The sequence below is a fragment of the Gossypium arboreum genome, chromosome 11 (assembly GCF_025698485.1).
Source record: "Gossypium arboreum isolate Shixiya-1 chromosome 11, ASM2569848v2, whole genome shotgun sequence".
NCBI classification, from domain to species: Eukaryota; Viridiplantae; Streptophyta; class Magnoliopsida; order Malvales; family Malvaceae; genus Gossypium; species Gossypium arboreum.
Window position 1 is genome coordinate 126670668 of NC_069080.1, and position 144179 is coordinate 126814846.

General features: G+C 33.3%; 8 protein-coding genes, 3 long non-coding RNA genes and 2 pseudogenes across 11 annotated transcripts; 11 read left to right on the forward strand and 2 right to left on the reverse strand.

The window, feature by feature from the left end:
* Positions 1-10004: 10004 nt before the first annotated feature.
* On the forward strand, positions 10005-10418 carry LOC108472048 (uncharacterized). Its single transcript, XM_017773570.1, has one exon. The coding sequence runs from the start codon at positions 10005-10007 to the stop codon at positions 10416-10418; it is 414 nt and encodes a 137-aa protein (XP_017629059.1).
* Positions 10419-11813: 1395 nt separating this feature from the next.
* On the forward strand, positions 11814-13418 carry LOC108472047 (uncharacterized). The gene is made up of 3 exons (XM_017773569.1): positions 11814-11949; positions 12196-12377; positions 12912-13418. Exons 1-3 carry the CDS (start codon positions 11814-11816, stop codon positions 13416-13418), a joined length of 825 nt encoding a protein of 274 aa, XP_017629058.1.
* Positions 13419-18479: 5061 nt separating this feature from the next.
* LOC108473231 (uncharacterized) lies at positions 18480-20035 on the forward strand. The gene is made up of 2 exons (XR_008273759.1): positions 18480-18898; positions 19551-20035. It is a non-coding gene; the product is annotated as an uncharacterized LOC108473231 (long non-coding RNA).
* Positions 20036-21889: 1854 nt separating this feature from the next.
* On the forward strand, positions 21890-26653 carry LOC108472046 (probable disease resistance protein At4g27220). Its single transcript, XM_053021069.1, is given in 4 exon segments — positions 21890-22212; positions 22673-22897; positions 23667-23966; positions 23968-26653. Coding segments are annotated over 2 exon segments (2574 nt in total). The 5' UTR covers positions 21890-22212; positions 22673-22897; positions 23667-23684; the 3' UTR covers positions 26260-26653.
* Positions 26654-46087: 19434 nt separating this feature from the next.
* LOC128283423 (uncharacterized) lies at positions 46088-48256 on the reverse strand. The gene is made up of 3 exons (XR_008273765.1): positions 47982-48256; positions 47025-47066; positions 46088-46140 (listed from the first exon to the last, which is right to left on the reverse strand). It is a non-coding gene; the product is annotated as an uncharacterized LOC128283423 (long non-coding RNA).
* Positions 48257-62480: 14224 nt separating this feature from the next.
* On the forward strand, positions 62481-65040 carry LOC108472044 (disease resistance protein At4g27190-like). Its single transcript, XM_017773566.1, has 2 exons — positions 62481-64702; positions 64818-65040. Exons 1-2 carry the CDS (start codon positions 62481-62483, stop codon positions 65038-65040), a joined length of 2445 nt encoding a protein of 814 aa, XP_017629055.1.
* Positions 65040-68623, forward strand: LOC108472043 (disease resistance protein RPS5-like). Its single transcript, XM_017773565.1, has 7 exons — positions 65040-65587; positions 65648-65793; positions 65951-66154; positions 66255-66472; positions 66567-66680; positions 67113-67175; positions 68291-68623. The coding sequence occupies exons 1-7, from the start codon at positions 65040-65042 to the stop codon at positions 68621-68623; spliced, it is 1626 nt and encodes a 541-aa protein (XP_017629054.1).
* A 25575-nt stretch (positions 68624-94198) lies between these two features.
* LOC108472042 (probable disease resistance protein At5g43740) lies at positions 94199-95205 on the forward strand (annotated as a pseudogene).
* Positions 95206-101498: 6293 nt separating this feature from the next.
* Positions 101499-102479, reverse strand: LOC108472041 (uncharacterized). Its single transcript, XM_017773564.1, has one exon. It carries the CDS (start codon positions 102477-102479, stop codon positions 101499-101501), a length of 981 nt encoding a protein of 326 aa, XP_017629053.1.
* Positions 102480-103091: 612 nt separating this feature from the next.
* On the forward strand, positions 103092-104624 carry LOC108472040 (probable disease resistance protein At4g27220). The gene has a single exon (XM_053021387.1). It carries the CDS (start codon positions 103092-103094, stop codon positions 104622-104624), a length of 1533 nt encoding a protein of 510 aa, XP_052877347.1.
* Positions 104625-123883: 19259 nt separating this feature from the next.
* LOC108472038 (probable disease resistance protein At1g63360) lies at positions 123884-126071 on the forward strand (annotated as a pseudogene).
* A 4565-nt stretch (positions 126072-130636) lies between these two features.
* LOC128283958 (disease resistance protein SUMM2-like) lies at positions 130637-132468 on the forward strand. The gene is made up of 4 exons (XM_053021388.1): positions 130637-131369; positions 131501-131607; positions 131717-131857; positions 132205-132468. The coding sequence occupies exons 1-4, from the start codon at positions 130637-130639 to the stop codon at positions 132466-132468; spliced, it is 1245 nt and encodes a 414-aa protein (XP_052877348.1).
* Positions 132469-142130: 9662 nt separating this feature from the next.
* Positions 142131-143528, forward strand: LOC128284411 (uncharacterized). Its single transcript, XR_008274841.1, has 2 exons — positions 142131-142599; positions 142880-143528. It is a non-coding gene; the product is annotated as an uncharacterized LOC128284411 (long non-coding RNA).
* The last annotated feature ends 651 nt before the right edge of the window (positions 143529-144179 follow it).

The following is a 144179-nucleotide window of genomic DNA, read 5'->3' on the forward strand; positions in this document are numbered from 1 at the left end:
CGAATTGATGAAAAAGACCATGGTTGGACCATGGCGGCATGTGAAATGTGATTTCAGTATAAGACAATAGCCGGGCTATGGCTTGGAGAGATGTGATATGTGCTCAGTATAAGACCATATCCGGATATGGCATCGGTGTGATATGTGCTATCGTATAAGACCATATCGGGATATGACATCGGTGTGATATGTGATCCGTGTAAGACCATGGACGGGCTATGGCCTCGGTATGTGATATGTGATCGTGCAAGACCATAGTTTTACTATGGCATTGTGATAATGAGGTACTCAATTCGTAATCGTTCCCTAATTTGATTATGAGCGAAAATGTAAAATGGCCCAAAAGATTAAGAATTGGTGAATACTATGAAAATGACACGATTTGGAATAAGTTCTTGATACTTGATGACATTAAGATTATGGATCTATGCTTATGAAGCATAATTATGTGTTCTTACCATGATGGATGAAATGATATTGTATGGATTTAGTGAATAATAGTGGTGAATGAATAAATATGGCCTTGGCGCTTTGGAGTTCTGCAGATAGTGTATCTTTTAAAATTCACCATAAATTGTGAAAATTGAGTTAGAAATTTGAATAAAATATGAGATTAAAGCTTCGATGAGTCTAGTTTCATATAGAGGAAGCAGTGCATTCAATTGGATTTTATGTTATGATATATTTAAATTGTTGTGAGACAGTCTGAATGACTTGAGATCTCCTGCTACGATTTTATAAAATCATTAGAAATTGTACAAAAATAATTATGAGTTTTAATTTATATATTTAAAATCCTTATTGAGTCTATTTTCAATAGGGATAGACGGAACATCATCCAAATCCGAATTATGAGCTAAATAATTTTTAGTGAGAGAGATCGAAGCTGTTGGACAATGAAATAGAGGAAACTTTAATGAATAAAGCGTACTAAATGGCTAAACTAAAAATTCGGAAATTTTATGAGAGAAAGGTATATGAATCTAGTTTCAAGGAAAATTAACGGAACTTAATTTGGAGTTTCATAGCTCGAAATAAATTATTTAGTAAATGTATCTCGATAAAACAGTTTAAATTTGAGTATGTATAATTGTACAATTGTGGTGTTTTATCTTAAAAGCATGTTGGTAGTTGCTTATTAATTTCATATGGACTTACTAAGCATTTATGCTTACTCCCTCCTTTTCATTCCTTGTAGTTTTGACAAGCCAGCTCGAAAATCGGGAACGGTCGGAGGCCCAGTCACACTATCCGTATACCATCTTGGCATAATAGTTTGTATATTTTGAGTATGGCATATATAGCATTATAATCCTTTTGTATATATGGTCTTATGATATGAATATTGAGTGGTATGGAAATGCTTGGTAATGATTAGCCATTGGAATGGCTAATCATGATCATATTTGGTGTTATGTATGCTAAATTGCTAGCTAATCCATGGAAACCATGAAATAGGCAAAATTTACCATAAACTAGATTAGAACAAAGAAGATGGACGTGAGTTTGAAAAATCATTAAAAATAGTAGAGATACAATTAGATGATGAATAAAATATGGAATTGAAGAATTATGAGTCTATTTTCATATGGATGGAACAAAACAGTATATGAGTTATATTTTATGAGAAGCTTAAATTTTTGTGAAACAGGGCGAGCGATTTGGATCCCTTGTTTTGACTTTGGAAATTCACCATAAATTGTACAAAGATAATTAGAAGTCATGCTTTATATATCTGATTCCTTATTGAGTCTAATTTTATTATAAACAAACGGTATAGTCATTGAAACTCATGCAGGAGATATCTAATTAAGTAATACACAGAGGTCAGAGCAGTTGAACCCTAAAACAGGGGAGACTTTAACTAATAAACTGTACTAATTGGCCCGATCAAAAATTCTAGAAAAAAATTTAGTAGATAGATATATGAGTCTAGTTTAAGATAAAATTTACATAATTTGATTTCGAGTTTCGAAACTAGAGATATAAATTTTTAAGCAACTATGACGCAGTTGGACAGCTTGTCCGAATTTGTTTAAGTGCTCAAATAAGTTTAGTAATGCCTCATGCTCGACTCCGGCGACGGTCTCGGGTAAGGGGGCATTACAAATACCATATGCATTATTATTGTTTTATACTATTACTATCACATGTATATTGTTAATGTCTTATATATTATCTGTTTCGTATATTCTTAACTTTTATTTATTATTTGTCTGTCCCGAATTTAGCATAGTAGTTCATACCATAGTGCAACATCAATTTTAGTTTTCTTTTACTTTTATTTGTTCTATCTAGAAAGATTTTTATTCATGTTTTTTACTAATTTCAATAAGCAAGGCAACATACCGATTTAATATTAAGTCATCAATTTCATCGCTATGTTGGGTGAACATCAATCGACTCATGTTAAAACGGTATGTCCTTCTCAAAAACCAAAAAATTAAAATCTCTCGTGTTTTAAACGGATCACGATTAAATGCTAAATTGAATTCGTATTTTTGAAAATCAAGACGACACATGTTTAATAACGATACCAATTTTGGGCGTCGCGAGGGTGCTAATACCTTCCTCGTGCGTAACCGACTCCCGAATCCTATTTTTCTCTGGATTTTCGCGTAGACCTAAACTCGGCCTTCATTGTTGTTCAAGAATAAATTTTCTTTTCTAAAAAAAAAGATGATTTATAAGGTGTCCGATCACACCTAGAAAAAAGATCGGTGGCAACTCCCCTTTTTTAATAAAACCGAAAGTCAGTTTTTAAATTTTCAAGTAATCGCCTCAACTAGCGACAGAAGCAAAAATTTTACGTCGCTACAATGGCGATCGGAACACCAGCTACTTTCATAAAGTAACAATTCAGCGTCAGTTTCGTGGCCGCATTTCTGAGCTAGAAGATGAGAATGGTAGATGGTTTTCTTCGACTGAGGAATTGTTAAAGATTGCTTCGGATTATTTTATTTATCTTTTTTCGTCTTTTGATATGAGTTCAGACGAGCATGTCTTCAGTTTAGTGGAAAAAAGGGTAACTGATAGTATGAATGAAGCTTTGCTTACACAATTCACTGAGGAGGATATTGTCAATGCTGTCAAGTCTATGGCGCCATTGAAATCTCCTGGAGTCGACGGTTTTCCCCCAATATTTTTCTAAAGATACTCGCATGTTATTGGGGTAGATATTTCTCTTTATTGCCTTTCTATTCTGAATGGTGAAACTGAACTAGGAGAAATAAATAAGACTCGCATTGTTTTGATTCCAAAGGTTGAAAAACCTAAAAATCTTTCACAATTCAGACCCATAAGCTTATGTAATATTGTTTAAAAATTATCGCGAAGGTCTTGGTGATTCGTAATGAGTGCAATTTTAGGGAATTGTATTAATGAAGCTCAATGAGCTTTTATCCCTGGAAGGCTTATTTCGGATAATGTGCTTATAGCTTATGAGGTTCTTCATTCTCTTAAAATGAAGAAAAAGGGCAAGAAAGGGGATTTTGCGCTTAAACTCGATATGAGTAAAGTGCATGATCGTGTTAAATGGGATTTTTTGGTTGGGATGATGAAGCAGTTGGGTTTTCATGCTGATTAGATCGTACTTATTATGAGATGTGTTTGTTCGGTTTCTTACTCTGTGAGCCTTAATGTTGCTTGTGGTGATTGGTTTGCTCTTTCCAGAAGGTTACGATAGGGAGACCCTCTGAGCCATTATCTTTTTCTGATTTGTGCTGAAGGATTTTCTACTCTCATTAAGGAAGCTGAGCAAAAAAGTTTGATGTCATGTGCGCCAATTGGTAGGGAAAGGTTTTCAGTTAATCATCTATTTTTTGCTGACGATTGCATTCTTTTTGGAGATGCTACGAGTAAAGGATCTATAGTGGTTCATGATGTTATTCGAGAATATGAACTGGTTTCGGGGAAGCGGGTGAACTTTGATAAGTCTCTTATTTATTTTGGGGCCAACGTGGATCCTGGTGTCAAAGAGGACATAATCAATTTGTTAGGAGTCAAAGAAGACATAATCAATTTGTTAGGAGTCTGAGTGGCTTCTAATCTTGAGAAATATTTAGGTTTACCTATGATGGTAGGTCCGGAAAAAACATGGGCTTTTGCTAATTTTGCTGATCAATTTAGAAAATGTGTTGAAGCGTGGAGTTTGCCTATTTGCCAATGGGAGGAAAGGAGGTTTTTGTTGAGTCGGTTTTGCAGGCCATACCGCTATATGTTATGAAAGTTTTCTTTTACCGAAATCTTTATGTCGAAAGCTTGAAGGCATAATGAATAAGTTCTGGTGGACTAACAACAAATCGACGAAGGGCATACATTGGAGCAGATGGGAGCAATTATGTAAACCAAAATATGCTGGTGGAATGGGTTTTAAAGATTTATTTTTGTTTAATAAGGCCTTAATGGTGAAGCAGGTTTGGCGTATTCTATCCCAGCCTAATTGTTTGTTAACCAAAGTTTTAAAAGCTTGTCATTACCCTTTCACAAATATATTATCAGCAAATGTAGGATCTTACCCCTCGTTTACCTAGAGAAGCATTTGCAGTGCTCGGGAGCTGATTGCTGATGGGATGTTATGGCGGGTTGGTAATGGTGCTTGCATCAACATTTGGGATGACCCTTGGTTGCCTGGGAAAGGAAATAGCAGACTTTCAGGTCAAAAAATTGTGCCTAATTGGACTTCTATGTATCAATTAATTGATCATGAGACTAGTACCTGGAATAAAGAGCTGATCCACAATATAGTTGATGATGATACAGCAGCTCAAATTTTTTCTATTCCTATCGCTGGGAGTAGCTCGGAGGGCTTATTGGTTTGGAAATATAAAGGCTCGAGGGAATATACAGTGAAAAGTGGGTTTCGGGTTTTGGCTACAGAGCACCTACAGTATACTACTTCCAACTCGCCTACTGTTGATGAGTATACTGATTTTTACAAGTCTTTGTGGGCTTTACACACTCCAGAAAAAATTAAAATACATTTTTGGAGGCTATTTAACAATTTTTTGCCGTATTTTTGCAACTTGGCACAAAGAACTCTAAGTGTTGACATCATTTGCCCCCTGTGTAAGGCTGCTGTGGAGGATACTGATCATTTGATTTGGACTTGTGGTGTTCTTCAGTATGTATGGGCATCTCTAGAAATCGCGATTCCGTCGTTTGGAGCTTTGTTGGGCTGTAAGGAACGTTTTGTTAAAACTTTTTCTGCAGCGAAACAGCAAAAACTTTTCATTGTGATTGCAATATGGAGTCTATGGTGTCGAAGAAATAAACTAACACATGAAGGGGTAAAGTTCTCTCTTCAGGAAGTGTTGGGGTTTATTAAAGGGTATGAACAAGAGCTTAGATTCATTTAGGAGAGTCATAGTCTGTCTTCTCGGCCGAAGATAAAAGAAATTTGGAGACCCCCAGGTACTGATGTTATCAAGATAAATTTAGATGCGGCCTTTCATAACTCAATTAGATCCGCTTTTACAGCAGCTCTAGCCAAAGATTCAACAGGAGAAATTAGAGGGCAGAAACTTATCTTTTTGAAGATGTTGTTGATGCCTTTGTGGCTAAAGCGAGGGCTTGTGAAAGGGCTTTAGTGTTTGCGAGTTCGATGGGATTCCGACAACTAGTTGTGGAGGGCGATTCGCTGACGATTATAAAAAATCTCAAGAAAAAGGAGACGGATAAATCGATTATTAGGTCGATTATTCATCATATCAGAAGTCTGGAAACTCAGTTTGATAAAGTTGCATATCGTTTTGTGCCTCGTATGGCTAATGAAGTGGCTCACATGTTGGCAATGGAAGGTCGAAGAAGTAAGTTTTTTGGTGTTTGGGTAGATGGAGTGCCTGATGTAGTGGATGCCAGGGCGATGAAGGACGTTTTGGACTGGAACCAGAGTTGCCATAGTCCCCATTGATGTGCTTTGAATATCAGAGAAGGTTCACTGAATCTCCAAGTCAGATTCAAAGTTCCCGTTCTTCTTCTTTATTAGCTTTTCTCTCAATGGTTGAAGAAGATGGTCGGTTGATATTGAAGAATGCTTCTGATTGTTTTGGCTTTGGGCGTTTCTCTTTTGATTTTGATTGTCCCTAGGTGCTTTATTTCTTTCTTTATTTTGCCAGCTGTTTTCTTTATTGTTTTGTCGATTCATGTTACTGTTCTTTATTTGCTTTTGTTTGCTTTATTATTTTTGTGGTACTATTGTACTGAGTTTCCTCAGTTTTTTGCCTTGAGCCAAGTTATAATAATATCAGTCATATTCAAGCTAAATATATATATATTTATAGATTTAAAAAAAATTCTAAAATGAAATAACAAATTTTAAAATTCAAAAATAATTTATCAAATAAAAATTTAATTAAAATTTTTAGTAAGCTGTCATTTGACTTTAAGTAGAGATGTCTATGGGTTAGGTCCAACAAAAAATTTAGGCCCATTTGCTAGGCCCAGACCTGGTCTAAAAAATGGGTTTAAAAGTTTGTCTAATCCTAATCTGGATAAAAAAATTAAAATTTAGGCCTGGCCCAGCCCACCTATATTTTTTATATAATCTTTTTCAATATAATACATTAAAAATATTAAAAATAATAAAATAAATGTTTCTTAACAAATTAAAATAAATTAAAAATATGTATACTTAAATAACACTAATATAAATGTAACTTAACAAGCAAATGTAAAGAATAGTAAGAAAATTAATAATAAAACAAGAGTTATATAACATACAAATAATAACAAAAAAATAGTAGTAATATAATTGTGAAATGGTAGTAAAATAGTGAAAATAAAACAAATAAAAGCAAGAAAATAATAGAAAAACAACAAAAATAACATTTTTTTTTAATTTTCATATTTGGGCTGGGTCAGGCTCGAGTCAAGAAAGCCTTACCTAAAGCTCGAACCATTTTCTAAGCTCATTTTTTTGAGCTTATATTTTTACCCAAAATTTTTTACTTTTCGAACCGGGCCGGACAACCTGATACATGGATAGGTCTAATTTTGAGCCAACATTAATTACCGTTGGCCTAATAGCATTTTCAAGTTTTATATTCAAATCTCAAAATACCATTAGTCCCATTGGCATTATTTTCATCCTTTACTTTCAACATCCATCTTATTATCATCATCATCATTTTATATGTTGAAATTATGGAAAATTTACACGTGTCATAGCGGTATATATATATTATGACTCTTGTCGTCAATTTATATTATTTCAATAGTTATAATTGAAATGTTCCAAATGATCCAAAAGTTATATCACTTGGTTATTAATAAATAGTTTTCACTATTTATAATGATGAGTTATGTTTTTTATTAAAAGTTATATTATTTAATAATATTTTTCACACATATCTATTAAATAATCATATTTATTGTAAAAAGATACAATTGTTTATAATGGACAGATATATCTCTATAAAGAGACGCAAAAACTCTTATAAATTAAAGTATAGAAACAAAATTTCTTTTAATTCTCTTCCATCTTTTACTATTTTTAAATTGTTCTATAGAGAGTTATATGTAGAAACCATGCGTAAAATAATTAAATGTGTTTGTGAAACTTGAATATTTTTTCAAATCATTTTATATCATATTTTACATTTTAAAATTTTAATTTAAAGTTTTAAAGCATACATCAATATTTATATTTTCAAAAAACTTTTAAACTAAATTGAACTTAATTAAAAATGTATTAATTTGGTTTGACTGGACAAAAAATAATTTAAACTGAAATTATTCATATTAAAATAATTTAAATGAATTTTCTAGATGAAATTAGACTACAATCAAAATATAATTATATGTACAAATACAAAGAATTCTATTTAAAACTATCCAAAATTAAAGTGATACAATAAATTTATAACAATTTAAACCTTAAAATAAAATAAAAACTATACTAAAAACTTTTAATATAAGAATTATAAGAATTAAAATGTTTTTAACCCATAAAATCAAATTGAATGTTTCTAAAGCATAAATTTTAATCTATTTCATTAAAATTAAAACCACAATAAATTAATTTAATTAGTAAATCATTAAAAAGGGCTATTTTTCTCTCTCAAAACCAAGAGTGCTTCCTTAGAGTCCTAGAGAAAGCAGTAACTGCTGCGGCTTAGGATAGAGGGGGGTGGTGGCGATGATAGGGAGGGTAGCGACGAGATCTCCTTGTTGGCAGAAGAGCTCATCCAGTTATCCGTTAAAAGTTCTATGGTGGTGCCGAATGTAAAACCTACTTTGATCTGTTCTCTTTGGACAAAAAAATCATATAATCCAGAGAGCTTTAGGGCTCAAATGAAGAGCATATGGAAATCAAGGAAAAGATTTGAGATCCAGTGCGCAGGTCAGAATCTCTTTTTAATTGTATTTGATTCCGAAGAATATTTGGAGACAGTCATGGAAGGGCGACCGTGGTTGTTCCGTAAACAGCTTATTTTGTTTGAGCGTCTAAACGAACCAGTGGAAAGAAGTCAAATCCGGTTAATTTTGTCACCGTTTTGGATCAAAATAGCTTCATGTTCTATGGAATTTGATTAAAAAAAAAGACCTACTACATGCTATTGGAGTTTCTTTTGGAGGATTATTTAGATCTGAAATCAATGATGCTGTCTACCAATTAAGAGTTAATTTGGATGTTCAAAAACCACTTAGAAGAGGTATTTTTGTTACTAGTGATACTAATTTTAAATCATGGGTTCCCTTTAAATATGAGAAGTTACCGCTTTTTTATTTTGGATGCGGAAGAATAGGGCATGGCCTTATTAATTGCATTGTGTTAAGTCCTGCAGAAAAAGATAAAGTCAGAGATGATCCCCCTTTCTCTTTAGCTTTAAAAGCTGAATCAAATGTAGTTGGCAAAGAAAGTTTAAAATTAAATGCTTTTTCAAAAAAGATAGGAGTTCAATACTCCTATACAGGGTGCAAAGTTCAACCTACGAAAGAAGGTTTTGGGGGGAATATAGAAGAAGGGAACATTATGAAAGAAAAGCTTCAAGAAGGACTTCAACTACTTAGTATGAAGGATTTATTAAATAATCAAAAGGCAGCCTTTGATTTGTTTAAGAAGGGTGAGCTACATGAAAGGAGCAGTGAGATGGGGAAAGTTCCAACAAAAGGCACAACGTCTAGATAGAAAAGGAAAATTACATCGAAGTTGGCGGATAACAGGAAGGAAGAAAGCAATATGGGAAAGAGGAAGAGTTCAAAAGTTGATATTGGAGAAATTGACACAGATTCATCACTTGAAGAGGGCGTAAAAAGAATGAAATATGAAAAAGTTGTGAATAAAGATGTTTCAGTAGATGCAATGGTGGAAATCTCAGAGAACAGTTTTGCCTCAAACAATTATGGATCAGCGGCTGCCAAAAGGCAAGCCGACCGGACACAATGAAAAGTATAAGTTGGAATGTCCGTGGGTTGGGGAGTCCACGGGCAGTTAGGAGGCTACGACATTTGTTAAAGCAGCATCATCCCCAAATGGTCTTCTTGATGGAGACTAAAATTGATAAAAAAAATGTATGGAAAAAGCTAGGAGGAGTTGTGGTTTCATGAATGGAATTGATATTGAAGCTGAAGGGTCAAAGGGTGGACTATGTCTAGTATGGAAATGAGAGATAACAGTTGATCTTAAAAGTCTGTCCAAGTGGCATGTTGATGTAATGATAAAGGAGGATGATGTCCGAGAAGTATGGAGATTTACAGGATTTTATGGCTCCCCTTACCTTAATAATAAAAATATTTCATGGGATCTTCTCAGGAAATTAGGCCAAGAACAAGATCTTCCATGGATTGTGTGTGGGGACTTCAACAAAATTATGTATTCTTTCAAGAAAAGTGGAGGAATTCAAAGGGAGCAAGAGAGAATGGAGGCTTTTAGGGAGGTACTAGAGGAATGTCAACTAGTGGATATTGGGTACTCGGGGAATTGGTTTACTTGGGGAAGAGGAAATTTACCGGGGACAAATATCAAGGAGAAACTGGATAGAGGAGTTGCGAATGGAAAATAGATGAATCTGTTCCCGGTAGGTAATATTTGTCATCTATCACACTCTACATCAGATCACTGCCCATTTCTTTTAAACACAGAAAGTGATGAAGTACATACTAAGAGCTCTAAATTCAGATTTGAGGCATGGTGGACATTAGAGGATTCTCTAGAACAAGAAATAAAGGATTCATGGGAAGCATCAAATGGCTCGCTAATAGAGAAACTGAAGAGGTTACAGGTCCGATTGCAGAGTTGGGCAGGCACTATCAAAAAGAAGAGGGAAAGGTTAAAAAGAAAGCTTTCTAAAGATCTTGAAATTTTGGTAGAGAAAGAAAGGGACGATGAAACGATGGAAAAATCATTGATACAAAAATCCATCTTAATATGGAGATTGATAAAGATGAATTATACTGGGAACAAAGAGCAAGAGTAAATTGGCTTCGGCATGGAGACAAAAATATAATTTTTTTTCATAAGTGTGCTTCAGTTCGTAAGCTATCAAACACAATAATTCGGCTAGAATCAGATGAAGGAAGAGAGGTTATAAATGGTATAGAGATTTGTGAGATAGCTACTTTATTTTTCCAAAGGCTGTTTATGACGAATGGTGTTGGGGATGCATCTCATCTGTTAACAGGTATTGTTAATAAAGTTTCACATGCGCAAAATTTAGATCTATCATTGCTTTTCACAGCAGAGGAAGTCCAGATTGCTTTAAAAGAAATGGGGCCCACCAAAGCTCCTGGCCTTGATGCCTTCTCAGCTTGGCACATCATTGGTAAGGATGTTGAAACTTTATGTTTAGATATTCTAAATAATGATCAAAATTTTGAGGCTTTCAATAGAACAGATATTGTGCTCATTCTTAAGATCCCAAGTCCTACCAAACTTGTCAACTTTAGACCTATTAGCTTATGCACCGTCATTTATAAGATTGTGGCAAAAACAATAGCAAACCGCCTACAATGGGTTATTGGCAGCTGTATTGATACTGTACAGAGTGCATTTGTTCCAGGACGTCTTATTTCTGATAATGTGCTTTTAGCATATGAAATCTTACATACGTTTCGACAGAAGCGCACAGGAAGAAAAGGCTATATAGTTGTAAAGTTAGACATGAGTAAAGCATACGATAGAGTTGAATGGGATTTCTTAAAGGCGGTTATGTTACAAATGGGGTTCTCAAGAGAATGGGTTGGCTTGATTATGAAATGCATTACTACAGTTTCTTATTCTGTTCATGTAAATGGAATAAATGGGAGAATCTTTCAACCATCCAGGGGGCTTCGTCAAGGTGATCCACTTAGTCCGTTTCTTTTCCTTATGTGCAGTGAGGGGCTTTCATCATTAATGAGATTAGCAATGGAAGTAGGTTTGCTTAAAGGTGCAAAGGCAAGTCGAAGAGGGTCAGAAATTTCTCACTTACTTTTTGCGGATGATTGCATCTTATTTGGTGAAGCAACAATTAGGGGTGCAACGATTCTGAAAGAAATTCTCAGAGAATATGAAGACTGTTCAGGCTAATGTGTGAATTTTGACAAATCAACAATTTTTTATAGCTCCAATACACTTGAAGACAAAAAAGAAGAAATTTCGTCCTTACTTGGAGTCAGAAGTTCAACAAATATTGAAAAGTACTTGGGACTTCCTAATGTTGTCGGCAAAAAAAAAAGAGTCTTTTCAAAATCTTAAAGAAAGGGTTTCTTTGAGAATCAATGGTGGAGTACAAGGTTTTTATCTCAAGGGGGAAAGGAAGTCTTTATTAAATCAGTACTCCAGGCTATCCCTACTTGTGCCATGTCTTGCTTTCTTCTACCAATTTCATTGTATGGGGAGTTGGAAAGCATTTTTGCAAAGTTCTGGTGGCAAAAAGGACATGGAAAAAGAGGAATCCATTGGTGCCTATGGAAGCATTTGTGCCGTTCCAAAGATGAAGGGGGTATGGGATTCAGAAGTATGGCTCAGTTTAATAAAGCTCTCTTAGCAAAACAGGGATGGAGGATTTTAACCAACCCAAATTCATTAGTAGCGAGAGTACTTAAGGCAAAATATTTTCTGAAAGTTGATTTTTTTAAATTCACGTTTCAGAAATAATTGTTCATACATATGGAGGAGTTTATGGGCGACGAAGAAAGTTTTATCAGATGGTCTTTACTGGAAGGTCGGTACTGGTTTGAGCATATCAGTTTTTAATGACAATTGGATTCCAGATTTTAGTAATGCTATATTATATTTTGGTGAGGCCAATTTGCATGATTATAAGGCTGCAGAATTTATCAATAATAACGAGAGAAAATGGAATAGAGAGTTGATTATCAATACCTTTCCAGAAGAAGCAGCAGGCAAGATTCTCAGTATCCCACTGGCAGAGGAACCTCATGAGGACTTTCAGGTGTGGAGTGGCGAATCTTCGGGTGAATTTTCAGTTCGAAGTGCCTATAAACAATTACAAGGTTTGGATCCTAGAGCTTACGCTTTACAAACCATCTACAATGAATTTTATAAAAAACTTTGGTGCCTAGATCTACCACATAAAATTCTGATCTCTATCTGGAAGATCTCTTGGAATTATTTGCCTACTCAAGTGAACATGCTCTGTAGGAAACTAACATATTGTTCATTATGCCCTCGTTGTGGTGTTGAACCAGAAACGATGAACCACCTTTTTCGTCATTGTCCTATATCAGTAGCAGTTTAGAGAACTTTATCAACACTAAACAGTGATAAGGATACAAACTTGGATTTCGAACAGTGGCTTACCAGGAATTTTATTCTACACTCTCATCCTCTTTGCAAAATTTTTTGCTGCGCGCAATGGGCCATCTGGGGGGACAGAAATGCTCGTGTTCATGACAAAACAAAAAGATCGGGTCAAGAAATTACACGATTTGTTCTTAGCTATATTGAAGAATTGGAATGTGTCAAGAATAACAAGGTAAAATTCGTTAAAGAAGTTCAAAAGTGGAAACCCCCACCTGGACAGGCAATAAAGATAAATTTTGATGGAGCTTTTGATGAGAGAAATCAACAATCGGCCTCTGGGATAGTAGCCAGAAATAGTAAAGGGCTTGTTCTCCTGTCATCCACAAAGACCCATCTTGGAGTAACCTCTGCCTTCGCAGCCGAAGCATTAGCATGCAGGACAGCAACCGAGATTAGGTCTCAACATGCAAGGAAAGGATCCATTATTAAAAGATGCAATGCTAGAGGGGAAGATAAATCGAAGATAGGGGCCTATATACATGATATCCATCAGTTAATTTCCAGATCTGGCAATATCAAGTTTGAATATACCCCTAGATCAGCAAATAGTTTAGCCCACATATTAGCTAAAGAATCCCTAATAAGACAGGAAGAAGTTTACCTGGTCGAGAGTGTACCCATTTATGCCGAAAACCAGAGGAAAAATAATATGGAGAGAGAGCCGGATTGAAGAAGAAAGGAGATGAATGTTAGAAGGGAGGTTTAATCGATGGATCACTTGTTTCGGTGGTAATTGCTTCCCTTGATATTTGGTATCGCCATTAAAGCTGAAGTGATGGAAATGATGGAAATAACAGGCGATTGAAGTCTCTGTGTAATAGCCTAAATTTTCAGTGGTGTCGGAACAGTGATTCGAGATCACTAAATCCGACAAATGAGTAGAAAATATTAATAATTTAGTGAATATAAGTTAAGTGTGAAGTTAGGAAAATTTTTGAAATAGCGAATAGTGTACTAGAAATAAAAATTTAAAAAATTAGAATCAGAAATGAGATATCGAGAGTTTGAAAATTTTAAAACGAGCCATAAATATTTTTATAAATATTTATGGAGTGTTAATAAGTTAGTATTAAAGTTTCGTTAAGAAATTTTAAAGTTTCGATAGTTAATTGAATAAAAAGGATTAAATTGTAACAAATGTAAAATTATAGGAAATGATTAAATAGCTTAAATGATAAAAGAAAGGGGGTTTAAAAGGTAAATAGACCCAAGGTCTATTTGGGCTGGACGGCAAGAGGCATGGAATCAGCAGGAAAATTGATGAATTGAGGGAAAAATTGGAATATTGCAAAATTTACTTAATAAACCTAGGACTAAAGTGGAATTATCTAGATTTCTCATTATTTTTCTGCATTCTCATCAGCAAAAACACCATAGAAGGGTTTTTTTTAAGCTTTTTTTTTTCATATTTTTACTGCAAGTAAGTTCAATTCTTGATTATTTCTTGAAATTTTTGTGTTTTTATGACTTTTACAACTAGGTCCACTTGTTGAATTCATTAGTTTTTGATTCTATGAAACAAATTGGAAGTTTCTATGAATATGTGCTGGAATTATATGATGATTTAGCATGGAATTAGAGTTTTAAATTGTTTATATGCTGATTTTATTGAAAGAATTGAATAGAAAGTGAATGTTTGGGACCTAATGGTGAAAGAGTTTGAAGTTAGGGTTTTATGTGGAAATTATGAATTTAAATAATTGTGAAATAACTTATAATGTCTAGATAAAGCATTAATTAGGAAAAATTAGCTTCATTAAGAGATTAATTGAGCAAGGACTGAATTGTATGAACTGTGAAATTTGGGGCAAAAATCGAAATTAACATTTGCACTAAAACAGACAGCAGCAGTAGTCTAACTTTGAAAAATCACCATAAATTTTATAAATCGAATTAGAAGATTAAAAAAATATAAAATTAAAGCTTATTGAGTCTAGTTTCTCATAGAAGAAACGGTGTAAGCAACGGAATTGTAAATCATGAGATATAATAGATTTTGTAAGACAATGTTAGAATGATTTCGGGTTCCCCTGTTCTGACTTTGGAAAATCATAAAAAAATGGAAAAAAATAATTAGGGGCTTAAATTCATATGTTTAGAATCATGAATGAGTCTATTTTCAAGAGAAATAAACAAGGACATCATTTGAATCTTGTATGAGAAGATAATTAATTTTTAGTGAAGAAAGGTCGGAACTGCCAGACAACAGGACAAGGGAGACTTCAATGAATAAACTGTATTAATTGGCCCAACTAAAAATTATGAAATTTTTATGGTAAGAAGATATATGAGTCTAGTTTCTGGGAAAATTTATGGATCTTAATTTGGAGTTCTGTATCTCAAGATAAAAATAATTTAGTGACTATGATACAGATGGACAGCATTGGAATATACATAAGTAAACAATTAAATTATAGATAATATTACTTATAAGCGGGTTGAAGATGAAGTCAATACTGATAAGTGAATGATTTTACAATGATAGATCAAGAACCCGAAGCAAGTCGAGGAAAAGAAAAAGTAGCTGATTAGTCCCTGAACTTTCACAATTTTGCAAATCGACCCAGGTAAGTTCATATGGTTGAAGTTTAATGATTATATGTTAATTTTATAAATTATATAATGTAATATGTATGATGAAATATATTTATTGATAAATAGAGAATAAAATAATAACCCGAAAATCGAATAAATGATCAAATTGAGCGGAATGTCGAATTTGAGTACTTCTGATCAGTGACAAATGATAAGTGGTAGCCTCAGCTACACTTATCTGATCAATGATAAGTGACAAGTGATAAGTGGTAGCTTTAGCTACACTTATCTGATCAGTGACAAGTGATAAATGATAAGTGATAGCTTAGCTACACTTATCTGATCAGTGACAAGTGACAAGTGATAAGTAGTAGCTTTAGCTACACTTATCTGATCAGTGACAAGTGATAAATGTGATCAGTGTAAGACCGTGGCATGACTATGACTTCAAAAAGTGATAAGTGATCATACGCAAGACCATAGTTATACTATGGCAAAGTGAAAGTGAAGTACTCAATTTTCCGTAACCATTCCCTAATTTGGTTAAAGAATGATATGTGACAAATGGGCCCAAAAGAATTAAAGGAAATTGATAAGTGGTAGTAAGTTTATACAAGGGAACTCACCAATGACTGTGGTTGACAGGTGAACTTAATAATTGTGTATATTGTATAAGTGTATAAATATTTGGTAAGATTTATGTTTTATGCCTATGAACTTACTAAGCTTCTATAAGCTTATTTGAGTGACTTCAATGTCTCTTGTAGATTGACGTGAAAGTATACGGAGGATCGGATCAACACAGAGGATCACACTATCCAGATTATCTCCGGTAGCTTTCGTAAATTTCCTTTTTGATTTATATGGCATGTATAAGGTTTGATAATTATATAAATACTAAGACATGTTTAATGAATATACATTGAAGTAAAGAATGATGAATATGTTAAATAGTATAATTATAATAGTAGTATAATTTGGTATCAAATTGATTGAAATGAATTGGTTGGTTGGATTGGTTTCGGTTTTAAAATTTGCAGGGAAGGTTAGATATTTATAAAGAGGTTATATTGAGCAAAAAAAAAAACTTTGGGATTTTGCGAAAAATTCCCTATGGTTCGATTTAATTCTGGTTTGGTCTCGAAATATATTTTTGGCTTTGGAGGCCATCTAAAGGACGTCATGACATGTTTTAGTAAATAAATAATATTTAACTCGTATTAATGGAAAATTAATTCGGTAAACTCCGGTAATGTCTCCTACCCTATTCCGGCGACAAATACGGGTAAGGGGTGCTACACTCTGATTGGGCATCTGTACGGTGGTTTTAATTGTGAATCTAGAACTCTCTTTTTGGTTTATTTAGGCAGATTTATTTTTAAAGTCAGATATTTTGTTTTAGCCTGGGCCGTTGTTTTGGGCCTTGGTTTGGTATGGTTTTTTTGTAGTCTTTGATTTTATTCTCTATAAGCCCAATCTGATTTTGTCAAAAAAAAAAAACCACAGCATCCAACCTTCCTTCCTTCCTTTCTTTTTATTTTATTTTATTTTATTTTATCATGTTGTTACAACTTATAGGTAAATGATGAATTTTTGATTAAGTGAATGCAGGTATATTTGTATGTTATGTGGGTTAATTGTGTATATCAAGTCAATTATGTTTTACTTTTAATTAAAAAATTGTATTAACTGTTTCAATATTTCAATAATAATTGAATAGGAAATTTAAAAAATATTATATTAAAAAATTAAATTATAAAAACTTGATAATAACGTATGTGATAAAAATATATATATAAACCCTCTGAAAATGATATGTTGTAATAAGAAAAGGAATGTGAAAACGTTAAAAAGTGATCAGATCCAACCTTATCTTTTCATAGCAGCAATCATTGACTAAGTTTTTGTTTAAAAATAAATATATTTATTCATTTATAAAAAGAATTTGTTAAAACTTTTAAAATCATCAATATTTAAAAATACATGATTAAATGGTATTGTTTTTATTGGTGGATGATAATACTCTAGAACGACATATTTTTATACATTAATTGCATGTTTATTTTGTGTATAATCCTACTAATTTAGACTATTTTATGGTCTCTTATCTTTTAGGGACTAAATTAAAGGTAAAAGAAAATTTAAAGGCAAAAAGAGTAAATTTAAATATAAAATAGGCCAACATGCGACATAGGGAATAAGATGGTGCCAAATATGCAAGTATGAAAGACATAAGGGCAAAAGTGCAAAAGTGCAAAAGAAGAGATTTTATAATACAAGACTCCATTTAATGTTTAATTATATTAAGATAATTATTAAGGATTATTATTTATATTTAATTTTAGGATTTATTTTTATTTATCTTTAATTATCTTTAATTATCTTTACTTATTTATATTTATCTTTTAGAATTTAATTAAGAATAGACTAAGTTTTCTAATACTATCAATAAGGGATGGAGTGACACAAATTACATATCTCTTGTTCTGTAAACACTCTCTTCTTAATAAAATTTAGCCTTTCATGAACAAATAAATTCATCTAGTCGAAAGGTAGGTTTTCTTAGGAACGATTCTGTCTAGGATTTGGAGAAACAAATATTTTTACAATTTGATCCTTGAGAATTCGACCCTACTTCCCCTTTACTATTCTTTTTCATTATTTAGTAGGGAATAAGATATTTTTGGTGCTCTATACATCAACAGTCATTGTAAAACTGTTAATATCTCCCTACGTATAACTTTACTTTCAATCTCGAATTTTATTTTTATAGATCAAAATTTATCTTTTTAATAAATTTTAATTAGATTTTAAAATTTTTTTAAGGGATAAGTATTTAGGTAATCCATCTAACTAAAAAAAATGATAGGTCGCAATTTCACGTGTTTTCTAAAATTCATGTAGTGGACCTAAAAACCCTTGTCACAATGTGCTTTATGAGATGAGTGATTGCTAGGTGGAGGGAATATATGGCTATACAGGTTCGGCAATGGTGACAGCCTGAATGGTGGTAATGGCTTTGGTGAGTGGAGTTTGGTTGAGATGTCTGTCGGGTTATGGTTTTGTTTGTGGCTGGTTGGCGAGGTAGCCGAATATCAATGAAAGGCATTTATTGTTTGTTCAAGTCTCATAAACTGTGTGGGTCCTTTCCAGCATATAAATAAATATTTCCCAACCAATAAACAACTTTAATTAATCATATAGAAAATAGCAATATATATAGCATATTGTCTAGGATTCCCTCTAATTAGTAATGCAAGCTGACTATTTACTTTTCTTGAAGTCATTGCCGTGAAGCTTTTTCCGAGAGCGAAACTATACTTTTCGTACTGCTTTCCTCATATTTTCCTAGAAAAAATATTTCCATTATTGTATCAATGGCTTTCGCATTTTCTTGGTGTTGTAGATAATTCAAGGGCAGGCAAAGAAAATTTATTGGAGTGGCTCTTTTCTAGCAGTTTGACAATTGGCATCAAACTATCAGGACTTTCGTTTGCTGCTCATCATCTCCCATCCAACAAGTTAATATATTTATTCTTCTTTCAAACCTCTTCAACTGCAACAACCTATAATTTCATTTTCATGCTTGCAATTACTTATGTTGCCATTTTCATGGTGAGTGTCGTTTTCTTTTTCATATATGTTGATAATCGTAAACTATGTAACTAAATGAACTCATGTATTTTATAAAAATTTCTTTTCTAATTCTTTATATTTTATAATATTTTAAGATTTTTTTCTTTTAAGTGTACAATAAATCTAAATAATCATTTGTCCATGTTTATTTTAAAATTTCATTTCAAAACAGTAATATTTATTTTTCTTTAAACAAATAAATTTCATGTTTTGAGATAAATTCTAAATTTATTACTTAAATTATTTATAATCATTTCAAAAATATGAAATTAATTTTAAATTCATTACTTAATTAAGAAAAAATTAAAATAATTTACGATCATTATTTTTATTTTATTTTTATGACATACCGATCTATTGATTGTATCATTATTATTTTATTTTATTTTTTATGACATACCGATCTATTGATTGTCGGCAAAAAAAAAAAAACTGATTACCACTAAAAAAAATAAAAATTACCAAATTCAAATACCAACACACATATTAACTTTTTATCCAAAAGTTTCATAGCAACTTTCTTTGATAAAGATTTTAATTTAAAAATAAATCTATTTATTCAATATTTAAAAAAATTAATTAAATTTCATCGGTATTTCAGCTTTCTGCAGTGGTTTCCTTTGTGTTGTAGGTGAAAGTAAGTTTAGGAGAGTGAAAGGCAGCTACATAAAACCCTTTGGAGTGGCTCTCTTCTACCAGTTCCCCATCATATTATCAGCAACATCTGTTGCTGGCTTTCCTCATTTGTGGTCATCATCACCCATCCAACAAGTTAGTCAGAAAAGGTTGTCGAAACTATTTTTTTTATTTCATTTTAAAAATGATGGGTCGACTTTTTGGAAAGTTAAAATGGAGTCGCCACCAATCTTTTTTTGTTTAGGTATGATCGGATCACCTAGAAATTTGGGTTGTTTTAATAAAACATTTTGATTTATTAAAACAATGATTTTGGTCTACGAAAATATGAAAAAATAGGCTCGGGAGTCGATTACGTATGAGGAAAGATTAGCACCCTCATTACGCCCAAAATTGGTACCAAATCTATTAAATACTGTCCTTTTGTCTAAAATTAAAAATATTTTTGAAATTTGGTTCTTGTTAATAACATTTGAATAACCCGAGTCCATTGTCAAAAATCTTCTTGTTTCGACGTTCGAAAATTTGTAATTCGAAAATAACAAAAGGATGCCCAACTATTTGGTCCAACGAAAAATCGATACCCAGCACAGTAGGGCACGATTTCTCGAATTTCCAAACATTGATCATTGCCTCACCTTGGAAGATACGAGTGAAATTCCTAAGAGACATTCGATTATTTTGAACAAACGAGATATTGCAACCCAACACGATAAGGCACTATTCCCCGAATTGCCAAACATCGAACATTTCTTTCATTTTAAAGAGTTTTTAGAAAACGTGAGTAAAATTCCAAAAGGATCTTCGATCGTTTTGAACAAATGAAAAAGCGCAACCCAGCACGATAGGGCACAATTCTCGAATTGCCAAACATTAAATATCACCTTTGTTTTAAATAATTGTGAAACTAGCTCAAAACGTATTAATTTGACTTGAAATAAGACGAAATTAATCATAAAATTTAGATTTTGTAAAATCACATTTAATAAACCAAGTGGAAAATGATGATATGGGGTAATAGGCGCATACAAGATACAATCAATTAACAAATTAATAATTAAATATAGCTAACTTAAAAATGCAACCCGATTATAATAATGCATGAAGAATAATTGACATAATAATACAATGACGAAAATAATAATATAACAATCACACAAGCAAAACAATACATACAATAATATGCCACAATAATGTACATAGCATGATATAGAATGACCAATATCAATGACCAATGCAAGACGTAAAAAGAACAACATAGCAATTAGAAGCCAATGTGCTATAAAATGATTTTAAGATGGTGACGAATAAATGAACACATAATTTACACAATGTACAAATAGATGAATTTAGAACTATTGGTAAAAATAAACTAAAAATATATGCATAATTACTAAATCATGTGTTATAGGATGAATATTTTGAATCGAATGATATGCAAACTAATGAAGAATATTGTTTTAAAATTGACGATTTACATGTTAACTTAAATAATACACAAAATATGAAAGAATAATAAAATACGCGATAAAATATAATATCCATAATAGATTTACAAAACATGCATATATAAATAGATTTATTGTAAAAATAGTATGAGATTAATAATATATATGAGATTAAATTAAATTTTCCACATGTATGATTTTTTAAAAAATATATAATTATGTACACAATAGATTAAAAAACATATACACGTATACAAATAAATTTAGAAGTAAATATATATAAAAATAGCATGGAATTAAACATAAGTCTAATATGTATCGATGTACATACAAACATTTAAACAAAAATACTATATAAAATGTTAAATAATATGATATAAAAAGAATTTCAGAATGGTGATTTTATAAAACATAAAATAGAGTTATTAAGGTATCTCACATATACGTAAAATATTATGTACTTTAGAACAACCAACATTTACAAATTAAAGTCTCAATCAAAATAATATATGTACTAATATATATAGAATATTCAAGAAATATTACACAAAACGTCAAAATGATAAAATAAAAGAAACTAAAAAATTGTATAAATAAAAACAAACTAAATTATCGATGGATCAAAACATGTAAAAATATTAAATGTATTTTAAAATTGTAAGTTATACGAGTAGAGGATTGAATTAAAATGGAATTAAAATGAGAGATAATTTAAAAATGAAGAAACCAACATAGGGGCCAGCGTGCAACATGCATAAATGCATAAGGAGTAAAACTGGAAATATTCTAGATCCTTGTTGAGGCACAGACCCAGTTGGAAATAAGCACAAATTACAAGACCAAATTAAAAACAAATGAAATAAACAGGGTGCAATCAAAGGCTTGTGCAATGGGGGAGGGCTTGGCATGCAATTATCCCTCTCCATCCCAAGGCTACAAATACAAGCCATAAACGGCGTCACTTTGTGTTGCCAATTGAGAAAAAGACAAAACCTCTTAAAAGCCTAAATGCTTCAACAGATAAAAAAAGAAAAGGGGAAGCCTAGAATGCTTCTGCAGATTGAAAAGGGGAAAAAGAAAGGGATAAGAGGGAGATGGGGAGACGATGCCCATAGCGTATCGGTCTTAGCCGATTTCAGCGTTCATCGGCACTCGATGCCTCTGCCTCTACCTCCACCATGGCACCAGTCTGAAACCCCCAAAGCACAGGTAAATTTTCTCCTCTCTTTTACTAAAAATTTTATCTATCTAAGCAAAAAATGAAAAAAAAACCAATGAAACTAAAACCCCCGATCTAAAAAAAATTCCCTTTATGTTTTCTTTGAATATCCGTATATTTGTTAGGCTCGAAACTGGATTTGTAGAAGAAATGGAGAAAACGAAACATAAAGAAACACCTTAATTTTTCGTATTCGATTGCTCTCTTTTTTTTTATTCGTGTATCCTCCTTCTCTTATTTTTTTTTCTCTTTTTTTTTTTCTGAAATCCTCCGTACAAGAATGGGGATCCTCTCTTTTACGATTTCTTTCAGCTTCTATTTTTAGCAAAAAAAAATTAGATAGAATCCAAAATCCCCCTTCCCTTTTTTTTTCGAAAACCAAAAAACCCCCCTTTTCCGCATATTGATATGGCTTTTACAACATAATAATTTTTTTACTATTTGCTGCAGTAACTCGTGCGTGGTCCCTGTTACTTTTCCATAATTGCAGGTGGCAGTGGCAAACAGCTGGTAGTGGCGGGCCCAGGTGCGGCGGCTAGGGTTTTTTGTTTCCTTTTTTGGCTGAGAATTATTTAGGTGTTGGACTATTGGATTTTTTTTTTTTAGGGTTTGGTTTGATTGGTTTTATTATTATTATTATTTGGTAGACCCGGATAAATTTGGGCCTCTACAAAGGTATTTATTGAATTTCACCTTTTTGTTGTTCTTTCAAGTCTCATAAACTGCAATAAACTTGGTTCCTTTTCATGCTTGCAATGACATATATTGCTTTTTGCTCCATGCTTATTAACTATATATGTTGCCCACTTCAAGGGTGAGCGTCAGTTATTTTCATATACTAGGAATATCACATCTATGTATCTTATATCTGAAGACATGTGTTAGAATATAGAAAAATCAAGACTCTATAGCAGAGCTCACTAACTACAACTTGATACAAATTGTTTATTATTTGTGTTCTAACTTGGTACAACTACTGTTATGTGCTTCCAAGATCCCATTTGGCACATTTTACTGTAGAAGAGTAAAAGAAGAAAAATTATCCTAGCATTGGAACTGAGATTAGGATTTGCTTTCTAAAGTATAATTTACAAATTTGTAATCCCCTATTTCGGAGCTTAATAACTGTATGTAGAAATTTTAGCATGTTAACATACTATGAAAAATGACACTGAAACAACAAAAGCTGCTATTGCATTAAAAATCAAGTAATAACATTTTAGAATTCCTTAAGGTAATTAATTTGGATTGACTTTAGATATCTATTTTCTATTAATTTCATTTCATCATTTTGTGAGGGAAATTTTCTTGATTACATCTTTATTACTTGTGAAATTTCTTGTGGAATCTGTTAAAAAGATTATGTTATTTTTTAGCCATGGTTAGATACATACAGCTGACTATGCATTATTATTTAGTTTCTAACATATTACATGTTATGCAGTACTCTTAACTTACAGCCATGGAATTTGCTCTGAATAAGATTGATAAACACTGGGACAATAACAGAAGCCTTAATCAGCTTATGAATGACCTGAAAAGGAAAGTAGTAGAATTGAATGGTATGAAGGAAGATACTGATTCTAAAATGAGCGCAGAGCTGCTGCCAAGAAAGAAACTCAAGAGGGAAGTCCAGATATGGTTGGAAAATGTCGAAAGAATCAATGGTGAAGTACAAAGCCTTGACGGACAAATAGGTGAAAGCAATTGTTTTACACGTGGATTTCATGCAGACAATGTGTTAAAAGAGGACAAGGGAAGTTGAGGAACTTATTCAACGCGGAAAATTTCAAGATGGTTTGGTGGTTGACGATCCTCAATTGATTGGACAGACTTTGTTGACAACAACTTTATCGGGTGAAGGTGCAAAGGCCTGTGAAGAAGAGATTTGGCAGTGCTTGATGGATGACGAGGTTCGACAGATTGGCGTTTGGGGGATGGGCGGTGTGGGGAAAACAAGCATCATGAAGCGTATAAACAGTCGACTCGTAGAAGGGACGGGGAGGTTCAATATTGTGATTTGGACAACTGTATCCAAGGAGATGAGTATTGCTAAACTACAAAAAGACATTGCAAGTCAAATTAAAGTAAATTTTTGTGATGATGAATGTGAAACAAGAAGGGCAGGGATGCTGTTTGAAAGATTGTCTGGGAAGAGTAGGTTTGTGGTGATCTTGGACGATATATGGGAAGAGGTTTCCCTTGAGAAGGTTGGAATTCCTGAGCCATCTACTGGGAGTAAATTAGTCTTGACAACGAGATCTTTTGATGTATGTCGAAAAATGAATTGTAGAGAAATTAAAGTGGAGCCTTTGGTGGAAAAAGAGTCGTGGAAGTTGTTCTCGGAGAAGGTGGGTCGGGATATTCTAAATGTTCCAGGGGTGGAACCAATCGCAAAAAAGATCGCTAAGCGTTGTGCGGGTTTGCCCTTGGGAGTAATTACTGTAGCCTCTTCTATGAAGAAAGTTGATGACCTTTGTGAATGGAGGAATGCACTAAAGGAACTAAGTGATCGCAAAAAAAGTGTTAGTGGATTGGAAGAAGAGGTGTTCCAGCAGTTGCGATTCAGTTATGATCGTTTGAAGGATCCAAAAATTCAAGATTGTTTCCTCAGTTGTGCATTATATCCTGAAGATTGGACAATTGAAGAGAGTGAGCTTGTTCAACTTTGGATTGCAGAAGGGCTTGTGGAAGAAATGGATAGCAGGCAGGCAGAGTTTGACAGGGGTCATGCAATAATGAGTAGACTCATAAGCAATTGTTTGTTAGAAGTTCTTTTTGACGCTAAGGATATAAGAGTGGTAAAGATGCACGATCTTGTAAGGGATATGGCATTACGTATCACAAGTGCAAAACCTCGATTTTTTGTAAAAGCGGGCATGGGATTAAGGGAGCCACCAAATGTGCAAGAATGGAGTGAGGATTTGGAGAAGGTTTCATTGATGAGGAATCGGGAGTTAGAAGTTTTTTATCCCTTGGGAATGTTACCACCAAAGTGTCCGATGCTCACAACATTGTTGCTGTCTGGTACTGGTATACAGAGTATTCCGGAAGGTTTCTTCAGCCATATGGATGGACTCAAGGTTCTTGATCTTTCTAACAATTCTATTGAGAGTCTCCCAAATTCCATATCAAATTTGAAGAATCTCACTGCGTTGTTGCTTTATGCTTGTTTTCGTTTAAAGTATGTGCCATCATTGTCAAATCTTCGAGCTTTAAAGAAGTTGGATCTTGGAGGAGTAGATATCAAGGAAGTCCCTCATGGAATGCAAAACTTGTCGAGCCTCAAGTGCCTAAACCTATATTGTTGGAATATAGATGAGATCCCGAATGGAATATTCCCCAGACCTTCTTGCCTTCAAGAATTGACTGTTAGTGATGCGCTCATAGGTGGGAAAGAGGTTGCTGAGTTGAAGAAATTGGAAAAGTTTACAGGGCGGTTTTACGACTTACACAACTTGGACATGTATGTCCAAGCTTTTCATGGTCGAGAAGAGCCTCGTGAGTACTTAATCTTTGTGGGTGAAAGATGTCCTGAGGACATTGATTTATCAAAAACGATTGTATTACAGGTTGGTAGTGTCTATGCCAATCAGATTATGCTTCCACATGACATCGAGGAATTGATTGTCTGTGATTCCTCTTTCGAGTCTCATGAAGAAGAATACCCGATTTTCTCCAGGTTTTTCCTAACTTCAGTTCGCAACTTTCCCTCTCTTAAAATTCTTCAAATAAGTAATGTAAAATATACGAAAAGGTTGTTCTCTCTAAACTGTGTGCCGCCAAATTTAGAAGAGCTTTATATTTGGCATTGTAACCAACTGGAGGAAATAATAGCATCAGAGGAAAGAGGATGGGTTACCATGGAAGATTGTCTTCCACGATTAAAGAGAATGATATTGCGTTCTTTACCTGAATTGAAGAGCATTTGCAGTGTTGATGCAGTAATGATTTGTGGATCTCTTGAATATCTTAAGGTAGACTCTTGTCCGAAATTAAAAGGACGTCCTCTCCAAACTGTGTGCCGCCAAATTTAGAACGGCTTGAGGTTTCGAAATGTAACCAACTGGAGGAAATAATAGCATCAGAGGAAAGAGGAAGGGTTACCATGGAATTTTGTCTTCCACGATTAAAGAAAATGACATTGTGTTCTTTACCTGAATTGAAGAGCATTTGCAGTGTTGATGCAGTAATGATTTGTGAATCTCTTGAATTTCTTGCAGTAGAATGTTGTTGTAAATTAAAAAGGATGCCTTTTAAACTTCCCCAAGTTTGAACCATCTTCACCACTAAAAGTGGCTATTCGTCCAAAGCCAATGGAGTTGTGCGAATCAATAGAATGGGCTGATCCTGATTTCAAGTCTTTTCTTATCCCGATGTAATTCCGAACCGTATTATTTATTTCAATCAAGCCTACGGCCTTTTTATGAATATTTGTATTTGTAATCCAACTAAATAGACTTAAACTTTGTTATGGATTCATAATGTCTTGTATTATAGCCAATTTTGGCCTGGCCAACAAGAAATAAAAATTCAAATTAATTCTAAAACATAAAAATCCCAAAACAAAGTCCATTTTACAAAAAAAAAAAAAAAAGAGAAAAACAGCAGGCCCAATTTTCACATTGAACAGCCCAAACCCAATTACAATGACCCAAATAATACAAAATCTTAAAGCTCACATAGCCCAACAAACTAAACATTTTCAGTAGCAAAAAAAACTCAGCCCCCAAGCCTCAGCCGCATACCAGGCCAACCAGTGGCCGCCTCGCACACCACCACGCATGCCACCTCGGCCACCACGCCCCTAACCGTCGCCCCTTCCACGCGTCGCATGGCACCTGCAACAAGAACAAACACGACATCAAAAGAAAGCATGCGAATGACAAGAAGAAATAAAAAAAGGAACAAAAACAAAAAAAGAAACGAATGTGTTGGGGAGATAGGCTTTAAAAAGTAAAAATCGATCATTTGTAAAAGGGGGGAAGAGGGCACGTACATTTTGAATCAAAGAAGAGAACAAATATCTGAGGTTGATCTCGATATACTTTTTCGCGTTCTATTCATTACTTTGTTTTTACTGATATTTGAATACAAACTCATTTAAAAGAAAAGGAGGCAGACATAAGATCAATTAAAAAGAAAAAGGAAGAAGGCCTCACCGGGTGTAATGGCCTAAATTCAAGGTTATCGGAACAATGGTTTCGTAACCATAGATCCGATTTAAAGAGAAATTTATTTCAATATTTTTGCTTGAAAATTGATATGATAGGAAAATCATATGAAAATATTGATAGGAAAATTTTATCGATTTAGTGATTAGTTAGAAAAAGAAATTATTGAAGAAATTGGGTAAAATAAGGTATCGGGACCTCTATCTCGTAAAAACGAGTCGAAAATAATTTTATAAATATTTATGAAATGTTATTAATGTGGTATTAAAATTTCGTTCGGAAATTTTAATGTTTGGGTAGTCAATTAAATGAAAAGGACTAAATTGTAATAGGTGTAAAAGTTGCTAGAGTGATTAAATAGCTTAAGAGTCTAATGAGAAAAGATTTAAAAGGGAATTAGACCCAAAAGTTATTTGGGCTGGACGGCAAGGGTATGAAATCAGCAGAAAAATTGATAAATTAAGGGTAAAATTAGAATATTGCAAAATTAACTAATTAAAACTAGGACTAAATAGGAAATATCTAGATTTCTCTTCATTTCTCTTCAATTCCAGCAGCTAAAAACGCCATAGGAGGGTTCTATAAGCTGGTATTTCATAATTTTTGCACCAAGTGAGTTAATCCTTGCCTTTTTCTTGTAATTTTTGTGTTTCTAAGACTTTTACAACTAGGTCCTACTATTAAATTCATTAGTTTTTGATTTCATGGATGAAATTGAAAGTCACCATGGTTGAGTACTGTAATTTTATGATGAAATAGAATGAAATTAAAGCTTTAATTTGTTTATTAGATTATTTTATTAGGCAATTTCAATGGAAATTGATTTTTAGGATCTAATTGTGAAAATGTTTGGAATTAAAGTCTATTGCTGAAATTCTGATTCCTAAAGGTTGTAAACTAGTTTAAGGTGATAGAATAAAATGTTAATTGAGAAAAATCAGCTCAATTGAGAGGATAATTGAGTAGGGACGAAATTATCATTTATTAAAAGCTTAGGGGAAAATGGTAATAAACAGCTTACACTAAAACAGTTTGGACAGCAGCAGTAGACTAACTTTGAAAAATCACCAAAAATTGTAGGAATCGAATTAGAAGATGAACAAAATATGGAATTAAATATTATTGAGTCTAGTTTCTCATAGAATAAATATTGTAAGCAATGGATTTGTAACTTTTGAGATATAATGAGTTTTGTGAGACAAGATCAGAATGAATTCGGGTTCCCCTGTTCTGAATTTGAAAAATTATAAAAAATTGAATAAAAATAATTAGGGACTTAAATTTATATGTCTAGAATTCTGAATGAGTCTATTTTTAATAGAAACAAACGAGAACATCATTTTAATTCTGTATAAATAGATAATTTATTTTTAGTGAAGAAGGGTCAGAACTGTTAGACAACAGAACAGGGGTGACTTTGAAGAATAAACTGTACTGATTGGCTAAACCAAAAATTCTTAAAATTTTATGGTAAATATATATATGAGTCTAGTTTCATGGAAAATTAACGGATCTTAATTTGGAGTTCCGTAGCTCAAGTTATAAATAATTTAGTGACTATGACTCAAGTAGACAGCTTTGAATGAACTATAAATAATAGTTGAATTATAGAGAATGTTGCATATGAACATGAAATGTATTAAATTGATAATTAAATTTATTTATTTAGATCCAGAAGATTCAAATACAAAGCTAGATCGAGGAAAGGAAAAAGTTCGGGATTAGTAGATTTTTACTGTTTACAAACAAGTATCAAGGTAAGTTCGTGTAACTTGAATTATATTCTGAAATGCTTGAAATTGTATGTTATTGATGTGAATATGATTTGAGTGTTCATTATATGGAAATTTATGAAACATTGATATATTTGATAAAATGGGAAGAAATCCCGGTTGAATGAAAGGAAAATTCGATGGATCTCGAAAAGGAATTGACGGTAAAAGGATCTAGCCGGACGGGTGATCCTATCTGATATAGCCCTCCGAAGAATATGTGTAAAATGGATTTAGCCCGGACGGGTAATCCGAATTAGGTCTGAATTTGCTTTGGACTGGTAATTCAGATCCAAGCTCATTAGAGTAATTGTCGTTGCAGGATTTAGCTTTGGGTGGTAATCCCGACAATACTCTATGAGTTTATCTTCAGGATTTAGCTCGATGGTAATCCGCCGCAAGGTTGAGGTTCAGGGAGTGTGCTCTCTGAAATGGATATGTCGCACATGAATATGAATTGACGGACCCGGAATTGTACAATAAATGTGTACCTCTGAAAATCCATCGAAATTCCGATAAATTCAACGGGATAAATATGGAAAAATAACAAGGAAATGGGAATCATGGTTTTGACGAGCTCATCAATCATAGTATATATTATTGGTACATGGAAATTATTGTACTAACTTGAATGTTGAGTTTGTGCATATTAGGGTAATAATGCATTGAATGGATATATGGATGTTTATGGTATTGTATTGAAAATATTAAGTAAGTATAATTCTTGTTACATGAGCTTACTAAGAACAAAGTGCTTACCCCGTTTCCTTTTTCCCTGTTTTGTAGTGTTAAGAGTTCGGAGGTCGGATCTGGTCGGAGACACATCACACTGTCAACCTCAGGATTTCGATATATAAAGAAACTTTATTTTGGAAATCAATGGCATGTATAAGCTAACAAAGTAAATGTTAACGTGAAATGAATGTAAAGTTAGCCATTAGTATGGTTAACAAACCTGGTTATAGATAGGTGATGACGTTATCTTATATAAATGCATGAATCTATCATGAAAATATGTTGAATTGATTTGGTTGATGTGGATTGGTCTCGATTTAATATTACAGGGAAGGTTAGATATTTATAAAAGGGCTATATTGAATATAAAAAAAAAATTTAATTCGTAAACTCCGGTAATGCCTCGTACCCTATTCCGGCAATGAATACGGGTAGGGGTATTACACCGGGATTGTCTGAAGTTTCGTCGTCGGGGTTCCTCTTCCGTTGTCGGGGTTGAACCGAATGGGGGAAGACCGAGAAGGCGTAGCCTTCGGGGACGCCTTGAAAAGGGGCTAAATGACCTCACCCATTCGCGTCGTCGACCATCGCTTGTGGTGTTGCCGTGGTAACAACGGCGATGATGGGTTTCCTAACCTTAGCCAAAGGAGAAAAATAGGAAAGGGAGAAGGAGAGGGGGCAAAGGCCCTCTGTTTTCCTCTTTTTTTTTAAAAATATAAGCTGAAAAAAAAAAAAAAAAAAAAAGAATGGCTTAAATGGCCATAGAAACGGCAACATTATTTTCAAGGCTAAAGTGGGTCATTTGCACTATGGGTCCTTCCGCATTTTTAAATGTTTTAAATTCATTCTTTCTTATTTTTAATTTATCCCTTTAATTTTGTCTCTATTCTATTTCGGGCCATCTGATAGTCATGGGCATGTGGATAAAAGGAATATTGTCCTATTCAGGCCTGTCCTTTTAGCGCGCCTTACTTTGGGCCTTATTTCTTTTAACCATGTGTAATTTATACTCCATATTTTATTTCGATTTTATTTTCATCCTTGGTCAGCTTAATTCTTGTTTCATTTTACTTTATTTTTAGTCTTAATTTTTTTTTAAAAAAAGAGGGATTGTATTATTTTTTTTATGTCTGTTTCATCTCATTTGTAAAATCGAATCTACACTAAATTTTTATATTTTTATTTACTTAATTATTTATCTTTTATAGTTCGTTTTATAGGTATCCTTTTATAAATGTTTTTATATGCATACTCTTATTCCATTTATCTATTATTTAGCTAGTTACTTGTTTATTATTATTATATAGGTTCTTTTAAAATATAATTGTTTATAATCTCTTATTTAGTCCAAAATTTACTATTAACATTATTATATTCTTCATTGTCACTTTTTTTTCTCTAATACTTTCACGTTTGTCATTTTTATATATTATGCATGTTCTATTTTCTATCTTTTTCTCTTCATATTATTATTTACATTGTTGTGGTTATTATTATTCCTAATTCTATCATTATTAAGCATTGTCATCATGTTTCATTTTCATTATTATTATTATTATTATTATTATTATTATTATTTTCTACTTTATTATTATCATAATATCATTACTATTGCTATCATCGCATTATTAAACTAATTAATCATATATTGATTTTGTTATATATTTTCTTTTTGTATTTATTTACATCATTATTACTATTATTATTATTTTTATTTTTTAACATATCGTGGTTTTAAATTATTATCAATTTTAAATATTTTATAAATGTTATTTCTCTTAAAATATTACATGTATTATTTTGAAATTCTTATGTACATCTTTGTATTCTAAAATAATATATGTATATATACGTATCATTTTGCATTCTTATATATTTATTTAGTATTATCATTTCATATGATAACGTGTTAATTTCTTCTTATTATTTATCATAAATTTTTCTACTACCATTAATTCTAAAAATTTCATATGTTAAACTTTTGTACATATCTTCTATGTGTTAATTATTTTAAATGATTTGTTTTACAATATTATTCATTCTAAACTTTTATATGCAGTTTTAAATTTTATTTTATTTTTGAATTATTATTTTAAGCTATTCTATTTATATTATTTCGTTATTCGTAGCTTAATTGTTTCTTGTCATTCACTTTTGGTTATTTTTCGTAGTGTCTATTTCAAGCTCGTTTTTCCTACATGTTATTCATCTAGAATCGTCTTATTGCTTATTTTTAATTGTTGGTATTATTCGTTTCATTTATCTTTAATTATTAATATTCAAATAATGTACGTCGAGTGATAATTGTCATTGTGTGTACTATAATTTGTTCACTTATTTTCATACTATTGTCACTCATTTGTATAGTATGGTACCCATGCATTATTATTCCATGAACATTACTATATTCTTATTTCACGTCATCACGTTGTGTGTTAAGCTTCAACATACTTATCCAATACGGATCATTTTTCCTTATTCCAAAAAAATAAATACACATCATTTTAAATTTCATACTTGCTATCACGTCATAAAAAGAAATTCTCTAAAGTAAAGCAATATTCCGTATTTGGAAATTTGAGAAATCGTGCCCTACGTGTTGGGTTTCGATTTATCATTTGATCAAATAAACGGATATCCTTTTTAAAATTTCAATGCATGAGTTTTTGAAATCATGAGATGATTTTGGGCATCGAAGGTTGGAAATGTCGTGTCCTACGTGTTGGATGTGATATTTTACTCCTTCGAAACAAGAGAATCTTAATATCCACTTCAAGTTAGCTAAACATTCATAAAAAGGGATCGTATTTCCAAATTTGTTTTAAATCTTTTCAATTTTCGATATTAAGACATTAATTAATCAATTAGGTACCAATTTTGGGCGTTCCGAGGGTGCAAATTTCAATGCATGAGTTTTGGAAATCATGAGATGATTTTGGGCATCGAAGGTTGGAAATGTCGTGCCCTACGTGTTGGATGTGATATTTTACTCCTTCGAAACAAGAGAATCTTAATATCCACTTCAAGTTAGCTAAACATTCATAAAAAGGGATCGTATTTCCAAATTTGTTTTAAATCTTTTCAATTTTCGATATTAAGACATTAATTAATCAATTCGGTACCAATTTTGGGCGTTACGAGGGTGCAAATTTCAATGCATGAGTTTTGGAAATCATGAGATGATTTTGGGCATCGAAGGTTGGAAATGTCGTGTCCTACGTGTTGGATGTGATATTTTACTCCTTCGAAACAAGAGAATCTTAATATCCACTTCAAGTTAGCTAAACATTCATAAAAGGGATCGTATTTCCAAATTTGTTTTAAATCTTTTCAATTTTCGATATTAAGACATTAATTAATCAATTAGGTACCAATTTTGGGCCCGAGGGTGCAAATTTCAATGCATGAGTTTTGGAAATCATGAGATGATTTTGGGCATCGAAGGTTGGAAATGTCGTGTCTTACGTGTTGGATGTGATATTTTACTCCTTGAAACAAGAGAATCTTAATATCCACTTCAAGTTAGCTAAACATTCATAAAAAGGGATCGTATTTCCAAATTTGTTTTAAATCTTTTCAATTTTCGATATTAAGACATTAATTAATCAATTAGGTACCAATTTTGGGCGCTCCGAGGGTGCAAATTTCAATGCATGAGTTTTGGAAATCATGAGATGATTTTGGGCATCGAAGGTTGGAAATGTCGTGTCCTACGTGTTGGATGTGATATTTTACTCCTTCGAAACAAGAGAATCTTAATATCCACTTCAAGTTAGCTAAACATTCATAAAAAGGGATCGTATTTCCAAATTTGTTTTAAATCTTTTCAATTTTCGATATTAAGACATTAATTAATCAATTAGGTACCAATTATGGGCGTTCCGAGGGTGCAAATTTCAATGCATGAGTTTTGGAAATCATGAGATGATTTTGGGCATCGAAGGTTGGAAATGTCGTGTCCTACGTGTTGGATGTGATATTTTACTCCTTCGAAACAAGAGAATCTTAATATCCACTTCAAGTTAGCTAAACATTCATAAAAAGGGATCGTATTTCCAAATTTGTTTTAAATCTTTTCAATTTTCAATATTAAGACATTAATTAATCAATTAGGTACCAATTTTGGGCGTTCCGAGGGTGCAAATTTCAATGCATGAGTTTTGGAAATCATGAGATGATTTTGGGCATCGAAGGTTGGAAATGTCGTGTCTTACGTGTTGGATGTGATATTTTACTCCTTCGAAACAAGAGAATCTTAATATCCACTTCAAGTTAGCTAAACATTCATAAAAAGGGATCGTATTTCCAAATTCGTTTTAAATCTTTTCAATTTTCGATATTAAGACATTAATTAATCAATTAGGTACCAATTTTGGGCGTTAGAGGTGCAAATTTCAATGCATGAGTTTTGGAAATCATGAGATGATTTTGGGCATCGAAGGTTGGAAATGTCGTGCCCTACGTGTTGGATGTGATATTTTACTCCTTCGAAACAAGAGAATCTTAATATCCACTTCAAGTTAGCTAAACATTCATAAAAAGGGATCGTATTTCCAAATTTGTTTTAAATCTTTTCAATTTTCGATATTAAGACATTAATTAATCAATTAGGTACCAATTTTGGGCGCCCGAGGGTGCAAATTTCAATGCATGAGTTTTGGAAATCATGAGATGATTTTGGGCATCGAAGGTTGGAAATGTCGTGTCCTACGTGTTGGATATGATATTTTACTCCTTCGAAACAAGAGAATCTTAATATCCACTTCAAGTTAGCTAAACATTCATAAAAGGGATCGTATTTCCAAATTTGTTTTAAATCTTTTCAATTTTCGATATTAAGACATTAATTAATCAATTAGGTACCAATTTTGGGCGTTCCGAGGGTGCAAATTTCAATGCATGAGTTTTGGAAATCATGAGATGATTTTGGGCATCGAAGGTTGGAAATGTCGTGTCTTACGTGTTGGATGTGATATTTTACTCCTTCGAAACAAGAGAATCTTAATATCCACTTCAAGTTAGCTAAACATTCATAAAAAGGGATCGTATTTCCAAATTTGTTTTAAATCTTTTCAATTTTCGATATTAAGACATTAATTAATCAATTAGGTACCAATTTTGGGCCTTACGAGGGTGCTAATCCTTCCTCGTACGTAACCGACTCCCGAACCCGTTTTCTCAAATTTCGTAGACCAAAATGTCGTTTTAGTAAACTAAAATGTTTTATTAAAACAAGGGTGATCCGATCACACCCAATAAAGGTCGGTGGCGACTCCCGTTTTAATTTTCACTTTCAAAACCAAAGTCGATTCCCGTTTTTTTTTCAAAAAAATGGTTTCGGCATCTTGCTTTTCCATTCTCTACTTTTTGCTTCAGAAGAGTGAATATCAACATACCAATACATACTATAATCGACTTTGAGAAGGATGAAAAAAGGAACCTCACATGATATTATGAATAAAATAAACGTTAAAAAGATAAATAACAGAGGATGGAATCCATTATCCAAAATCAGATTCATCAATTTATACACTATATTTTGCCCCATTCATAAATTGTAACATAATGGTACAATTGAAACATAATAATGTCATGATATAAACCTTTAAATGCACTCCAAACTTATATTCATGTTTTTTTTTTTAAATGAAAATGATGAACAGTAGGAGAGATATTGATGAAACCCTTAAAAAACTTAATTTTTTTTCATTATGGTACTTAAACTTTTCTTTAACCTAAATTGGTACTTAAAGTTACATTCTTGTTAATCAATTTAGTCTTAAAATTTGCTATGTGGCACTTAGTCTAATTGGAAAACTTAATGTGACATTCTTGTGTATTAAAAAATAGATTTATACATTTAAAAATTTTTCTAAAATGAAATAAAAAAGTTTAAAATTCAAAATAATTTATCAAATAAAAATTTAATTAAAAATTTTAGTAAGCTATCATTTGACTTTGAGCAGAGATGTTCGTGGGCTGGATCCAACAAAAAATTTTGCCCATTTACTAGGCCTAGGCCTGGCCCGAAAATGGGTTTAAAAGTTTGTCCAATCCCAACCTAGATAAAAATGTTAAAATTCAGGCCCTTTTGGCCCACTCGTATTTTTATATAATTTTTCAATATAATACATTAAAAATATTAAAAATAATAAAATAAATATTTCCCAACAAATTAAAAATAAATTTAAAAAATATGTATACTTAAATAACACTAATACAAATGTAAGTTAAGAAGCAAATGTGAAAAGAGTAATAAAATTAATAATAAAACAAGAGTTATATAATATACAAATAATAATAAAAAATAGTAGTAATTTAATTGTGAAATGGTAGTAAAATGGTGAAAAAAAGCAACAAAAAAATAGCAAGAAAATAATTAAAAAACAACAAAAACAACATGTTTTTTTTTTCATATTCGGGCCGAGTTGGGCTCGGGTCAAGAAAGCCTTACCTAAGGCTCAACCGGATTTCTAAACTTATTTTTTAAACTTATATTTTTACCCAAAACCTCCCACTTTTTAAATTGGACCAGACAACCTAGTGCATGGATAAGTCTAATTTTAATTCAGCATTAATTACCGTTGGCCTAATAGTATTTTCAAGTTTTATATTCAAATCTCAAAATACCATTAGTCTCATTGGCATTATTTTCATCCTTTACTTTCACCATCCATCTTATTATCATCATCATCATTTTATATGCTGTAAATTATGGAAAATTTACACGTGTCATATGCTATATATATTATGACTCTTGTCATGGATTTTTTTAAATATTTATATTTTTCAATAGTTATAATTGAAATCTTCTAAATGATCCAAAAGTTATATCACTTTATTATTAATAAATAGTTTTCACTATTTATAATGATGAGTTATATTTTTATTATCAAAAGTTATATTATTTAATTATATTTTTTTCAAATACATATCTATTGAATAATTATATTTATTGTTAAAAAGATACAATTGTTTATAATGGACAAATATATCTCTATAAAGAGACACAAAACTCTTATAAATTGAAGTATAGAAATAAAAATTTCTTTTAATTTTCTTCCATCTTTTACTATTTTAAATTGTTCTATAAAGATTAGTTGTAGAAATCATGCATAAAATAATTAAATGTGCTTGTAAAACTTGAATATTTTTCAAATCATTTTGTAATATCATATTTTACATTTTAAAATTTTAATTTAAAGTTTTAAGGCATACATCAATTTTATATTTACTTTCATCATTTAATTCAAAAACTTTTAAACTATATTGAACTTAATTAAAATATATTGATTTGGTTTGACTGCACAAAATAATAATTTAAACCGAAATTATTCATATTAAAATAATTTAAATGAATTTTCTAGATGAAATTAGACTACAATCAAAATATAAGTATATGTACAAATACAAAGAATTCTATTTAAAAACGATCCAAAATTAAAGTGATACAATAAATTTATAACAATTTAAAACTTAAAATAAAATAAAACTATAGTGAAAACTTTTAATGTAAGAATTATAAGAATTAAAATGTTTTTAACCTTTAAAATCAAATTGAATGTTTCTAGCTAAAGCATAAATTTTAATCTATTTCATTAAAATAAAAACCACAGCATCTAACCTTCCTTCCTTTTTTATCATTGTACAAGCCCAATTATGCCCGGCCCAAACTAAAAGACCAAACTCAATTAAATACAAACCCTAAAGCCCAAATCCTAGCCCCCTGCAGAGAAGAGAAAGCAAAGACCCTCAAGCCTCAAGAAGACACTCGGCCAACCAACGGCCGTCTCACGCACCACCACCTGCATATGCTCCCTCCATGCGTCTGACACACCCATACCCTGCAAACACAAACAACAAAAACAGCAGCCACAACAGAGGAATGAGAGCATTTTTTATTGTTATTGTAATCGGTTATAAAACCGAAGGGAGAAATTTTGAAAAGGGGGGTGAAGAAAAAAAAAACACTTTGCAAACAAGATTAATCAAAAAAAGAATAGAATTTTCGAAAGGTGAATATTTTGTTGTTTCAGTTTCTGATTTTCTTTGCATTCTATTTTGTTTTCTTATTTTTTATTTACGAAAAAAAATAAGGGAAAGGAGGATAAAAACGCACCTTTGATTCGCCATTTGGGTGCGCTCCGGTGTCCTTTCGCCGATCTGATGGCCGTCGCACCCCTGGGGTTCGACCAACAGCCGTGGCAGAGGGCGAGGAGCCGATGGGTCCTCCCTTTTCCCTTGCGTTGTTGCGGTCGTGAGTGTTCCTAATTCAAACCCGTTCAAAAAGAGGGTCGAAGGGACCCTTTCCATGCAGCGCTGGTCGCCGTTCGCGGCGTGGGACATGGGAGATCTCCCAATGAATCCATGGTCGGCCATGGAGGAGGGACGGAGAGCAAGAGATGCTCTGCTGTTTTTGTGAAAATGGGGGGGGGGTTTAAAACCTAACAGAGAAGAGAGAATGCTTTTGGAATTTTCTGTAAAAATGGACTGCAAAAAATGGAATTTTCAAAAAAATTTGGGGTTAAATCTGCTGCGTGAAACGGCAGCGTTTTGAAGGGTGACCTAAGTGCCCAAACGGCACCGTTTTAGGGGTGCCCGTTCGCGACCCGACCCGTACCCGGGGGATCCGCGTTTTTCCTTTAAATGGGAAATTGCTCACCTTGGTCCCTTCCCCTTTTTTCTGATATTTGATTTAGTCCCGATTGGTTTTTTTTTTCTTTTTTAAATTTAGCTCGACTATTTTATTCCATCTCTGATTTGATCCCTGGACTGAACATTGAAACGCAGCGCATTAAGGGTTAGGGTAATTGCCCAGTTGACCCCTGTTTCTTCTCGCGTATCTCAATCTAACCCCCTGGCAGTTTTCTATTTTATGATTTATACCCTTTTTTTATTTTTATTTTAATTTAGCCCTCACCCTTTTATTTCAAATTGTTTTATCATGTTTTTATACATTTTATTTGCTGCCCATTCAGATGTTGTATTTATTTAGTTTAAAATTTCACGTGTTACTTATAAGATTTGTCACATTGTTCATTTATTTGAATGTATATATATATATACATTATTTATTTTATGTTCCTTTTGTAAACTGTTCGCCTTTTTAGTTTGCATGTTTGTTTTAAATATTTCACATGATGTGTTAAATTGTTTTGTTTTTATTGTATATTTTATATTATTTTATCTTATGCCAAAAACATTATTCATAGCAATTTATAAACCACCGTATTTATACTTCAAGAGTACCATTTTTTTATAAAAAGAATCATCTTTTGCATTATTTATTTAAAATTTATTTCATTAGTTTAAATTGTTTTCATGTACCCTTCAAATTTCCATTCGTTTATTCTAAAACATTCTATTTATTATTTATTATAGGATTTTCTTATATTACCCGTAGTATGCTTTTATGTACATATATTATTGGTTCTAAAATTATATGTATTATCTTTTCTTAAATCACTTTATATACATTATTGATTTTAAAAGAATTTCATCTTTTATTTTATTTATTTTTAAACTCGTTTATTAGTTTTCTTTATGGTTTTATACTTTATTCAATTTGACTTGCTTTGTACTATTTATATTTTTTAGATTGCCAAATATGTTTTTGTTCATTAATTGTTAATGTTAGTATATGAATGATGTATGTGAGCCATTATTGTCATCGCATGTATCTTAAATTGTTCACCTACATTTTCACCTTGTTGTTGTATATTTATGTGACGTCATCCATGTATTATTGTTTATACTCATTCTCTCGTATCTCATATCTTTGCCTCACGAATTAAACCCCAATGTATTTAGCCAATAAATCACCTTATTTTAACCCAAATAAATAACACATGTTGCTTGAATATTGTATTCGTTACTATTCAAAAACAAAATTTTCCAAATAAGGCAATGTTATGCATTTTGAAATATCGAGGAATTGTGACCTAACTTACGGAGTTTCGATTTCCTCGTTGTTTCTAAATGGCTAAATATCCTTTTCGAGTTTTAAAACACGAAACTCTCATTTAAATTAAAAGACGACCTTATCCTCGGGAATTCATGGTATTGTGTCCTAACTTACGGGATGTGAGACTCCGATATCTCGAGATAAGGAAATCTTTAAACAAATTGTTTTGTGCTAATTCAAAAATTTTAGAATCGATATTTATAGAAAAGATCGTATTTCAAAATCATTCCCGATTTTTTATTTTTGACATTAAGACACTAACTAATCAATTCGGTACCAATTGTTGGGCGTGTCAGGGGCGCTAATCCTTCCTCGCACGTAACTGACTCCCGAACTTGTTCTCTTAAAATTCGTAGACCAAAACACTGTTTTAGTAAACTAAAATGTTTTATTAAAACAAAGGTGATCCGATCACACCTAATAAGGATCAGTGGCGACTCCCGTTTTAATTTTCGTTTTCAAAACCAAGTCGATCCCCATTTTTTTCAAAAAAAATGGTTTCGACAATCATGTTGTTACAACTTACAGGTAAATGATGGATTTTGATTAAGTGAATGCAAGGAGAGAAAATCCATTTGAGTGTCTCTTCTAGTTGTATGTAATATCTTATTATTTGCAACCAAATACATCATAATTCAAATATATTTGTTGTCAAAAATTGTCAATTCAAATATGATAATTTTTCAAAATCATTAGTGTCGTAACCATTTTTTTGAAAAACGGAAATCGATTTAGATTTTGAAAATGAAAACGAATAGAAGAGTCACCATCAATCCTTTTTGATGAGGTGTGATCGGGTCACCTCAAATTAATCATTTTAATAAAAGGTAAGATTTACTAAAACGATAATTTTTGGTCTACGAAAATCAGAAAATGAGTTCGGGAGTCGGTTACGCACGAGGAAGGATTAGCACCCTCGATACGCCCAAAAATTGGTACCTAGTTGATTAATTAGTGTCTTAGTGTTGAAAATTTGAAAACTTGAAAGAATTTAAAATACGATCCCTCTTTGTATTAATGTTTATTTAAAAATGATCGAATAAATTAAAACGGATGTTAGGACTCTCTCATCTCGAAGTAATAAAATGTCACGCCCAGTAAGTTAGGACACGTCATTTTGAACTTCGAGAATGAGCTTGCCTTTATTTAAAATTCATGTATTTTAACTTTTTTTTTTTAAAAAAAAGGAGAAAAGTCGAAACCCAGTAAGTTAGGGTACGTTTTCTCGAATTTCTTAATACCGAATATTGCCTTTCTTTGCAAAAGCTCTTATCTCGAGATAACGAGATGTCATATTCAGTAAGTTAGGACACAACACCTCGTATCTTCGAGAGTAAGCAAAACTCGTATTGTGATTTAAAAGAGTATTCCGCTATTTAGGTTAAATAAGAAAAATCGAAACCCAGTAAGTTAAGGTACGATTGTCTCGAATTACCAAATACGGAATATTACTTTTTATGAAAGGATTATTTTGAAGTATCGAGCAAAAATATAATGCGATTTGTAGTGAAATACAAAAGCAAATCATGATATTAACACGTATAACAACATAATGATAGGTGCGATAATGTCGAATACAATAGTATGAGAAAAAAAAGAAGAAATAAAAACAAGGCTAGTAAAATATAAAACAAACGTATAGGGAAAAATGAAATAAGCAAATACATAAATGAATAAATGAATAAATATAAAACATGACAAAATGAAAATGGCAATGATAATGAAAAGCGATAATATTAACAATATTGATAAAAATAGTGATAAAAGGATAATATAAAAGATAATAATAATAATAATAATAATAATAATAATAATAATAATAATAATAATAATATAATACCTATGATACTAATAATAGTAATAATAAGAAAATTAATATTAATATTAATAATAATGGAAAATAATAATAACAATGATAATATAGTAATAATAATAAAATGAAATTAATAGTGAATTGATAATAATAATGTATGTTAATAACAATGATAATATATGAAGGATAGGAAATAATAATATGGTAAAAAAACAATAATATGATAATAATAAAAATAACGATGGTAGTAATAATGATAATAGTAAGAATAAATATAAAAATAATAGTAACATAGCTAAAAGATAATGCTAACTTTGATAATAATATAAATAATAATGATAATAATGTTAATAAAAATACAAAATGATGAAAAGTAAAATGTCAATGAAAATAATATAAGAAAAGCAATAGTAAAATAGTAGCATTCATACGTAAATAAACATAGGTAATATGTGAAATATAATGATAACATAAACATAAATAAATAAGTAGTACTAGATAAAATAAATATAGATTAGAATATAATAATAATAATAGTAATAATAATAGACATAACAATAGTAATAATAGTAATGGTAAAAACATGATAATATTAGAAATATACAATATATAGTATTAGAGGTAAATACACAATATATACATATTAGAAATAATAATAATGTTAAAAACAACTATTAATAATACTTCATAAATATATATATATATATATATATTAAAGATATATACATATATAATAAAACATATACTAATCTTAGTAACAAATATAATAGGGTAAAAATAGATATAATAATAGGTATATAACATGGTATTAATATGTGTATAATATAGTATTTAAATATGTATACATATATTTATTAGGAATAATAATAATATTGAAAAATAACTATAAATACATACATAAAATATATAAATATATAAGTATTAATTGAAACTATAAAAATAATTCTAATAATATTAAAAATATATTGATAATAATAATACCGATAATGGTAAATATAATAATAAATAATATTAAAATAATAAAAATGGTAAAAGTAATGCATAAACTAAATTAAATCTAAAAAAAGGACTAAATTCGAAACAAAAATGAAGTTTTGGGGGGAATTCAAAATAAAAAGAAAGGGGAGGACCTATCTGAATGCGCGCATAACATGGGGGGACCAAAAGAGAAAAAATCCCCTTCCCCTTAAAACGCGCAGTTTAGTAGGGACCAGACTAGAATCCAGGAAAAATTCGGGGCCAAAATTGAAAAATAAAAAAAACTTGATTATAAAATAATAAAAGGGGGAAGGACCACGCGCGTAATTTCCCCCTTTTCCAAAAACACGCGGATCCTGTTGGCGGGTCGGGTTGAATCGGGTCGGTGCATGGGCAAAGCGGTAAAACGGCGTCGTTTTGGCACTGGGGGGTTAAATCCAAAACGGCGCCGTTTCATGGGGCTTATAAAATCAATTTTTTTTCTAAAAATTCATTTTTCAAGTATTCTAAAAAAAGGGGGGTTTGAATGCTCTCCCCCCTCTCTGGGTAAACCCAGAATTCGGCCAAGTGGGGTCATGGGATCACCATGAGGTCACCGCCATTGCCGCCGTCCGCCACCACCATGCGAAAGGTATTATTTTTTTATTTTTTTGTGTATTTTTTGTATATTTTTTATATATATACTTTGATATATTTTAATATATGAATGAGAATAGATAGATTCGAATAATAAAATAAAAAGGAAACAAAAATGAAAAGAAGAAAAAAACCTTAAGCCGATTTGCACTTCTTTTTCTGATGGCTTTGTTATTATTTTTGTTCATGTATTGCTTGTTGTTTTTTCAAGAAAAAATCTCTAGAGAGATTACACTTTTTGCTTGACTTTTATAGAGCCATTTTACATGATTTTTATATTCTTTACTGTCTTTTCTTCATCTACTCTGCAGGTGAAAGTGGAGGGCGGTGCATGTGACGTGGAGGTGGCAGCAGAGGCGGTGGCTAGGCTCTGACAGTGGCTAGGGCGCCACTTGGGGATAGGGGGCTAGGGTGTCTGTTCTCTGTTTAGGTTATGGGCTGTAATTGGGCTTAGGGTTTTTTTAATTTAGGGTTTGGATAGTTGGGTTTAGGTTTTTGTTTATTGGGCTTGGATTTGGTCTATTTTAGGGGTTTTGGGTTAGGTTTAGTTGGGCTTTGGATTGGGTCATAGTTCAGGCTTTGTATTTGGGCTGTGAATTGTAAAAGGGTTATTATGGGTTGAGTCTGTTTTGTTTGTTCATTGGGCCCGGTCTAATTTGGGCATTTACAATTAGTGTTAGAGGCCATTGGCACTAATCTAGTATATTATGTAGCACCCCAAACCCGGCCCAGACGTTAAGGCCGAATCCGACATGCCACTTTGAAGTCAAAAACCCGTGTTCCCTTTTTAGTGTTTTAAAAAAAAGCCAAATTTTGTCAAACTAACCAAGTGAATGGAAGCTGGGCACCAGGTAGGTATCCATAACAGAGGAGGTGAGCCATGAAGGCTGCTTAAGTACCAAGCTCTCCGATTGGATCCAATCCTAGACATGTCCACATCCATTGCCACACTTGGTTATAACAAGTTGAAATTACTTTGAGTGGTTATCTTTGGTAAATTGAATATTCGTGTCATCGTGTTATTTAAAAAATATCGTTTTGAAATAGTGCCCTAAGTCTAGCCCATTTGAATTATTATTATCTATCAATTTAAAGTTGTTTAAAATAATATAATCTCGGAAAATCAAAGAAGAAAATAAAGTTAAAATGGCCTTATTACAACCTAAAACTTAAATAGTAATTAAAAATAACTTAAGAAAACCGGTCTCTTTTTCAAACCCAAAAGTGTTCACAATGGCCACTCTGAATCCCTCCGGCTCCAAGTCACCCACATCAAGACTCACGCAAGGTTAAAGAAGGGTGAGTTTGGGAAACTCAGTGTGTAAGGAAAACCCATTCAAAGCCCAAGTCAGCTCAAGCCCATTCAAATAACAGTGGTCTTGGGCCGAGCCCTTTCAGATTACAATAAGCGGGCCTTAGCCCTTATTCAGATAATAAGATGGCCCATAGGCCCATTTCAAAATACATGCAACATCGGTAAACATAAGCAAGCCCATTTGGGAGACTACTCAACCCACCAACCACTACACTCCACCGTACCAGCCATACACTCCATGTGGGAATAGCTCAACCCACCCAAATTTAACACTCCATATTTGCCTTACTTTGCTCAGATTATCGATAAATTGAGGCAAAGCCTCCAAGACGTGGACAAGCCACTTTCAGTACTTCCTCCGTCAATATCCCGGTCCATGCATCGATAATAACAACATGGCATGCGATAAATAACAACGATCAAACATGCATTTAGGTCAATTTAACCTAGGGGTATTTGGTAATTTATCTCCCGAGGTAAAGCGTAAAATTTCCACTTTTAAAGGTATTTCAGTAATTTATCTATTTTAGGGTTTTCATGCATATTCCTACCTTTCACGTACTAATGAATCACTACTGAGGGTTCTTACCGAATTGGGCAGATTGGCCCATCATTCCAATTTTGGCCCATTAAGCCCAAAAATATCGAGGGCACGAAATCATGCACTTTGCAGTCCAAACATTGCAGCTTACCAAAAACATTAATCGATTTACCTCACGAGCATTCGACTTTTCGTAAATCTACAAAATACCGGTTTTCGGCATTTCGACTTTTCGACTTTTGCCGATCTAGACTAAGAAAGAGGGTGTTAGTTACACACATTTGCGACGATATGTTGACGAGATCCACACACGAACCGCCTACAATTGGATTACTAACACGTTAATCTAACTATTCAAATACAAACTACATATTAACCCCTCATCAGAAGCACCCCAAACCCGGCCGAAGTTATGGCGGATCCGCATGCCACATCAAAAACGTTAAAAAATTTCCATTCTAAGTCCGAAAATCGTACTTGATGTTCAAAAGATTAATTCATTAAGGGTTAAAGTGAATGGAAGTCATGCACCGGTAGGAAACCGGAAAAGAGGTGGTGAGTCCATCGGATTGCTTAAGTACCAAGCTCCTTCGGATCCAATCCTGACATGCATACCGCCATTGCCACACCTTAACGTCATGGATATTTCTAGGAAACCGATTTGATTAAGTCATTTTAGGAAAAGTGATTAATTTTGGAAAATACTTTCATTTGGAAGCTTTGCTTATTGTCGTGTTATTTTGAAATCAACTGTTGTTTTTGAAAACGCTACTAAAGCTATCCAATTTCAACAGTTAAAATAAGTATTACCTATCTTAGTAATACATATTAAAAACCATCAAAAATAAATAAGCGGCCTTATTACATTTAAAAGCCCAAAACCTCAAACGTAATTAAAAGGATGTCCAGTTCACGGAAGAAAATCAAACTTTGAGCGGTGGCCACTCCGAATTCCCTCACGACTCCAAGCCCACTATGGTTGGGGATTTCCTGCGTGGATGAAAATAAAAGGGTGAGTTTGGGGAAACTCAGTGTGTAAGGAAACCCCATTCAAAGTCCAAGTCAGCTCAAGCCCATTGGGCCTAAGCCCATTCAGGTAACAGTGGTCTTGGGCGAGCCCTTTTCAGATTACAATAAACCGGGCCTTAGCCCTTATTCAGATAATAAAGATGGCCCATAGGCCCATTTCAAAATACATGCAACATCAAGAAACATATGCAAGCCCATTTGGGAGACTACTCAACCCACCAACCACTACACTCCACCGTACCAACCATACACTCCATGTGGGAATAGCTCAACCCACCCAAATTTAACACTCCACGATTTAAACAGATTGTCGCTCGATTATCGATAAATTGAGGCAAAGCCTCCAAGATCGTGGACAAGCCACTTTCAGTACTTCCTCGTCAATATCCCAATCCCATGCATCAGATAATAACAACATGGCATGCAATAAATAACAACGATCAAACATGCATTTAAGTCAATTTAACCCTAGGGGTATTTGGTAATTTATCTCCTAGGGGTAAAGCGTAAATTTTCCACTTTTAAAGGTATTTCAGTAATTTATATATTTTAGGGTTTTTCATGCATATTCCTACTTTTCACGTACTAACAGAATCACGTACCGAGGGTTCTTACCGAATTGGGTCCGTTGGCCCATCATTCTAGTTTTGGCCCATTAAGCCCAAAAATATCGAGGGCACAGAAATCATGCACTTTGCAGTCCAAACATTGCAGCTTACCAAAAACATTAATTGATTTACCTCACGAGCATTCACTTTCATAAATCTACAAAATACCGGTTTTCGGCATTTCGGCTTTTCGGCTTTTGCCGATCTAGACTAAGAAAGAGGGTGTTAGTTACACACCTGTTTGCGACGATATGCTGACGAGATCCACACACGAACTTCCTACAATTGGATTACTAACACGTTAATCTAACTATTCAAATACGAACTACGTATTAACCCCTTACAATATTCGGCCAACCACACTACAGATCATAGTAAGCTTATAAGAAATCAATAAGCAACTCATTAACAAATTTTTGTCAATGTTTACCACATAATCATAATTTCACTGCAAGCTGTCTTCCTGAGCAACAGTCACTAAATCATTTATAACTGGAGCTACGAAACTCCAAATCAAGTTCCGTTAATTTTCCTTGAAAATAGACTCATATATCTTCTATCCATAAAATTTTCAGAATTTTTGGTTTAGCCAATCAATACCAGATTTTTCTCAAAGTTTCCCATGTTTCACTGTTTGACTAATCTGACCACTCTTCATTACGAATCAAATTTCTCATTCTACAGAATTCAAAATATGTTCTAGTTTATTCCATTTGAAACTAGACTCAATAAGCTTTAATTAAATAATTTAGTCAGCTTCTAATTCTTCTCCCACAATTTATGGTGATTTTCCAAAGTCACGTTACTGCTGCTGTCCCAAGCAGATTTATTACCAAATCACTCTTTCACACCTAACTTGCATGCTTGTTATTTAAACATGTATATCACCAATCAATCATCACATATCTATGATTTTACTTAAGTATAATCTCCATTTCATCATTTTAAAGCACAACATGTTAGATGATTTTTCCCTTTAACATCTAAGGCACATGCATGCTCATTTGTTTGGCTCAACTTCACCTATCTTCCATTTTTCATCAAAAGAACATGAAACAACAATCATTTCCTTCATTTTAATTCATGACTAAATGCTCACAACACAACTAAAAATCAAAATATACTTCAAGAGTTAAGGTAGAATCAAGAAGAACTCATGAACTTCAAAATAGAAGTAAGGTACCAAGAACTTACCTTCAATTTTCCTCCTCCTAATGACCAAATACTCAAGAGCTTTCTCCTCTCCTTTCTCTTCTCTAACTTTCAGCTATGATGAACAAAGATGGACAAAACTTTGTTCTTTTCACCCCTTTTTCTTTTAATAAAACTTCATATTTCATCCATTTAATTCTTTAATACAAAAGACATGAAATTCTTATCATGAAACATTTACCTAACACATTATCATGAAACATTTACTAACCCATTATCATGAAACATTTACCTAACACATTATCATGAAACATTTACCTAACACATTATCATGAAACATTTACCTAACCTATTATCAATTTGTATCAATTTGTACCATAAATTATGGATATCAAGTGTACATTTTGTCTATATTCAACATGATGGCTGGCCACTTCATGTAAAATGGGAGGTTTGTCATGCAAATCCTCCTATTTTGCACTCCTATTTATTTGGTCACTTCAATTTAGCCTATAGCATTTTCAAACATTTTCATATAGGCCCTATTTCATAATTTCACCCCCTTTTTCTTATGGAACAAAAATTAACTAAAATTGCCGAGTTCTATCTTAAGCTTGGGCTTTCTAGAGGCCCACTAACATAATTAAACCTATGCCAACATTCACAGGATTCCCGAAAATTGGGGCGTTACACTTACAATATTCGGCCAACCACACCTACAGATCATAGTGAGCTTATAAGAAATTAATAAGCAACTCATTAACAAATTTTTGTCAATGTTTACCACATAATCATAATTTCACTGCAAGCTGTCTTCCTGAGCAACAGTCACTAAATCATTTATAACTGGAGCTACGAAACTCCAAATCAAGTGCCGTTAATTTTCCATGAAAATAGACTCATATATCTTCTATCCATAAAATTTTCAGAATTTTTGGTTTAGCCAATAAATACCAGATTTTTCTCAAAGTTTCCCATGTTTCACTGTTTGACTAATCTGACCACTCTTCATTACGAATCAAATTTCTCATTGTACAGAATTCAAAATATGTTCTAGTTTATTTCATTTGAAACTAGACTCATTAAAATTTAATTACATAATTTATTCAGCTTCTAATTCATCTCCCACAATTTATGGTGATTTTCCAAAGTCACGTTACTGCTGCTGTCTCAAGCAGATTTATTACCAAATCACTCTTTCACACCTAACTTGCATGCTTATTATTTAAACATGTATATCACCAATCAATCATCACATATCTATGATTTTACTTAAGCGTAATCTCCATTTCATCATTTTAAAGCACAACATGTTAGCCGATTTCCCTTTAGCATCTAAGGCACATGCATGCTCATTTGTTTGGCTCAACTTCATATATCTTCCATTTTTCATCAAAAGAACATGAAACAACAACCATTTCCTTCATTTTAATTCATGACCAAATGCTCACAACACAACCAAAAATCAAAATATACTTCAAGAGTTAAGGTAGAATCAAGAAGAACTCATGAACCTCAAAATAGAAGCAAGGTACCAAGAACTTACCTTCAATTTTCCTCCTCCTAATGACCGAATACTCAAGAGCTTTCTCCTCTCCTTTCTCTTCTCTAACTTTCAGCTATGATGAACAAAGATGGACAAAACTTTGTTCTTTTCACCCCTTTTTCTTTTAATAAAACTTCATATTTCATCCATTTAATTCTTTAATACAAAAGATATGAAATTCTTATCATGAAACATTTACCTAAACCATTATCATGAAACATTTACCTAACCCATTATCATGGAATATTTACCTAATCCATTATTATGGAACATTTACCTAACCCATTATCAATTTGTATCAATTTGTACCATAAATTATGGATATCAAGTACTCATATTGTCTACAACAACATGATGGCTAGCCACTTCATGTAAAATGGGGGATTTGTCATGCAAATCCTCCTATTTTGCACTCCTATTTATTTGGCCACTTCAATTTAGCCTATAGCATTTTCAAACATTTTCACATAAGTCCTATTTCATAATTTCACTCCTTTTTCTTATGGAACAAAAATTAACTAAAATTACGGGTTCTATCTTAAGCTTGGGCCTTCTAGAGGCCCACAAACATAATTAAACCTATGCCAACATTCACAGAATTCCCAAAAATTGGGGCGTTACATATTAAGTTATGTAGTTGTAATATCTATACCAATTAAATTATACTTCCTCATGTTGGGGAGTTATATATTAAGGAATGCAATCTCAATTGTAGTGAATGATATTTGCTTTTCTCCAAGTTTATCTTAATCTTAGCATGTTCCCCTCTCTTAAATTTCTTGATTATATAATTGTTAAAACAATTGTTCTTTCCAAATTGCATGCCACTAAATTTACAAGAGCTTGGCGTAACAGAGTGTAACAAGCTAGAGGAAATATTAGCATTAGAACTTGACTGCGTTCAAAAAGGAAAGGCCATCATGAAATTTCATCTACCACTAATAAGGCTATTTTCATTGTGGAATCTACCAAGATTGAAGAGTATTTACGGTGTTAATGGAATTATCATTTGTGATTCATTTGAAGTAATTGAGGTAAGATATTTTCCAAAATTAAAAAAGATGTTTTAAGTAGGGGTGAGTAAAACTCAATTCGACTTGAAAAAAAATTCAAATTTCGAGTTAAACGAATCAAGTTATTTAGGTCAACTTATTTTTTTTTTAATTTCGAATTCAAATCAAATTTAATTTTCAAATTCAAATAATTCAAATAATTCAAATAAACCGAACAAACAAATTATAATATTTTATATTTTTATCCTAAACTCCCAAACCCTTTTACTTTCCCCTCAAAATTTTTACTCTCTTCCACTTCCTCCCAAAACTTTTACTCCACTCCGACCCCAACCCCAACACCAATCCTCTACCCCAAACCCATTCCCCATCCCCTAATTTTTTTTGAAAATTTTTTCCCTGAAATTTTACTCTACTATTTATTTTCCCCCAAAAAATTTACTCTCTCCCACTTTCCTCCAAAAACTTTTACTCATCACCCTCCCCAAAACTTTTACTTCTCTCCCTTTCCAACTCCTTTCTACCCTAAACCCATTTTCTCCCCACCCCCTTTTTTTTTTTAATATATTCTTCCCAATATTTATTACCCTGTTTACTTTCCTCAAAATTTTTACTCTCCTCCACTTTCCTCTTAAACTTTTACTCATCTCCCATCCCAACCCCCCTACCCTAAACTCATTTTCTCCTTTTTTTTGTTTGAATATTTTTCCCTCAAAATTTTACTCCCCAAATCCCCAAAACCTTTTATTTTCCACTTAAACTTTTACTTCTCACCCTTTACCCCAAATCAAAATTATAATCATAAAAAAAATCCTAAACTTAAATAGCAATAATTTTATTTATATCTATCATTTATATTTTTAAATTAAATTTCACATTTTATACTATTTGTATTATTGAATTGTTTAATCATACTGAATCTTTATAAATTTCTATTAAAATTGAATTATTAATGATGTCATAAAATATTCGTAAAATTTTATGTTGTTATTAATTTCACATTCTATTTTTAAAATAATTTTATTAAAAAATCATATTTTTTACATTTAATATATTTTTAATTTTAAAATACATAGTTAAAAGAATTAGAATATAATTGAAGCAACTAAACAAGTAAATATGTATGACCAAATTTTTAGGTGGTGTGGAAGCAGTGATTCGAGATCACTAAATCCGACGAGTAAGTTTAGAAATTTTAAAAATAATAATTATAGGCCAAGCGAACTTAAAAGAATTATTTTTAATTAGTGAATTTTGCGATTTTAAAAGAATTAATTAGGTAAATTTGGTTGAAAACGAGGTATCGAGACCTCGGATTTATAAACCGAGCCATAAATATTTTTATAAATATTGATGGAGTGTTATTAAGTTAGTATTAAAGTTTCGTTATAAAATTTTAAAGTTTGGTTAGTCAATTAATTAAAAAGAACTAAATTGAAAATAGTGCGAAATTTATTAAATTGTGATTAAATAGTTTAAGTGATTAAAAAGGAGGGATTTAAAAGGCAATTGGACCCAAATTGTATGGGCTGGACGGTTGGGCAAGAAAATCAGCAAAAAAGACAAGGAGAAACAAGGGCAAAATGGGAAATTTTGCAAATTAAACATATAAAACAAGACAAATTTGAAAAATCTAGAGATATCATCATTTTTCTTCAGCAAAAACGCCATGGGAGGTCTGAAAGCTGCTGATTTTTCATACTTTGACATATGTGAGTTCAATTCTTACCCTTTTCTTTGAGATTTTTATGTTTTTGTGACTTTTACAATTAGGTCCAAGTGTTTAATTCATTAGTTTTTGATTTTATGAACAAAATTAAAAGCTATCATTGATAAGTGTTAGCTGTTTATGATGAAATAAAATGAATTTGAAGCTTTGGTTTTGTTGTTTGATGATTTTATCAAGTAATTTCAATAGAAATTGATTTTAGGACCTAATTGTGAAAAAGTTGTGAATTAAGGTTTAGTGTTAAAATTCTGATTTTTAAAGATTGTGTAATAGTTTAGAATGATGGAATAAAATGTTAATTGAGAAAAATTAGTTTAATAGATGGGCTAATTGAGCAAGGACTGAATTGTATGACCTTTGAAATTTAGAGGAAAAATGGTAATAAACATCTTGAACTAAAACAATATTGGACAGCAGAAGTAGACTAACTTTGAAAAATCACCATAAATTGTATAAATCGAATTAGAAGATGAATAAAATATGAAATTAAAGCCTATTGAGTCTAGTTTTTTATAGAAGAAACGGTGTAAGGAATGGATTTGTAAATTATGAGATATAATGAATTTTGTGAGACAATGTTAGAATGAATTCGGGTTCCCTTGTTTTGACTTTGGAAAATCACCAAAAATTGGATAAAATTAATTAGAGTCTCAAATTTATATGCTTAGAATCCTTAATGAGTCTATTTTCAATAGAAATCAATGGAAACATTATCCAAGTTTTGTATTGTGATATAATTAATTTTTAGTGAAGAGAGGTCAGAATTGTTGGATAGTGAAACAGGGGAAATTTAAATGAATAAACTGTACTAATTGGCTAAAGCAAAAATTCTTAAAATTTTATGGTGGAATGATATGTGAGTCTAGTTTTAGAGAAAATTTACGGATCTTAATTTTGAGATCTGTAGCTCGAATTATAAATAATTGAGTGACTATGACTCGTATGAACAGATTGATGTGAGCATTAATAAGTAAATTGTGAAATCGTACTTACAAGAATGTTATATACATTAAGGATGTGGAATGGAGAGGAGGAGGAGGAAAAATATATATGAATATTCAGTTAGCATGGCTAATTTGCATGTTTTAAGCTCATAGACTAAATTGAATAAAAGTAAAACTTTAGGGGGTAATTTTGTAAAAATGTCAAAAAGGACTAAATTGAAGGGAATAAATTGTTTTATTATCTAAATTAATAAATTGAATGAAATTATCAATTTAAGATTGGGTGAAATTTGGGAAAATGGTAAATTACCAATATGCCCCTAAATCTTGGTATTTCTGCAATTTAGTCAGGTAGGTTCGGATACCCTGAATGAGCATGTAAATATGAAAATTTAAGTATTGTATTGTATTTTATATGATATTTTGAATTGAATATATGAAAAGGATGTCACATGAAACATGAAAATGAATACTAAATAATATAAATTAATTGAAATTATTCTGAAAATTTCGGTAATGCCTCGTATCCTATCCCGGTCTCAGGTACGGGTATGGGGTATTACAAAATAAGCTAATTTGTATATAAAAGATTAATAAATAAATTATGAAAGGATAAATAATAATAAATTTGATTACAGTGGACAAATTTGATTACGGTAGGTGGTAGTGGTTTTAAGGACCCAAAGTCATTTTTTTAATTTAACTCGAACAAATATATTCAATTTGATTCGATTTGAATTCTATCTCACTCGATTCAATTAAAAAAAATTTAAATCGAGTTAGAACGATAAAATAGGATTTATCAACTCGATTAACTCGAAAAATTTTTATTTTATTCGATCGAATGGAGATAATCACTCAACTGTGGAAGGGAAAAGCTAAAAACTCCTTTCCAATACAATATTCATTCATATACGTGTAAGACCAATTCTCAACAGTTAAGCCAGCTCAGCAATTGTTATCACATAAAGAAATAATAGAAATACAACTAATATGAAATAAAAGACAAAGAAGAAGAATTTTATTTAATTACTCTCTTGCTGACTGTAAAAGCAACTAATTTCCTACTAGGCTCAGTTTACCACACCAAAATTAGCCCACTAAGCTAAAGACCCAAATCTTGCGTTTAAACCAGCAATAGTTGAAAGGATAAATGGGGGAAATATGTAAGCTCGAATCTAAAGTTAGAGCTGGCAGTTTTTTTTTTTTTTTCCTTTGTAGATTTTTGTAAATAATGTTGAGAATTGCTTGTTAGAAAAGGTAGGAAATGAAAGAGTGAAAATGCATGATCTCGCTAGAGATATGGCTAAACTTATCACCCATGAGTAGCATGAATCATGAAAATAACATTGCAACTTGAACAAATGTATTGTTAGAGGGAAAACAAGTGTCGCAAATCTTTTCTAACAGTGCATCTTTCTTGAAGCGTTTTTCTCTACAAATATCAACCTCATTATCTAGGCCACTTTTTTAGAAATGTTTCAGATATCCCAAGATTCTCAGGATATTTTTTCAAAACCCATCTCGTCAAAAATAGTTTTTCAGTACTGCTATTTTCGATTTTTAATAAAAAATAATATACGATTGATGTAAATACGAATATTTTAAATATCAAATTTAATTATTACAATAATAAGGTTAAAATTTTTATCAATTTAAAATCTCAATACCTAACCTTAAAACCTTAAAAACTCTAAATAACTAAAAAACCCTAATAAAACACAGGGAAAAATGTTTTCAGCTAGAAGCATTTTTTTGTGTTTCTCTTGAAAGCATTTTACTGAAATTGGCCTATTCCCGTAAATTTTCAGAAATTTAGTCTATTTCAGTAAATTTTTTTTTAAAAATAGCTTTTTTTTGGTATTTTAGTCATAATATTAAGTATTTGTTGAGTTGCTATATGTTTTGTTTTAATTCTTAGGCTCTGTTTGTTTGCAGGTAAAATGTTTTCCGGAAAATGATTTCGGAAAATGATTTCTGGAAAATGATTCTGAAAATGATTTACTTTTTCGGTGTTTGGATGAATCATGTAAAATATTTTCATTGTTTGTGATTTCTTGAAAATATTTTCCGGAAAACTGTTTTACATATATTAATAAATTTATATATATATATATATTAATAAATTTATATTTTAAATTGTTTTACATATATTGCAATGATTTATTTATAAATAAATTAGCATTAAATATATAATAATACTCAATTATTAATAATTTATTATCATCATTTTTGGTTAAATTTCTCTGACTTTATTTGTAAAATAATATGAAGTGAAACAAATATTTTTGTCCATTTTATATTTTTAAGAGGTATAATGATAATTATTTCCATTAATAATGATCAAATAAAACTATAAATAAATTGAATATAATTTATCTATATCAAATTAAATTTAATTACAACCAAAAGATTTATAAGCTAGAATATTAATCGAGAGTAAATTGAGACCAGCCAGAGTTAAATAATTATAAATTAGCTTCCAAACCACAATTAATAGTAGAAATTATAATATTATCCAAATGCATAATTAGTAGTACACCACATAATAACAACATTGTCCAAGTGCATATCTATAATATTACACCACATTAAAAGTATCAATATCTTCAACCTTGCGAAAATTTTTGAAGCCAAATTTTTCTATGCTTCTTACTTTTAACTAAAAAAGCTTTGGCCTCGGATTCATGACTCACTAGATAGTCAAACACAGAACACAGGAAGTCATCATCAAATCCTTCCTCCTCCATCGACATCAATTCTTCGTAAAGCTGTGGTGTCTTATCCACAGTAAATTGTTCCAAAGCATTAGCAATTTTGCCAAGTTGTTCACCCATAAATTTAATTTGTTCATCAACGGCACTTTCTTGAGTATTTTTTCTTTTACGTTTAGATGTGCCAGATGAAGATACTTTTGTTCTTACCTCTTCAACCTCTTCATTTTCGCAATCTATAGGCACTGAATCTTGATTATCATCATCCAAATCTATATCAGCAAATGTTCTGGCAAAACTCCCTGTTGCCATATCTTTGCCAACAACCAAAGCCATTTCATCATAATGATCAATGCTTTTATTCAAAAATAGTTCATACTTCTTGTGTGCCTGTTGGATAAACACAATTAGAATAACAAGTAAAAAACAATTGAAATATACTTAATATATATATACATATATTACCATCACTGTTGCATCATATGTCGCTCTATCACATGTGATCATTTTCAAGTTATCATCCCATCCAAAACCACTTTCACCCCGAATTGTGCATATAATCGCCTTTGGTTTTTACAGTCCTCAAATGATTTTCCACATGCTTCAGATCGCAATGGACTTGAAATCTTTCAGAAATAACTTTGGCAACTCGATTAATAGAAAGCGCTTTGAAAGAATTAGAAGGCTTATTTCCTTTCGAGCCTCTTCGCTAGAATTTCAAGAAAAAGATGTTCCATCGGTTTTGTCCACTGAATTGCTTGGAGGTCCCTTCTTTGTTGCCCTTACCCATTCTACATTAAGAATTTTCATTGTCAATCATTTCAATATCATTATCCAACTAAATAAATTCAATATCTAACATAATAAATTCAACAAGCTTAAAACATAATAAATTCAACATCTAACAAATTCAAGACATAATAATTTCAAAATCCAACAAACTAAAATTTCAATATCATTATCCAACCAACATTAACAAAAAAAATAATTTTAATACTAAAACATACATAACATAGAAAAAATAACCCCAAAACCCTAAAACTACCTAATATTTCTAGTCATATAATCAGCCCACATAGTTTGTGCAATTTCGTCTCTTTTAGCAGACCATTGTCTTGCTTCTTCTCTTTCTTCTCGCTCCGTAAGAGTTGGTATTATCAAATCAGAGTCAGGCTCCTCAAATAATCCTTGATTAAGTAAATCACTAGGATCAACTCCCATTATATGATTATGAATAATACAACAAGCCAAAACTATATCTACTTGAGTTTGAAAATTCCAAAATGGTTCAAGATCTAATACACGAAACCGTTTCTTCAAAATCCCAAAACACGTTCAATGGTGATTCGCAATGATGAATGACGAAGATTAAAGAGTTCCTTTGCATTTTCAGGCCCCGATCACTAAACTCTTTTAAATGATATCGGACACCACGATAGGGGTAATATATCCATTTCAATGCCAGTATCCAAGATCAAGAAGATAATATTTACCTACAATTTTACAAAATATAATATTACTAATAAATTATGAGCTTACTAGAACTAGTTGGTATTTAATGTTAATTCTTACCTTCGAATTCTTAATCCTCTTGGGCGTGAAAGTGCATCACTTAAAATACGAGAATCATGTGCACTACCTTCCCAACCAGCTAGAACATAGGAAAATTTCAAATCAAAAGTAATGGCGCCAAAACATTTTGTGTCGTCCCCCTTTACGGCCATTGAAATCTTCCTTGAATACTAAGTGGAGCAGATGCACGAGCATGAGTTCCATCTAATGCTCAATACAATCTTTAAAATAAGGATAAAACCTTGGATTGTTTCTAATTTCACTAGGAGTTGACTCATCGTAATTTAATAACTAGCTTATACAACTTTAAAACACTCTCAATACAACCCTAAAGTAACGGTGAACTGTCTCAATTGATCTATAATATCTAGATCCTATCACTCGAAACCTTACATTATGACCAATTATATGTAAAAATATAACTACTTGCTCCCTAATATTCACCGATTTAGTTGATTGTAACAAATTATTTCTACTAAGAATATCACACAAATTAAAAATGCAATTGGTCTCATCCTTATCACATCAATACAATGTTGGTCACCACTATATAAAATACTATTAATATAATTTTCTCTTTCATAATCTTGATTCACACGAGGGTGAGAAGTAATTTCCTTCCTAGTTTTTAATATTTTAATCCAGAGAACCCCAAAAGCTAAAACTGAAGCCACTACTGCAACAATTGCATTTGATCTCGATTACGATCCATCTACACAAAATAATACCACACAAACATTTGATTACTACAAAAAATACGTAAACTTTTCATAAGATCACATATATTACTAAAGATCAATATAATGGGACAATTATAAGCTACCAATAGTTTTAGAGCAAATTAGGTCCAATTATATTCAAAGCTAAATTATATAATCAGATTAATACCAATTTAATCAATCCATCGGTTTTAGAGCAAATGTTTAAAGCTTCTTAATCAAGGCATAAGTTTGAACTTTACCAATCCTAAATAGCTAATTCTTTTAAGACAAACTTTAAATCAAATCGAAACATAAACTTCAAATGTCTTTCGTAAAAAGGCTCATCTACATGAGCAACCAACTTTAAAAAAAATCTTCAAAGAATCATCAATCAGTAGTATTGGTGCTATCATTATATTTATACAAAATATCCTCAAAGCCAATTAACCAATGAATGTCCATCAAGTGCAGCAAGCCAATTCTTGAGCTTTTATTATCCTCACTATTGTACTAGTTTTTTAGTTAATAAACTGGTGAAGCAAAATGCAAAGTGCCCATTGCTAAACCTTACGGTTGATTTAATGGTTTTGATATTTGAAATGAAAAAGACAATACAATATTGACTTTATTTTAGGAACATGACTTTAACAATATCCGAAGTAATACATTAAGCATAACTTTAACATCCAAAGTACCTATAGATAATACATTAAGCAACTAATTATAAGGTCCTTGTAGTTAAGACATGTCTAATATCATCATGTGCATCTTGTAATAATATTATTAGCTTGCGATCTTAGATTTACTATTCACGATATAAAATTATTACTACTTACGACTAGATTTGGCTTTGTAGTTGATCTCCATTGATATCAAAATCTATGACTAGTTCTGCCTCTTCCTTTCTTTGATTGAATGTTTCATTTTCATGCAATAAATGATTGAGGCAATCTAATAAATAATAAGAGATGAGCTTTAAATTCATAAATTTGCTGTTTTTGGAGAGAGGAAAATATAAATGTTAAATATCTTCTATCTGCTGTTTAATTATCCCAACTCCCAAAAGCCAACAACTCTAAGACATCACAATTTCTTTTAATTTTTTGAGGGTGACATGTTGTAAATAACCTGTACATTCAATTGTAAGAGCGCTATATCGTAGTTATGATGCAATGGTAAGAGCACTCTTTCTTTAATTCTAGAAAACCTACATTTTCAATTTAAGAGACAAATTTCTTGTTGCAGACCTAGGTCACTGAGGTAAACATAGACCATATTATTTTGAGCTCTCTGTAAGCGATAAACTCACAGGCTTCAGTGAATAAAAGCAAATATTAAAGAAAAGGAGAAAAGGCTAGCTAGTAGACTACTAAGCGAGGAGCATGCAAGAATTCAGGGATAGATTTATCTTACTTATTAGATCTCTCTCTAAGATATACTAGCATAGTAACATCTACATGGAAAAAAAGAGTGAATTCATCTCCAGCTACTATATCAAGAGAGTAAGAAATTCAGCACATCAAATAAGGAAGATTTTTCAAAGCAGTGGAGACATATAAATTAAAGTGCAACTCTGAAGAACATGACTTAACTAGTATGTTGTTTTGACATAATTTCTCACTATAACATTCTTTACTCATCTAATTGATTCCTTTCATATAAACATTTAGATTCCATTTGGTTGGTTGATACTACTACTATATGAAACGGAAACTACTATAAAGCAAAAGCAAAAGGTAAAATGCAGTATTATAGTTGATTTATAAATGGATAAATGATTAAAATGTAGGATCAGTTCACTAAATCAGTTAAATTCTTTAGATTTAAGAGACAAATGGAAACCTACATTTTCAAATGCATTTTCAACCAATCTCATTGCTTCAAAAACCCATTTTTTTTCAAAGGCAGAGCTTTAAAAACAAACAGTTGAAAGAAAGAAAATCCACCATTGGTGGTGTTACCTTCAGGTTGGCAGTCAAGAAGCAACAATGGTGATTGGTGAACGATGATGGGTCAGTGGTGACCGGAGTTGTTAACGATGATGGTGGTGGTCGGTGGGTGTTGAAATGGAGAAGGATTTAGAGGTGTTAATCGGGAAAAGAGAAAGAAACGGGAAAAAGAGGGATTTATCCTTGAAAGCATGAAAGAATAATGCAATCCCTTAGCTGAGCAGCAATTTAGTACTAAAGTTGTTACCTCTTGAGTGGATTAAAATCAGGTGTAAATTTTCTGTTAAAACATGCTAATAATTTCTCTCTGTTCCTAAATCTGATAAGATCTAGAAAATTTCTAGGAATGGGTTGAAAATCAATTGATTTTCCACAAATATTTTCGTTAAGAAATAGTTGAATCAAACAAGAAGCATATAATAAGAAGCGGGAGGAATGAAGATGTTAAATACCTTGACGAAGAAGAAGCAAGAAGATGAAGAACGGCACAAAGGGGAATGAAAAAGCACCCTAAGAAGAGAAGATATGGAAAAGCTAAGGAAAAAATGAAATTTTATTAAAGAATAAGACATAAGAACTAGGAGGAGAAAGTACGGACGGATGAAGAAGAAGGAATATGCGGGACGTATGAAGAGCGACCAAGGGGAGCTTTTGGAAAATGTCTTACGGAAAAAAATCGTAAGTCATTTTCCCCAAAAGCATCCCATTTTACCGTGTTTCTGAAAATGTTTTACAGTGTAAAATATTTTCAAGCAACCAAACAGCGTAAAATGAGGAAAATATTTTCCGGAAAATCAAATACAGGCAAACAAACGCACCCTTAATTTATATATATTTACTATAAACCTAAGGGAATGCGTATTACTTTTATAATTTTATTAGTGGAGTCTTAAATTTTCATTAAATAAAACATAATTCAAAGTGATTTTAATCCAAATAATTTGATTTGATTGATTGTATGAGTGAGTTTGGCACCGGTTTCCTTTGGGTTGTAGGTGATTCAAGTGTAGAAAATCCTTTGGAGTGGCTCCTTTTTCTAGCAGTTTGGCATCAAATATCAGTACCTTCATTTGCTGCTCATCATCTCCCATCCAACAAGCTTTATTTATTCCTAGAGTTTCATAGCAGCCTTCCTTGACCATATATATATATATTTATTTCAAACTAAGCTTTAATTTGCTTTTCTTGAAGTCATTGCAGCCAAGCTTCCCCAAATTTTCGTACGACCTTCATTTGCTGCTTTCTTCATCTACCATCCGACAAGCTACTCAGAACAGGTATATTTTTTGAATTTCACCTCTTTATTCTTCTTTCAAACCTTTTAAACTGCAACTTACTATAATTTCAGTTAAAAAAAAATTAGTTAAAATTCATCGGTGTTTATATTTTCCCTACTTTTCATCAGCTTTCAGCAGTGGTTTCCATTGTGCTGTAGATGAAAGTTTAGGTGAGTGAAAGGCAGCTACACAAAACCCTTTGGAGTGGCTCCCTTCTACCAGTTTCTCATCATATTATCAGCAACTTCTTTTGCTGGCTTTCCTCATTTGTGGTCATCATCACCCATCCAACAAGTTAGTCAGAAAAGGTATTTATTGAATTTCACCTTTTTTATTGTTCTTTCAAGTCTCATAAACTGCAACAAACTTGGTTCCTTTTCATGCTTGCAATGACATATATTGCTTTTTGCTCCATGCTCATTAACTATATATGTTGCCCACTTCAAGGGTGAGTGTCAGTTATTTTCATATACTATGAAGATCACATATATCTATCTTATATCTGAAGACATATGTGTTCGAATATAGAAAAATCAAGACTCTATAACAGAGCTCACTAACTACAACTTGATACAAATTGTTTATTATTGTGTTCTGACTTGGTACAACTACAGTTCATGTGCCTCCAAGATCCCATTAGGCACATTTTACTGTAGAAGAGTAAAAGAAGAAAAATCATCCTAGCATTGGAACTGAGATTAGGATTTGCTTTCTAAAGTATAATTTACAAATATGTAATCTACTATTCGGAGCTTAATAACAGTAAGTGAATATTTTAGCATGTTAACATACTATGAAAAATGACACTGAAACAACAAAAGCTGTTATTGCATTAAAAATCAAGTAAAAACATTTTAGAATTCCTTATGGTAATTTATTTGGATTAACTCTAGATATCTATTTTCTATTAATTTCATTTCATCATTTGTGTAGGAAAATTTCTTGATTACATCTTTATAACTTGTGAAATTTCTTGTGGAATCTGTTAAAAAGATCATGTTATTTTTTAGCCATGGTTAGATACATACGGCTGACTATGTATTATTATTTAGTTTCTAACATATTACATGTTATGCAGTACTCTTAACTTACAGCCATGGAATTTGCTCTGAATAAGATTGATAAACAGTGGGACAATTACAAAAGTGTTAATCAGCATATGAATGACCTGAAAAGGAAAGTAATGGAATTGAATGGTATGAAGGAAGATACTTATTCTAGAATGAGCGCAGAGCTGCTGCCAAGAAAGAAACCCAAGAGGAATGTCCAGATATGGTTGGAAAATGTCGAAAGAATCAATGGCGAAGTACAAAACCTTGACGGAAAAATCGGTGAAAGCAGTCGTTTTACACGTGGATCTCATGCAGACAATGTGTTAAAGACGATAAGCGAAGTTGAGGAACTTACTCAACAAGGCAAATTTCAAGATGGTTTGGTGGTTGATGATCCTCAATGGATTGGACAGGTTTTGTCGACAACAACTTTATCGGGTGAAGGTGCAAAGGCCTGTGTAGAAGAGATTTGGCAATGCTTGATGGATGATGAGGTTGGAAAGATTGGAGTTTGGGGGATGGGTGGTGTGGGGAAAACAAGCATCATGAAGCTTATAAACAATCTACTCTTAGAAGAGACGGGAAGGTTCGATATTGTGATTTGGACCACTGTATCCAAGGAGATGAGTATTGCTAAACTACAAAAAGACATGGCAAGTAAGATTGGAGTAAGCTTTTGTGGTGATGAAGATGAAATAACAAGGGCAGGGATGCTGTTTGAAGGATTGTCACGAAAGCGTAGGTCTGTGATCATCTTGGATGACCTATGGCAGGAGGTTCCCCTTGACAAGGTAGGAATTCCTGAGCCATCTAGTGGGAGTAAATTAGTGTTGACGACACGATCATTTGATGTGTGTCGAAAAATGAGTTGTAGAGCAATTAAAGTCAAGCCTTTGGTGGAAGAAGAGTCGTGGAAGCTGTTCTCGGAGAAGGTGGGTCGGGGTATTCTAAATATTCCAGAAGTGGAACCAATTGCAAAAAAGATTGTTGAGCGCTGTGCGGGTTTACCCTTGGGAGTAATTACTGTAGCTTCTTGTATGAAGGACATTGATGACCTTTATGAATGGAGGAATGCACTAAAGGAGCTAAGTGATCGCAAAAAAAGTGTTAATGGATTGGAAGAAGAGGTGTTCCAGCAGTTGCGATTTAGTTATGATCGTTTGAAGGATCCAAAACTTGAACATTGTTTCCTCAGTTGTGCATTATATCCTGAAGATTGGGGAATTGAGGAGAGAGAGCTTGTTCGACTTTGGATTGCAGAAGGGCTTGTGGAAGAAATGGATAGCAGGCAGGCAGAGTTTGACAGGGGTCGTGCAATAATGAGTAGACTCTTAAACAAATCTTTGTTAGAAGTTTTTTCTGAAACTAAAGATGAAAGATGTGTAAAGATGCACGATCTTGTAAGGGATATGGCATTACATATCACAAGTGCAAAACCTCGATTTTTTGTAAAAGTAGGCATGGGATTAAGGGACCCACCAAATGTGGAAGAATGGAGTGAGGATTTGGAGAAGGTTTCATTGATGAGGAATTGGGAGTTAGAATTTCTGTATCCCTTGGAAATGTCACCACCAAAGTGTCCGATGCTCACAACATTGTTGCTGTGTGGTACTGGTATACGGAGTATACCGGAAGGTTTCTTCAGCCATATGGATGGACTCAAGGTTCTTGATCTTACTGGGAATTTTATTGAGAGTCTCCCAAATTCCATATCAAATTTGAAGAATCTCACTGCGCTGTTGCTTGCTGTTTGTTCTTATTTAAAGTATGTGCCATCATTGTCAAATCTTCGAGCTTTAAAGGAGTTGGATCTTAGAGGAACAGCTATCAAGGAAGTCCCTCATGGAATGCAAAACTTGTCGAGCCTCAAGTGCTTAAAACTACGCTGTTGGAACATAGATGAGATCCCGAATGGAATATTCCCCAGACCTTCTTGCCTTCAAGAATTGAATGTTGGTGGAGCGTTCATAAGTGGAAAAGAGGCTGGTGAGTTGAAGAAATTGGAAACCTTTGAAGGGGCGTTTTACGACTCTCACAACTTCAACGTGTATGTCCAAGCTTTTCATGGTCGAGAAGAGCCTCGTCAATACTTCATCGTTGTGGGTGAAAGAGGAATGGAAATGGAAGATTCTGCATCAAAAACGATTGCATTAGAGGTTGGTAGAGTCTATCCCAATCAGATTATGCTTCCACGTCACATTGAGAAATTGGTTGTCTGTGATAACGGTACAGAGTCTCATGAAGAAGAATACCTGGTTTTCTGCAGGTTTTTCCTAACTTCACTAGGCAACTTTTCCTCTCTTAGAATTCTTGAAATATCGTGTTTATATAATACGAAAAGGTTGTTCTCTCCAAACTGTGTGCCGCCAAATTTAAAACAGCTTGAGGTTTCGTATTGTGGCCAACTGGAGGAAAGTCCAGATATGGTTGGAAAATTTCGAAAGAATCAATGGTGAAGTACAAATCCTTGACGGACAAATCGGTGAAAGCAGTCGTTTTACATGTGGATTTCATGCAGACGATGTGTTAAAGAGGATAAGGGAAGTTGAGGAACTTATTCAACAAGGAAAATTTCAAGATGGTTTGGTGGTTGACGATCCTTAATGGATTGGACAGGTTTTGTTGACAACAACTTTATGATGAGTATTGCTAAACTACAAAAAGACATGGCAAGTAAGATTGGAGTAAGCTTTTGTGGTGATGAAGATGAAATAACAAGGGCAGGGATGCTGTTTGAAGCATTGTCACGAAAGCGAAGGTCTATGATCATCTTGGATGACCTATGGCAGGAGGTTTCCCTTGACAAGGTAGGAATTCCTAAGCCATCTACTGGGAGTAAATTGGTGTTGACGACACGATCATTTGATGTGTGTCGAAAAATGAGTTGTAGAGCCATTAAAGTGAAGCCTTGGGTGGAAGAAGAGTCGTGGAAGCTGTTTCCGGAGAAGATGGGTCGGGGTATTCTAAATATTCCAGAAGTGGAACTAATTGCAAAAAAGATCGTTGAGCGCTATGCGGATTTACCCTTGGGAGTAATTACTGTAGCTTCTTGTATGAAGGACATTGATGACCTTTGTGAATGGAGGAATGCACTTAAGGAACTAAGTGATCGTAAAAAAAGTGTTAATGGATTGGAAGAAGAGGTGTTCCAGTAGTTGCAATTTAGTTATGATCGTTTGAAGGATCCAAAACTTCAACATTGTTTCCTCAGTTGTGCATTATATCCTGAAGATTGGGAAATTGAGGAGAGAGAGCTTGTTCGACTTTGGATTGCAGAAGGGCTTGTGGAAGATATGGATAGCAGACAGGTAGAGTTTGACAGGGGTCGTGCAATAATGAATAGACTCTTAAACAAGTGTTTGTTAGAAGATTTTTCTAAACGGCCAATAATGAATAGACTCTTAAACAATTGTTTGTTAGAAGATTTTTCTAAACGGGGCAATAGAAGATGAGTAAAGATGCATGATCTTGTAAGGGATATGGCATTACATATCACGATTTTTTGTAAAAGCAGGCATGGGATTAAGGGAGCCACCAAATGTGCAAGAATGGAGTGAGGATTTAGAGAAGGTTTCATTGATGAGGAATTGGGAGTTTGAAGTTCTGTATCCCTTGGAAATGTCACCACCAAAGTGTCCGATGCTCACAACATTGTTGCTGTCTGGTTCTAGTATAGAGTATTCTGGAAGGTTTCTTCAGCCATATGGATGGACTCAAGGTTCTTGATCTTTCTTGGAATTTTATTGAGAGTCTCACAAATTCCATATCAAATTTGAGGAATCTCACTGCGTTGTTGCTTGCTAATTGTTTTCGTTTAGAGTATGTGCCATCATTGTCAAATCTTCGAGCTTTAAAGGAGTTGGATCTTGAAGGAACAGCTATCAAGGAAGTCCCTCACGGAATGCAAAACTTGTCGAGCCTCAAGTGCCTAAAACTAGGTTATAGGAACGTAGATGAGATCCCGAATGGAATATTCCCTAGACCTTCTTGCCTTCAAGAATTGAATGTTGGTAAAGCGTTCATAAGTGGAAAAGAGGTTGGTGAGTTGAAGAAATTGGAAACCTTTGAAGGGCGCTTTTACGACTTTCACAACTTCAACATCTATGTCTAAACTTTTCATGGTCGAGAAGAGCCACGTTAATACTTCATCGTTGTGGGTGAAAGAAGATGGGCAGTGGAACTTTTTGCATCAAAAACGTTTGTATTACGGGTTGGTATCTGTTGGGGTCTTGACTCCGGAGGAAGTATGAAGCTCAGTCTTAAGCTTGAGCAACAAAGCAATAAATCCGGATGAAGAACGACAAAAACTTAAAATTTAAGTCTGGGACTTGCAGAGCAAACAAACAGAATCGGGCTTGAATCAAAAAATGAAAGCAAAAATTTTGAGAGTATTTTGGATAATAAATTCTGATGAATTTTTTTTTCATATTTTGAACAATGGCATAATGCCAATACATATACCAAACATAAGCTGGTCAGCATTAACAAGTTTCACCTAAACAACTATCTACTACCACGAAGTTACATTTGAACTAGCTAATCATAACTTGCATACATAGGTAAGCTGATTTATCAATCTATTAGCACCTAATTACATTAAAAAAGCTATACCAACTAAGCTCATTTTGAACTAAGTAACTAAATTAATGCTTGAAGTAACAAAAACTGAACTGCAGCTTGGTCTTCAACTTCATCCACATGACTTGGGCAGCATGGTCTGCTCCTTAGCTGCATATGCTGTATGGAGGTCAACTTCAACACTATCCCAATCAGATTATGCTTCAACGTCACATTGAGAAATTGTTTGTCTTTGATTACGGGACCGAGTCTCATGAAGAAAAATACCCGATTTTCTCCAGGTTTTTCCTAAGTTCACTTGGCACCTTTTCCTCTTAAATATCTTGAAATAAGGAATTTAAATAATAGGAAAAGGTTGTTCTCTCCAAACTGTGTGCCGCCAAATTTAAAAGGGCTTTATATTCGGGATTGTAACCAACTGGAGGAAATAATAACATCAGAGGAAAGAGGAAGGGTTACCATGGAATTTTGTCTTCCACGATTAGAGTAAATGACATTGAATTATTTACCTAAATTGAAGAGCATTTGCAGTGTTGATGCAGTAATGATTTGTGAATTTCTTAAATCATTTGATGTAATGTCTTGTCCGAAATTAAAAAGGATACCTTTTAAACTTCCCCAAGTTGGACCATCTTCACCACTTGAACTTGCAATTAGACTAGTGCCAATGGAGTTGTGCGAATCAATGGAATGGGCTGATCATGATTTCAAGTCTTTTTTGATCCTGAAACTTACTTCCCTTTTATGAATATTTTTATTTGTAATCCAACTAAACAGACTTAAACTTTGTTATGTGTTCATAATGTCTTGCTTTTCCATGCTCACTTTTTGCTTCAGAAGAGTGTATATCAACATAACCATGCATACTATAATTGACTTTAAGAACGATGAAAAAAGGAACCTCACTTGATATTATGAATAAAATAAACATTAAAAAGAAAAACAGAGGATGGAATCCAAAATCTGATTCATCAATTTATACACTATATTTTGCCCCATTCATAAATTGTAACATAATGGTATAATTAAACATAATATTGTCATGATATAAACCTTTAAATGCACTCCAAACTTATAGTCATGGTTTTTTTCTCCAAACTTATATTTTGTCTTTGATTAAGGTACCGAGTCTCATGAAGAAGAATACCTGATTTTCTCCAGGTTTTTCCTAACTTCACTTGGCAACTTTTCCTCTCTTAAAATTCTTGAAATATCGTGTTTAAATAATACGAAAAGGTTGTTCTCTCCAAACTGTGTGCCGCCAAATTTAAAACAGCCTGAGGTTTCGTATTGTGGCCAACTGGAGGAAATAATAGCATCAGAGGAAAGAGGAAGGGTTACCATGGAATTTTGTTTTCCACGATTAAAGGAAATGTCATTGAAATATTTACCTGAATTGAAGAGCATTTGCAGTGTTGATGCAGTAATGATTTGTGAATCTCTTGAAAGGCTTGATGTAATGTCTTGTCCGAAATTAAAAAGGATGCGTTTTAAACTTCCCCAGGTTGAACCATCTTCACCACTAGAACTGGCTATTAGTCTAGAGGCAATGGAGTTGTTCGAATCAATAGAATTGGCTCATCCTGATTTCAAGTTTAAGTTGTTATGAATATTTGTATTTGTAATCGAACCAAACAGACTTAAAATTTGTTATGTATTCATAAAGTTTTGCTTTTCCATTCTCTAGTTTATGGTTGAGAAGAGTGAATATCAACATACCCATACATACAATAATCGACTTTGAGAAGGATAAAAAAAGGAACCTCAGGTGATATTATGAATAAAATAAACATTAAAAAGATAAATAACAGAGGATGGAATCCAAAATCTGATTCATCAATTAATACACTATACTTTGCCCCAAACATAAATTGTAACATAATGGTATAATTAAAATATAATAATGTCAGAATTAAATTTATCCAAAAACATCAAAAATATTAGGTGTCTTAATCAACAGAAGCGACATTAAAAATTTTACTTTTACGAAGAAACCTAATATTTCTGGAGCTGAAGTTAAAATTTAAATACTCAGCATTAGGAATAACCAGAAACTCAACCAAAATATTGCTTCAAAATTTAGTGAAGTTACTAACTAATGGTTCATTATTACTCATTGACTTCCCCAAAATAAAATAAAAGGATCAGAGTCCAATTTTTTTTTTTGAAAAATTAAACTTATAAACTTGGGTTCATGAACCGAGCTTCAATTTGGTTTTTAATAATTAAAAATATATGGTCTTTTACTAATAAAAAAAAAGCTAATAAGTAAATGACACATGCTTCCTTAAATTTATTTGTGGAAATCTTTTGATAAAACTATCTTAAAGGTCCATTTTAGATTACATTTTTTCCTTTTACTATTTTTAAGTAAAATATTAAAACAATTTAATTCTTAATATAACCACCTTTATATAGTTTTATTGAAGTTTTTCATTCTCATAATCGGTATACATAATCATAATCCCCAAAGCTTGTAGAATCTATATATACATAAAAAATCTTTCAATACTTGTCTAGATATAGAACTTAAATGCACTCTAAACTTATAGTCATGGTTATTTTTGAATGAAATTGATGAACACTTTAACAGTAGGAGAGGTCTCAATGAAACCCTTGAAAAACTTTAAATTAATTTTTTTACTATGATACTTAATCTTTTCTTTTAATCTAAATTGATACCTAAAATTATATTTCTGTTAACCAATTCAATCCACCAAAATTAGAGTATACCACGTTACACTTAAAATCTAATTAGAAAACTCGCGTGACATTCATACATACTAAAAGTAAAAAAATAGATTTATAAATTCTAAAACTAAATAAAAAATTTAAATTCAAAAATAATTTATCAATTAAAAATCTAATTAAAATTTTAGTAAGCTATCCTTTTACTTTCACTCAACATTGATTATCGTTGGCTTAGTAGTATTTTTCAAGTTTTATATTAAAAATTATTTTAAATTTTAAAATAATTTTCTAATATATAAACTTTTATATTATTTTAGTTTTCATAATTTAACTATTTTTAATTTTAAAATTTTGATTATATTTTTTGGTTTTTTGAAAAATATTTTAAAAATATATATAAGCTCTAGAAAGTTAAAATAATTTTAAAAATATTTGTTTCAAAAAGCCAAAAATAGTATAATAATTTTTTAAAAAATTGGAAAAATAGTTAAATTATGATAACTAAAAGAACATAAAAGTTTTAGAAAAATTTTAAAATTTAAAAATATTTTTCACACAATATATATAAATTTTAAAATAATTTTCTAATATAAAACTTGAAAATACTATTATGTCAAAATCGATCCAGTCAATTTCATTTCAAAGTCAAATGCTAATTTTCTAAAATTTTATTTTATAAATTACTTTTATAATTTTTATTTGTTATTAATTTTTTTAGAATTTATAAATTTATTTTTATTTTTAATATATATATATATATATGTCATGTAACACTTTCTAATCAGGTTGAAGTGCCATGTGAGACAATTTAATTGGGCCACATTTCTGTCATTTTTTTAACAGTGGTGGACTGAACTAGTTAACAAAAATATTGTAACTTTAAGAATCAAATTGGGCAAAAAAAAAAAAAACCAGGTAGTGACGTGAGAAAAATGATATACTTTAGGAGACAAATGATGCTTTAAGCAAAAAAAAAAAAAAAGAAAGAAAAGAAAAGAAACCCTCCAAAATAAAAATAGAATGAACCTTTATATTAGGGGTCAGATTATATTTTATCCCCTTAACTTAAAAATAGACAAATTAGTCGCTATATATTAGATTAATGAGTAAATTGGATATTTTGTTAAAAATTACATCAATTTCTATTGAAAAACACTAATCATTGTACATCATTATAAGATACATATGATACATCACATGTAATTGTTTGGTTATTACATCAACCCTGTCAATTTTTAACATATATATCACAGTACCCGAATTTGACAACTTTTACCTACTTGACACCTTTTTTTTTTTTTACCTAATTAGTCCATGAACTTGAAAACTGCAAAAACTTAATAGTTTTTTAGATACCTCTGACTAATATTGCCAAATTTATCATCTTCAATCAATTAGATTATGCCACGTATATTAAAGAACTGATATTATGTCACGTGTACTAAAAATAATTTAATTTAAATTCTTTTTTAATTGTTATTAATTTAAAATAAAAAACTTCTAATTAATTAACTGATATTTTATCTCTACTTCCGTTTCTTCTTCTTCTTCTCCCTCGTTCTCTGCGCTAACATTGCTGGCTCTCAATTTGGGTAGTTTGAATCGAGGGACTCTCTTCTCCCCTTTTATTAATTTTTTCTTTTTATTGATTATTGGCTATAGGTTTATTGAGTCTTTGGGTGAGTGGTGAGCGACGAGTTTTGTTGAACTTTGGCCTGCAATGCAACAGGAAACCAACAGCAGACCAGCATGCCAGACCAGCATTGAAGCTGAACCAAATGTAGCAGCATCATTTTGTTCTTTTGTTCATTTGTAACTTGATTTAGTTTTTTTTTTAATTTGTACTTTAAGTTAGTAGGATTTGTTGTTGATTTAATAGCTAAGATGTTAGCTACATTTTGTGTGTAATTCAAGCTTTATTTTTTAGTCAATACTTTAGTGGGAGCATTTATGAATTAAGAAACTGTCATGTAACTCATGCTTTTATCTTAATGAAAATTCAAGAAGAAAGTCAGTTTTTGGATTTCAATTTTCAAGCTCTCTTTTGCATCTGTTTTTCTTTTCTTCTTTGTTTTCTATCAAAAACCCAACATATGGTATTTTTGCCGGATGAAATATGAGAAAAGAATTCAAAAACCCCAACAAATGGTAATCAGAGCTTGTCATCTTTGAGGGCCTTTGTTGTAGGTAGTTTTTTCTGAAGAAAACTTAAAAAACTGAAGTTGTCATTTTTGTTGCTGCAAAATGAGCTTCACACCACTACCACCACCTGTGTTTGCTGGTGAGAACTATTGCATTTGGGTAGTAAAGATGAAAACTTACCTCCAAGCACATGAACTATGGAATGTGGTTGAAAATGACACTGAACCAGCTCCACTGAGGGCCAATCCCACCATTGCATAGATTAGTCAACATAGTGAAGAATGTGCCAAGAAGCATAAAGTAATGGCTTGCTTGCAAAATGGAGTATTTGATGTGATTTTCACTCGGATAATGGCCTGTGACACACCAAAATAGGTATGGGAGAAGCTAAAAGAAGAGTTTATGGGGTCAGACAAGACAAGGTAGTAGCAACTGATCAACCTGAGAAGAGACTTTGAGAATTTGAAGATAAAAGAGTCAGAGACCATCGAGCAGTACTCTGATAGGATAATGGCCACAGTCAACAACATTAGGCTCCTTGAAGATGATTTCAGTGAGAGCAGAGTTGTTAAAAAGGTCATTACAACTCTCACTGAAAAATTTTAGTCAAAAATCTCTTCATTGGAGGACTCAAGGGACTTATCAACCATCTCATTGTCTAAGTTGGTAAACTCTCTATATGCACTCGAGCAGAGGAGGGCCAACAGGCTAGAGGAGCATCCAGAAGGATCTTTCCAAGCTAGAGCCAAAGAAAGCTCAAGTTCAAGCTATAAAGGCAAGAAACCATGGCTTGAAAAAAAAGGAGAAATCAAAGAGGGATGCTGGAAAGAAGAAATTTCCACCATACATTCACTGTAAAAGAAACACACACTTGGAGAAGTACTGCTGGTACAGGCCAGATATCTAGTGCAGAAGCTGCAAACAGTTTGGTCATATTGAGAATGTGTGCAAGAACAAAGGAAGGGCACAAGCTCAGCAGCAAAACCTGTAATGGCCTAAATTCAAGGTTATCGGAACAATGGTTTCGTAACCATAGATCCAATTTAAAGAGAAATTTATTTCAATATTTTTGCTTGAAAATTGATATGATAGGAAAATAGTATGAAAATATTGATAGGAAAATTTTATCGATTTAGTGATTAGTTAGAAAAAGAAATTATTGAAGAAATTGGGTAAAATATGGTATCGGGACCTCTATCTCGTAAAACCAAGTCAAAAATAATTTTATAAATATTTATGAAATGTTATTAATGTGGTATTAAAATATCGTTAGGAAATTTTAATGTTTGGGTAGTCAATTAAATGAAAAGGACTAAATTGTAATAGGTGTAAAAGTTGCTAGAGTGATTAAATAGCTTAAGAGTCTAATGAGAAAGGATTTAAAAGGCAATTAGACCCAAAAGTTATTTGGGCTGGACGGCAAGGGTATGAAATCAGCAAAAAAATTGATAAATTAAGGGTAAAATTGGAATATTGCAAAATTAACTAAATAAAACTAGGACTAAATAGGAAATATCTAGATTTCTCTTCATTTCTCTTCAATTCCAGCAGCTAAAAACGCCATACGAGGGTTCTCTAAGCTGGTATTTCATAATTTTTGCACCAAATCCAGAAGATTCAAATACGAAGCTAGATCGAGGAAAAGAAAAAGTTCGGGATTAATAGATTTTTACTGTTTACAAACAAGTATCAAGGTAAGTTCGTGTAACTTGAATTATATTCTTAAATTGCTTGAGATTGTATGTTATTGATGTAAATATGATTTGAATGTTCATTGTATGAGAATTAATGAAAAATTGATATATTTGATAAAATGGGAAGAAATCCCGTTTGAATGAAAGGAAAATTCAATAGATCTCTGAAAAGGAATTGACGGTAAAAAGGATCTAGCCCGGACGGGTGATCCTATCTGATATAGCCCTCCGAAGAATATGTGTAATGGATTTAGCCCGGACGGCAATCCAATTAGGGTCTCAATTTAGCTCGGACGGTAATTCAGATCCAAGCTCATTAGAGTAATTGTCGTTCTTTGGGATTTAGCCCGGACCGGTAATCCCGACAATACTCTATGAGTTTATATTGCGAGGATTTAGCTCGAATCGGTAATCCGCCGCAAGGTTGAGGTTCGCAGGAGTGTGCTCTCTGAAATGGATATGTGCGCACATGAATATGAATTGACGGACCCGGAATTGTACAATAAATGTCTACCTCGAAAATCCATCGAAATTCCGATAAATTCAACGGGATAAATATGGAAAAATAACAAGGAAATGGAAATCATGGTATTGACGAGCTCATCAATCATAGTATATATTATTGGTACATGGAAATTATTGTACTAACTTGAATGTTGAGTTTGTGCATATTAGGGTAATAATGCATTGAATGGATATATGGATGTTTATTGTATTGTATTGAAAATATTAGGTAAGTATAATTCTTGTTACATGAGCTTACTAAGCACAAAGTGCTTACCCCGTTTCCTTTTTCCCTGTTTTGTAGTGTTAAGAGCTCAGAGGTCGGATTTGGTCGGAGACATATCACACTGTCAACCTCAGGATTTCGGTATATAAAGAACTTTATTTTGGAAATCAATGGCATGTATAAGCTAACAAAGTAAATGTTAACGTGAAATGAATGTAAAGTTAGCCATTAGTATGGTTAACAAACCTGGTTATAGATATGTGATGACGTTATCTTATATAAATGCATGAATCTATCATGAAAATATGTTGAATTGAAAAAAAAAATTTAATTCGTAAACTCCGGTAATGCCTCGTACTCTATTCCGGCAATGAATACGGGTAGGGGTATTACATTTATTGGTATCAGAGCTACGGTTTAGCCGGTTCTAGGACTGATGTAGCAAATACGGGATTAGCTATACATGCCATTTAAATTATTATTGATAGTGTGATATCTCCTGACCATTTAAAATGTGTTTTTCTTATAGTAATGTCATCTGACCGAGTTCAATTTGAGAAAGCTGGGAGTCATGCTTCGGCTTCAATACAAAGAGAAGAAACTAGCAGTAGAAGGCCCGAGACAGAGGGTCGAGGGGAGGAGGCAAAAACAACCTTCTTTCAAATGATGAATGAATGGTTTAATCAATACTTAAGAACTAACCCTGTAGTGCAGCAAGTTCAAGCTCCCCCTCCTACTCCTCCACAGGTTCCCGAGATCCCACAAGGTACAAGTACTGAATCTGTCAAAAAAGGGAAAGCTCCAGTAGATAAAATTTGAAAATATAAATAAGAATTTGAGCAAAGAATTGATGATGATTCGAACAGGCTAAATTCGGTTAGAAAATACTACTCGGGTTCTGGAAGAATTATCTTGTGCACCAGAAGAATGTCTGAAATGTGCCGTCTCACTGCTAAAAGATACAGCTTACCATTGGTGGAATACTAAAGCTTCAGTTGTTCAAAGAAGAAATTACATGGGAATTCTTTCGATCGAGTTCGAAAAAAATATATCACCAGAGGTTCCTTGACCGTAAAAGAAAAGAATTTCTTGAGTGAAACAGGCAATAGATCAAGATTCTGAATATGAAAGAGAATTTGTTCGATTGAGTAAATATGCTCGAGAATGGGTATAGTCGAAGTCGAAATGTGCAAACGATTCAAGAAGGGTTGAATGAAGATATTAAGTTCTTGATCGAATTCTTGAAATTCGAGAGTTTGCTACATTGGCAGAGAGAGCTTATAAAGCAGAAGAATTGAGCAAAGAAAAGAAACAGGCTGAGAGGGAAGCTCGAATTTTTAGTAAAAGACCGATGGAAAAATCTCAGTTTTCTGCTTCAAAGAAATTGAAGAAATATCAGGATCATTCTACTTCCGCCATTGGGTATTCGGGCAAAGAGCGAGGTTCTCAACGCACTAATCCAAGGCCTTCTACTCCATCAGTGACCAGTGTTGGCAGTGTTGGCATTCCTAAACCGAGATGCCAGTACTGTAATAAAGCTCATTTTGGTGAATGCCGGTTTAAGAGTGGGGTTTGTTACCGATGTGGTTCTTTTGACCATTTCTCGAAATTGTCCCGAAAGGGTTGAAAAGAAGTTGAACATATATCGGCCGAGTAATCTAGTTTCGAGGGCGACCACCTCGACCATCCAGAATGTCGGTGGTAGTCGAGGAGCTACAAAAGATACTATAGGTAGGCTCGAGGTACGAGCACTGCTAGGACATATGCCATTCGTGCGAGAAGATGCTCAAAGATCCGATGTTATTATTGGTACATTTTCTTTACTTGATAATCGATATTCTGCATTGATTGATCCCGGTTCTACGATTCATATATATGTGTTAAACTTGCAATTGTTAAAAATTTATCTGTTAAACCTACTGAATTTGTGGTTAAAGCCTCGAACCCCCTGGGCCAGTCTGTGTTAGTGGATAAAATTTGTAAAAATTGTCCACTGATGGTAAGAGGTTATTGTTTCCCGGCTGATTTGATGTTACTGCCATTTGATGAATATGACGTGATATTAGGTATGGATTGGTTAACCCAGCATGATGCGGTAGTAAATTGTAAAAAAAAATATATTGTGTTAAAATGTCAGAATGGTGAGTTGCTTCGGGTTAAATCTGATTAGACAGAGGGGTTATCTGATATGATTTCAGTAATGGCAGCACAGAGGTATGTCAAAAAGGGGTATGATGCTTACTTGGCTTATGTACTCGACACCAAGGTATTTGAGTCAAAGATACAGGCAGTTCCAGTGGTATGTGAATTTTCTGATGTGTTTCCAGAAGAATTACTAGGATTGCCACCAGAAAGAGAAGTGGAATTTTCTATAAATTTGATTCCGGGAACTACTCTGATCTCCATAGCTCCGTATCGGATGGCTCCTATAGAATTAAAAGAGTTAAAGACACAATTACAAGAGCTTGTTGACAGGGGTTTTGTCCGACCGAGTCATTCACCTTGGGGTGCTCCGGTTCTATTTGTGAAAAAGAAAGATGGGTCTTTGAGATTGTGTATCGACTATCGGCAGCTTAATAAAGTAACCATAAAGAATAAGTACCCGTTACCGGATTGATGATTTATTTGATCATTGAAAGGTGCTACTATGTTTTCAAAGATTGATCTTCGATCAAAGTTATTATCGCCACGGGTAAAGGAGTCGATGTGCCAAAACAACCTTTAGAACCGTGTACGGGCATTATGAGTTTCTAGTTATGCCGTTTGGGCTAACTAATGCACCGCATATTCATGGATTTAATGAACCGGATATTCGGACCGTACTTAGACAGATTTGTAGTAGTATTCATTGGTGATATTTTGGTTTATTCTCGGGATGAAGAAGAACATGCAGAACATTTGAGAATTGTGTTGCAAATTCTACGAGAGAAGCAGTTGTATGCTAAATTCAGTAAATGTGATTTTTGGCTTCGAGAAGTGGGTTTTCTTGGACACATTGTATCTGCCGAAGGCATCAGGGTAGATCCAAGTAAAAGCTCAGCTATTGTCAATTGGAGTCCACCGAAGAATGTATCTGAAGTTAGAAGTTTCTTGGGTTTAGCTGGTTATTATCGGAGATTTGTACAGGGATTCTCTATGATAGCTTCTCCAATGACTCGATTATTGCAGAAAGATGTAAAGTTCGAGGGGACTGATGAATGTCAACAAAGTTTCAACCGATTGAAAGACCTATTAACGAAAGCACTGTATTAGTGCAAACTGAACCGTAAGGAATTTGTTATTTACAAGTGATGCCTTATTAAATGGTTTAGGTTGTGTTTTGATGCAAGAAGGTAAAGTAATAGCCTATGCTTCAAGACAACTTAAACCACATGAAAGAAATTACCCAAGACATGATCTTGAATTAGCTGCTATTGTATTTATTTGAAGATATGGCGGCATTACTTGTACGGTGAGAAATGTCATATTTATCTCGATCATAAAAGCTTGAAATATTTGATGACACAAAAGATTTGAATTTGAGCAGTAGCAGTGGCTTGAACTAATAAATGACTATGATTTGATTATTGATTACCATCCGGTAAGGCGAATGTTGTGGTGATGCTTTGAGCGAAAATCTCTGTTTGCTTTACGAGCTATGAATACCGGTTATCATTGATGATGATGGTTCAATCCTAGCTGAATTGAGAACTAAACCGACATTTTTACAAAGAAATATGTGAAGCTCGGAAGAATGATGAGAAGTTACTGAGTTAAACAGACGCAGTGTGAGTTAGGTAATGATTCGAATTTGATTGGTTCGATGATTGTTTATTATTCAGAGGTAGGGTATGTGTACCTCAGAAGTCAGAGCTTATACAAAAGATTCTACGTGAGGCCCACAGTAGTACTATGTCTGTACATCAGGGGAGTAATAAAATGTATAATGATCTGAAAAAGATATACTGGTGGTCGGGAATGAAACATGATATCTCTGAGTTTGTATCAAGTTGTTTAATATGTCAACAAGTTAAAGTTGAACATCGTACCTTGAGGTTACTTGACCAATTACTATCTTGGAATGGAAATGGGAAAGAATCACTATGGATTTTGTATCGGGCTACCTTTGTCTCCGAGGAAAAATATGCTATTTGGGTGATTGTAGACCGATTGACAAAGTCACTCACTTTATTCCTAAGACGTATGGATTATTCTTTAGATAAACTAGTTGAACTGTATATATCCGAGATTGTCGGGTTACATAGAGTGCCTGTCTCCATTAGATCGATAGAGATCCCGATTTACGCCTCGTTTTGGGACAAATTGCAAGAAGCCTTGGGTACTCGGTTGTATTTCAAGATCGCATTTCATCCTCGACAGATGGTCAATCGGCGTGTAATTCAAGTATTGGAAGATTTGCTCGATGTTGTATACTAGAGTTTGAAGGTAATTGGGAGAGGTATCTACCTTTGATTGAATTTGCTTACAATAATGCTTATCGCCTAGTATTAAAATGGCTCCGTATGAAGCTTTGTATGGCGAAAATGTAGAACACCGTTATATTGGATGAGCTCGGTGAAAGGAAGATACATGGGGTTGATTTGATCCGGAAATGAAGAAAAGTAAAGGTTATTCGAGATAGTCTAAAAGCGACTTCCGATCGTCAAAAATCATATGCCGACCTTAAGCGAAAAGAGATTAAATTTCAAGTCGGTGACAAGGTATTTCGAAAGTGTCTCCTTGGAAGAAAGTTCTTCGATTCTATCGAAAGGGTAAATTGAGTCCAAGATTTATCGGCCCTATGAAATCATAGAAAGAATTGGACCGATCGCTTATCGATTGGCATTACCACCGAACTTGATAGAATCCATAATGTTTTTCATGTATCTATGTTACGACGATATCGATCACATCCTTCACATGTTATTTCTCCGATAGAAGTAGAGATTCAACCGGATATGACTTACAGTGAAGAACCGGTCAAGATATTGGCACGGGAGACAAAAGAGCTTAGAAATAAAAAGATAAATTTGGTGAAAGTATTGTGGCAAAAGCACGAGATTGAGGAAGCAACATGGGAACCGGAGGAGGCAATGAGGAAACAATACCCAAACCTCTTTACTGGTAAGATTTTCGAGGACGAAAATCCTTAAAAGGAGGGGAGAGTTGTAATGGCCTAAATTCAAGGTTATCGGAACAATGGTTTCGTAACCATAGATCCGATTTAAAGAGAAATTTATTTCAATATTTTTGCTTGAAAATTGATATGATAGGAAAATAGTATGAAAATATTGATAGGAAAATTTTATCGATTTAGTGATTAGTTAGAAAAAGAAATTATTGAAGAAATTGGGTAAAATATGGTATCGGGACCTCTATCTCGTAAAACCAAGTCAAAAATAATTTTATAAATATTTATGAAATGTTATTAATGTGGTATTAAAATATCGTTAGGAAATTTTAATGTTTGGGTAGTCAATTAAATGAAAAGGACTAAATTGTAATAGGTGTAAAAGTTGCTAGAGTGATTAAATAGCTTAAGAGTCTAATGAGAAAGGATTTAAAAGGCAATTAGACCCAAAAGTTATTTGGGCTGGACGGCAAGGGTATGAAATCAACAAAAAATTGATAAATTAAGGGTAAAATTGGAATATTGCAAAATTAACTAAATAAAACTAGGACTAAATAGGAAATATCTAGATTTCTCTTCATTTCTCTTCAATTCCAGCAGCTAAAAACGCCATACGAGGGTTCTCTAAGCTGGTATTTCATAATTTTGCACCAAATCCGTAAGATTCAAATCTGAAGCTAGATCGAGGAAAGGAAAAGTTCGGGATTAATAGATTTTCTTGTTTACAAACAAGTATCAAGGTAAGTTCGTAACTTGAATTATATTCTTAAATTGCTTGAGATTGTATGTTATTGATGTAAATATGATTTGAATGTTCATTTTATGAGAATTAATGAAACATTGATATATTTGATAAAATGGGAAGAAATCCGTTTGAATGAAAGGAAAATTCGATGGATCTCGAAAAGGAATTGACGGTAAAAGGATCTAGCCGGACCGGTGATCCTATCCTGATATAGCCCTCCGAAGAATATGTGTAAAATGGATTTAGCCCGGACGGGCAATCCAATTAGGTCTCAATTTAGCCTGACTGTAATTGGATCCAAGCTCATTAGAGTAATTGTCGTTGCGAGGATTTAGCTCGGGTGGTAATCCCGACAATACTCTATGAGTTTATATTGCAGGGGATTTAGCCTGGACTGGTAATCCCGCTACAAGGTTGAGGTTCGCGGGAGTGTGCTCTCTGAAATGGATATGTGCGCACATGAATATGAATTGACGGACCCGGAATTGTACAATAAATGTGTACCTCTGAAAATCCATCAAAATTCCGATAAATTCAATAGGATAAATATGGAAAAATAACAAGGAAATGGAAATCATGGTATTGACGAGCTCATCAAGATTGGTACATGGAAATTATTGTACTAACTTAAATGTTGAGTTTGTGCATATTAGGGTAATAATGCATTGAATGGATATATGGATGTTTATTGTATTGTATTGAAAATATTAGGTAAGTATAATTCTTGTTACATGAGCTTACTAAGCACAAAGTGCTTACCCCGTTTCCTTTTTCCCTGTTTTGTAGCGTTAAGAGCTCGGAGGTCGGATTTGGTGGGAGACACATCACATTGTCAACCTCGTGGATTTCGGTATATAAAGAAACTTTATTTTGGAAATCAATGGCATGTATAAGCTAACAAAGTAAATGTTAACGTGAAATGAATGTAAAGTTAGCCATTAGTATGGTTAACAAACCTGGTTATAGATATGTGATGACGTTATCTTATATAAATGCATGAATCTATCATGAAAATATGTTGAATTGAAAAAAAAAATTTAATTCGTAAACTCCGGTAATGCCTCGTACCCTATTCCGGCAATGAATACGGGTAGGGGTATTACAAAACCAACCTCATGTTGCTGAGGATGTTCAAGCTCAGGAAGAGCATGCTTTCTCTGCATCCTGTTATGCAACCTCAGCCAAAGTGAGAAAGAATTGGTTAGTAGACAGTGGCTACACTCACCATATGGCATATGATGAAGAGCTATTCAAGAATCTTGATAGAAGTTTCTCTTCCAAAATTAGGATTGGAAATGGAAACCTTATTGAGGCCAGAGGCAGAGGAGATGTTGTGATCAGCACTCACACAGGTAACAAAGTAATTTCAAATGTTCTATTTGTGCCTGACATAAACCAAAACCTGCTTAGTGTTGGCCAGCTTTTTGAGAAGGGTTATTCACTAGTTTTCAAGAATAACTCATGTGTTATTGATGATTTATTTAGTCAAAGATTGGTTACAGTGGCTATGACTGATAGGTGTTTTATGCTGGATGTAAATAAGCTAGAAAAGAAAGCCTACACTAGTCTTGCTGATAAAGCTAGACTACGACATAAAAGATTAGGCCATGTTAACTACAAATCACTTGATTTACTGAACAAATCAAACATGGAAGACATGTCCAAAGTTGAAATTAGTGATAATGTTTCTGAAATTTGCCAGCTTGGAAAGCAAGCAAGATTGCCTTTTCTAGTCAATAAGGCATGGAGAGCTCGAGGCAAGCTCGAATTGGTCTATACTGACATATTTGGACCAATGAAGACTTCCTCTTTGAATGACAGCAGATATTTTGTGCTGTTCATAGATGATTTCAGCAGATTCTGTTGGATCTATTTTCTGAAACAATAGTCTGAAGTATTTGAGGCATTTGTTAAATTTAAAGCTTTAGCTAAAAATCAATCAGGCTGCAAGATCAAGGCCCTGAGATCAGATAATGGGACTGAGTATATATCAGAGAAGTTTCAGAAGTTGTGTGAACAAGCTGGAATTCATCATCAGCTAACAACCATTTACACTCCTCAGCAGAATAGAGTGTGTGAAAGAAAGAATAAGATAGTACTCGACATGGCTAGATGCTTGCTGTTTGAAAGTAAATTGCCAAACAAATTTTGGGCTGAGGCGGTAAATACTTCATTGTATCTGCTCAACAGGCTGCTTACTACTACTGTAAAAGATAAAACCTCTTTTGAAGCTTGGTATGAACTCAAGCCAATAGTGTCACACCTAAAAGTATTTGGCTGTGTTTGCTATACACTCATACCAGCTGAAAAGAGAACCAAACTTTAAAGAAGATCTGTACTAGGGATTTTTGTGGGTTACAGCAACACCAAAAAAGGCTATAGGGTGTTTGATCCTTCAACAAAGAAGATCTTAGTGAGTAGAGATATGAAATTTGATGAAGAAAGAGTATGGAATTGGAATGGAATAGATGCAAGTTTGAATGAAGAAGACCAACTAGACAGCAATCTACAACCAGCTGAAGAGGGGCCAATTTGTGATGATTTTGATGATGAACCTGTAAGAGCCACAAGAACTATTGCAAACATATATCAAAGGTGTGATGTTGCAATAGTTAAGCCTTAAAATTTGATGAAGCTGCCAAAGAAGAGTGCTAGAAAAGGGCCATAGAAGCAGAAATGCAGATGATTAACAAAAATGATACTTGGTAATTGGTTAACAGATCAGATCAGAAGAGGGTTATTGGTGTGAAGTGGGTGTTTAGAGTCAAGTACAATGCTGATAGCTCTTTAAATAAACACAAAGAAAGACTTGAGGTGAAGGGATACAGCCAGTAGCATGGCATTAATTTCAGTGAAACATTTGCTCCAGTTGCAAGGCTAGACACAATAAAGCTTGTGTTTGCTTCGGCTGCTCAGAAGCAATGGAGAATACACCAGCTTGATGTCAAGTCAGCCTTTCTAAATGGGTTCTTCAAAGAAGAAATTTTCATTGAACAACCAGATAAGTTCAAAGTTTCTGTTGAAGAGGATAAGGTCTATAAGCTAAAAAAGGCCTTATATGGTCTGAAACAGGCACCAAGGGCCCAGTATGACAGGGTTGATGCATACCTGTCTAGGCTCGGGTTCGAGAAAAGTGTGAAGAAATCAGAAAATGAAATTCTACTGATTGTGTCACTTTATGTGGATGACTTACTAGTAGCTGGAAGCAAAAGGAAAATAATTGATGAGTTCAAAATGCAAATGCAGAGTGTTTTAGATATGACTAACTTGGGAGAAATGACATATTTTCTTGGCATGGAAGTAATTCAAACTAACCAAGCCATCTTTATAAGTCAGCAGGCTTTTGCACTAAAGATCTTAAACAAGTTTTGCATGTCCAATTGTAAAACTGTCAGCACACTAGTGGCTCAATGTGAGAAATTAACAAGCAATAACTATCATGAAAGAGTTGATGAGAAGGAATATCAAAGCTTGGTAGGTTGTTTGCTTTACTTAACAGCTACTGAGCCTTAGATCATGTATCCTGTTAGCTTACGATCCAGATTCATGCATTGCTGTGACATTATCCATTTTAAAGCAGTTAAGAGAGTTTTCAGATATGTGAAGGGGAATTTGAATTTTGGAGTAAAGTTTGAGAAGGGAAAAGAGCTCAAGCTGACAGGTATTCTGATAGTGATTGGATAAGGTCCATTGATAATATGAAGAGCACCTCTAGATACTTCTTTACTCTTGGCTCAAGTGTATTTTGTTGGAGCTCAAAGAAGCAGCAAACTGTTGCTCAATCAATAGCTGAAGCAGAGTACATTGTAGCTGCTGCAGCTGTTAATCAAGCTATTTGGCTTAGGAAGTTGTTGTGTGATTTGAATGAAGAACAGATTGAAGCTACTAAAATCAAAGTTGATAATCAGTCAGCAGTTGCCATAGCTAAAAATACAGTCTTTCATGGCAAAACCAAGCATTTTAAAGTTAAGTATCATTTTGTTAGAGAGGCTGAACAATCAAAGGAAGTTAAACTGGTTTATTGTAGCTCAAAAAATTAGTCTGTTGACATTCTAACTAAGTCACTCGGTGCTACAAAGTTTAATGTTTTGAGGAGAAACATTGGTGTTTGTTGTATACAGTCCAAGGAAGAGTGTTGAACTTTGGCCTACAGTGCAACAAGAAACCAGTAGCAGACCAGCATGCCAAACTAGCATTGAAGCTGAACCAAATGTAGCAGCATCATTTTGTTCTTTTGTTCATTTGTAACTTGATTTAGTTTTTTTGTAATTTGTACTTTAAGTTAGTAGGATTTGTTGTTGATGTAATAGCAGAGATGTCAGCTACATTTGTGTGTAATTCAAGCGTTTTTTAGTCAATGCTTTAGTGGGAGCATTTATGAATTAGGAAACTGTCATGTAACTCATGCTTTTATCATAGTGAAAATTCAAGAAGAAAGTCAATTTTTGGATTTCAATTTTCAAGCTTTCTTTTGCATCCGTTTTTTTCTTCTTCTTTGTTTTCTGTCAAAAACCCAACGTATGGTATTTTTTCCGAATGAAATATGGGAAAAGATGATGTGGTCGTTGAGAGCACCAAAAATATCCTATTCTCTATAAAATAGTAAAAATAATAGTAAAGGGGAAGTAGGGTCGAATCCTCAGGGACCAAATTGTACGAATGCTCATTTCTTGAAATCCTAGACAATTTCTTGGCCAAGAAAACCTGCGTTCCTGAAAAATAAAAAATAGAATTAAGAATCTAGAAAAATAAAAACAAAATTTAAAGTGAATTGAAATTACGAAATAAAATAAATTGCAAAAATTAAAATGAGGAATATAAAGATAAATAGAGTTGGGAAAAGAGAAAGTTTCTTATATGGCGAGATTCCAGCCTCTGGTTGTCTCGTTCCACCTTGGGTTCAATCCTTGGCTTTTAAGTAACCCTTCTCAAGCAGGATAAGCCAGTTATAGTGGAAGAGGATGTCAACGACCACCAGCTCCAAAGATTTAGACTTAAAATTTGGCGGAACCTGACTCTAGCCAATAATCGCTTTTGTGGGACTATCTTCTGCTAGATCACCACTTCCCAATGGCAAATACCACACCGTTTTGTCTCTTGGATTCGCCAACCTCTGATGCAGAAAGCCAACGAACCGACTGTATAATCTTCCCAAAACGTACAAAACGGTCGTTCCTTGCATAAGTTGAAAAGATCACCTATTAAGGGACATGGACGGAAGCGTCAGCCCCGTAGTGCGTAGAAACGATGAATACCCTGTTGAGAAGGCTAAGCGCGGGTTCTAAGCCTCGTGAACTTTTCTGGGGAATTTTGACAACCTTCGACTAGATTGGTTTAGTGGCTCATGATTTTTGGGAAAGAAATAAATATAATAAAAATGAGATTTTTATTGAAGAAAATATGGAGAGAATAAAAGACAGAGTTTTTGGGAGAGGGAGTGATTACAAAAAAAAGAGATGTCAATAATGTGCTACTCCATCCCCTATTTATAGTACTAGAAAACCTAGTCTATTTCTAATTAAATTCTAAAAGATAAATACAAATAAATAAAGATAAATGAAAATAAATTCTAAAATTAAATCTAAATAATTATCCTTAATAATTATCCTAATATAACTGAAATTAAAATAGAGTCTTGTGCTATAAAATCTCTTCTTTTGCATTTCAGTCCTTGGATCTTCTATGTTTGCATTTTTGGCACCACTTCTCTCTTTCTTTGCATGTTGGCCCATTATATCTCAAATTTGCACTTTTTGTTTTTAAATTTCCTTTTGCCTCCAATTTAGTCCCTAAAAGATAAAAGACCACAAAATAATTCAAATTATGCAATTAGCGCATAAAATATGTCGTTCTAGAGTGTTATCAAATTCCCCCTACTTAGTCCATGCTTGCCCTCAAGTATGGTTCGTATCCACTGTGAAAATTAAATCCTGCCATGAAAGAAATACTACTCCAAAGTTTTATAAAAATTAGTTAAAATGCATATGAAAGAACCCTTAGCTTGCTTTAAGTAAAATTGAAAAAAGTATTCCAATTAACACACACAAAAATTAAGATCGACTTGGATTATTTCATGAAAATTAGGTAATTTACCAAACCTATCAAGACACCTTATTTATTTCTCCCTTTAGTCTCCAAAATTTATTAATGCATTTTTTTAATATTTCAATTTGATTTATTTACTTTCACTTAAGAGTATACTGAACCTTTTGACGCGAAGAGAGATGACAATCCAAGCACCCCACCCCGGTTATTCATCCCAGCACATTCCTAATTTTATTATTTCTAAGAACATATCGAACCTTTTGACGCAAAGAGAGATGACAGCCAAACAGCTCACCCCGGATATTCAGCCCAACACATTCTTAGAAATTAATTCCGGTTAACGGAGTTTTACCTAACATGCCACACAACCTTTTGATACGAAATAGGATGACAACCCAAGCACTCTACCCCGGTTACTCAGCTAGTCACGTCTTAAGCTGCACTCATAACCACGTAAACATTATTATTAAACGAAATTTTAATTTTTGAGGACTAAGGAAAAACAAATCAAGTGTCAAAAATAAGTTTTAGTAACCACCTTAATAGTCATGAACATATTTTAAGCATGCAATTGTATTAAATGTCCTCTTGTATTTAGACTTAATCAAATTTACCAAAATCAAGATAGGGTTAACTCCATTAATCATAGTTATTTAAATTAAAAAGAAATAAAACAGTGGAGATGAAATCTATCAAGCAAAATCATAATTAACTCAGTAGATAAGAATCATGCATGTGGGTCAAACAGTGGGCAAGTCGTGGTCAAATTCTTGGGTATGAAAAGCTCAAAATATTCTTAAAAAAAATTATATAGGCATCAACAATCAAATCGGCAGCAACAACAAAAATTCAGCATCTAAAACGATAGAAATAATGAGGAATGCCTCCCCCTACTTAAAACACATAGTCCTCGATATAGAATAAATAAATAAATAGGTAGAAGAAAAGTTTAGAAGAACTCCCCGTGTAGTTACTGTCGTTCGCGCATTATGGTAATGAGTTCTCCCTATTGTTGCTTCGGTTTGCCTAGACAAAAGAAAAGAATTTTATCAACATCCAAAAAAAATAAAATAATAAATAGTAAAATAAAATAAAAAAATTAATAAAAAAAATTAGGTTGCCTTCCAATAAGCGCTTGTTTAACGTCTCTAGCTTGACGCCTCAACTAGTATTAGGGTTGTTCCAGCTGAATTCTTTCGTTCGTATAGGTTTGGAAATTCTCATTTTTAATCACATCCACCATATTTCGATTTAATCGTCCTTGCGCCTCTTTCCTTGGTTTCATATTTTCCTCCAAGGGGTTGATCCCTTTTAAGTCGGCAATGGTCTCATCATTCTCCAAAAATGTGAATTTGAGATGCTCAAGAAGTGGTTTTAATTTCGGATCTGATGCCTGCACAATAAAAGGTAGAAGTTTAGTATCCATGGAGCCAATAATTTATTAACAGATTCAAAATCATCAAACATCATTTTAGATTTAACTCCATAAGATGACTCAAAAGTTTTTTCTACTGATAAGTCAATTATGTCGATACAGTTTACGTCTAAGACTTCACTTGGGTGACTAATAGTGCCATAAATGTTAAGCTTCACAATCTCTCCGTCAAACTCTATCGTGAGGGTTCTGCTTCATACATCAATCTCAGTATTTGCAGTACTAAGGAAAGGTTGCCCCAACAAGATGTTTGAAGACCTAGGAGTGTTATCTTCCTCCATTTTTATCACATAAAAGTCTGCAGGAAAGATAAGTCCATTGACTTTGACTAATACATCCTCAAGGACTCCTTTGGGGTGCACAACAGACCTGTCTACCGACTGAATGATAACACCTGTCTTTGTCAAAAAACCCGCGTTAAGTGATTCATAAAAAGAAAAAAGCATGACATTTATGGAGGCCTCTAAATCACACATAATCTTCTTAATTCCTAATGGCCTATTTTACATGGTATTGCAAACATGCCCCTATCTTTACATTTTGCTGGCATTTTCCGCTGTAACACTGCAGATACATTCTCACCAACACTTACCTTTTCATTACCTGTTAATTTTCGTTTGTTGGTGCAGAGTTCTTTAAGGAACTTGGCATATTGCGGAATTTGTCTGATAGCATCCAACAGTGGTAAATTGATCTCAATGTTTCTGAATGTTTCGAGGATCTCCTTGTCTTCTTTACCTTTCCGACACTGATTTAATCGTTTTGGAAATGGAGGTTGGATTTTCGTCAATGGAGGTTTCGCTCAGACCTGTTCGTCTTTTTCAGGATTTTGCTCGGTGTTTTCTTGGCCAAGATTGCTGCCAGGAATTGGTTCCAGTACCTTCCCGCTTCGCAACGTCACTGCATTTGTGTGTTGTCTTAGATTAGGTTCTGTTTGTGACGGAAAATTCCCTTGTGAGTTCAATTTCTCAATTGATATGGTCAATTCTCTTATAGATGCCTCAATTTTCTGTTGAAAATCAAGCATATTAGCTGCTAATTTATTGACCAAAGTTTCTAGAGAATTACTTGAACTTGTGGCTGTTGTGGAACTCGATTTTGGTATGGCTGGTTATATCGTAGATTGGCCCCATAACTTAAGTCAGGGTGATCCCTCCATCCTGGGTTGTAGGTATTAGCGTAAGGGTTGTATCGCCTTTGTGGTGGCCCAGGGAAATTTCCCACAGCATCTAAATAAGCCATAGTATCATCATTCAAACTGGGACATGCGTCAGTTGTATGTTCAGAGGTAGCATATATTCCGCATAACCGGGCTGTTTTTGTTTTTTCTGCAATAAGAGAATTCATCATATTAGTAAGTCTGTCAACTTTATCTTCTAAGGTTGAATTACTTAGCTGGTGAACCCTTCTAGGGGGTTCAGGATTGGCTTGAAATTGCTGAGAATTTGCAGCCATCGTGGAGATTAAGTCTCTTGCTTGTTGTGGAGTCATGTTGACCAACGCTTCTCCACTCGCGGCGTCTACCATATTCATCTCCATGGGCTTCAGGCCTTCATAAAAGTACTGGAGTAAAGACTGTTCTGTTATACCGTGTTGTGGGCAACTTGCACACAACTTTTTAAATCGCTCCCAATATTCATACAGAGACTCTGCATCTTTTTGCCTTATTCCCACGATTTCTCTTCTTAACTCAGCTGCACACGACGCTGGAAAAAACCTGTTGAGAAACGAATAAGATAGATTAGCCCAAGTCGTTACAGATCCGGAGGTAAATAAAATAACCATTCCCTAGCAGAATTTGCTAAGGAAAAAGGGAAAGCACACAGTTTAATTTGATCCTCAGTTACCCCTTGAGGTTTCATACTAAGGCAAACCATATGGAATTCTTTCAAATGCTTGTGGGAATTTTTGTTCTGTAATCCCCGAAAAGTTGGCAGTAGCTGGATCAAGCCTGATTTTAATTCAAAATCAGTATCCATAATAGGATACGTGATGCATAGTGGCGGTTGTTCTACCGACGAATCGGCCAGTTACTGAATTGTCTGAGCCATAGGTTGAGGTGCTAAATTAGGGTTTTCGTCAACCCTAGCGTTAAGCACTTCTTCTGGGGAATCGACTTCGACTTTTTCACCTTCAAAAGTTTGAGTAGGGTTTTCGTTAACCCAAAATTCTGCTTCGTCGTTGATTCTGATTTCTGGCGGTGGATTACTTTGAGTCCCAACCACCACTGACTACTTTTTCCTTAGTTTATTTCCTTGCGATTAGCTCTCACAGTCTTTTCAATTTCTGAATCGAACGCAAGAGTACCGGGAGTAGATCTGGTCATAAGAAACAAAAAAACAATATTAGTACGTTACCGATCCCCGGCAACGGCGCCAAAATTTGATGCGGTCGTTGAGAGCACCAAAAATATCCTATTCCATGTAAAATAGTAAAAATAACAGTACAGGGGAAGTATGGTCGAATCCTCAGGAACCAGATTGTACGAATGTTCGTTTCTTGAAATCCTGGACAATTTCTTGGCCAAGAAAACCTGCGTTACTGAAAAATAAAAAATAGAATTAAGAATCTGGAAAAATAAAAATAGAATTTAAAGTGAATTGAAATTGCGAAATTAAATAAATTGCAAAAATTAAAATGAAGAATATAAAAATAAATAGAGTTGGGAAAAGAGAAAGTTTCTTATGTGGCGAGATTCCAGCCTCCAGTTGTCTCGTTCCACCTTGGGTTCAATCCTTGGCTTTTAAGTAACCTTTCTCGAGCAGGATAAGCCAGTTACAGTGGAAGAGGACGCCTACGACCACCAGCTCCAAAGATTTAGACTTAAGATTTGGCGGAACCTGACTCTAGCCAATAATCGCTTTTGTGAGACTATCTTCTGCTAGATCACCACTTCCCAACGGCAAATACCACACTGTTTTGTCTCTTGGATTTGCCAACCTCTGACGCAGAAAGCCAACAAACCTACTGTATAATCTTCCCAAAACGTACAAAGCAGCCGTTCCTTGCACAAGTTGAAAAGATCACCTATTAAGGGAAATGGACAGAAGTGTCAGCCCCGTAGTGCGGAGAAGCGATGAATACCCTATTGAGAAGACTAAGCACGGGTTCTAAGCCTCATGAACCTTTTTGGAGAATTTTGACAATCTTCGGCTAGATTGGTTTAGTAGCTCATGATTTTTGTGAAAGAAATAAATATAATAAAAATGAGATTTTTATTGAAGAAAATATGGAGAGAATAAAAGACAGAGTTTTTGGGAGAGGGAGTGATTACAAAAAAAGAGATGTCAAATATGTGCCACTCCATCCCCTATTTATAGTACTAGAAAACCTAGTCTATTCCTAATTAAATTTTAAAAGATAAATACAAATAAATAAAGATAATTAAAGATAAAAAAAGATAAATCAAAATAAATCCTAAAATTAAATCTAAATAATTATCCTTAATAATTATCATAGTCTAATTGAAATTAAAATAGAGTATTATGCTATAAAATCTCTTCTTTTGTATTTCAATCCTTGGGTTTTCCATGTTTGCATTTTTGGCACCACTTCTCTCTTTCTTTGCATCTTGGCCCATTATATCTTCAAATTCGTACTTTTTGCCTTTAAATTTTCTCTTGCCTCCAATTTAGTCCCGAAAAGATAAAAGATAAAAGACCACAAAATAATCCAAATTAGTAGGATCATGCTCAAAATAATCATGCAATTAGCATATAAAATATGTCATTCTAGAGTATTATCAAAAGAAGTCAAAATCCCTAACAAGTTTGAGGCTTGTTTTAGGAGGGGTCAGGTGAGTCAAGGTCGACAATTGTGCATGTCACAACTGTATTTTATTCGGATTAAGCTCAATTCGAATTGCGTGTTTTTTTAAAATTTCTTAGTTATTAATTATTCTTTATTACTAAAAGGGAGAAGGAAAAAAAACAAGAAGAAAAGGAAGTTATTGAAAGAGATTATGGGGGTCAGTTTTACAAAGGGAGCTGAGTAAGAGGAGGAGGGTTATCTCTAAAAGAGAAGTCTAAAGACAACAGTTCCATTTCTTTCACCTCCACTGACTCTCATACTCTAAAGCACCAATTACTTACATACTACAATCAAAACCCCACACATTTCCTCAACCTTGACCGTTAACCCATCGCTGGGTTTGAAGCAGTGAAAGCATTCAACTTTGGTTTCTGGACAGTGATGATTCCAAGGAAGACCGGTTTCCATCATATTTGTAACCAAACAAAGAGTCTGCAAATTTATTAAGGAGAAGAAAACGAAAAATTCAAGAGGCCTTCCTTGCCTCGTGCTATTCAAATCTCAAAATACCATAGTCCCATTGGCATTATTTTCATCCTTTACTTTCACCATCCATCTTATTATCATCATCATTTTATATGTTGTTGAATGTCATTCTAATGTTGAAATTATGGAAAATTTACGTTTGTCATGTGGTATATATATTTTGACTCTTGTGGTCGAAACATTTTTAAATATTTATATTATTTTAATAGTTATAATTGAAAATTTTCAAATAATTTAAAAGTTATAGCACTTATTATTAATCAAGAGTTTTTACTATTTATAATGGTAAGTTATATTTTTATTATTAAAAGTTATATTATTTAATTATATTAATTAAATATATATCTATTAAATAATTATATTTATTGTAAAAGATGCAATTGTCTATAATTGACAGTTAAATATTTACGAAAAGACACGAAAACTCTTATGTTTCATTTGTTTAATAGACTAAAGTAAGAAACAAAAATTTCTTTTGATTCTCTTCTATCATTTACTATTTTTAAATTGTTGTATAAAAATTTATTGTAAAAATTCGTTATAGAAATCATGCACAAAATAATAAAATCATGCACGCTCTAACACTTATCAGATTAACTTCTATCATTATCATTGACATTTAGCACAAACATGCATAAAATCATGCTTTTCTTCCTCAAGTGTATTTATAAAATATTTTGATAAAATAATAAGATATCCTTTGACACGATAATATTATTGGAAGTCATTGTTAGGATTCCGCAAAAACTTTCAATAAGAATGATTGTCTTCTACTATAGTTAACTCCTAAAATAACTCAAATTTAATAGAAAAAAAAATCCCAAAATAAACTTAATTGCTTGAAATGTAAATTAATCTAATTCAAATCAAATGAGGTAATTATCGCATAGCAAATGTCAACATTATCATGATATATCAAATAGAAAATAGAGAATAGCACTTAACCCAACTTAATAAAATTATGAAAATTGTGGGTAAATTTTGATTAAGTGAATGCAGAGAGAGAAAACCCATTTGAGTTGAGTCTTTTCTAGTAGTGTGTTGAATTGTATTATTTGCAATTTGTAAGTAAGGAACTTCTTCCGGTGGTTTATTTCATCTCCTAACAAGTTAATTTAAAGAAGTATTTATTGAATTTCACATTTTTATTGTTCTTTCATAGCTCATAATTATGCTTAACATAGTTTTGGAGTGAGTGTAGATTTTTATCCATATATAAACCCCAAACATGCGCTTTAAAACTAATTCACATGCTTTTAAGGTCCTATTAGGCACATGAAACTGTAGAAGAATAAAAGAAGAAAAACTAAACTTATCCAAAGGTTGAGTAATTTGTTTGGTCCGATAGATTCAACTTAACTTGGGTTGAATTTAAACAAAAATTTTTGTACTAAACAAAATCAACTTAAAACTTTTAAAATTCTAATTAAGTATTTTGGCACTAATTACCGCTATAATTGGATGAAGGATATTTGCAATATTATCACATTATGTACCTACAAATATATGATTCTATTAAGAATGTTAACTTTGTCAACTCCGGGGTGGTTAAGTTAGAAATATATAATAATAAAATCAATATAAAACAAGCAAAAAATGCGAGATGGCTGCAAAATGTCAAACAACCCCATTTAGAAAGTTTGAAATTTAGTTTCCAACTAGAATATTATAGGATTTGCTTCTTCAATTACAAGACCATCACTAGTTTTTCTTTAAGTCACATAGTTGTATTTCTTTCCTTATTCCAGTTCTTGATTCGGTATATCTTTGCTATATATTGTATATTTATGATATCGTAGCCGCTTCTATAGCTTATTTCTGCATTGTTCATTTTATATTCAAAGCCAATCAATTCTTGGTCTCAGGTATGTTTCACTTCAGCTTTTACTAATACGGATTGGTAATTTGAAGATAGAATTCTGATGATGGTTGGATTGATCTCTGTGAGGATTCTTTGTTATATGGATTCAGAATGAGTGCACGATATTGAAATTATTTGATACAAGTATTCTTAATTTTCTTTAAATTTGTTCATCTATGATTTACAATATAGAAAAGAGATTGCCATTTTACTTGTGAGTGAAAGGCTTTTTAATTATGCCACTCAATTATTGCTTTCATTTCATTAATCGTTAGATGAGAATTTTTCTTGATTTACATGTCTCTATAGAACCCACACATTTAATAACTTGTTAAACAATTTGTGGAATCCATGTATGCACAAAAATTTAGACTTGACAATGCATTCTTAGTTTCTAACATATTGCATGTTATGCAGCTTTCCTGACTGAGAGCTATGGATTATTTTCTGAATAAGATTGATAAACACTTGGACAATCACAGAAGCCTCGATCAGAATATGAATGAGCTTAAAAGGAAATTAAATGATTTGAACGGTTTGAAGGAAGACATAGAATCTAGAGTGAGCTCAGAGCTGCAGCCAACAAAGAAACTCAAGAAAGAGGTCCAAATATGGTTGGAAAATGTTGAAAGAATCAATGGCGAAATACAAAGCCTTGATGGAAGAATCGGAGAAAGCAGTGCTCTTACACGCGGTTTCCACGCAGAAGATGTGTTAATGAGGATAAGGAAGTTGAAGAACATATTCAACAAGGCAAATTTTGTGAAGGTTTGGTGGTTGGCAATCCTCGACGGATTGGACAAGTTTTATCGACTTCAACTCTATCAGGTGAAGCTACGAAGTTATGCATGGAAGAAATTTGGCAGTGCTTGATGAATGATGAGGTTCGAAAAATTGGAGTTTGGGGGATGGGAGGAGTAGGGAAAACAAGCATTATGAAGCATATAAACAATCAACTCTTGAAAGAGACCCACAAGTTCGATGTTGTGATTTGGATCAGTGTATCAAAGGAGATGAGTCTTGCTAAATTGCAGAAAGACCTTGCAAGTAAACTTGATGTAAAATTTTCTGGCAATGAATGTGAAACAACAAGGGCAGGGATGTTGTTTGAAACATTGTCTTTCAAGTTCAGTAGGTTTGTGATGATCTTGGATGATGTATAGGAGAAGGTTTCTCTTGAGAAGGTAGGAATCCCTGAGTCCTCTAGTGGGAGTAAATTAGTGTTAACAACGCGATTACTTGATGTGTGTCGACATGTGGGTTGTAATAGAGTAATTCAAATAAAGCCTCTTGCGGAAGAAAAGGCATGGAACTTGTTCTTGGAGATTGTAGGTGGGAATATTCTAAATATTCCAGGATTGGAACCAGTTGGAAAATCAATAACTGTTGGAACAAAAATCAGCAGCAACACACAAATGACAATAAATTGCTTAAGAACTTAAATGAAAACCGAGAGCAAAAGAAGAGAACTTGAGAACAGAAAACATGGATAAAAAATCAGCAACATACATCATTCATTGATAATGAAAACTAAATACAAAGTTTGCAAGTCAAATGACTATTACCTAATGATTTACCTACTCCCACTAATAATCAACTAATACAAGTTAAATTTCAAACTAAAGTTAGCTGATATATCAGCCATTACATCCATTACATCAAAAATCCTACTAACTTAGATTACAAATTATAAACAAACTGAATTTGGTTATATTGAAACAAAAAAGAACAAAATGGTCCTAAGCTAGTTGCTGCATTCGGTTCTGCTTTGCTTTGATTTGGTCTGCTGTCGACTTGTCGGCCATATGTTGCATTGCAGGCCAATGCTTAACACTCCTCCTTGGACTGTATGCAACACATACCAATCTTACTTCTTAAGTTCTTAAACCTTGCTGTACCAAGTGGCTTAGTCAAGATATCAGCCAATTGATCTTGTGAGCTGCAATGAACAAGACTAACTTCTCCTGTCTGGTCAGCCTCTCTAACAAAATGAAATTTGATTTTAAAATGCTTAGTCTTACCATGGAAGACTGGATTTTTAGCAATAGCCACTGCTGATTGATTGTCAACCTTAATTTCAGTAGGTTCAAGTTGCTCTTCATTAAGATCATATAGCAACTTCCTAAGCCAAATGGCTTGATTTACTGCTGCTGCTGCTATATACTCTGCTTCTGCAGTGGATTGAGCAACAGTCTGTTGCTTCTTTGAGCACCAGCTAAACATACTCGAGCCAAGGGTGAAAAAATACCCTGATGTGCTTTTCATATCATCAATACAACCAGCCCAATCACTGTCTGAATAACCTACCAGCTTCAGCTCCTTTTCTTTCTTGAACAACAAACCAAACTTTAAAGTTCCTTTAATGTATCTCAGCACCCTCTTGGCAGCCCTGAAATGCACTACATTACAGCAATGCATGAACCTTGCCAACAAACTTACAGCATGCATCAAGTCAGGTCTGCTTGCTATTAAATAGAGCAAGCAACCTACTAAACTCCTATACTCCTTCTCATCGACCCTTACATGATCACCAATTCTTGACAGCTTCTCTCCTTGAGCCATTGGTGTGCTTACAGGCTTGCAATTTTGCATGCTAAACTTATCAAGTATCTTCAAGGAAAATGCATGTTGGCTAATGAATATCCCTCGATCAGTCTGGTTCACTTCCATACCAAGGAAATAGGTCATGACCCCTAAATCAGTCATATCAAATACCTATTGCATCTGTGCTTTAACCTCATTAACCAAAACATCCTTGCTTCCAGTGTAATGCCCCAATTTTCGCGAATTCTGTGAATGTTGGCATAGGTTTAATTATGTTAGTGGGCCTCTAGACGGCCCAAGCTTAAGATAGAACCCGCTAATTTTAGTTAATTTTAGTTCCATAAGGAAAAGGGAGTGAAATTATGAAATAGGACCTATGTGAAAATGTTTGAAAATGCTATAGGCTAATTTGTAGTGGCCAAATAAATAGTAGTGCAAAATAGGAGGATTTGCATGTCAAATTCCCCACTTTTAATGTAGTGGCCAGCCAAGGTGATGGATAGTTGATAATGTATGCATTTTAGCATTTTAATAGTTAATGGATGATGGGCATGGTAAGCATTATGGGCATATTTTTATTGGAATTATGGCATGAGTATGGCACAAATATTAGTATATCATTTATGTGTCATAAAATGTTGAGTGATAAGAATAACAAAAGGAAGTAAAGGAAGGTTTTTGTTCATTCTTTGTTCTTCATAACCGAATTTGAGAGAGAGCAAATAGGGGAGGAAACCCTTGAATATTCGGTCACTAGGAGGAGGGCAATTGAAGGTAAGCTCTTGTTACTTTGCTTCTATTTTGATGTTCATGGGTTCTTCTTGATTCTACCTTAACTCTTGAAGCATATTTTGGTTTTTGGTTATGTTGTGAGCATTTGGTCATGAATTAAAATGAATGAAATGGTTGTTGTTTCATGTTCTTTTGATGAAAAATGGAAGATAGGTGAAGTTGAGCCAAACAAATGAGCATGCATGTGCCTTAGATGCTAAGGGGAAAAATCGGCTAATATGTTGTGCTTTAAAATGATGAAATGGAGATTATACTTAAGTAAAATCATAGATATGTGATGATTGATTGGTGATATACATGTTTAAATAACATGCATGCAAGATAGGTGTATGAAAGAGTGATTTGGTAATAAATCTGCTTGGGACAGCAGCAGTAACATGACTTTGGAAAATCACCATAAATTGTGAGAGATGAATTACAAGCTGAATAAATTATGTAATTAAAGCTTATTGAGTCTAGTTTCTAATGAAATAAACAAGAACATATTTTGAATTCTGTACAATGATAAATTTGATTCGTAATGAAGAGTGGTCAGATTAGTCAAATAGTGAAACATGGGAAACTTTGAGAAAAATCTGGTATTGATTGGCTAAACCAAAAATTCTGAAAATTTTATGGATAGAAGATATATGAGTCTATTTTTAGGGAAAATTAACGGAACTTGATTTGGAGTTTCGTAGCTCCAGTTATAAATGATTTAGTAACTGTTGCTCAGGAAGATAGCTTTCAGTGAAATTATGATTATGTGGTAAACATTGACAAAAATTTGTTAATGAGTTGCTTATTGATTTCTTATAAGCTTACTATGATCTGTAGGTGTGGTTGGTCGAATATTGTAAGGGGTTAATACGTAGTTTGTATTTTAATAGTTAGATTAACGTGTTAGTAATCCAATTGTCGGCGGTTCGTGTGTGGATCTCGTCAACATATCGTGCATAAGCAGTGTGTAACTAACACCCTCTTTCTTAGTCTAGATTGGCAAAAGTCGAAAAGTCGAAATGCGAAAACCGTATTTTGTAGATTTGCGAGTGTCTGAATGCTCGTGAGGTAAATCGATTAATGTTTTTGGTAAGCTGCAATGTTTGGACCGCAAAGTGCATGATTTACGTGCCCTTGATATTTTGGGCTTAATGGGCCAAAATTGGAATGATGGGCCAACGGGCCCAATTCGGTAAGAACCCTCGGTAGTGATTTTATTAGTACGCGAAAGGTAGGAAAATGCATGAAAAACCCTAAAATAGATAAATTACTGAAATACCTTTAAAAGTGGAAAATTTACAGTTTTACCCTAGGAGATAAATTACGAAATACCCCTAGGGTTAAATTAACCTAAATGCATGTTTGATTGTTGTTATTTTGCATGCCATGTTGTTATTATCGATGCATGGGATGGGATATTGACGGAGGAAGTACTGAAAGTGGCTTGTCCACGTCTTGGAGGCTTTGCCTCAATTATTGATAAGCGAGCAACAAGGTCGCAAGCTGTGGAGTGTTGAAATGGGTGGGTTGAGCTATTCCCCACATGGAGTGTATGGCTGGTGCGGTGGAGTGTAGTGGTTGGTGGGTTGAGTAGTCGCCCAAATGGGCTTGCATATGTTTCTTGATGTTGCATGTATTTTGAAATGGGCCTATGGGCCATCTTGTTATCTGAATAAGGGTTAAGGCCCGGTTTATTGTAATCTGAAAAGGGCTCTGGCCCAGTACCACTTTATTACTGCATGGGCTTAGGCCCAATGGGCTTGAGCTGACTTGGGCTTTGAATGGGTTTTCCTTACACACTGAGTTTCCCCAAACTCACCCCTTCTTTAACCTTGCAGGTGAGCCTTGATGTGGGTGACTTGGAGCCGGAGGGGATTCAGAGTGGCCATGGTGAATACTTTTGGGTTGAAAAAAAAAAGGACTGGTTTTCTTAAGTTATTTTTAATTACTATTTAATTTTTGGGTTGTAATAAGGCCATTTTAACTTTATTTTCTTATTTGATTTTTCTGGGATTATATTATTAAAAACAACTTTAAATTGATGGATACTAATTCAAATGGGCTAGACTTAGGGCGTGATTTCAAAACGATAGATATTTTTTTTTGGAAATAACACGACGTCACGAATATTCGATTTACCAAAGAGATTTCAACTTGTTATAACCAAGTGTGGCAATGGATGTGGACATGTCTAGGATTGGATCCAATCGGAGAGCTTGGTACTTAAGCGACCTTCATGGCTCACCTCCTGTTATGGATACCTACCGGTGCCCACTTCCATTCACTTGGTTAGTTTGACAAAAGTCAGCTTTTTAAAACACTAAAAAGGGAACACGGGTTTTTGACTTCAAAATGGCACGTCGGATTCGGCCTTAACGTCTAGGCCGGGTTTGGGGTGCTACATCCAGTCACTAGCAAGTCATCAACATAAATCGAGACAATTAGCAATGTCTCATCCTTTGATCTCTTTACATAGAGGGTTGGCTCACTTAGGCTTTTCTCAAACCCGAGCTTAGACAGGTAAGCATCTACCTGTCATACCATGCTCTAGGTGCTTGTTTCAACCCATATAGAGCCTTCTTCAACCTATAGACCTTGTCTTCTTGTCCTTGGACTTGGAAGCCATCGGGTTGCTCTATGTAAATCTCCTCCTTGAGAAAACCATTTAAGAAGGCTGACTTAACATCAAGTTGATGTATCTGCCATTTCTTCTGTGCAGCCAAAGCAAACAGCAGCTTGATAGTGTCCAATCTTGTAACTGGGGCAAAAGTCTCCTCAAAATCAACTCCATACTGCTGGCTATACCCTTTAACCACCAATCTTGCCTTGTGTTTGTTCAATGAACCATCAGTATTGAACTTTGCTCTAAAGACCCATCTAACTCCAATAACCTTCTTTTCTGGTCTCTCAACCAAGTCCCAAGTCTGATTCTTTTGAATCATGTCCATTTCTGCTTCCATAGCTTTCTTCCAATTCATATCCCTAACTGCTTCTTCATAGCTCGAAGGCTCCACAATGGCTACATTGCATCTCTGATAAACATCAGCAATGGACCTAGTACCTCTCACAGGAAGGTCATCAAGATTGCCATTACTAAGCTCACTTTCAACTAGCTCCAAGTTGTCTTCAGCTAAATCCTCTTCAAAGTGACTTGCATTCGAACCATCCCAGTTCTAAATCTTCTTTTCATCAAATCTAATGTCTCTACTTACCAAAATCTTCCTTGTTGAAGGATCATAGACTCTATAGCCTTTCTTATCACTGCTGTAGCCTACAAAAATACATGGAACAGACCTTTTCTCGAGCTTGGTCCTTCTTTCTGCAGGTACAAGGACATAGCACACACATCCAAAAACTTTTAAATGAGAGACTGATGGTTTGAGTCCATGCCATGCTTCAAAAGGTGTCTTATCCTTGACAGCATGTGTTGGAAGCCTGTTGAGCAGGTACACTGAGCTATTGACAGCCTCTGCCTAAAATGAGTTTGGAAGCTTGCTTTGGAACAGCAAGCACCTGGCCATATCCATTACGGTCCTATTCTTCCTCTCACACACTCTATTTTGCTGAGGAGTGTACACTGTAGTTAGCTGATGATGGATCCCAGCCTGCTCACATAGCCTATTGAATCTATCAGATAGATACTCAGCCCCATTGTCTGTAATCAATGTCTTGATCCTACAACCGATTTGGTTTACAACCATGGCTTTGAACTTTCCAAAAGCTTCAAACACATCAGACTTCTGTTTCAAGAAGAAAATCCAACAAAATCTGGTTAGATCATCAATGAAAAGTACAAAGTACTTACTCCCATTTAGTGAAGGGGTCTTCATTGGGCCACAAATGTCAGAATGCACCAGTTCAAGCTTCTCTCGAGCTCTCCATGCTTGACCAACTGGGAAAGGAAGCCTGGCTTGCTTGCCAAGTTGACAAACATCACAAACACCTTCAAGTGGCTCAACCTTGGTCATATCCTCTGCCAAACCAAGCTTATACAGCAAATCAAGTGACTTAAAATTTGCATGACCTAGCCTCTTGTGCCATAGGCCAGCATTGTCACTTTGGCTCAAATATGCCCTCCTTTCAAGCTGACTAACATCCAACATGAAACACTTGTCTGCCATAGGTACTGTGACAACTTCCTGACCAAGTGAATCTTCAATAACACAGGAACCACTTCTAAAGAATAAAGAATAGCCTTTTTCAACCAGCTGACCAACACTCAGCAGGTTTTGGTCTATATCGGGCACATACAACACATCAGTAATCAGCTTGTTACCTGAACTTGAGCTGATCAACACATCACCCCTGCCCTTAGCTTCAATTAAGCTACCATTACCAATTCTGATCCTTGAGCTAAAACTCCTGTCAAGCTCCTTAAATAGGTTCACATCAGTAGTCATGTGATGTGAGCAGCCACTGTCTACAAGCCAGCTACATTTGGCTTTGCTTGTAGTTGCAAAGGAAGATGCATTGAAAACATGCTCCTCTTGAGCTTGTTATCCTCAGCAGGATGTGCCTGATCTTGTTGCTGTACTGGTACTTTGCCTTTGCTCCTACAGATTTTCTCAACATGACCATATTGCTTGCATTTCCAGCATTGAACATCTGGTCTTCTCCAACAGTTTCTTTCTGAGTGTGTGGTTCTTTTGTAGTGAGTGCATGGTGGGTAGGTCTTCTTGCTTGAATCCTTTCTGATTTTGTCCTTCTTGTCAAGCCAAGGCTTCTTGCCTTTTTGACTTGCACTAGAGCTTTCTTTGGCCCTTGCTTGAAAGGCTCCCTCAGAGTTTTCTTCCTGCCTATTAGCCCTTCTCTGCTCCAAAGCATAGAGTGAGTTCACCGATTCTGATAGAGAAATGGTTGTGAGATCTCTCAAGTCCTCCAATGAAGATATCTTAGACTCGAATCTCTCAGGAAGTGTGGTGATCACCTTCTCGACCACCCTACTTTCAACAAAGTCTACACCAAGCAACCTTATACTATTCACTGTGGCCATTATTCTATCTGCATACTGCTTAATGGTCTCAGCTTCTTTCATCTTGAGATTCTTAAAATCTCTCCTTAGATTAATCAGCTGTTGCTGTCTAGTCTTCTCAGACCCCATGAATTCCTCCTTCAACCTGTCCCAAGCTTGCTTAGATGAGTCACATGCCATAATGCAAGTGAAGATAACATCAGACACTCCATTCTGCAAGCAGGCCATGGCTTTAGGCTTCTTGGCAGACTCCTCAGCATGCAGTCTCATCTGAGCAACAGTAGGATTGGCTCTCAGTGGAGGTGGCTCGGCATCATTCTCCACTACACTCCACAAGTCATGTGCCTGAAGGTAAGTCTTCATTTTTACCACCCAAATGTGGTAGTTCTCACCAGTGAACACAGGAGGTTGAGGTGGTGTGAAGCTCATCCTGCTATAACAAGTTCAACAGCTTCGGTTTCCTACTTTCTTAAGCTCGATTTCACAAACAAACAGCAACAACCAAGAGAAGGCCCTCAAAGACTTAGGCTCTTGATACCATTTGTTGGAACAAAATCAACAGCAACATACAAATGACAATAAATTGCTTAAGAACTTAAATGAAAACCGAGAGCAAAAGAAGAGAACTTGAGAACAGAAAACATGGATAAAAAATCAGCAACATACATCATTCATTGATAATGAAAACTAAATACAAAGTTTGCAAGTCAAATGACTATTACCTAATGATTTACCTACTCCCACTAGTAATCAACTAATACAAGTTAAATTTCAAACTAAAGTTAGCTGATATATCAGCCATTACATCCATTACATCCAAAATCCTACTAACTTAGATTACAAATTATAAACAAACTGAAGTTGGTTACATTGAAACAAAAAAGAACAAAATGATCCTAAGCTAGTTGCTGCATTCGGTTCTGCTGCACTGCTGGTCTGCTTGCTGACTTGCTGGCCATATGTTGCATTGCAGGCCAATGCTTAACAATAACTAAGCATTGTGCGGGTTTGCCCTTGGGAGTAATTGTTGTAGCTGCTTGTATGAAGGTACTTGATGACCTTTTTGAATGGAGGAATGCGCTAAAGGAACTAAGTTTAGCAAGACAAAGTGTTAATGGATTGGAAGATGAGGTGATCCAACAATTGCGATTTAGTTATGATCGTTTAAAGGATCAAAAACTTCAACACTGTTTTCTCAACTGTACCTTATATCCTGAAGATTTTGCAATCAGAGAGATAGATCTTGTTCATCTTTGGATTGCAGAAGGGCTTGTCGAAGAAATGAACAGTAGGCAAGCAGAGTATGACAAGGGTTGTGCAATAATGAATAGACTCATAAACAACTGTTTGTTAGAAGTTCCTACCGAAATAGAAAATGGAAGATGTGTAAAGATGCATGATCTTGTAAGGGACATGGCATTACATATCACATGTAGAACACCTCGGTTCTTGGTAAAAGCTGGCATGAGATTAACGGAGCCACCAGATATGCAAGAATGGAGAAAGGACCTAGAAAAAGTTTCATTGATGGAGAATTGGGGTTTACAGCTTCCCTATCCTTTGGAAATATCGCCACCGAAGTGTCCGATGCTCACAACACTATTGTTGTCTGGTTGTAATATACAAAGCATTCCAGAAGGCTTCTTCAAGCATATGCACAGACTCAAGATTCTTGATCTTTCTGCAAATCCTATCAAGTATCTCCCAGATTCCATTGCTAATTTGAAGAACCTCACTGCGCTATTGCTTCGTCATTGTCGAAGTTTAGAGAAGGTGCCATCACTTTCAAAACTTCAAGTCTTGAAGGAGTTGAATCTTGAAGCAACAAATATCAAGGAGGTCCCTTGTGAGATGAAAAACTTGTTGAAACTCAATTACCTGAATTTGAATGGTATAGGAGACCTACATGAGATTCCTGATCGAGCATTATCAAAACTTTCTTTCCTTCAAGACTTGATTGTTGGTGAAACATTGATAAGTGGAGAAGATGTTGGTGGATTGAAGAAACTGGAAATTCTTAAAGGGAGGTTTTACGAATTACACAACTTAAATGCGTATGTCCAAGCTTTACATGGTCGAGAAGAACCTCTTGAATACATCATCCGCATGGGTGAGAGAGGATGGGTGGAGCAAATTAATACAAGAAAGTACATTGAGTTATGTGGTTGTAATATCTATACCAATCAGATTATACTTCCACATGTTGAGGAGTTATACATTAAGGAGTGCAATCTCAATTGTAGCAAAGGGTATCCGCTTTTCTCCAAGTTTATTCTTATCTCACTTAGCATATTCTCCTCTCTTAAATTTCTTGATATATATAATTGTAAAAGCTTGAAAAAATTGTTCTCTCCAAATTGCTTGCCACTAAATTTACAAGAGCTTAGCGTATCAGAGTGTAACAAGCTAGAGGAAATAATAGCAATAGAACTTGGATGGAATCAAAGAGGAAAGGCTACCATGGAGTTTCATTTACCACAATTAAGGTTATTTTCACTATGGAATCTACCAAAATTGAAGAGCATTTGCAATGTTAATGGAGTAATCGTTTGTGATTCACTTGAAATAATTTAGGTAAGAAATTGTCCGAAATTAAAAAGGATGCCTCTTAATCTTTCCCAACTTGATAATATTAGACTTCAATCATCTGGCCCTCTCTCTCCTCTTATTTGTATAAAGCCAGAAGAGTGGTGGGAATCAGTGGAATGGGATCATCCGAATGCCAAATCTATTTTAGAGCCCTTGTTGAGGCTTTGTTGGTAGTGTTGAATTTGCATTAACTCCAATGATGTTTTTATTTTCAGTAACTTCTAATTGCTATTTGTATTCTAAATTTTGTACAAGTGGAATAGAAATTCCTCACTCTTGAATTGTAGAACTGAAACTTTTACTTGTTCCTAGCCGAAACATGATTATAATTTCTTTCATGAAAAATATTACGTGAATTCATGTTTTTAGTGGTGGAGCTTTATATAAATATATGTTATGACTGAATAATTGTAGGATTGTATTAAACTATTTCGAAGTTGGAAGCAGCAGATTGCGGGTTAAGGTGCAGCAAATGTGTAACATTTTAGCAGCTAAGGTGTGATTGTTTTGAGTTAAACTGAATCTAAGTTAATTAAGGATGTAATTGAGTTGAGCCTAAATGTTGAAACAGTGAAAAAAATAATTTTAAATATTATTAGAATTGAATTTGATTAAGTTTTATTTTTATAATTATGTGAATAAATGTTGGTTTAGCAAATAACTAATTGAAACATAGAAAAAAATATGACTGAAGGGATGATTTAATTCATTAACAAAGCAGCCCTTATATGTAAGTATTAAGTAACAATTTCAACAAAAAATTCAAATTGCTACTCCTATCAAGCTAAGAAATCTCCCTACGACTTAAGTCTTATTTTTTAAAAAACAGATGCAACCTTGAGATACTAACATTCTCCTCCTGGCTTAAGTGTTACAGACACCAAATTTATTCTTAAGAAACTCAAATCGACTATCATGAAAATTTTAGTGAAAATATTTGTCATCTAATCCTCTGATTTGCAATAACCTAGTTTCTTTAATATTCGCCTTCTATGAATTCCTTCTCGACTAGTGTAGCTTTAAGAGTTGCCTCCAATTGTTTCCTAGCATGCAACTCTATTTGAATAAAAATTTTTATAATTCAAAATCATCACAAGCTGCTCCAGAAAAATCATGAGAGTAGTCAGAGTGCCACCCCTTCTTCCAAATAAAGGGCTTTTATGGTTACACATTATAAGCAAAATTATCCATATATCGATTTCAAGAAAAAAAATAGATATAAGATGCTTTTTCTTAGTATTTAAAGAAATATGTTATTTTCTGCTGACATGGCATGAAAGTGCAGGAGATGCGTTTTTCATTGATGTATCATCATTCTTTATTAGATGATTAAATGTTGGTATTTTCATACTTGAGGTTAAGTTTAATTTATTTTTTCAACATTCTAAGTTTTTTATTCATGTTGTTTGGAATTTCTTTTTAATTTTTAATTAATGTTTTATTTAATAAACATGTTAGTTTTAATTTTGTTTTAATTCATAGTTTTAATTAATAACTCATTTATTTATATAAACAAAATATTAAAATTTAATTGTTTAATGAAAAGCCTTTTTTTATATATCATTATGTTAAATATATTTTACTTTTAAGAAAACTTCAATTAATTTTTAATGTATTTTTCTTGATTTATAATTTTATATGTCAAATATTTTTCAGCCTATATTGTGAATATGGTAAATTCTAATATTATTAAATCATAATTATTTCAAATATAATTATTTTTACTAACTATAATTTTGTTATGTGAGAAATATATTAAAAATATCATTATTTGATTTTATAATATTAGAATTTACCATAACCACAATGTAGGTCGACAAAAATAAAAATTGACATATAAAAATTATAAATTAAGAAAATATATGAGAAAAATTAGTTGATATTTTTAAAATAAAATAAATTTAACATAATGATATATATATATAAAAAATATGATTTTTAATTGTATAAATTACATAGTTATTATTTTGTTTAGACTGATTTACCTAAAAAGGCCCATTTCCAAGCATATTTACAGAAATGGGCCGATTACACGATTATTTACCGAAAAGGGCCACTTTTTGCAAAACGCGCCTACATGGCCGCGTTTAAGGGGAAATTTTCAGCAAAGCGCTCCCCCGGGGCGCACTTTGCTCCGTGTTTTTATATGTTAGGGATATTTGCATGTTTAGTCCCTATGATTTTTTAGGGTTTTTAGGGTTAGGGTTTTGCTAAAATAACTTAGGGTTTAGTGTTTAGGTTTTTGTTAAAACAAGTTAGGGTTTAAAGTTTTAGTAGATTTTAAAAATCAATCAGATTTAGTGTTATTTTATAAAAATTATTTAAATTAGGGTTTATGGCTTTTAAATAAATTAAATTAAGTAAATTAGGGTTTTAAATCAATTAAGTTAGTGTTTTAAATAAATTAAAATTTATGATTTAGGGTTTTTAAATAAATTAAGTAAATTAGGGTTCGAGAGTTTTAAATAAATTAAACTAGGGTTTATGGTTTTAAATAAATTAAGTAAATTAGGGTTCAAGGGTTTTAAATAAATTAAACTACGGTTTATGGTTTTAAATAAATTAAGTAGATTAGAGTTTGAGAGTTTTAAATAAATTAAACTAGAGTTTATGGTTTAGGGTTAAAATTAATTAAATTAGGGTTTAGTTTTTAAAAAATAACATTGTGTTTATTTTTTTTAAAAATGACTATTTTGACCCTGAAAAAATAATTTTGAGAAGACGTTTCTGAACAAATAGTGTCAAAAAGTACTTCAAACAGGATGCACTGTCAGTAAAATTACAGAAAAAACTCCCACGTGGACGCTCTTTTTCTACAGTAGTTCCTAAAAAATAATTTTGAGAAGATGTTTCTGAACAAATAGTGTCAAAAACGCTTCAAGTAGGATGTACTGTTGGCAAAATTATAGAAAAAAAAAGCTCCCACATGGACGCTCTTTTTCTACAGTAGTTCCTGAAAAAATAATTTTGAGAAGACGTTTCTGAACAAATAGTGTCAAAAACGCTTCAAGCAGGATGCACTTTTAGCAAAATTCCAGAAAAAAGCTCCCACGTGGACAATTTTTTTCTATTGTAGTTCCTGAAACAATAATTTTGAAAAGACGTTTCTGAACAAATAGTGTCAAAACAGCTCAAGCAGGATGCAATGTCAGCAAAATTTCTGAAAAAAGTTCTCACGTGGATGCATTTTTTCTACAGTAGTTCATGGTTGGCCTTAGGCTATAAACGAGGCAAATTTCATTCTCAGGTTGCATAAGTTACAGCAAGAAAAATTAGAGAGGCTAAGTAGAATAAAAATTGAAGATGAGTGAACGTATTAGTGCTGTTATTTACTATGATGGTGAGGTCCATGACACCGAGAACGGCGTTGTTTTTTTATCAGAGAACACAGTGCAAATGGTTTTTAACCAGAGTATAGATTTTACAGAATTTCGTAAAAGAATTAGGTGCAAATCTTCGGAACGACGCCAAGTAGGGTTTCTTCTATTAAGTATCAATTTTGTGCTTCGATTGATCCTGTGACATATGACTCATTTGGTATCAAAGGTGTTCGTAGCTTTGAGGTGATGGTGCAGACTCATATCACTAGTGGATCACCCTATCTTAAGTTATATGTTCAATTTTCATCGCCAAATGAAACATTTGCGACTTCAACATCAACTGCTGTTCGAGAGGAATACATGACCTCTAGCCAACACTCCGTTAGTGGGAGGTAGAACAAGGAAGCGCCTATGTTTGGTGGCAATATGGAAAACACAACTCCTTCACGATACTTGGTTAGTGGATGGGACATGCACATCAGTGGGTCGATGTTCGATGCTGGAAATACGTATTGGGGAGTGACATTAACTTCTAGTGGTTGGCAATCCACATTTGATTGGGGACGTTACGAAACATCCACAAGAAGGAATGATGTACTCCCTACGACGTCCACCAACGAGGGGATCTCGTACGTTGCAAATGATGGTGGGTTGGATGATGAGTCTGATGTGGATCCACCTCGAGAGCCCGGCCCCGATGGTGCAGAAGTTTTATTATTTTCTGAACCGGAGCCTATTCCATCCGAACCTGAAGACATTGAAAGGGGTTCAGATGAAGAAGAAGAAGATTCATGATTTAGGGCATACTCGCCTCCAGCCCACATGCATAATGTCAATATATCGACAGATGATGCGTTGGAGTTTCTAAATCTACCAACAGAACGCGTGACCGTAGAGGTTCATCATTGGATTCAGGTGAATTAGAAGTTGGTAAGGAGTTTTCCAGTAATGATAGTTTTCTTGGTGCTTTGAAACAACATAGCATCAATCACGGGGTTAACTACAACATGGTTAAATCCAAATCCAAGAAGTTCAAGGCCAAGTGTACAGTGCAAGACGGTACATGTTAATGGAAAATCATGACTTCTTTTAAGAAAAAGATAGGCTTGTGGGAGATAAAAAAGTACAAAGGTCCACATACTTGTGTTACCGGTACAGTATCACTGGGTGTTTAGGGTTTTGAACAATTATGTTATTATTAATATGCATTATTTAACGTACTTGGTTGACAGGTGTTTCACAAGATCATACTAAGATGGATTCAGGCATGATAGCTAGCTTAATACTACCGATGTTGAAGGGGGATCCCAGGACTTCTGTGTCATGCATAATAGCCAATTTTCGTAGCCAATTAAGGTACACGCCCTCTTACCGCAAGGCTTGGATAGCTAAGCAAAAGGCGTTGGAAAAGATGCATAGTGGGTGGGACGCTTCATATAATGAAGTTTGACAGTGGTGTCAGGTGCTGGAGAGGTACGTCCCAAGTTGCATAATAGAATTTGAAACGGTCCCTGCGTACTACAACAATTGATTGCTCTGTGGATGTCAAGTGTTCAAACGTCTGTTCTGGAGCTTTAAGCAATCCCGGGACGCATTTGTGTACTGCAAGCCATTGGTACAAATTGATGGTACCTTTATGTATGGTAGATATACCCATCGGCTATTGCTAGCTGTGGCACAGGATGACGGTGGGAGAATCCTTCCAATTGCATTTGCAATAACACCGAGGGAGTTAGCTGATAACTAGGATTTCTTTCTTTCTAGATTAAGGAGACATGTATGCCCCCAACTTGATATCTGCGTTATATTGGATTGGGACACTGGAATACTAGCCGTAATTGAGCAATAGGGAAGCCTATGGGATCGCACACACCATCGGAATTGCCTAAGGCACGTTGCCTCCAACTACTATGGGCAATATTGGTCTACGACTGAATGAAAGCTAGTAACCAACATGGGTATTCAATCTCTATTAATGGGCCCGGTGATCATGTGGGCGTTGCTAATGGGCCTGGTGATTGTGTGGGCGTTGTTGATGGGCCTATGCCGTCATGTAACACCTCTAACCTGTATTCATCGCCAGATTAGGGTTACGAGGTATACCAATCAAAGCACAAATCCAAATGTTTACATGAGTACACTTGTATAAACTTTTAAGAACAATTATTTATTAACATCAATAATCGATGCAATTACTAATATCACACAACTGAATATACTTTTAATTCAACTTATAAAATGTGCAAACATTCAAACTTTATTACACTTAAATTGCATACTGTAATCTATACACAAATGGAATATACAAAAACTACAGCATATAATTATTTAAATAAAGTCATATCATGTTCGGCATTTACTTAATAATAATTAAGTTGGACACTTATACTTCACATTAAAAAAAAATACTATTTTCATGATTTACCAATGTACAAATTGCTATTCATCTAATTTTTACTCAATGCATTTAGCAGTATGGAAGTTCAATTAAATAGTTACTCACTTACAACTTGACTCAATCATTTTAGAAATCTATGCACTTCAAACATTCAAATCATTACAGCAAAACTGACTTTTAGCGGCCTTTTTTTAGGCCTTTAGCGGCGCTTTTACAAGCGCTGCAAAAAACGCCGCTATAGATGGCGCCACAAAAGCTTGCGGCGTTTATTTTAAAAAACACCGCTAAAGGTCATGGCCTTTAGCAGCGCTTTTCCCACAAACGCCACTAAATGTCATAAATTCAAAAAAAATTATAAAATATTATAAATGTCATGAAAAATATAAAAATAATGTCCATGATATAAATATAAAATTTTCTATTAAAATTCATTATCAAATTAAATTTTCTATTAAAATTTTAACTTTAAAACTAAATACAAAAATTAATGAATTTAAATTTAGAATTTAAAATAATAAATTAATAACACAATTAAAATCCAAAAGTTAGAACTCAAATTATCTTAAATATTAAAATAAAAATTTAGAATCAAAACTAAAATAAATAATAAAAACTAGATTAAATATAAAAATATCAATAAAACAAGATATTATAATGAAGTTACTTAAATGAAATAAGGACTTAAATCATAACCATGTAAAATATAAGATTTGAATATCCATTCCATGTGAAATATCAACATTGATTATTTAAGTTGGTAATGAATATTCTCTTTCTAAGTCAAAATTACAATTCATGTTTTTCTTCTTTCAACTCAAATAAAAAATGTTGAAAACAAAACAATTAAATAAAAAATAGAATAATTAGTTGACACGAGATTATTATTAAATATATGCAAATATACAAGTAGACTATTACAAAAGCTGGGTGTAGTTTTTGATCAATCCTACTGCAGTTCTAACTATAATCTGCTTAACTAACATACAAACATAAGGCACTCTAATACTTTTTTGCACATAAAATATCTGAAACTCACACCTGAATTCGGATTCAGAGCACATACGGTGTCAACTACATGTTGATCAATATCATTCTTATTCGTTGCTGCAATGCCTCCCATATGCATTTGTAGAGGTAGGAGCCAGCCATTATGTGCCTTCTACAAATTGTTCTTGGACTGCAATCTAGTATAGTTGGTTTTTCCTGTTCCATTTGCCACCAGTCAAAACATAAAAGAGCTATATTATGGTAACTCCATCAGCTTACACAATAAATTATAGCTCGCATGTTTCAAAGGTATGATTCAATCTGGGGATTACGGTAAAATAACAATCGTTGAGAAGGCAAATTGATGATAAATTAGATAGGAGCAGAGAATATATACTATATTTTATCCGAACAAATGTTCCTTTCTTCAAATATATTGGAATGAATAATGATTAATTTGCATCATCAATGCTAGTGAAAATCCAATTTTAGGGCTATGGCATGTTTACATAACATTTCTCTTGTTCTATTTTATAGAGCAACTACACGTGCAAAGAGTGATAAAACGAAAAAATGCGAAGCTAGTAACCAATCCGAATTGGTTGGTGGTCAATCTTTATTAATTTATAAGGAATTTTATGTTTTCAATTCTTATAAATGTATATTACTATTTTCTTTTACTAAGATGCATGAATGACTTACAAACAAAAAGCACTGGATATAGTGATGGAATCACCTAAGGATAAGTTATTCAAGGGATCATAAATAGGCCTACTGATGATGATCAAGATCCAGATGACCATCGGATTTTTAATTGGAACGGCCTGTAAAAGAATAAGAATGAACCTTTTTTTACAGAACTCCTGATTTTCTTTCACCTGATCTAAACTCCCTCTATAAAACTCCACTATAAGCAGCAAGACCCATGTAAAAATAAATTACCTCCTTAAAAACAATATGTTCTTTCAGAAAATTCCGATAGTGTTGCACCTGAGGAACATTCAAAAAGGCAAAATATATTAAAAGGTTATTATCATAAAAAATAATTGTACAAAATCTTATAACTACAAGCCTGCATCCAAACAATCAAATGAAGTTGCAAATTGAACATTCAATTCAATCCACCAACAGTCCCTGATAATATATCTGTAAACAAATAGTGATATACTTACATTCAAGAAAACCAATAATATCCATGATCAATTCGTCTCCAAATATTTTCTCAAAAATTTGAGCACTATTGAGCAAAACTGTAAGATAACCAATAACATAAATCATGGATATCCATGAATCAGTCATAAATTCAAGCACGTTTTAATAAAGAAAAAGAGCATTTAAGCGAAAAAGTGTACTAACTTATCCCTTGACTATTTTAAATATCATGTGAAGACCATCCATATTTTCTAAGTCTTCACAAATTCGAATAGCTCCATCACTTCGGAAGAAATCTTGTTGCATTGAGATCAAACTCAATTTAGCACGCGTCCGAACATTTAGAATTAAAACAATAGAAAGTCAAGACAGATACTAAACCATAAGTTTGAAGCGAAACAAAGAAAACCAGAAACCAAATAATGAAAGCATAGGGAAAAAATTAAAATAACCAAGAAATAAAGCTCATAGTTACATGTAGAAGAAATATGCAACATGTTTGATATTTCTCCCATATGACATGGAAGATCACCGAGAACACAAAAGCTCGAGAGTTGATAAGCCGGAGGAAACCAAATTATTACCTTGATAGCACGACCACAATCGATAACTTAATGTGGTGAATACCAACATTATCAATGGTTAAGTGATGGCGATTAACCACGAATACTAAAGCGCACAAGATCTACATACGTAAGATATTAAAGAAGATATTAACACGCATAAGCAAGGTTTTCAAAGAAGCATACATCATTCAATATTAGTTACATCACCAGATCATCGATCAAGAATGCCACTCTTAGTCACAGTCTGCAGGAAAATTGATGAACAAAATGAAAAAATATTTAGATAGATATACCGAGCGGACTAATTTGAAGAAGCTTTCCAAAAATATAAGCAGATCATACGAAAATATAGAAACTACTAAAAGAAAAGAAAATAGACAACCTACTCCAGATTACAAGTAATTATAACATAAGCTAAAATAATTATAATCAAGACTAGCATAAAATAAATAACAACTTCAAATAATAAATGAGGAAGAAAATCATTGAGTGAAAACTTCCAATATGTTTGAAAAGGAAAGAACTCCAGGAATCACACCAAGCAATAAAAATAAACTTAAATGAATGTAATCCGAAAACGACTTGTTCATTAGAACCTTGAGGATTATTGCGAGAGTAGAAAGCTCCACAGTGGCAACTCCTCAACTCACTATTTATTGAGTGCAATGTTTCACTGCGGTAATAATATATGAGACAATTGTTATTCATCGGTATTTCAAAATTGCTCAATGACAAGTTCGATACTATGCCTAATATAAATACATTGCATACTCTAAGAAAACAATCATTCTGTGTATCATGGCTGAAGATATGGCCACTAAACAAAAGAAGCCCGTTTAATAAAGGTCTGCCTACATCTAAGGCAGAAGACAAATACATTATTTGATTAACAAAACTAATTCTCTAGTTTCTAGAACTTAAGTCTTTGTTTGGACAAGATTGACTAAGGGAGTTAACCATTTACACAGATCTAATGTTTAATCAACTTCAAGGGTTTCCAAAAAAACAAACTTACTGTTGAGAGAACTGAAATGTATATTTCGTTGCACATTATAGATGTGGTCCCTGTGATAGAGAAAAAGGATTAGTAGAGGGTGATGAAAGGAAATAAAGGTTGATGTCATAAACTTCCAACGATTGAGTTGAACTCGTAAAAAAAGGATATAAAATTTGAGATCAAAAGCATTCAATGACAATTAACTCTCTGAATTTATCGTAAATAATTTGACCAAAAGAAAAGGAGAGAAGAGTTAAATAGCATTTAAAGACTCATACAAAATTTAAGAAACAAACATCGAGACTGAAAATGGTGTTGATGCGGTGTATCGAGGATATCATTAAAACACCGCACAGTCCCACAACATGAAGTTAGACCTTAAGTCGCTATCCGAGCCATTCTACTCGCAAGAATATATGATTTTCTTATGATTTGACCCAAAAATGTAGAAAATATTTAAATAGCATTCCCTTTCTTTGATATTCAATATATATACATAAAGAAAAAAAACATTATGCTTTAAAATAATTATTAATAATTATTGAACAATGCATGCTCTCAAGGATTAAGATTGCGAACTACCACCACCAACAATCTCAGTACAGAGTTGGGCAGGGTAACAAAGAAAGTGTGTCAACGAGAAGAAGATTCGCCGAATGGGAGTGATGTAGCCACGGACTAGGAGGTTGCTCGAGTCTCTTTCAAAGATAATGTGCAGGGTCAAGGTGTCGGATTTGAGAATAAAAAGTTAGTTACTAAGGATGATGGTTTTGTTCTCCATATCAAAAGCTGTATATTTTATAAATTAAACACAAAAAATTAGAACTAAATCATTGGAATATTTGTTAATATAACAAAACCAAACCAAACCCAGGACAAAGGGTAACATCACCAACTTAAAGCTAGACATAAGAAACAGTCTAGACAGTAAAAACAAGGCCACTCCCAAGACTTAAGTAACCCAACTAAAAAAAAAACATTTCTTATATCCTTTTGCTTCCTACCCCATCATCATTGATTTGATGTGAGAGATAAGAGAAACTAAAGGGACAAAAAATTTGGAGAAATCAAAGGTGAAGGGAGAATCACGCCTTACTAACGAGGCAAAATATACATACATAGAGGAGAACTTGAGATGAAAAGAGAAGAAAACGAAACTGATTTGCAGATACGCGAGAGGGAAAGAAGGGGGGTGATGGTAGGAGGAAGATGATGATAGACGAACAAGAAAAGACTCTTCAACTAAATGAACAAAAATAATTAGGGTGTAATAACGATAATTGGGAGCCCTTTTCCAGACCTAGAAGCAACAATAGAAACCAAACTATCGAGCCCTTTTACCGATTGGTTGTAGCAGTATAGACCGACGGCGACGGCAACGCAGCAAAGGGGTTAGTCGAGCGCGATGCACTAGGTGGTCCGGTCGGCATCTTCGTTGGCAAATGGGCTAGGAACTTGGGGATGAAAATTTAGGGATTAAAGGAGAAGAGGGGGAATTGGGGAAATTTTGTTAAGGGGAAGAAGAACGAGCTATCGGGAGCACTTAGAATAAATTGAATGAACCTAAAATGATGGAGTTTTGGAAAAAAAAAAAGACAGTTGTGGCGTTTATAACAAAACGCCGCTAATTTCACTCCTTGAAACGGGAACGTCTAAATTCAGTTAAATTTTTTTGCGGCGTTTTTTAAAGGTGGTCTATTGCGACGTTTATATGCTAGCACCGCTAACTCATTAAAGCATAAAAATAAGACCTTATTTAATTTGTTATAATTTGGTCCTATCCAAAATAGATAATTACCTATTTATATCAATCATTACTTTTTATTTATTTTTAATAAATAATTTGTTATAATTTTAAAATATTAAAATTAATATTATCTCTTTATAATTATATAAGAGATTATTTAATATATAAATTAAAAATACTAATTAATCAAACCTTAAACCCTTAATTATAGTTTCCAAACCCTAAATCATAAAACATAAACCATCAACCTTAAAAGAATAAAAAACACTCTATAAAACAAGTTGGAACAAAAACAACACTTATTTAGAAGCAAAAAAAACAAAAAAGAGTTGCAACTTTTAATAAGAAGATTGATTTACAAATAAAGGAAATTCACTGTTTTATAAAAAGAAAATGAGTTACAATTAAAAAACGTGGAGACACAAATGAGTGCAGAGGATTTTCGTTCAGTATAAACAAATATATATTTTACTTAATAAGTTAGATAAATATTAAAATAGTATAAACAAATAACTATTAATAAAATTTAAAGGTAATCATTTAAAACGTTTTCCACAAAATATCCCTTCAACCCATTAAATAATATAACACCTTATAATATATAAAAATATTTTAGATTAAATCTTAAACCATTTAATATATATATAAAGCTTATCTATTATCTCTTAAATAATTTAAACTATAACCATAAATTTAATATATACAAATTAATATTATCTTTTTACAATTATATAAGAAATCATTTAATATATAAATTAAAAAATACTAATTAATCTAAACCCTAAACCTCTTAACCCCTATCCCATAAACATTAAACCCTAAACCCTTAACCCTTAACCCCAAACCCAGCTTACACCTTAAACTCCAACCCTAACCCCTAAACCTTAAATCATAATCCCTAAACCCATAATTCATCATAAACCTTCAAATACTAGTTAACTGTTAAACCTTAAACCCTAAACCATATATCTTAAACCATAGTTAACTCATAAACCTTAAACCCTAAACCATATATCTTAAACCATAAACCTTAAACTATAATGATAATTAATTCAATATTTTAAATTCAATACTATCTCTTTTACGATTATATAAGAAAATATTTAATATATTGTATAACCATAAATTTTAATAATTATTGTTTTAGGGGTTATAGATTAGTGTTTATGATTTTTTTGGGTTTAGGGGTTATATGACTTTTAGCGGTGTTTTACCAAAAGCGTCGCTAATGCTATGGTCTTTAGCGGCGTTTTACCAAAAGCGCCGCTAATGCTATGGTCTTTAGCGGCGTTTTACCAAAAGCGCCGCTAATGCTCTTATCTTTAGCGGCGTTTTACCAAAAGCGCCGCTAATGCTCTTGTCTTTAGTGGCGTTTTACCAAAAGCGCTGCTAATGCTATGGTATTTAGCGGCGTTTTACCAAAAGCGCCGCTAATGCTCTTATCTTTAGCGGCGTTTTACCAAAAGCGCCGCTAATGCTCTTGTCTTTAGCGGCGTTTTACCCAAAACGCCGCTATTGCTCTGTTTTTATTGCTCTATGTTTTACAATTTTTGCAGCGTTTTATCATAAAACGCCGCTAAAAACGCCGCTAAAACCCTATTTTCCTGTAGTGAATCAATATACATATTATATAATGTAATAATAACAACATTTAACAAGCCATGACCGAATGCAAACTTGTTAAAATTTGCCCATTTTAATCATAATTTTCGAACCCTAATGTAATATAATTTAATAAATCCTAACAGCATATACAAATTATCATTATTTGGTCCATTCGTTATATAATTATCTCAACCAAATTTAAACAATTAAAATCCATTCGAATACATGCATGCATATGATATTTGTTACATTACAGCACTAAGCTGAATTGGTTTACTGTTTCCAAGCACAAAACAAAACAAATAACACATCTCATACATGCTTAGTATTAATCATGCCAAACAAACTTGTCTTATGTTCGAATGTAACCAATTAAATATTAATACTATACCACATATTAATACCTAAATATTATGTCAACCAAATTTTCATTCATACTTTATTTTAATATGAATCACATTTAAAACAACCAAACATACCTAAGGATATATGCATATATATTACGACCATTATATTCTTGCCTCTTCTAAGTCATTAATAAATTTTCATGCTCAAACAGTCACTACTCAACCATTTCTAAAACATATATCAATATATCACCAATGCCTTTCATTCGCAACACATAGCATTATCACCCAACAGTTTAGACCATTATCAAACATAATCAAAACCAAACTTAGAAGTAAAGCCATTTTCGAATGGCTTTAGTTATACATAACCAAAATTTAATATTTCAAACACATTCCAGCCTATACATGCCACAATTCGAGTTCAACTATATAAATACCAAAGCTGTAGATAGTGTGATGAACTTTGCTGACGATCCCAAAGCTTGTAACTTGATCCAAAATCTATAAAATAGAAACACAGATATACACAGAGTAAGCCAACTTAGCTTAGTAAGTTATAAGCAATTTAAACAAATTAATGATCTTGATAGATCAATACAATAAAGCCAAAATCAAATATATATTTTTATTCAAAATATACTATGGCCGAATATACACATATATCAATTATCATTATGTTCTCCAATTTCAAAGTCATAATTTCATATATAATCAATTATACATATCCATTCATATATACATACTCATAAATCGAGCTTTTAAAATTACATACTTAAACCCGTCACAAGACCAAATACACTACCCATAATTATATACATTTTCAATAGCATCACATAACATTTTTATCACATAACTTCCAATCAATATATCCTCATTTCAAATAAGTAAACCACATTCACATACCTGATCACTTTACCTTATTTAAACCTTTGCTTACTTTTACCATTGCTCACATAAAATTTGCTAGGCATAAAGCCTAGTATAATACACCGGCACAGAACCTGCTAGGCAATAGGCCTGACATAACACACTGGCCTAAAGCCTGCTAGGCAATAAAGCCCGATATAATACACCGGCATGAAGCCTACTAGGCAATAAAGCCCGATTTAATACACCAGCACAAGGCTTGCTAGGCTCAAAGCCCTAATATCACTATTATAAAGTTGTCTCATAAACAATTCATATATCGAAAATTCCAGATATTCTATATAGTTCATACGGACTTTCAAATGTTATAACTCAGACGAATTAAACTCAAATATATTATTTCCATGCTTAATCATATTCTGCTAATTCTAATATAAATCCATGAATTCCAAATCAGCATATTAACTTATACATAATTAGAATTAACGATATCTATTTGCTTATAAACTTCTAGTCGACAACTTTAGTTTTCCCCCGATCTAAATCTGATTTTATCTTTTCTTGATCTAAATTAACATAAATTAAACTTATTAAATCAAATATTCAACCAAATTCATCCAAAACACACAAATGGGCAAATTACCTTTCACCCCTGATATTTCACATTATTCACAATTTAGTCCCTATTACATAAAACACAAAATATGCAAAATCTCACAACAACATAGTTAGGCTGAATTTTCCTTGTACTCATACTAATCCATATATTTCATTTATTTCACATTTTAGGCCCTCAATTTATTATTTTTACAATTTAATCCTAATTATTCAAAATCATCAAAAACTCCAATACAAAACATGTTAATCTAAAACATATCTTTAATATTTCATCATCAAACAACAAAATCACAAGCTTTCATCAATGGCATAACTCAAAATATTCATCAAAATTAAAAATTTAAGCATGGGTCAGATAGTATTCGAAGCAACAATCTCAAAAACGTAAAAATTAACAAAAACCGAGCTAGAACTTACCTTGAATCAAGCTTGAAAGTGTCAAACCTAGGTTTTCTTTTCTTTTTCTTTCTTATTTAAGTTTTGGCCAAAAGAAAATATAAAATGAATCATGGTTTTTTTATTTATTAGTTTATTAAAGTAACCTTAATAAATTTATATCAAAACATTATAATATAAACCTATTGCCGTCCACTTAATAAATTAATGGCTAATTGCAACACAAAGACTTTATATTCTAAAAGCCAACGGCATTTTGGCCCTTTTTACATTAAACTACCCAATTTTTAATTTACGCGATTAAGCCATTTTATTTAATCGGGCATCCAAATGATAAAATTTTAAAACGAAAATTTAGTACCCACAAATTCACACATTATAAACACCAAAAATATTTTTAAAAATATTTTTATAACTCAGATTCATGGTCCCAAAACCACCGTTTCGATTAGGGTCTAAATCGGGCTGTTACACGTCATCCCTTCTCTTTGGATTTAAAGGGCCCTATCGTTCCCTTTCCACATGGATTTTTTGACGCCTCTGCTCTTCTGATAGCAAATATGGCTTACCATGGATCCTAAACCATGGCATGTAATCTGGGGTACACGCTAACTCTGGGACGATGATCGGTTTGCGATAAGGTATATGATCATACCAATTTTCCCAAATTTCAATATATTTTGACCAGAATACTGGTCAATTCGTATTCATTTACCGTAAGTCAATTTTTTGCTGTTCATCGAGCACCTCAGGTTCCTCAGGAATCGGTTGTCTGAATCTAAATTGCCACAACACTCTATCCGTCTGGTGAATCTCGACAATAGCATAGTTGACCCATGGGACCTTAACATGCCAAATGTTTGAATTTTGAAAGAATTCTTCCGGAATTACTGCCCGTATTGTCGGATCCTCGTATGGTGTCCATTGAAACTATATGAACGAGATAAAAATATTAGTTATATACATAATACTAAATACTAAGTACTAAGCACTAAATATGAAACAACTATTTTATGTATATATATTTTATTTAATACTTATTTGCGCTTCAGACCGTTGGTCTAATAGAAGCCGTATATTTTCAAGAGCAGTAGGTATTCCAACATAACTCGCCGGATGGTTCCAGCTAATTAAATAAATTTTCAGCATACAATTTTATTTTAAATATATGGAATAATTGTAAAATCAAATAAAAATTTTACCTTGTTATGAGTAGGAATGTATATGGATGGTTCACTCGAGGACGTAAAAATGGAAAGCGAAACCAAACCCATGACTGTAGTAGTGATAGGCAACCTCCGATTTTGACTTTATTTGGTCACGTCGCCCTGCACATCTCCCAATACAATGTTGCCAACACGACAAACCCCCAACTTAGTTCGCCAGCTGCTCTAAAATCAACGAGTTTTAGCAGCCACCTCAGATGTACAGGGTTTCATGACAAGTCCGGCATCAAATAACCTCCTATCATCTCAAGAATGTATGCCCGAGCATATTGTATTCTTTCTACTTCAGTCGAATCATTCCCCAACTCCGAGAATGTGTCTTGTAACCAGCCCATCTCAATCCGACCTCTGTATATATTATCCAGAATCGCACCCAAAAGATCGTAACATATGGCTCCCCAATCAGCAAATTGAATGGACCCGGTGAGTGCGAACCCATCCACCGGCAGTCCTAATTGTAACTGGACGTCCTTCAAAGTGATAGTACACTCTCTGCATGGAAGATGAAATGTGTGCGTCTTGGATGTCCACCTCTCTATTAATGCGCTGATGAGTTTCGGGTCCAACTTGCACCCTCGGCCTATAGTGGCCGCGTGCCAAAAACCCACTTCCCTTAATTAATTTTCTATCAACGGTGATGGCGGACCAGACATATTACAAATATAACATTGTAACACCCTATCTATAGACATTATAAAAATTATAAAATAAAAATTAATTAAAATTACATAAATGAAAATAATATTAAATAATATTCCAAAATTAAAATTAATTAAAATTACATAAATGAAAAAATATTAAATAATATTCAAAATTTAAAATAAACTATTACCATTTTTATTTGTTCGACGGAGATATGTTTATGATCAAGACAAATTAATTCCCCGGCCATTGCTAACATGATCAAATAATTTTGAAATTATAAAAAAATAATATTAATTTAGAAAAAAATAAAGTAAATAACTAATTATAAAAAACTTTGAGAAATTTAATGAGAAATTTGAGAGCTTTAGGGAGAAATTGTAGAGATTTTTGCTAAATTTTGAAGAAATTAAGTGTGAAATAATAGGAGGGGGTTTTATACTCTCTCTTTTTTTTTACTGTTGGACCCCCCAACGGTAAAAAAAAAAATTAGCCGTTGGAATGGAAAATTGTCAGCAAAGCGCGCCCCTGGGGGAGCGCTTTGTGCCATGTTAGCAAAACGCTTCCACGTTGGCCCGTTTTTGTTGGCGTGGCACAAAGCGCTCCGCAGTAGCACTCTTTGCTGGAAATTTCCCCCTTAAACGCGGCCACGTAGGTGCATTTTGCAAAAAGTGGCCCTCCCCAGTAAATAATCGTATAATCGGCTCATTTTTATAAATATGCTTGGAAATGGGCCTTTTAGGTAAATTAGTCTTTTGTTTATATAAATAAAGGAGTTATCAATTAAAATATGAATTAAAAATTTGAAAAAAAACATGTTTATTAACTAAAAAATTAATTAAAAATTAAATTAAAAATCTTCAAACAACATGAATTAATTTATAAAAATTAGAATTAGAAAAAGCTTAAAACAAAAATAAAATAAAATAAAACTCCAAATGAACAACGAGAAAAACTAAAAAAAAACCTAACATGCTAAAGAAAATGAGTCAAACTCAAGCAACATATACGGAAATATTAACATTTAACTATCTAATTAGGGATGGTGATGCGTTAAAGGATAGTAATTTTTCAAAGCGCTTTCCTCATGGTACACTTTCACTCTACATTAGTAAAAATGATCTATTTCCTTAAATACTAATAAAAAAAGTGACTTATATCCTTAATTTGTTTTTAAAATTAACTTATACCAATAATTTTACCAAAAATAGAAAATATAAACTTATTTACCTATAAAAATAATTTAAACACTGTGAAGCGTTTTTTAGTATATCAGCATCGTTGTTTCAAAGCTCATAAATTGCAATAGACAATAGATTCCTTTTCATGCTTGCCATTTTCAGGGTTCGCCTCACCTCGCCTCGCCTCACCTCACATCATGTTTTCATATTTTAAAAATATACTACTCTGCATATTGGGGTAAAATCAGAATAAATTTTTAGGGGCTAAATAAAATTTAATTTTTATACTCTATATCTTTATAATTTTAAAAGATTAAATCAATTTTTATAATTTTAAAGGGGTTAATAAAGGGTTAAAGTGTAATTTTATCTTTACTAATTTAAATTTTTAAAAAAAAAATTTAAAAACTTAAATAGTAAATTTACATTTTAGGGATACCGAGCCCCTGCCAACCCTCAAATTCGCCTCTGTTTATATATAGATTGTTTGTATATATTAAATTAATTATATTAAACGTTTTTGTTTAAAAAACTTGATAATTTAAACCATAACACATATGTGATAAAAAAAAGTGATTGGACCCAACCTTTCTTTTCTTAGAGTTTCATAGCAGCCTTCTTTGACTAAGTTTTTGGTTTTAAAAATAAATCTATTTATTCATTTATAAAAAGAATTTGTTAAAATTTTAAAAATCATCGATATTTATATTTATTCTTAACTCTTAATGAAATTTTATCAAAATTCACAAAATAAACATTTCGTTAATAATTGGAACACTAATAAATATTCTTTTATAAAGATTATGCATAAATTTAATTTAATTTTAAAAATTAAAAAATTCAAAAAATTCAAAATTAATTAATTCATATGCCAACAATTTAAATGTTAAACTTCAATTATTAAAAATCTTAAAAGAAATTGAACTTTGAAAGTTTCCAAAATTAAAATACTACGTTTGGACTAAAAGTACTTTTATCCTTCCCAAATATATAATTATTTTCTAATTTAAAATACCCTTAGAAAATATTTAATTATTTATTCCTTCTTTGTATTATTTTCTGAATTTATTTTTTGTTATTAAAATATAATACTTTCATGATTACCATCTAACTTAAACTTTTTTGTTAATAAAAAATATTCCACTTTGAAAAGTATAATTCCCTACTTTGATCCGCTTTCAGCATTGGTTTCCTTTTGTGTTAGGTGAAAGTAATTGGATACGTTTAGGTGAGTGAAAGGCAGCTACATAACACCCTTTGGTTTGGAGTGACTCTCTTCTACCATTTTGTCAATCATATTATCAGCAACCAACCAATTTCTTTTGCTGCTTTTCCTCATTTGTGGCGCTTTGCTCTCTCTTTTTTTCCCTTCCGGTCATCGTCTTCAAACAAGTTAGTCAGAAAAGGTATTTATTAAATTCCACATTTTTATTTTGTTTTTTTCAAGTCTCATAAACTGCAACAAACTTGGTTCCTTTTCATGCTTGCAATGACACATATTGCTTTTTTCTCCCACTTCAAGGGTGAATGTATTTCTTCATATTTTAGGAAGATCACATCTGCATATCTTATATTTGAATATGTGTCGAATATAGAAAAAAGCAATGCAAGACTCTTTAACATAGGTCACTAAGATGTTGACAATTGTTTATGATTTGTGTTCTAGCTAGTTACAACTACAGTAAATGTGCTTCCAACATCCCATTAGGCACATTTTACTGTAGAAGAGTAAAAAAGAAGGATTATCCTAGCATTGGAATTGAGATTAGGATTTGTAATCTCCTATTCCGGAGGTGAAACAGGGAGCTTAATAACAGTATGCAGATATTTTAGCATGTTAACATGCTATGAAAAACGGCACTCAAACAACAAATTAAACGCTGCTATTGCATTGAATCATCAAATAATAACATATTAGACTTCCTCATACATGGCAATTTATTTGGAAACTCTAGATATGTATGTTCTATTAATTTCAATTCGTCATTCGTGAGGGGAAATTTCTTTATTACATTTTTTATAACTTCTAAAAGATCTTGTGGAATCTATTCAGAAAATGACGTTATTTTTTAGCCATGTTTAGATACATACAGCTGACTATGCTTTATTATTATTTGGTTTCTAACATATTACATGTTTTACAGTACTCTTAACTGAAAGCCATGGACTTTGTTCTGAATAAGATTGATAAACTCTTGGACAATCACAGAAGCTTTGATCAGCATGTTAATGACATGAAAAGAAAATTGACAGAATTGAATGGTGTGAAGGAAGATACGGATTCTAGAATGAACGCAGAGCTGCAGCCAAGAAAGAAACTCAAGACGGAATTCCAGATATGGTTGGAAAATGTCGAAAGAATCAATGACGAAGTTCAAAACCTTAATGAACGAATCGGTGAAAGCAGTACTCTTACACGTGGATTTCATGCAGACGATGTGTTAAAGAGGACAAGAGAAGTTGAGGAACGTATTCAACAAGGCAAATTTCAGGAAGGTTTGGTGGTTGACAATCCTCAATGGATTGGACAGGTTTTGTCCACAACAACTTTATCGGGTGAAGGTGCAAATGCCTGTGTGGAAAAGATTTGGCAGTGCTTAATGGATGATGAGGTTGGAAAGATTGGAGTTTGGGGGACGGGTGGTGTGGGGAAAACCAGCATCATGAAGCTTATAAAGAATCAACTCTTAAAAGAGATGGGGAGGTTCGATGTTGTGATTTGGACCACTGTATCCAAGGAGATGAGTATTGCTAAACTACAAAAGGACATTGCAAGTCAAATCAAAGTAACTTTTTGTGGTGATGAAAGTGAAACAAGAAGGGCAGGGATGCTGCTTGAAGAATTGTCACGAAAGCGAAGGCCTGTGTTCATCTTGGATGACCTATGGCAGGAGGTTTCCCTTGAGAAAGTAGGAATTCCTGAACCGTCTGTTGGGAATAAATTAGTGTTGACAACGCGTTCATTTGATGTGTGTCGAAAAATGGGTTGTAGAGCAATTAAAGCCTTTGGTGGAAGAAGGGGCATGGAAGTTGTTCTCGGAAAAGGTGGGTCGGGATATTCTAAATGTTACAGGGGTAGAACCAATTGCAAAAAAGATTGCTAAGCGTTGTGCGGGTTTGCCCTTGGGAATAATTACTGTAGCTTCTTGCAGGAAGGGCATTGATGACCTTTCTGAATGGAGGAACGCACTAAAGGTGTTGGAACATTGGCAGCAACAAATAGTAAAATGAAGTTGATTTTAAGCAATATGGAAAACCAAGCAAAAAATAGATGTTTTTGAACAAGGAGAGATCTTGAAGAAAAGAACTTACTTCATTGTAATTGATTCAAAATATATATAGGATACAAAGTAAAATGAGTAAGTTACCTACTAACATAACTACTCCTACTAATATATCAAATACAAACTTAAATTACACACAAAAGAAAGCTGGCTTCTACATTAATTTCAAATCAAGCTCTAATCCAATTGACTTTAAGTACAAGTTACATTTGAACAAAATAAATCAAAATGGACCAAGTTGTCTTTGCTCTCGGTTCTCGCTCTAATGCAAGTCACTTGGTGAGTCTTTGGTCACATGTTGCATTGCGACCAATGCTCAACACTCCTCCTTGATGTATGCAACAAACACCAATCATCTCCTTAAAGCTTCAAATCTGGATGTACCGAGTGGCTTGGTTAGAATGTCGACCAATTGATCTTGTGAACTGCAATGAACAAGACCGATTTCTCTGTCTGCTCACCTCTCTAACAAAATGGAACTTAATTTTAAAGTGTTTAGTCTTGCCATGGAAGACTGGATTTTTAGCTATAGCAACTGTTGATTGGTTGTCAACCATGATTTCATAGCTTCACTTTGTTCTTCATTCAAATCGGATAATAGCTTCTCGAGCCAAATGGCTTGATTCACTGCCATCTTGCTGCAATATACTCGCTTGGTGTGGATTGAGCAACGTTTGTTGCTTCTTTGAACTCCAACAAAATGCTCTGAGCCAAGTGTGAAAAATAACCCGAGGTGCTTTTCATGTCATCTGCTGAGCCCTGCTTGATCCATTGTCTGAATATCCCATAAGTTTAAGCTCATTTTCTTTCTTAAACATGACACCAAGCTTCAAAGTTCCCTTGACATATCTAAGTACTCTTTTTGCTGCCTTAAAATGTGAAATGTCACAGCAATGCATGAACCTAGACAACAAGCTAACAGCATGCATAAGATCAGGTCTAGTTGCTGTCAAATAAAGTAAACAGCCAACTAGGCTTCTGTATTCCTTCTCATCAACTCTTTCTTGGTTTCCAAAGCTGGTCAGCTTCTCTCCTTGAGCTATTGGTGTGTTTACTGATTTACAATTAGACATGCAGAACTTGTCTAGGATCTTCAGGGCAAATGCTTGCTGGCTGATAAAGATTCCTCGATTAGACTGGTTCACTTCCATACCAAGGAAGTATGTCATGGCTCCTAAGTCAGTCATATCAAACATTTCCTTCATTTGAGTCCTGAAGTCATTGATCAGCTCAATTCTGCTTCCAGTCACCAGTAGATCATCCACATAAACTGAAACAATTAGCAAAGTTTCATCTTCAGCTTTCTTCACATAAAGTGTTGGTTCACTCAGGCTTTTCTCGAACTCAAGCCTTGACAGATATTCATCAATTCTGTCATACCAGGCTCTAGGTCCTGTTTCAGGCCATATAAGGCCTTCTTCAGTCTGTAAACCTTGTTCTCTTCTCCTGGAACTTTAAATCCATCTGGTTGCTCTATGTAGATTTCTTCTTTTAGAAAACCATTCAGAAAAGCTGACTTGACATCCAATTGGTGAATCTTCCATTGTTTCATGCAGCCAAAGCAAAAGAAGCTTGATTGTGTCAAGCCTAGCCATCGGAGCAAATGTCTCCATAAAGTCGATACCATACTCTTGACTATAGCCCTTTACCACTAGCCTTGCCTTGTGTTTGTTTAAAGAGCCATCAGAGTTAAATTTGGCTCTAAAAACCCACTTGACACCTATGACCTTCTTCTGATCTGGTCTATCAACCAAGTCCCAAGTTTTATTCTTCCTGATCATCTCAAGTTCAGCTTCCATTGCTTTCTTCCAGCTTCTGTCCCTTGCAGCTTCTTCATAGTTTGAAGGCTCAATTATTGCTACATTGCATCTATGGTAAATGTCAGCAATGGTTCTGGTTCCTCTCATAGGAGGATCATCAATGTCACCACTTTCTGCTTCATTTTCAGTTGGCTCTAGGCTGATATCGAGCTGATCTTCATCAAACTGACTCGTTTCAGAATCATCCCAACTCTAAAATTTTTCTTCATCAAATCTGATGTCCCTGCTCACCAAAATCTTCTTTGTTGAAGGGTCATACACCCTATAGCCCTTTTTTATACTGCTGTAGCCAACAAATATCCCAGGGGCAGACCTTCTCTCCAGTTTTGTACTTCTTTCTGCTGGAATGAGTGCATAGCACATGCATCCAAACACCTTCAGATGGGAAACAGATGGTTTGAGCCCATACCATGCCTCAAAGGGTGTTTTGTCCTTCACAGCTCTTGTAGGTAGCTTATTCAATAGGTAAACTGAGGTGTTGACTGCTTCTGCCCAAAATTTGCTTGGAAGCTTGCTTTGAAACAACAGACATCTGGCCATATTCATCACTGTTCTGTTTTTCCTTTCACAAACTCCATTTTGCTGTGGAGTATAAACAGTGGTGAGCTGATGATGAATCCCTGCATGCTCATAAAGCTTTTGAAACCTCTCAGACAAGTATTCAGTCCCATTATTAGTTCTCAATGCTTTGATCTTGCAGTTTGTTTGATTTTCCACTAGTGCCTTGAATTTGCTAAAGGCCTCAAACACTTCAGATTTATGTTTCATGAAGTAAACCCAGCAAAATCTGGTCAAATCATCAATAAATAGTACAAAATACTTGCTGTCATTCAAAGAAGGGGACTTCATTGGTCCACAAATATCAGAATGCACCAGTTCAAGCCTTTCTCGAGCTCTCCAGGCTTGGTTCACTGGGAATGGCAATCTGGCTTGTTTACCAAACTGACAAACATCACAAACACTGTCATTTGCTTCTACTTTAGACATATCCTGTACCAAATTTTGTTTTTGTAACAGATCAAGTGATCTAAAGTTAGCATGGCCTAATCTTTTATGCCATAAACCAGCATTATCAGCCAAGCTTGCATAAGCTTTGTTTTCAAGCTGATTAACATCAAGCATGAAACATTTATCTACCATGCCTACTGTAATTATTTCTTGACCATGACAGTCCTTAATAACACATAAATCATTCTTGAAAACTAGGGAATACCCTTTTTTAACCAACTGACCAACACTCAACAGATTCTGATCAATATCAGGCACAAAGAGCACATCTGAAATGACTTTATTACGAACAAGTCTTGATGTAATAACCGCCCTTGCCTTTGGCTTCAATCAGTTCACCATTGCCAATTCGATTTTAGAGACATGGCTTCGTCTAGATCTTTGAGCAGACTTTCATCACTGTCATGTGGTGTGAGCACCACTATCCACCAACCAATTACTTGACCTTGTTTGAAAATGAAAACAAGAGGTCGTGAACACATGCTCCTCCGAGCTTGAAGCTCTTGAGAGCTTGAGCTTGAGTCTTCTTTGTCTTTGGTGCCTTTGGTTTGTTTTACAAACTTTCTCAACATGGCTAAACTGTTTGCGCTCCTGCATTGGATGTCCGCCTAAACCAAAAAACCTTCGAGTGAGTGGTCTTCTTACAATGGACGTATGGTGGAAACTTTCTCTTGCCTGAATCTCTCCTTGGTTTATCCCTCTTGTCAAGCCAAGGCTTCTTTCCTTTGTAGTTTGAGTTGGAATTCTCTTTGGCCTTTGCTTGGAAGGCTCCTTCTGGATGGTCTTCCTGCCTGTTGGCCCTTCTCTGCTCCAAAGCATATAGGGAGTTCACCAACTCAGACAAAGAGATGGTTGTCAAGTCCCTTGAGTCCTCGAGTGATGATATTTTAGACTCAAATCTCTCAGGAAGTGTGGTGATAACCTTCTCAACCACTCTGCTATCACTGAAATCCTCACCAAGCGACCTTATCTTTGTTGGTGGTGGCCATGATTACGTCTCGAGTATTGCTTAATGCTCTCGAGACTCTTTCATCTTCGGTTTTCAAAGTCCCTCCTCAAGTTGATGACTTGTTGCTGCCTAGTTTTATCCGACCCCATGAACTCCTCCTTCACCTTTCCCATGCTTCCTTAAGTGTCTTTGCAGCCATGATCCGAGTGAAGATTACATCGACACTCCATTCTGCAGGCAAGCTAAAGCTTTGTGCTTCTTGGTGCTCTCCTCAGCATGCTGCCTTATCTGAGCAATTGTGGGATTAGCCCTCAATGGAGGTGGTTCGATGTCATTTTCTACTACACTCCACAAGTCTTGAGCTTGGAGATAAGTCTTCATTTTAACTATCCAAATATGGTAGTTTCCACTAGCAAATACTGGAGGTGGAGGTGCTGTAAAGCTCATTTTGATGCAACAAGTTCAACAGGTTCAAACTTCTACTTTCTCGTGCTTTGTTTTCTCAAAATGAAACAACCAACAATCAGAGGCCCTCAAAGACTTAGGCTCTGAATACCATTTGTTGGAACATTGGCAGCAACAAATAGTAAAATGAAGTTGATTTTAAACAATATGGAAAACCAAGCAAAAAATAGATGTTTTTGAACAAGGAGAGATCTTGAAGAAAAGAACTTACTTCATTGTAATTGATTCAAAATATATATAGGATACAAAGTAAAATGAGTAAGTTACCTACTAACATAACTACTCCCACTAATATATCAAATACAAACTTGAATTACACACAAAAGAAAGCTAGCATATCAGTTTCTACATCAATTTCAAATCAAGTTCTAATCCAATTGACTTTAAGTACAAGTTACATTTGAACAAAATAAATCAAAATGGACCAAGTTGCTGCTACTCTCGGTTCTGCTCTAATGCAAGTCAGCTTGGTGAGCTGCTGGTCACATGTTGCATTGCAGACCAATGCTCAACAAAAGGAATTAAGCGAACACAAACAAAGTGTTAATGAATTGGAAAATGAGGTGCTTCAGCAGCTGCGATTTAGTCATGATCGTTTGAATGATCTAAAACTTCGACATTGTTTTCTCAGTTGTGCTTTATATCCTGAAGATTGGAGAATTGAAGAGAGAGAGCTTGTTAAACTATGGATTGCGGAAGGGCTTGTGGAAGAAATGAATAGCAGGCAGGCAGAATTTGACAAGGGTCGTGCAATAATTAATAGACTCAAAAACAATTGTTTGTTAGAAGATTTTTCTGAATTGGAAAAGAAGTATCTTCTTATAAGCAATACGGCATACAATAAAAGAGGGGTAAAGATGCATGGTCATATGAGGTATATGGCATGCAATAAAGGACGGGTAAAGATGCATGATCTTACAAGGGACATGGCATTACACATCACAAGTGCAAAACCTCGATTCTTGGTAAAAGCTGGCATGGGATTAAGGGAGCCACCAAATGTGCAAGAATGGAGTGAAGATTTGGAGAAGGTTTCATTGATGAGGAATCGGATGTTAGAAGTTCTGTATCCCTTGGAAATGTCACCACCAAAGTATCCGATGCTCACAACATTGTCGCTGGCTGATTGTGGTATAAAGGGTATTCCGGAAGGTTTCTTCAATCATATGGATGGACTCAAGATTCTTAATCTTTCTCTGGGAATCCTATCAAGAGTCTCCCAAATTCCATATCAAATTTGAAGAACCTCACTGCATTATTGATTGCTTTCTGTAAAAAGTTAGACGGTGTGCCATTTTTGTCAAAGCTTCGAGATTTAAAAGAGTTGGATCTTCAAGGAACAAAAATCAAGGAAGTCCCTCATGGGTTGGAAAAACTTGTTGAGTCTCAAGTACCTAAATATAGAACATTCGATCATACATGAGATCCCGAATGGAATATTGTCCAAACTTTCTTGCCTTCAATATTTGAATGTTATTGGAACATTGATAAGTGGGAAGGAGGTTGGTGAGTTGAAGAAATTGGAAATGATTAAAGGGAGGTTTTACGACTTCCACGACTTGAGCATGTATCTCCAAGCTTTTCATGATCGAGAAGTGCCTCGTAAATATATCATCCTTGTGGGTAAAAGACAATTTCCGGTAAGTATAACAACAAAAAGCATTAAATTACGGGATTGTAATATCTCCAATCAGATTATGCTTCCACGTGACATTGAGGAATTGTACGTTCGTAACTGCACTTTCTGTTGTCACGAAAATTATCCGCTTTTGTCCAGGTTTGTCCTAACCTGACATAGCACCTTTTCCTCTCTTACATATCTTGAAATAAGGGATGTAAAAAATATGAAAAAGTTGTTCTCTCCAAACTGCATGCCGCTAAAATTAGAAGTGCTTAAGATTTCATTATGCGTCCAATTGGAGGAAATAATAGCATTAGATTTTGAATCAAACGAAAGAGTATGGAATTTTGCCTTCTGAAATTAAAGGAACTTGTATTGGAATGCCTGCCTGAGTTGAAGAGCATTTGCAGCTTTGATGCCGTGGTGGATTATGAATCTCTTAAATGGATTAACGTAAGAGATTGTCGAAAACTAAAAAGGCTGCCTTTTAGTCTTCCCCAAATCCGATCATCTTCACCTCTCTCATTTTCTATTTATGTAACACCAGAGGAGTGGTGGAAATCAGTGGAATGGGATTATTACCATGCCCAGTCTCTTTTGGAGCCATTCGTGACTTTTTTAAGCATTTAAAAGATTTTTCTGAAGACTACTAGCTAGCACTCGAGTAGTGAGTGACATTGGCATTACTTATATTTTCTTTGTTTCTAGGCAAATTGATGAATGCAATTACAAGTTGTATTAGTTATTTGAATCAAACCTCGTTTCTCTTTTGGCCGTAATATGCTTTGAATTTTTTTCTTTTTTGGGTGTGTTTTAAATATTTTTATTTTGATACTCGTTTATAGTGTCTTGCTTTTTCCGTTCTCTACTTTATTCTATATCAACAAAGCGATATATATGTACGAAAAACTGAGATATTTTAAAACAATTAAATCCTACATTCTTAAAGAAACACTTTGTGACATTTGTTTAAACGTCATTAGGCTAGTAAGAACTAAGTTAAGAAGGTGGATTTATGTATTGGACTCAAAAAATTAGTCTACTTTTGAACTTTTTGTTTTTGAAATTATTTTTATTAAATTTTGAGAGTTCAAGAAAAATAAGCTTTTTAATTTGTAAAATCTATATTTAGCTAAACTATAAATAACTTAATTGATTGAAATTATTTTAGTTAATTCAATCCATTTACCTTCATTATTTTTAGCTGATAAAACTCTTATATATACATGACTCATTTTACTTTTATACACCTTAAGGAAATCTATCGTTTTCCTCTCGCTCATTTCTTCTCCTTTTTAAGTTTGTTGACTATTTTCTTTTATAATGTATTGTTAGATTTTTGTTTCTTATTTTATAACCAAAGAATTTATCAAATCTTAAAAGATACACTATACCATAAAATATCCTTAAAGTCAATGTTTAACATACTAACACTTTTAATTCCTTGTTTTCTTATTCATATATATATATCATCTATATTTATTCATACATTGAAAGTTGGGCGAGTCAACGTGGTTTCACGAGCTTTGAATCTTAGTTTAATCCCAACTAACAAATCGTTTTTCACTAGCTAGGCCACTAGTTTATTGGCCGCAATTCATGTCCATGTAAAAATAAAATAAAATGCAAGCTCATTCTTTCTTCTGTTAAGCCAACATTATGGAATAATTCAACACTATAATACAAGGCACCTATGCAAACTCATTAATTTAAATATCATACTTAATTCATTAATTCTTTTATATATTTAAAATATCATATTCATGTCCTTATTTTACACATTAGATTTTTAATTAATATTTTACAAATTAGTTGCTAAAACATAGAGGTACCCATGAAACCTGCCTCTGCAAAATTTAACATTGGAAAATTAATTTTACTTTGAATACACACCAATATCTAATCACATCTATGATTAAATATAAAAGAGTCAACTATAACTTTCATAATTTTTTTATTTTGAGTATTGAAGATAAAAGTTCACAATATAAATACTATCATTATATACTTTTATAATTTTAGTCACTCAACATTACATATTTTTCTCATTTTTAATCATCAATCGTTACATTTTTAACAATATTTTATAAACTAATCACCTAATTTTAATAAGTTTTCTTGTCTTAAAAGGAATTGAACCTTAGAGCAACAAATATAGGAAACCTACATGAGATTCCTGATCGAATATTCTTGCCTTCAAGACATTGTTGGTGAAACATTGATAAGAAGAGAAAGAGGTTGGTGAATTGAAGAAAAAGGAAATCCTTAAAGGGAGGTTTTACGATTTGCACAACTTAAATGGGTATGTCCAAGCTTTGCATGGTCGAAAAGAATCTCTTGAATACATCGTCCGCATGAGTGAGAGAGGGTGGGTGGAGGAAATTAATACAATAAAGTACAATGAGTTAAGTGATTGTGATATCTATACCAATCAAATTATACTTTCACATGTTGAGGAGTTATACATTAAGAGTGCAATTTCAATTGTGGTGAAGGATATCCCTTTTTCTCCAAGTTTTTCCTAGTCTCACTTCGCACATTCTCCTCTTTTAAATTTCTTGATACATATAATAGTAAAAACATGAAAAAATTATACAAGAGCTTAGCATTAGAACATGAATGGGATCAAAGAGGAAAGGTTACGATGGAATTTCATCTACCACAGTTAAGGCTATTTTCACTGTGAAATCTACTGAAATTAAAGGGCATTTGTAGTGTTAATGGAGTAATAGTTTGTGATTCACTTGAAGTTTTAAAGTATGCCTCTTTAGGGCATAACCACTCGACTCTAGAAGGAAAAACTGAAAACTCCTTTCCCAAACAATTTTCATTGATATACATGTAAAATCGATTCTCAACAATTAAGCCAGCTCAGCAATTGTTATAACAAAAAGAAATAGCAGAAATACAACTAAATGAAATAAAAGACAGAATTTTATTTAATTACTCTCCTGTTGACAGTAGAAGCAACTAATTCCCTGCTAGGCTGAATTCACCATGCCAAAATCAGCCCACTAAGCCAAACGCTCAAATCTTGCATTTGATCCAGCAACAGTCGAAAGGAAAAATGGGGGAAATATGTAAGCTTGAATCCAAAGTTAGAGCTAGCAATTTTTTCTTTCGTGGATTTCTTGTAAATAATGTTGGTAAGAAGGAAGAGGTTGAAGAACTACTTGAAAAAGGTAGATTTTTAGATGCTTTGGTTGTCGATGATGTTTTGTGGATTGGTCAGGTGTTGCCAACATCAAGCTAGATTGGTAAGGTGTTGCCAACATCAAGCTTAGTCGTTGACACAGTAAACTTTAAAAAGAATGAGATATGAGATACTTGAGGAATAATGAGGTTCCAAAGGTCGGAGTTTATGGAAAGCCAGGAGTTGAGAAAACAAGTTTTGTAAATCTTGTCAACAATAAACTCTTAAAAGGAAAAATCGAGTTCGAGATCATAGTATGGGTCACTGTAGTGAGGTAATGTAGTGTTATTGAACTACAAAATAATATTGCGAAGGCAATGAATGTCAATATTTTCGAAGATGAAGATGAAAATTTTAGAGTAAGGAGGTTGTTCAAATTTTGGAGTGAAAAGGGTAGATTTGCTTTAAACTTGGATGATGTATGTGAGAGATTTTTCCTTGAAAAAGTTGGAATTCCTAAGTCTTCTAGGGCTAAATTAGTGTTCACGTCTCGACCATTGGGTGTATGTTGACAAATGGATTGTTAAGTCATAAAAATTGATCCACTTCTGGGAGCAAATGCATGGACATTATTCTCAGACAAGGTTGGTCAAAATCTAATGAATTCAGAAGATTTACTACCGATTGCAAGATCTATCATTGAGCGTTGTGTCAGTTTGCATTGGCAATAGTTACAATTGTTAGTAGCATGAGAGGTGAATACAATATTCCAATATGGAAGAATGCATTGGCAGAAATGAGTCGTAACATATTGAGTAACATCAATATCAAAGACATGATGTATTAGCAAATGAGATCCAATGAAAGTGCTAAAAGTAACATGTTTTAACCTCATTCTTAATATATTTTTAGGCGATTGTTCGATATTAATTATGAATTTTATGAATTTTATGCTCCTAATCTTTTAAATTCATGTTTTAATGCTTAATAGAGCACTTGAGCGCAAAAAGAGTGAAAAACGAGTGAAAATCTAAGCGTCAAAGCAAGCTACAAGAGCCACACGGGCTGAACCATTCCATATGGCCAGACCATATGAGCGTGTGGTAGGCCGTGTCGATTTCACGGAATTGCATACCGAATTGCGAATGTATAACAAAAATAAGAAAATAGAAGTGAGCCATCAGAGAATATTCAAGTTAAACAACTCAAAAAACACCATTGAAGCCGACTTTGAAGCAGATTTCTGTTAAGATTGAAGATTCTCAATTGATTTTTTAGGAAGTTATCATGGGTTTCTTTAGTTCTTTCAGTTATACTGTATCTTGGATGTTTTTACTTTTAAGCATGAACTAACTAATTTTCTAAATACCCAGGGAGATGAACCCTATGATGGATTTTGTCGTTTGATTTTTATTTTACGCAATAAATATTTAGTTTCTTGTTCTCAATTATGTGCGCATAATTCTTGGTTTAATATTTTTAAATTATTAATCCAATGTGCTTAAATCGGAGGTTGAATAGACCCAATTTAAGAGTAGATCTCGTGTAATTGAGTAGAGTTACATGCAATCCTAGAATTAGGACCACAAAAATATAATGGGTTAAAGTCAAATCTAATATGGGAATCCATAGCACGAGTTAATACGATAATACGAGTTATAATTAGAAAGAAATGTCAATTAATCATATACTTGAAAGAGATATTAGCATAATTTAGGGGTTTCTACGTATCAAGGAGTTAAGTAAACAAATTGCATAATTTAGATTGATAATGACAGATGAAATCTAGGTGAATTCTTTCCTGGATATTGTTTCGCTTCTTGGTTGTTAATCGATTATTTTCCTGATTTATTCTTTATCGTGATAGTTAGTTAATTAATTTAGTTAATTTTAGTTTTTAATCAATCACTCAAATTATTCGGTTAAATAATAAAAAGACGGTAATTACTAAAATTTTTAGTCTTCATGGGAACGATATCTTTACTCACCGTAGCTATACTATTAACTGATAGTTGCATTTGTTTAAATCAAATTTTTAGTTAGTTCCATGGCACATCATCCAGTTACGACCAATTGAATGATCAAAGAATAAAAAATTATTTCTATAATTACATATCGTATCGTGAAGATTCAAGAATCCTAAAGGAATAATTTATAGGGAATTGGATTGGAAAAGGACTAATAGAGGATGTGGGTAGCACTTTGACAAGGGCCAAGTTATCCTCAGAACACTAGTAGAGAATTACTTGTCAGAAAATGTAGGAAATGAAAGAGTGAAAATGCATGATCATGTTAGAGATATGACTAAACTTATCACCCATAAGTTGTATGAATCATGAATTGACATTGCAACTTTAACACATGTATTGTTTAGCTCCAACATTTATATTTTTGATCAATTAAAATCATACAATAAATAACAAACAATCAAAACTTAAAATAATTCAAATTTAATAAAAATAAAATCCAAAATTAACTTTATTGATATAGTAATACAATAAAGAAGAGATATGGGGAAGGACATGGTGGTGATTTTGGAGGTTGATTCACCCAGTTGAGGGCGGAAAGCTAGGGACTACAGAGAGTGAGATTGAAGAGAGTATGTAGGTAAAGTGTTGAGGGTAAGTTGACAGAGTATATATTTATATGTTTGGAGAGTCAACCATTTCTTCATCGTTCTTGAGGGTATTTATTGGAGGGGGTCCTGTGAAGGTATTGTTAACGTGCTAAATTTTCCATCTAACCATCATTACGGACATGTGGGGAGGATGTCTGTGATGGGATGAGAATGCCTGTGATGAGACAGATCTTGTTATTCATTACAATACGACAATACGGAGTAGTTGAGCTCACACGGGATTTGGTAACCAACAATCACGTTTTTAACAAAAGGTCAGGGGTTCAAAGTAATGAGTGATTCTTGTTTGTCTAGATAGTTAGGACGGGAGATGAAACTTGGGGCAACCTTCCAATTGGTAGTTGGCGAATTTGTTGTCTAGGTGACTATCGAAACCATTTTTTTAGATTTGAAAAACGGGGATCTACTTTTTAAAACAAAGTGTGGAGTCGCCACCAATCTTTTGGTTTAGGTGTGATTAGATCACCTAATAAGATATTTTGTCTCAATTAAATCAATTTTGGTCCATGTAAATTTAAAAAAGCGGGTTCTGGAGTCGGTTATGTATAAGGAAGGGTTAGCACCCTCACTACGCCCAAAAACTGGTACCAGATTGATTAAGTGCTATCCTTATGTCTAGGGTTTTTTAAAAAAAAATTGAAATATGGTTCACTTTAAAAAGATTTGAGTGGTTTAAGCTAGTCGTCAAAACTTTCTAATTTCAAAGGTATAAAGCATCACATCCAGCACGATAGGACATGATCCTTTATACATTTGAAAACACAATTGAATTTTAACTTCCAAAAGCTCTTAGGTCAAAAATTACAAAAGGATGTCCAGATGTTTAATCCGACGAAAAATCGAAACCCAGCACGGTAGGGCACGATTTCTCAAATTTCTAAATACTGAACATTGCCTTATTTTAGGATTTTTTTAAAAAAGATTTGTGAACTCAAAACATATTAATTTTACTTGAAAATACAATGCAAAACAAACAATTAAACTATTCTAAGAAAAATATAACCAATTTCCCAAACATGGATGAAGAACAATAGATATAATAATAAAATGAAAATAATATACAACAACAATATACATAGCCTAATATAACACAATCAATACAAGATATACAATACAAAATGAAAATTAAAAAAACAATATGGTATAAGACAAATTTAAAATAATGATAAACACATAATATATAATATATGAATTAATCAATTAATGATTTTGAAATTATTTGTGAAAACAGACTAGAGATATATATGTAATCATTAAAATATGTATTATAAAATGAAGACTTTTAAATCAAATAATATACAAAGTCTTAAAAACATTGGTTAAAATGCATACAATAAAGGAAAATTATAAAATATAAAAGGATAGCAAAAATACATAATAAAATATAATCTTATGAAATACACATAATAGGTTTACAAAACATATATCTACCTAAATGAATTTAAAAGTGATTGTTTGTAAAAATAGCATGATATTAATAATGTATATAAAATTATTTTTCCATAAATTATATATATATAACAAATTTTAAAAATATAATCATGTATACAAAAGAAACTATATGTATAAAATGCATGAATTTAGTGATGTTTATAAATCAAGCATATGTTCCAATATATATATATATATATATGTATGTGTAAAAGGAATTTTAAAATAAATGATGGATAAAATAATTTTACATGAAACAAATTAATTTGGACTAACGATACATATTAATAATATATACATAAAGATAATAAGATACAAAAGTGTATACAATAAGTAAATTGTACAATTTAAAATATGGTCCTTAAAAGAAATATGTTATACACATAAATAAATTTAAAGGAATACATAGAAAATTATTTACATGGAATAATATGAAATCAATGACGTGGACTATAGTAAAAATAATTTAATATGAGTTATGTACATATGAATAAATTTTAGAAACAATTGTATGCTAAGATAACATGGAATTAAAACGTGAATTATAAGATTAAATTAATTTTATCTTAAATTATATATGTAATAAATTTTAAAAACACAATTATATATATAAATATTTTTTAAAAAAACTATATGTATAAAATAACATGGCTTTAATAATGTGTATAGGTCAAAATACCAAGTATATACCTAGTAATAATTTAAATAACACATAAAATAAGTGGATTTCCTTTAAATAACAAAAAGAATCGTATACATTAAAATAGGTGAATAGATTCAAAAGAAATTATAAAATAACATAAAATTAAAAGTATACATAAACTAAAATAAATTTTATTACAAATTATACATATAAAATAATATACAAATTGTTAAAATGATAGAATAAAAGAGAAAAACTGTAATAACAGTTTTAAAACTAAATTCAATTATCAAAGCAACTTGAAATACAAAAGCAAGTAATCAAGCATTAAAGGAAAATGGATGTGCAATGAATAAAGAAATGGGGATAAAAAACTTAACAAAATTGAAACAAAGGGGACAATTTACAAATAAATAGTCTTAAAGAGGATTAATGTGTAATGCGCATAAAAGTATGAGAACTAGAATCGGAAATAATCCAGGCCCCAAAACGCAGTGTTGCAGCGCGAACCCAATTGCAAAAACGCACAAATTTTAGGAAAAATTTAAAAGGCAGATAAAATGCAAGTAGGAACTAATTGAAATGCGGCACAAAAGGGGAAGGGCTGGCCAAATAAATTTCCCATTTGAAATGCAAAGGAGCGGATCCGGGTCTTAGAACGAGTTGACTCGGATCCTCTTCCCTTACACGGCGCCGTTTCATTTTTAATCCAAAACTTCAAGAATCTGAATGGCAATCTGCCATTTGTCAAACCACAAACCGAATACCCATTTGCTAGGGTTTCGGTGCAGCAGCTTTGTCCATCCCCTTTCGTCCATTCAACCACCATTTCACCATTGCAATTGGTGAATGGCAGAGGCATTTTTTTACTTCCATCAAAGCCGAAGCTCACACCTTATTTTAATTCGACAATCCCTATCTCAAACTTAGATTTCGGCGAAGGAGACGACTATGAAGGTAAGCCTTTCTCACTTGACCCTTTTTTTTAAAAAAAAAATGTTTTATAGAACAAAATATATGCTAGAAGAAATGGAAACATTAAAAAACCAAGAGAAAAAAATTTGAAATCACCTCTGACTTCTTTTGTTGATTCCTTGTATCTAGTATCTGTATTTCAATGTGCGTAAGATCCTTTACAGATTACATCAATGGCCTTTTTATAACCGAATTTACAAAATAAATAAAAGGTAAAAAAGAATGAAAATCCTATTTTCTAGCTGTCATTTATGTTATTCTGTTAGCTTGCTTTCTTCTCGTGTATTCTGTTGCAGGTATGGCCGTACGGAGGAGCGGGGAGAGGCGCGCGTGAAGGAAACAGTGCGGGGAAACCGCTCGTGGGAGCCCGACCCCCTGGCGCTGTTCTGGCATATTCCAGAAGCTTCTGGTGCTCTCGGCTGCTGAGATTCTTTTTGAGTCCTTTCGGGTTTGGCCCTTTTGTAAATCGGGCTAGGGATTTTGGGTATAGTTCTTTTGGGCCATTTTATGTAATTGGGTTAGGTCTAGATTAAGGGGTTCGGGTTTAATTTAGGCCCAATTATTTGTAACCGGACACTGAGCTCTTAAATTTGGATTCTTTATTTATTTTTTTTTATTTTAATTTACTTGGACTTATTTGTCTGGCTTATTTTAATACTTTGAATGGGTCCGGACAAAATAGGCTAATTACAGTGACCTTCTGACTTGTCACCTGTCCTTATTCGAGTAGGAGTATAATAAACTCAATTTTTTAAAGATGTAAATTAGTTCAATCTAAGTTAAACAAATTAATTATAAAAATTAATTCACAAAACATTTATGTTTTATGATTATTTCCCAAGATTTTTCTTTTTTTTTCTTTTTGAAAGGTACTTAGATGGCCTATCAATAAGAACTTTTGAACTTTAAATAGTAATCTAATTTTTAGACACTAAACTTTAAATTAAAATATTTAATTAACTTTTAAAAAGCCCACTTTGAAAACAAAAAAGCTATGAAATATTGAAACCTACGCAACAACCCTTTGAAATATAATAAAAATCCAAAACAAGATCAAGTTAAAATGGTAAAAGGCAAATCCATCTTTCTCTCTACTTACTGTCGATAGGCAGCAAATTTGAGTATATTAAACATGACATCATATGCATACAAAATTTATATAAATTTAAAATTTTTAATCACGGTCACGAAGTCATAAAAATACAAACTGTATTTTAATTAAATATGGTAGCTGCATTTTCCTCAAAAACAAATGGTAGGTGCATTAATTAAATCTCAATGCCCACCAAAGTTGAATTAAAGGAGTTGATAGGATTGATAATTCAGTTTTTTAATATCATCATTCATTTTATTTATTTTTTGAATTAAATCATTCATTTTATTATTAAATATTAATAAGATACTTTTAAAATTTATTATTTTTATATTTTTGTATTAGAATACTGATAATTTATTTATTATTTTCCAAACAACTTTGAAAAATCTAATATACTTTTATTTTTAAAATATTTGAACAACAGTGTAACCGATAATTTCATTACATTTAAATAAAAGTATCTTTTCCCCATCCTTGAAAGCTTCAATCAAGACTTCATAAAAGACCAGGCCCCTTGTTAGTTTACAAAAAAAGGGAGCTTCGGAAATGGAAGTGGTCTTACTTGCTTGCTTTGCTGTTGATAAATGCCCTTACGTTTTCGCAGCTTAATCTGGTAGTTGAGGCGGCTGAGTCTGTTCCTCTATCACCATCGGATGATTTCTCGAAAGAGTTGAAAGCTTTGTCTAGGAGTCGGCGAATAACTCCACCATCACCCAGGATTAATGCTCCTGTTCACTTCAAAAGCCCTCCTCCATCACCTCGACCTCCTCCGCCGCCACGGTCACCACTACCTCCATGTCTGTGGCGTCCACCTACTCCGTTTGGATAAGACGATTGTTTCCCAGGTTACACACAGTTGATGAAGCTCTCATGTAGTCATGTCATCAGCTTTTGTTTGTAAATTGTAAAACTTTAAACTGCTTGTATGTTAGCAGCAAATACCAACTTTTTTTAGCTCTAATAATAATTAAATTTGTAATGATAAAAATAATAATATGTTAAATATAAAAATGAATAAATGTATGCATCACTTTCACTTAAACACTCGTTAAGGAATTGTTTAATAAGTATCCCTTCTCTTCCCTTCCCATCTCTTTGAACTCTCCCGACTAACTCTATATGCAGCATAAATGATGAGCAGCTACCCATCAACGAGGACCTGGGTCCGCAAAGGCCAACTCAAAAACAACAATATCTACGTCTATGGAGCCTGGACTGCAGAAACTGAGAAACCTCCGACTCGAAGCTCTCTGGTTCGGTGCAACTTGGACTTTCTGGGAAGGGCATTAAATACCCAACCACCACATTTATTTTGGCCACTCCACTCCAGTAATCATTTGACTCTGGCAGCCAAACCAATACGAAAGTCAAGTTGATGGGACTGGGGGTCAAAATTCATGCACCAAGCCATCTACGCTGCTAGACCCAAGACCATTCTTCAGCTTCATGAGCCCAATGACCAGAGCCGAATGCTCTACGACTAGCTCCATGAAACCCAAAATGCAGCAAGAAACTCAATTGTATCGCCCCACTTTTGTTGTGTTTAGATTGTTAAAGTATGTTAAATAATTTAATTTGGTATGGTGGTTAAGTGTCTTAAATGTTTGTTTTTAGGTCTTCAGTTTAATTATTTTATTTTGGATTTTTTCTATTAATATTGATATTATATTAAGTTTGACTTTTTGGGTTTATCTTTTATTTTTATTAGATTGTTGATAAGGATAGCTTATTGGTCTACTAAACCGTCCATTATAATTTAAGTTTCGTTAAATTATTTTGTTGTTATTTTGGTGTTAATTTGTTAGTTGTGCAAGGGTGAAATTATTAGTTTAATCCTCGTAATATATTATGATAAGTATTCTATTAGACTAAATGAGTGTGAATCAAAATCCTAATATTTTTGACTATTTATTTTATGTAAAAATTTAAATGATAAAAATATTATATTTGTATAAAGATATATATTATTCAAATGATAAAATTATATTTTTATTAGGGTAAATTACACCAACAGTCACCCAACTTTAGGGTAACTGACAAAACAGTCACCTAGGTTTCATTTCAGTCACTTAACTTTCAAAAAGTAACAAAACCGTCATCAACGTTATTAAAAAGTGACAAAATAGTCACCGATTAACGATTGTCGTTAGGGTTTTAACGGGATTGCTGACGTGGCAAGTTAACCAGCTGATGTGGCAAGTTAGAGGATCGGGTCAAAGACAGGAAAACCCGTGCTTAAGGCTGAGCTAAGTTTTATTGATTTTCCTTTAAATTATTTTGTTATTTATTTTTATTTCATCTTTTTATTTTCATTTCATCTTTTATTTTTTACTTTTTACGTTTTCTTGTATTTATTTCAGGTTTCATATTTTATTTCCCCCCTAAACGTCGCGGGCACGACAACTGCCCAGACACTAATCTGGTC

Excerpts from the sequence above, each read along its gene's own strand:
- LOC108472048 (XM_017773570.1), top strand. The coding sequence starts at position 10,005 with ATGAATCTGTTCCCGGTAGGTAATATTTGTCATCTATCACACTCTACA.
- LOC108472047 (XM_017773569.1), top strand. The coding sequence starts at position 11,814 with ATGGGGAGTTGGAAAGCATTTTTGCAAAGTTCTGGTGGCAAAAAGGAC. Across the intron at positions 11,950-12,195 it reads GGATTCAGAAGTATGGCTCA|ATTTTAGTAATGCTATATTA; the intron begins GTTTAATAAAGC and ends ATTGGATTCCAG. Across the intron at positions 12,378-12,911 it reads AACCTCATGAGGACTTTCAG|AATAACAAGGTAAAATTCGT; the intron begins GTGTGGAGTGGC and ends GAATGTGTCAAG.
- LOC108472044 (XM_017773566.1), top strand. The coding sequence starts at position 62,481 with ATGGAATTTGCTCTGAATAAGATTGATAAACAGTGGGACAATTACAAA. Across the intron at positions 64,703-64,817 it reads GAATACCTGGTTTTCTGCAG|CTTGAGGTTTCGTATTGTGG; the intron begins GTTTTTCCTAAC and ends AATTTAAAACAG.
- LOC108472043 (XM_017773565.1), top strand. The coding sequence starts at position 65,040 with ATGGATTGGACAGGTTTTGTTGACAACAACTTTATGATGAGTATTGCT. Across the intron at positions 65,588-65,647 it reads TTGGAAGAAGAGGTGTTCCA|TTGTGCATTATATCCTGAAG; the intron begins GTAGTTGCAATT and ends TTGTTTCCTCAG. Across the intron at positions 66,681-67,112 it reads GGGTCTTGACTCCGGAGGAA|CTTGGTCTTCAACTTCATCC; the intron begins GTATGAAGCTCA and ends ACTGAACTGCAG.
- LOC108472041 (XM_017773564.1), bottom strand. The coding sequence starts at position 102,479 with ATGAGCTTCACACCACCTCAACCTCCTGTGTTCACTGGTGAGAACTAC.
- LOC108472040 (XM_053021387.1), top strand. The coding sequence starts at position 103,092 with ATGAAGGTACTTGATGACCTTTTTGAATGGAGGAATGCGCTAAAGGAA.
- LOC128283958 (XM_053021388.1), top strand. The coding sequence starts at position 130,637 with ATGGACCAAGTTGCTGCTACTCTCGGTTCTGCTCTAATGCAAGTCAGC. Across the intron at positions 131,370-131,500 it reads TATAAAGGGTATTCCGGAAG|ACGGTGTGCCATTTTTGTCA; the intron begins GTTTCTTCAATC and ends GTAAAAAGTTAG. Across the intron at positions 131,608-131,716 it reads AAAAACTTGTTGAGTCTCAA|GAGGTTGGTGAGTTGAAGAA; the intron begins GTACCTAAATAT and ends ATAAGTGGGAAG.